The sequence below is a fragment of the Micromesistius poutassou genome (genome assembly GCF_964030765.1).
Source record: "Micromesistius poutassou genome assembly, chromosome: 21".
Taxonomy (NCBI): Eukaryota; Metazoa; Chordata; class Actinopteri; order Gadiformes; family Gadidae; genus Micromesistius; species Micromesistius poutassou.
In genome coordinates, this window is record NC_140291.1 from 9,695,644 (window position 1) to 9,815,818 (window position 120,175).

Consider the following 120,175-nt stretch of genomic DNA (forward strand, 5'->3'; position numbering starts at 1 on the left):
AACTTTGACCTCGTAAAGCAATTTGTTCTGCAAAGAATGGATTACAATCCACCACCGCTGTCAAAATGAACCGAACCAATGGCCTTCGTGTATTAAGTGTAAACAGACCGGACCGACCAATAAAAATGCTGCTGGGGGTTGTTCTTCCTCTACGTCACTGAAGATGGGCGCACCTCCATTGTTGCCAGATCGGGACAGATTTCCCGGCCAATTTAGCAACACTGGCTGCAGCATGCCGCAGCCAGTGTGGCCAGATTGGCCGCGAAATCTGGCCCAATCTGGCAACACTGCGCACCTCTCTGCGCCGTGTCAGAGAGAGGTAAGGCGGTCCCCGGAGGAGGTGAAGGAGCGCTGAGAACTCAACCTTATCGGACATATACACACACTATCTCGTAGACACGTCTGCAACATATATCTATATAGAGATCTAATCTGATAGATAGTGTGATCCTTCGTCGGTCTTGGGTCGGAGTTAGCCTGAGTTAAGGGAGGCTGCCGTAAATTAAGGGAGGCTGCCGCCGTCAGTCCTCATCGGTCTTTGGGCCTCTCATCTAAATATATCAACACCGTCCACACGAAGAGAGCCATGGTGTCCTGGATGATCTCACGAAGCGTTGTGTAAGTTGAATTTGAATCGACCTACTGCTTAGTAGATGAAAGCACCTTTTAAACACACGATAACTAACGCCGGGCTGTGTTAGCATGCTAAGCTAGCTCCACCCAGACAACAAGCTTTGTGTTTTTCTTTGGACCTTTGCTTTGGACACTGTTACTGTTGGATACAAACATGTAGACCCCATGTCAACGAAGGTAGGCATGGTGGTTCGTTTAGTGGTTGGTGATGCTTGTGTGTTGTGGTTATTCCGGGAGCTGTGATGCGTGCTGACGAGGCGAACCTATTGAACTCGACTAGGTACCGACTCATGTCCAACTGGCTTCCTGGTTCATAGAACAAAGTGTTAATAGTTGCAGCGATGGTCGAATAGCTTTCTTGTTTTCAACAAGCTGGTCTACTTAACAGAGCCTCCCGAACAGGACAGGTGGACTGTTGGCCTGTATTTTAGACCACTGGGTTCCCCTCTTATTAATATTTTTTTTACTTTCCATCTGATTAGTCCCTAAGTAATTAAAGTATTAAGTATTGTGTCTTTGTTATGCTATTGCACAAGCATCATGGTGGTTTGGTGCAGAATGTACTCTACGAAAGGATCTTCTTTTGCATGTTTCTTTTTACACGTATTCAATTCTGCAAACTCTGTATTTTCCATTTCCATTTCGGGCATTTAGCAGACGCTTTTATCCAAAGCGACTTACAATAAGTACATTTGTCATAAGAAGTGAAACAATATATCGCCGTCGGTACAGTAAAGATGTTCATAGAACCAAGTGCAAGTACTAACAATCGCCAGGCTAACCCCATTCCCCGTATACAGCAGTGATAGCTAGCTACTGAAGATGCAACACAACTAAGTACATGCTACACAACATGCATGCACAACACAATCCAGACTAGATGGGACATAATGTGGGTAATGTCAGTACTGATGTCCAGACTAGATGGAACATAATGTGGGTAATGTCAGTACTGCTATCGACACTAGATGGGACGCTGTTTTATTCCAAGTCAGGCCGTTAAACACAGCTCCCAAAAAATCTGTTATCCAGATTTAGGTTTAGTTTGAGTAGGTTGTGGGAGATGTTCTGTTCGATTTCCTACTGACGTCTGTGTGTTGGTAGAGAAGTGGCTTTTGCAGACAAGTTTTAATCATTGGTTCTCCGATGTGAGCAAAGCTGCTACTGGCTTAAAGTGTGAATGTATATTGCTCAATGACAAGGGTTAGGGTTAAGAAACCCTAAAGGTATTTTAACATTTCCACTTTCAAGTATCTCAAGACAACTATAACTATGTTCTACATTTTATTTAGAGGTAACGTGAGTTCATTGGGTGGCCTGTCATCATAAGTTCTATACCCCATAATTTCCTGGGAAACCGTAGTAAGGTAGACCTAATTCATTATATATGTCAATATCCACCTAGCTTACTACGATGTGCTGCTATTAGGGCTGCAGCGATAACCGACTAGTGCCGCTTTTAAGAGGTGCATAAGAGGTGCACCGCGGTGCCCATCCCCAGGCAATGTCTCATATTCAACATGTCGTGAGATGCTATTCTAGGTTTAGTTCTGTGTTCAGTATAATGGGTCCCAGATAGAGATGCTCCATTCAGCATTTTTGGGCCCGATCACAGATTACCGATCACCAAAATCATGATCTGCCGATTGCCGATCACTGCCAATCACAGAATGGAAGGGGAATGGGAATCTTCCATATCTTTTATATATAATCTGGACTGGAGGCAAGCACCAATTTCTGTTCCAATAGACTCTTTATTTTTTCTCTTTGGATCCCCCGTGACTGAAACATGTCGCTCAATGCGTTCATCAAAGCCTCCACAGAATGTGACTTTCAAATACGATACTGAAATGTGCCTGCACGCATACTGCTGTAGTTACGGTACTGAAATGTGCCTGTGCGCATACTGCTGTAATTACGGTACTGAAATGTGCCTGCTACATACTGAGCTATGCAAGTGCTCCGTAAACGAAGCTGAACGTTAAAATGCCTCCTTTACCATCAATAAAGTGACCCTGTGAAATCCTGGCAGTGTAGCACAATGTTTTAGACAGGAGAACTCATGCTGCCGCTGGCAAGTTCCGAAAAAAAAAAAGTTGCCCGAGTAATTTGATCTGCTGTAAGTGATCTGCTTTTTTGATTGGCGCTTTTGGGGTTCTCAATCAAGCTATTTTTAGCCAATATCGGCCGAGCATGATTGGCGTCCGATCAATTGGAGCATCTCTAGTCCCAGAGGATGGTGCTGCGATGTGTGCCAAGGGGCCAAATCTGGTCTGTTCACACTCAAAGCCTGTCCAATGCAGTGTTAATTTTGTCACCTATTTTTTTATGTAGTCTTAGTCTTGTGCCAAATGTCCTTGTTACTTTTAGTCATATTTAGTCATTCACATATCTTTTTTTGTTAGTCAAGTTTTAGTCGACTAAAAGTCTTGTCATTTTCGTCTAGTTTTAGTCAAAAGAGAACTCAAGGTATCTTAGTCAAGTTTTAGTCAAAACATTTGTCTTTTTTAAAATAATGATTATTTCTGATAACCATTTCAGTCAATACACTTGTTGAATGAATTTTGATGAATGCAACTTTGTTAAACGTGTCTGTTTTTCTGATTTAAGAGACACATTCACAAATGATGAACTTGTTCTGAACTACAAGCCGTCACACACGTCACACACGTGAAACACAGCACGCGCACGCTCACGTGCAGTGACTACTATATGTGACAGGTCATGGAATCCAGGGACACAAGTAGTCCCTGGGGCATTTTGAGTTATTCACAGACTCTGAAAGTGCAGTTTCTAAGCTTTCCAACAATGTGTAACACATGGAAATCTGATAATATTTGAAGAAGTTGTGGCCATTTGAATGTAGACAAATCAAAAAAGAGAGCAGAAAAAGCCTTTCCAAGATTCTGTTTTCACCTCTCTCACCTGGCTGGGGAGCACAATGGTGCTCATTTGCATCTCATTTAGATAAGCCATACCCCCTGTCACGGACTGTCAGTGGTCTGGCAGGGCAGAAAGTGGTTTGAACAATGGTTATCAAAAGCAGTCATTAATGTTGATGTGGTGTTTTTCATTTTAGTGGACTGATCAGAATTAGAAAGTACTTTGTTAAAATGGAAATGCTTTTTATTACAAAAAGTCCCTGAATATCATTCAATAATGCACAGGATAAGATGTTACTCCCTTGTGCTATAATCCAAGGTATAAACCACATCTACACATCTACAACCACCATCTGTGTAACACACTGTGAAGCATAAAGGACAGAATAATAACAGTATACAGACATTTTAGCTCAACCCTTAATTCTTTCCCTCCTATAACAGGAATCAAATCAGTCAAAGTCAAAGTGGCTTTATTTTCAATTACTTCACATGTCAAGACATTTCCTAATACTAAAGTAAAGATTTAAAATACACATTATTAAAAGTACACAATAGTAAATTGAATTGTAAGATATATGAAAGATAAATAGGCAGTATTTGTAGTGTAGTGAGTGACACAGCATAGTTTTTGTATGGGATTGGTTACGGTAGTGCAAAGATGCAGTTGGTAATAGCAGCATAAGACAAAGGTCTTTGTGACATTGACAGTGCCGAAAGTAAGTACAGTGAATAGCAGTCAGTTCCAGTCTTAAAGTATGTAGTGATATAAATAGTAAATAGTGCACGTAGACAATGGTGCTAGAAGACAGTTTGTATTGTGTAGAAGTGCAGTGTGGATGGATCAGTCTGTTGCTCCGGTGTATGATCAGTGCATTGTGGAGAGGGTGTGAAGGAGAGTCCAATTATGGTATCACATTTGCATCCTCTTCTGTGGACTCTTCTATGCTGTGACCTTTGGGGTTTATGAACTTGGCTGGTGGACGTGGCTGTGAGTGCTTCTTCCTTAACCTATGCTGATAAAAGGAAAATAAAGGAGTTTCACATCATGGGTCATGCTGACAGGCATATTGTCACCTAGCTCAGAATGTTTTCATCCAAACTGCTTCTCAAGTAGGCTAGTTGCTAAATCATAAGCATCACAGTCAAGCAATGCTAACAGGCAGGTTGGCACCTGACTATGTATTCAGCAAAACAATCATCTAGTGGGCTAAGTCATTAGCACCAGTCAATTCAAGCATTATTCAAATTAATAGCAGATGCTCACTCATTATAGTAATGGTTTTTTTTGGCAAGTGATATGATGCTAATGATTACAATTAAAACGACAGTACTGAGCTAGCTAATAACAATAGGTAGGTATAGAAAGGTATAAACATGGAAAAACATGAGATGACGTGTTACGTGTACTTTGAATGAACACATAACGCAAATGTATAACTTGGATGTTTATGGAAACTCACCCCATAAGAAACAGAAAAGTATTCTTGCAGACATCGTCGCTTTTTCTTTGTCTGGACCTTGTGTGTGGATGTAGTCAGCTCCGACATGAGGACTGTGCGTCTGTTTGCCTCGAGATGTCCAATTATTCGCATGTCCTGCCACTCTCTTTCCGCAGCTAAAGAATCCAGCAGCAGTGATAGCAGTGCTAGGAAAAGCTGTGTGATGTAATTACGGAGCCCAGAGATCTGGTATAGAGGGAGAACGGAAGGGGCTCCAGTACAGAGCCTTGAGGGACATACTTGTCAAGTGTGCAGGGTTTGGACAAGGAGCCATTCCATGTTACCTGATAGGTGCGATTCGTCAGGAAGGATGTGAACCAGGATAGGGCAGATTCAGCAATGCCAAGTTTGGCGAGAGTGGCGAGGAGGATCTGGTGTTTCACCGTGTCAAATGCTGCGGACAGGTCGAGGAGAGTGAGAACCGAAGAGAGACAAGGCTCTGGCAGCCGGAGGGACTCGGTCACTGTGAGGAAAGCAGTCTCAGTTGTGCCTTCTTGAAGCCTGACTGGTGAGGGTAAAGCAGGTTGTTATGTGAGAGATAAGACAGTTGGGTCCAATCCCATTACTGCCCTTACCCCAAAATCTCAACCCTACCCCTACGAAATGAGATGACAACCCTTCATGACCCCTACGTCATTAGTAGTCGTTGACGGGGTTTTGATCTTTATTTATTTATTTTTGGATCTTTTAATACAATCTGTCTCTGGAATTGTACTGTATAGTTTTAAATGTCTTAGGAATGCAACCTTACCCACATGGGAAAAACGTGGTATGATTAGATAAGAATATTATTCATGCTCACAATCTGTTACAAACTGCAATATTGCACTTTATTTTGGATCAAACATTATACAAGATCAACATAATATATAAAACTGTTTATATGAAACTTGAGGTGAGGTAGTATGCCATCAATGTAAAAAAGAAATATACAAACAAGAACCTGTGATATAATGGAACTAATATTGCACATTACAAAAAGGCATTAACAATCACATTTGATCAATTACTATTTCAAAGGGGCCCAAAAAACGGTTGGTTTTAATCCATCAGTGGGTGGTTCATCTTTCTTTCTTCCTAGGGGTTGGGGGGGATTAGGGCTACCAATGTAAAAGAGGTGCCTAAGGTGGAGGGGACGGTGCCTGAGGTGCAGGGATTGGTGCCTGAGGTGGAGGGATTGGTGCCTGAGGTGGAGGGCTGAGCTCTGTGCTGGCAGCGGCCTCAATGATCTCCTAAAAGAAAACATAACAAATGAAAAGGAATTATATGGCAGAACTGGCCAACTGATAGATAGATATGTATCTATCTATCTATCATAACATGTGAAAGATATCTATCTATCTCGACCAAAATAAATGAAATAAGACACTGGTTTGTAAAAAAACAACATCACATTGATCCACCATTCTTGAGGCTAATAAGCATTTTTAAAACTAACTATTGCATTTCTTGGTAAGGGATTAAAGCTTATCTTCAACCTGGAGTCCCTAGAACATGGAAGATATGAATATCATTGTTGTTGGGACATGGAGATATGCCCAGTAGGCCTACTGTCATGAACCATCATCCATGTTGTAAAGATCGCTAGTTAGCATCTTCGCTACCTAGCGATTAGTGCATATTAGCGATTTTGTTATGCTTGCTATCCATGTTATAACGAAGATGTCTACATTAAAGAGAAAAATGATAATGTCATCAAAGGGGGGAAATGGGACATGGAGATATGTCCAGATATGTCCCCATGACCGGCGTTTGGTGGTTGTGCTTGTTATAAAGGAAATGACTATACAACATTGAAACGGCATAATGATAATGCGATGGTCATCATCATTTATTTAATGATTATTAACAAAGTAAACACTTACATTTGTGGTTTTCGATCCTGTCGCATCTTTTCGCCTGCCATCTTGCCTGGGATTTTTCTTTATTTTCCATTTTCTCGCAAGGTATTATGGGAGCAAGCCACAACCCGTGTCTGCTAGTGTGCTCATTGAAAATCTCAACTTTTAAGGGGATGTTAGCCCTACCCCTTACCCCTAAATATAAGGACTAATGGGACAACCCTACGCTGCGTGTGAACGCGCAACAGCGAGGGGTAGGGTTGAGATTTTGGGTTAAGGGCAGTAATGGGATTCAGCATTGGTTAGAGAGGAATGAAAGAAGAGATACCGGTCTGTAGTTCTGGATGTCGGTGGTGTCAAGAGTTGGTTTTTTGAGGAGAGGCTTTATTCTGGCAGTCTTGAAAGACGCTGGAACAATGCCTGAAGTGAGGGAGCAGTTGATAAGGGCTGTGAGAAATGGCAGGATGTCGCTCGAGACGGCCTGGAGGAGTGAGGAAGGGATAGGGTCAAGGGGGCAGGTGGTGGCATGGTTAGACTTAACTATTCTGTTGACCTCTTCGGAGGTGAGAGGGATAAAGTGGGTAAAAAGAGAGGTGGGGATGGGCGGAGGGAGGATGGTGGCAGGGGTAAAAGAGGAGCTAATGTCCTTCACCTTCTGGGTAAAGTAGGTAACAAAGTAATCAGCAGTGAGGGAGGAAGGAGGCGGAGGGGAGGGAGGGGTGAGGAGGCAAACTCCCACACATCTATGAACCAATTGTTTTGAGAGTGTGCCGACGTTGGCAAATCCTTTTTTAATCCTGCCCAAACTGACCTGCAATCAGAAAGCACACAAAGAAAAGTGACAACCATTTGCGTTTGAAATAAGATTGATTCTTTTGACTCGTTTTAAGGTTGTATATCATACTGCCCTAAATAACAAATAATTGCATTGTCAGCTGGCTGGTTTCTCCAAATGCTCTAACATAGCTTTAAATATATCCTTAGACAAGGATATAGCTACACAACAACCCAGATAGTTTGATGAAGAGTGACATGGCTATTTATATAACAATGAGTCTGCATGCTGATGCTAGTCACAAGATGTTATTTCTGAGCAGGGTGTGTGAAGACTAGGGATGGGGATTGTTAATATTTATTGATATCGATACCATTTTCGATACTTCTTAACAATCCGAGGAAATAAATAATTGCATTTAAAATTAAATATGTAATTCTTAATAAATATTGGCATCAGTAGTTTTAAATATATATTCTAAAATGATTAGAGCACTATACAACTGTATTAGTACTCATGTTTCTCGACAAAAACTCAATTTCCCGTTTCTTTATGTGACATTTGAATGCATCGTGAAAATCTAAAAGTCGTTTTACTGAACCAACCTGACACATCATCATCACGCAGCACGTCTGAAACTTTATTTACTTTTTAAGATAACTAGCTTGTATGCTGCCGATTACAACACGGATTTCACAATTGGATTACTATTTTTAACTGACTAATAACGAAGTATGTGTGTGCGATTACCGCTCGTACTTTGAGTGGATGATGAAGAGACAGTCGAAGGTACTGCATTTGGCCATTATTTGATGCACAATGCTAATGTGCTTGGCCATTGAGGTCTTTACAATAAATGATTTTCGCCCGTTTAGCCATTCTTGCGAGAAAAGTTGTCAGACTTCAAGTTTTACTTTTAATACCTGTTTGCTTACAATTCCATTCAAAAACAGTGGTGTACACGCTGCAGTGATTGGATTGATTTGAATTAAATGCCGTGACAAGACTCGAAGGACACAACATTATGTGACAAGGGACAAAAAACGACAGGACTCGATAGTGGTATCGATAAGCCCAAACGTTAATGATTTATGGGTTTTGAAAAAAGTGGAACCGGGTCCTTGATGGAACCAGGTTTCGATCCCCATCCCTAGTGAAGACCAGTCTTTCAAGCCGGTTTACATTCTAGACTGCATTTCTAAATTCTCTACCAGGGATAGGGCAGATATTATCTGGACTACCCACTTCCTATTTTACTTCTACTTTATTATCCTCAAATGGCATAGCCCTGCTCAGTAGATCCGGCTCCCTGCACACGGGGCACCCACGTTGTGTCAGGGAGCCGGAGCCCAGTCTGCTCCAGTGGGGGCGTGTTGTCTCAGCTGCGTGAGGAGAGCCGGGGAGTTTGGGGGCTGAAGATCGAAGAGATCAGGATGAATGGCATGAGGCGGTTTCTTCAAACAATTATTCAATTGTTTCAATAACTTTATCACTCTTTCTATGGGTGTGTGGTTGTGTATGTTACAATTAACAGAGTGTGTGATAAGATGGGGTAGGTGTGGAAGAGAACTCAATCGCCAGCACGGAACCTGGGAAAGGAATGATCTATAGTAAGATTTGTTAATAGTCAAGTATGTCAACACTTTGCCCTAATTCCACATCATATTCAAATTATATAGCTGTAGTAGTTAATCTAGTCTTGAAAAACTGAATTGAATTACCAAAAGTGTGACAGCACTCTGGTTTGCTATTACTGCTGCAGAATCAAGTTTTTTCAACTGATCCTTTTCCCTTTTAATTAAAGTGTTAATAAGGCAGAAAGTAAAACTACAATTCCTCCTAGTATTCTTGCGTGGCTTTGGATCCACTCATCGATTTGGGTCCTACTCAGTTACAGCAGAGCTTCAGTGTAGCTTTAAAGTATTTATAAGGCCTACTTCCAATCATCTCAAATGAAATGGGTGGTTTTAACCTTGTGTAAGGTTCTGGAAAACCCTAGTAGCCTATTTATTAAATGTTAAATTTCAGTCAGTGTTATCGTAACAATTAATTAATTAATTAAACTAATAATGTTTTCATATCCCAATACAAATCTAACCAAGGATCATTTGGCCATCCAATGTTGGCCCAGGTCATAGTTGATGATACCTCTAACTCAACTAAAGTGTCTCAGACTGAGGAACATCGTATATATTAGTTATAATAACATGTATTATAATTGTATCCCTGGGATAGGCCCATCACCGGTACATCAGAAGAGATGCATCCCAACCTTCTACCCGGGGACGTATGTATGGGCATTCTTTGGAAAGCAACTTGTATTGGGATGAGAATACCTCCATAAGGAACACACATCTGGATGTTCTGCCTCAGCCCTACTTGCTGTTGTCCAGATGTTTTGGATTGTTTTGTGGCTGCTGCTTTAGGTTTCTCTTTGACTTCATACCATGAGTCCTCTTACTTCTAACATCAGGCGGAATGTTGTAGTATGGCGTGTGATGGAGAGACTCTTTTTAAGTGAAAGAAAATCAGCAATTGGAAACCTTTTCACTGCTTTCATCACAGCAGTAACACTGGTGCATTACTCATGTGTTCTACTCTTCTGGTCCACGCCTGGCTGCCCCCACAGTAGATGGATATAGAATACAGGAACTTACCAGAGGGACTTAAGAGCCAGTGAACCCAAAACTAGAGATGCTCCGATCAGCATTTTCACTGATCACTGATTACCTTATCACCAAAATCATGATCTGCCGATTGCCGATCACTGGCAGGGGAATGGGAATCTTCCATATCTTTTATATATAATATGGCAGGCAAGCACCAGGTTGACTGCGGCGGCCGCAAGAAAGTTAAGTTATTTGGACATTTATAGTATAACGCTACGTTGTGTGTGGATGGTGAGGCTCCGTCTGAGCAGCGATGTATTTAATATCCGCGAGTGAGAGTTAGGCTTCCCGGACTCCTATAGAATAACGCTACGGTGTGTGGCGCATTTCATCAACAACATCGCTCGTTATTACGCTCAGTATAACAACGGTACTACAGAAGTTTCCTAAAGTTGGCATAGGTCGTAACCATGGAGAAACCCCCCCACCCCCCTTTTTCCTAGAACTCCCAGCCAAAATCCCATGGTTTTAAATCCCATAGTGTTGAATTCATCTGAAACAGTGGCTCCACTGGCTCATAAAGATAAGTGAGAAGAGCCAGGGCCTCAGTTGGAGAGACAGAGAGCCAGCTCCAGCAGTGGTTTCCATAGCAACAGCAGGAGAATACACGCAGCAGAAAGAAACCAGCCTGCTACTCACCCAGGTGGTTCTGGTGGTGGAGATTTCTGCTGTTGTTTACATCGCTTGCAAAGATACAGAAAAATTATGTTTTTTACATGTATGGTTAAATGTTGGTCTTATTCAAATCATTGGCGTCACCTACGTCATTAGTAGTCGTTGACAGGGTTTTGATATTTATTTATTTATTTATTTTTGGATCTTTTGATACAATATCTGTCTCTTGAATTGTACTGTAGTTTGAATGTCTTAGGAATGCAACCTTACCCACATGGGAAAAACTTGGTATGATTAGATAAGTATATTATTCATGCTCACAATCTGTTAGAAACTGCAATATTGCACTTAATTTTGGATCAAACATTATACAAGATCAACATAATATACTATAAAACCAGAATAAACATAGAACTTGAGGTGCGGTAGTATGCCATCAATGTAAAAAATAAATATACAAACAAGAACCTGTGATAATGGAACTCATATTGCACATTACAAAAAGGCATTAACAATCACATTTTATCAATAACCTTTTTAAAGGGGCCCAAAAAACGGTCGGTTTTAAACCATCTTTCTTTCTTCCTAGGGATTGGGGGGATTAGGGCTACCAATGTAGAAGAGGTGCCTGAGGTGGAGGGGATGGTGCCTGAGGTGGAGGGATTGGTGCCTGAGGTGGAGGGCTGAGCTCTGTGCTGGCAGCGGCCTCAATGATCTCCTGAAAGAAAACATAACAAATAAAAAGGAATTATATGGCAGAACTGGCCACATGTTCATGATAGATAGATAGATAGATAGATAGATATACCAAAATAAATGAAATAAGACACTAGTTTGTAAAAAAACGACATCACATTAATCCACCATTCTTGAGGCTAATAAGCATTTTTAAAACGAACTATTGCATTTCTTGATAAGGGATTAAAGCTCATCTTCAACCTGGAGTCCCTAGAACATGAGACATATGGATGTCATTGTTGTTGGGACATGGAAATATGTCCAGTACTGTCATGAACCATCATCTGTGTTATAAAGATTGCTAGTTAGCATGTTCGCTAACTAGCTATTAGCGCCTATTAGCGATTTTGTGGTTATGCTTGCTATCCATGTTATAACGAAAATGTTACACTGCATCAAACAGAATAATGATAATGTCATCAAAGGCGGGAAATGGGACATGGAGATATGTCTAGTACTGTCATGAACCAACGCTGGCCGGTCGCAGGGCTTGTTTCTTTATAACAAGCACAACCACCAAACGCCAGCCGCGGAGCGCTAGTCCCGGTCTTGATTTTCCATTTTCTCACAAGGTATTGTGGGAGCAAGCCACAACCCGCGTCTGCTAGTGTGCCCATCAAAAATCTAAACTTTAAGGGGATGTTAGCCCTACCCCCTCAATAAAGGTGACTTATGGGACAACCCTACGTGCAACAGCGAGGGGTAGGGTCGAAATTTTGGGTTAAGGGCAGTAATGGGATTCAGCGAAAGTATCCAACTGAAGAAATCCCCCCCTTTCTTCCTGCCTCTCTCCCAAGTCCCTCCCCCAGAACACGTGACTAGCTCTAGCTCTAGCTTTAGCTTTTACTTTAACTTTAGCTCTAGCTCTAGCTCTAGATTTAGCTCTAGCTCTATCTTTAGCTCTAGCATTAGCTTTAACTTTAGCTCTAGATTTAGCTCTAGCTCTAGCTCTATCTTTAGCTCTAGCATTAGCTTTAACTTTAGCTCTAGCTCTAGCTCTAGATTTAGCTCTAGCTCTATCTTTAGCTCTAGCATTAGCTTTAACTTTAGCTCTAGATTTAGCTCTAGCTCTAGCTCTATCTTTAGCTCTAGCATTAGCTTTAACTTTAGCTCTAGCTTTAGTCACAGGTCTGCTCGTCTGGTGGAGACTAGGGCCTAATGAGAGCAGGACTGTTTTAGCGAAGTAGGTAGACGGACAGGCAAGCCTGTCCAATCATTTCATTTGGGCCAAATTAAATTATTGGTCAGGCTTGTTACAGGCCTGAAAAAAACAGATGCACTGATAAAAAATATATAAACTTGATTTGATTTATTGATTGCTGCCGTAATTTTAAGAGAATTTCCACAAATATGACAAAAATGCTTCTAAAATAAATTGCTTATGCTGGCTTAAAGTCATTATTTAAATGTTCATCGCAATTGATTATTTTGCAGTGAACTTTGTTTTTCATGTAAGAAAACTAAGGGGAAAAATATGGTTTCTCATTGCTGGGCCATACCGCACTATCCAATCCTAGATCCCTAAAATAAAATGGCATAGTCTTAAGTAGGTTTACATAGCAGGTGTCCGGTTCTACTGGTATTTGTCAAATGTCTTGAACTTTTGGTCCTTATTTATACTTATTGTGGTTCTTAGTTATTTTTCCCAGTTTTTCTCAGTTACATGTGTATTTCACCAGGAGATGTTGTCTCTTGTGTTCATCTTCTCTAAGGTCAAGTGAACTGCTGTGAGTACTTGTCTGATTGCCTTAAGAGGCAACATGAGTCCGCAATCCAAAACCACTACAGCTACTGAGTCATGCAGTGGAGGTCAAAGTTCAGCCCCGCCCGCCACCCCTGGGTGTCAAACAAACAAACAGTTAGTCAGCCAGTCTGTTAGGAATGAGGAGCGGTAGTCTTCCTGCTGGGAAGATGACTTACATGCTCTATCGTTCCATTATCTTTTTTGGAGACTATAAAATGCATTTAAAATAGTTATTTAAATTGTTGTACTTTTCTTCATTTCTAAATATTTTTTTTAATTTGAGCTTGTTAAGAGACAAACATTCTTAGGAATAATGCTTCAATGTCTTAAAATGGCACAAACAACGATATATGATTTGGGTTAAAGTGCAGCTAGAGAACTCAAACTCAAACCAGTCACTGAACTACAGAACAGCCCTATGGGGATATTTTCTGTACTGATCAGCCAGAGGAGCCACTAAACTAAAGCTCTATGGGGCTAGCTTGTACTGATCAGCCAGTGTAGCTCTATGGGGCTAGCTTCTGTACTGATCAGCCAGTGTAGCTCTACGGGGCTAGCTTCTGTACTGATCAGCCAGTGTAGCTCTACGGGGCTAGCTTCTGTACTGATCAGCCAGTGTAGCTCTACGGGGCTAGCTTCTGTACTGATCAGCCAGTGTAGCTCTACGGGGCTAGCCTCTGTACTGATCAGCCAGTGTAGCTCTACGGGGCTAGCTTCTGTACTGATCAGCCAGTGTAGCTCTACGGGGCTAGCTTCTGTACTGATCAGCCAGTGTAGCTCTACGGGGCTAGCCTCTGTACTGATCAGCCAGTGTAGCCTGTTAACTCTGCATCACTGCATGTGCACGATGCACTGAACCGAAATAAAAGGTATACTGTGGATATGACTTTTATTTAACCTAGCCTAAACATTCAACCTTTAACATTCACACAAATCAAAACAAGGCTCTTGACATGACAGACAGGCAGCATGATAATGGTGTGGATAGACCTTTAGGCGCTGGTCCTGTCGAGTCACGACCGGGCCCCACTGGCGGTGAACCAACCCCAAACAGTCCCCCTATATTACCCAGGATTCAACCGCTGTTGGAGACGGAAGAGGGAAGGCTGGGTAAATTCATCTTGGCTGAATTTAACATGGGATTATCTTGCGTACATTCGTTGCATACCGATATTGATGAGAGAACATTTAACAAGCTGAGGTGGTTTTACTGAGATGGACCCTTTTTGTTTTGTTTCCTAGGCTGCTGTTTGGCACTCTCTATCCTGCATACTACTCTTACAAAGCAGTGAAGACCAAAAATGTCAAAGAATATGTGAGTATATGAGCTACCAAGATTTGAACACTGTTCAACACACACACACACACACACACACACACACACACACACACACACACACACACACACACACACTACTTTTTATAGCTGAATTGAGCTGTGTGCCGCTGCTGGTCCTGGTTTGTCTTTTTGTCTACAACACACGTGCACATCCTGTTTGAATCCTAATGTCACACGGAACCAGAAGGGCGGATAACAATGAACTCAGATTCCAGATGCTCTAATCATTTTATTGCTCCTTGATACCGTTTTATGATTGAAAAAAAAATAATAATTATCAATCGCCTTTTTACTGGATGTACAATATTTAATCTGATTCCGATTGGATCCTTATTTTGCAAGCAATTCGTTTAAACGCAGAAGCTTTGAATGACCTCTCATGGACTGAGAGCTCATTGTGGAAAACGGTTTTCCTTGTTTTTTTTGGTGATGCCAATGTTTATCTCTTTGCGAGGTGAACTTCTTACAAACCTCTTATGTAGATGAGCATATGGGCTTATCATCGTGACGGCATTAGCTACCTCATTTTAACACTCAAACGCAAATTGCTGAAATGCAATTCGCAAGCAATGTCTCCCATCCTCCTATATCTACATCTAATAATGTATGTCTCCTATACCTTAAGGATATGACTGTTTGCTTGCTAAAATCCAAAGTAGTTGAGGCAAGTAAACATAATATTTGCAAATGACGTTTCAACCAGAGGGTGTTGCTAGAGCACCAAATCCTCCGCGATACATATTTATGTGTATTATATCATATAATAACAGAACAGAAGATGAGCTTAATGTCTGCCTTGCGGAAAGGAAAGCTGGCATATCACGGATCGACCACAACCATACACAACCACCTACAAGCAAAGCACCCTAGCACTGGGGGTCCGTCTACAGGTCAGCAGTCAGTGGCTAGCTTTTTGGTTAGACCACGAACGTTAGATGCTAGGTGGGCAGAGAAAATGACTCTCAAAAATGATCGCGAAAGACATGCTACCCATCAGTTTCATTGAAGGGGAGGGTTTTCGCGAGTTCATGGCATTTGTTGAACCTGAGTACACTGTCCCATCTAGAAAGACGGTCACTTCTAGACTGGAAAAGTTATACGATGATGGTGCAAGCGATCTACGCACCCAATTAGCAAGTGCCAATAAAGTGTCACTGACGACAGATTAGTGATCAGCGCTGACAACAGTGTCCTATCTCACAATCACCGCTCACCACATACGCAACTGGGAGATGCACAGTGCTGTTCTTCAGACCAAAGCCATGTCAGAATGGCATGCGGCTGAAAATCTGTCAATTGTGCTCACAAACGCGACAGCACATTGGGGTCTAGGTGGGAAAGTGTCCGCATGCGTGCATGACAATGCCAGCAATATGGTTCTAGCCAACACTGGCCTTGAATGGGACTCTCAGCCTTGTTTCGCGCACACTCTACAACTGGCCATAAATGACGGCTTCAAACTACAGCAAATAAACCACATAATTTCATCTGGCAATCGTCTGGTTTCACATTTCCACCATAGCACAGTTGCAACCGAGGCATTGAAACAAAAGTAACAACAACAAAACTTGCCCGAACACAAATTAGTGCAGTTCTGCCGGACAAGGTGGAACTCTATTCATGATATGTTCGAGCATTTGTTAGAGCAGAGTCTGCTGGGGCCGTGTCTGCTGTTTTATCAGACAGGACAGTCACTAAATTATCAGATGCTCGCACCCTCGAGCAGACTGACAATAGCTGGACAGTAATGGAAGAGCTCTTACCCGTGTTGCACTCTCTCAAATGTGCCACCACCGCCTTGTGCAGAGAATCTGGAGTATCCATCTCAATGATTTACCCGGTGACGGCAACTTTACTGTCCAAACACCTCAAAGAAACTCCTGGAGAATCCCCCAAGGCACGAGGTTCAAACAGACCGTGGCTGCCTCACTGGAACGGCGACTCGCACCTGCAGATATCCGCAACACTCGCAAGGTTGCATACATCGCGTCCTTCTTGGACCCGAGACACAAACACCTCAGGTTTGCCACAGATGAAGTCAGACGCGTTGTAAAGGCCACGGTGAGTGACCTCCTCTCCAGCCCTGAAAGCGATGACGAGGGCCGAGAAGATGCAGTTGCATCAAATGAAACCGAACTGTCAGCTAAAAAAAAAAGGAGTGATTGCCTGTCTGCATCTGCAATTGCGGTACTGTTTGGCGAAGATTACAGCGAGGAAACATTGACACACACAGCTGAGCTAAGTAATTACTGCCAGGATATATGCCCACCTCTCCACATTGACCCCATGACCTGGTGGAAAGCCAACGACTGCAAATACCCCCACAAAATTGGCAAACACATACTTGGGTGTGCCTGCAACATCAGTGCCATCAGAGCGTGTGTTCTCCGCAACTGGACTAATCGTCAACAGATTGCCGTCTTCATCCCGAACATGTGGATATGCTCATTTTTTTAACAAAACTATGGCATAGATAGATAGATAGTGCTAGACTATGACCACTTACCTTTGTTATGTGTTAATAAAAGTTCACGTTTGTTTAGGCTGTATTGCCAACATCTGTGTTCCGCTATAAGCCTAAAATCATTATGGCATATATAGCACATTTTCGTATGAACAATTAATTTTGATACAGAACGAAACTATGGATGTTAATATACATTTATAAACACAGATTTTTTTTTTTAAAGAGTTTGACGTCAAGTTCATGTTGTAGCCTAGTCTAAGACTACCGTCATTCCTGCAGCCTAAAATCATTAATGCTTGAGGCAACATGAAATTAACAGTTTTGAAGATGATTTGTTTTTAAAATTTAAAAGGTTCTGAACAGTTTCCGATAGGCCATTGTTTCCATAGGCTAAAGACGTGTCTAGTTCAGTCATGCAGGCTGCGTTCAGTGAAAGATAATTAAATAAAGCAATCTGTTTTCGGTGCATGTAGGCCTATCTGCCTAAGCCTACGTTGAAATAATTTGATGTTGATGGCGCAGTTGTTGAATTAAACAAATTGATTTCATACAAATCATAAAAACCTCTCCCTGTGTCATTGTGTGTGCGTGTCTACGATGTTTGTGTGTGCGTGCGTCCGTGCGGTTCTTGATTGACAGATTTTTGAATAATATTCAAATTCTTATCAGCGAATATTGAATAATATTTTTGCCAGAAATGCACATCCCTACAAAATACCAGCACACTGCTAGTACTGGGATTTCCACATGTAATAAATTATTTCACCATTTATTTTGGGAGTTGCTGTGTCCATGTCCGTCATCACACACCGATGTTGCCTATTGTGGTCTATTGTAGTCTAACGCTTGGCACTGATGCCGTCAGGGTTTACTGCTGTTAAATGTATCGGAAATCACTTAAGCATAGCAGCGTTAACTGCAGATTGGATGGTGATAGATCTTGATTTAGATTTCTGGTCCAGCCATATGTATCGGTCCCCTTAGAATGAGTCCACTATACATGCATACATGCTCCATGCTGTACAATCACAAGAAGAACAGACTCTTTCTGGAGGCCTTCTGAAGCGCTATCTTACTTGTAAGTTATAACCTATAGTTTCACAGACTCAATAACCTCATTGATAAATATATCAAGGAGCCACTTCACTTGACCCTGGGCTGTTCAGAAGATGACATAATCTCTGAACTTCCTACTGGCACCCTATTGGGCAGTACAGGCCGACCTAGATTCTCCTGCAGAGCCCCTCACCAGAAGACCCTGGAAGCATGTGAACAGAAACGTAACCTGGGACATGGATAATGGTGGGAAGATACTTTAGAGCAAGGCCATGTTATCGGTTTGATTATCCTGTTTTATCTTTTATATTGCACTACTTTTGTGAAATAAATTGCTACTCTATGAACCGCTGACATCACCTTCACCTGTTTGGATTGATCTTGGATGTGAGCACTCAATAGTGAATGATATTTAAACTTGTTTGACTTGCTGAAAGCAAACGTCAAAGGCATCATTCAATTCCAGTTTCAAGCATTGATCCAAGTGTCAGGTCTTTTCTTACTCATTTTTGTCATCTTGCCAATCAGACATCAGATAAATGATCTTAAATGCGATGGCAGACGAGCTCCAGTCTGGGTGAAACAGGTCTGTTCACTCTCTCTGGCTTCATATCTAGACCTATCATGTTGCTGGAGGCGGTCAAGCACATCATTGGCTAACAGCCAACACAGACTAAGCCAGCAATAGTCAACTTCTCCCGGGGAGGAGGACTGAAACATCCTGCCCTTGAAGAAGTGGCTTAAAGGTTTCAAATGAACACCATGTAGACAGGCAACATGAATATGTGGATGGTCCAACGAGGCTGTGGTAGGACTGCTGGATCTGAGGTTATTTATACCCAAACGTGAAATTAAGTTATATTTCATGTAGGCGAAGCTTAGACGGCTACGCCTACAATCATAGAACTAGAGTTGTAATAGCATAGCTATCATTTATTTAGTGCTCCACAGTGGCGGTTTTTAGAGCTACTAGTCTGGGTTCAGAAGGTGTGATATCATAGGTAACGTTTCCTGTACAGTGTGTGTCTGTATGTCCCCCTGCAGGTCAGGTGGATGATGTACTGGATCGTCTTTGCTCTTTACACCGTGGTGGAGACCATCACCGACTCTACCCTGGCCTGGTGAGTGGTTGATTTGCTGTGCATCATAAGGCCTAAAGTCCCAAAAAACTCTTGGGCCGTATCTTTACGCACCGCTGATGCGTAGAGATGGGTGGTCAAAGCTCAATGCATGCGTCTGTCCTCCAGGTTCCCTCTCTACTATGAGCTGAAGATAGCCTTCGTCATCTGGCTGCTGTCTCCCTACACCAGAGGAGCCGGACTGATCTATAGGAAGCTCCTCCACCCCCTGTTGTCCTCCAGAGAGAGGGTACTAGGACTCTACGTCTTTAGCTCTGGCACTCGGGCTGCTCTGTGGAGGGTCTCGGCTGACTGGAAAGGGCTTTCCTGATTTTAAATATCTATCGAAATGTGTTTGTTATTATGTTTGTTTGTTGTTATTAGGAGCTCACCCTCTCCCTCTCTCTCCTTCTGCCCTCCCAGGAGATTGATGAGTATATAGTCCAGGCCAAGGAGCGGAGCTATGAGACCATGGTCAACTTTGGCAAGCAGGGCCTGAGTATAGCGGCCACTGCTGCTGTGACCGCCGCTGTGAAGGCAAGTGTCTGTCTGTGTGTGTGGGTGTGGGTGTGTGTGGATGTTTGAGCCTCCACAGTGTTGTGCTAGTGGCACAGACTTCAGACCCACACACTCAGACTTTACCATGCGCAGGTGATGCCAGGACATTAGTCTTGAACGCGTCCAATGTTTCCCTCTGGCTCTAATGGGTGACAGTAACCCAATTCCCTGAATTTTTGTGTGTGTACCTTTTTTGTTTACCTTTATTGTTTGGCTTGAAAGAGGAGCCTCTTCTCAGAATGTAGTGCAGCTCTCTGAACAGGGCCAGCAATGAGCTCATTGTGGAGGTCAACATATGTCAGCCATACCGGCTTGTTTCCAGAGCATGAACTTTGTACATGTGTACATTTAACACTCCGTTTTTGTAACCGCTCTTGCTGTAACTAGCGGTGCAGGTCAAACTACTATTGGGCTCTAGGCTCTAAGTGATGACATAACAACGTTTCATCATGTGCAGGGCTTGGCCTGGGCTGTTGATTGGATGAATATATCAATCTATTCTTTGACATATCTGTTCTAAATAATGTGAGATTATGGCCAGGTGTTGGTTCTAATATTGTAATGAAGCCACAGTATTGTAATATTTATAACTTCTGTATTCTATCGTCTAGGTTAAACCAGACCTGGCCTAACAGACTCGTTCTGCTTGAGCCCTGATACCGAACATTACTATCTACTATGTTGTAACATGCTGCTAGATATGAAACCAATCCCTAGTCTTATTTATAGGCACTACCTTCCACAAACTCTGCTGCACGCATTCAAAAAGAGATGGATGTACAAACATCATTAATATTGAAATCTTTCTGCTGGTGCTAGTTACCTCTCTGCTCTCTCCGTTTCCCCCTCGCTGGTACTGACCCCCTCTGTCTTTAGGACCCCTGTTCTTCACCTGGCCCCTCGGGGAGGTAAAGCATCCACAACTTCAAGTGTTGACTGCATGAAAACCCCTGTTCTGCTTTCCCATCCGCACCCTTCCATGTTTCAGAAATCTGCATGGCATCCCTTACCAAAGTCTCCATACTCTCTCACTCATTCTCTCGCCTGCCTTGCCCATGAGATGACCTAAAGCCTTGTTTTCCAGGGCAGATGGACAGACGGAGGGGTCATTTTAGATGGAACCTGCCTAAAGCAGCCTCAGGAGTAAACTAACCCAGTCTGGAGTGATGTGTGTAGCGCATGCAACAACTGTTAAATATGTAGTGCTCCCTCGTGCCTGCCCATAGCTGATGGGCCACAGATGAATATAGAACCACGGGCCAATGAGAGAAGGAGAACCATTGAATGCATGATTCATCAAGGGCAGCTGAGTTTTTACTTGGGTTATAATATGTAATCTCACTGGTCTCCTGGTCTCCTGAGCCGGGGTGGGGTGGCGTTCTGTGGACCTCAGGCTGCGTTCCCCTTATTGGCACACGTCTTCAGGGGCAGGTCGTCTCTTGTCTGTCTTTCTCTCACGGAAGAAACGAGCGTGGATGGGCGCTCCCCTCCTTTTTCCTGAGAGTCGTATTTCAAACGCCCGGGGTGCACCTAAACAAGACGGCTACCGTAATAAACCAGTTTCCTGTATAAGTCAGACCACTATAGTCATAAACCAGTTACCTGTTCAAGTCAGACCACTACAGTAATAAACTAGTTACCTGTTCAAGTCAGACCACTACAGTAATAAACCAGTTACCTGTTCAAGTCAGACCACTACAGTAATAAACCAGTTTCCCGCGTAAGTCAGACCACTACAGCAGTGCAGCACTTTCCATCAATAGGATTATACAACTGGTCCCTTAGGCAAATTTCCAAATGTCCCTGCTTTATATTTATTGTAGCTTTTGAAGTTTTTTATTTTGTGCGCAAGCACTATCCGCCCATTGAAACAGACTTGTATTCATCGGCATGTGGTTTAATAGAAGTGTTATACAAGTGGGTCTTGGTTGGGTTTGACTTGGGTTACTGTGTGTGTGTGTGTGTGTGTGTGTGTGTGTGTGTGTGTGTGTGTGTGTGTGTGTGTGTGTGTGTGTGTGTGTGTGTGTGTGTGTGTGTGTGTGTGTGTGTGTGTGTGTGTGTAGGGCCAGGGTGCCATCACGGAGAAGCTGCGGAGTCTGAGCATGCACGACCTGACCCAGATCGGCCAGCAGGACGAGTCCCGGGGGAACCAGCTGTACCCGTACAGCTCCTCCAACCCGGCTGTGAAGAGGGCTCAGAACCCGGACGCTGTGGACGGACCAGGTACCCCCCCCCCCTTCGCTGGGTGCAGTGGGTTAATTCTCATGTCCACAACTGAACAGTTGTGTGTGCCCGTTCCCGGATCGGCCTATCAGGTTTGAGGTGACCCGCCTCCGCAGACGCCACGCATAAAGACCAGATCAGCAGGGCCCTTCTTAAGTGCTGGTTTTATTCTTTGTACGGGCCCGCCTTTCCACCAAATGCATTAGTCTGTAGTGTCGTTTAAAACCCTGCATGGTGGTCCTGCAGGTTGGGCCTCATCAGTCCCCCTCAGGCACGTGACCCAGGCTGGACGTGCCCCCTCCTGGGAGAGCAGCACATGACCTTCAGGGGGCTACGCCCAGACACAGGGTCATGTGACTGTGGAATGTGACTTCACTTTGTGAGTCATAACACTTACTTGGAGAGAGGAAAACCAGTGGGTGGAGGGAGAGAAGGCTTGGTTTATAGGAGAGACTAAGAAAAGACCACCACCACCACCACAAGACACTGGCCACAGTGTAAACACATTGCACACACATTCAAGGATGGAATCCAACATTCGACGATTGATCCGCGGTCCTTTCCTATTGGAAAGGGTCAGTGGACTACTGTTGAATGCTACCTTAGGTCTTATTCAACCTTTCTGTTTCTTTCTACAGCCATGTGGGGTTGGGTGGTGTTCTAACGTGAGAGTTAAACAGACTGGAGGTCTTCTCTTGATGGCCCGTCTGCTCTGGCCTCAGGGCAGACCGTAGGAGTCCTAATGCACGTATTGTGTGCCATCTTCAACCATCCATCTGCACTCGGGTTCTGTCTCTCATTATCACGGTGACGTTCCCTCGTGTACACTCTGACTGTGAGCACCTAGAACAACACATCTTACCATCGGACTCTCAGAGCGCCCTCTGCCTCCACGTCCTCGTGGCTGCCCTCCATTTTGCTGGGTGTGATGGATAGTGTGTGGGGGGGGGGGGTGAAGGTGAAGAGAAGGGGGAAGAGAACAGGAAGTGGTGGGGGAGGCGGCGGCTGAGGTGGGTTGTACAGAGTGGATCTGTTGGAAGTGATGGATGGAGAGAGAATGGGCAGGCCCTGAAACGGAGAGGAGGAGGAGGAGGAGGAGGACAGGCGCAGCAGGGCAGGTGACAACCGCTCGCTGGAGAGAGGGAGCGAGAGAGAGAGAGAGAGGGAGGGAAAGGGAGGGCCGCTGGGAATCCAGCTGACCCAGCAGAAACAAGGGGAAAGGAAAGGAAGAGATTAGCAATAATTAGGCATGGAAGAGACACTCTACACACACGCACACACACACAGACAGAGATACAGATACAGATAGACACGACACAGACACAAAGAAAAAAAGAAAGAAAGAGATTAAACACAGAATGGAGTATGAAGTTCACACAAAAGCATCACTGTTAAGGGAATGTTTTATGACTATTGCAATTGCTACTGAAATACAAATACAAAGGAAAATATCTGTAGCCATTGCATGCACACTCTGCATCTCCTTTGAAATAAAAAAAAACAAATTCCGACCTTTTCTGCTGTCTAGGGCGGGCCAGAAGGCTCTGACCCTCCCTGATTCAGGAAATTTGAGAATTCAAACCTCCGACTCGACTTGTAACGTTGAGGAATGGCTGGAATCTGGAATTCCCAGAAAGATCAGTTGTGGTAAAAAAAGAAAGAAAAAAGTGTCCCAGTTGTTGAAGGAAGTATTCTGTAGCCCGACTCTGTGTTCACCTCATGTTTGAGTTATTCTTTGTGTGTGATCCTACTTGGCACGGGGCCAGGTGGCCGGCTGTCCAGACCTTCAGACATGGGGCGCTGGTAACGGCCCTGATAAGAGGCCCCTAGGGGCTGACCAACATGGTCCCCACGTGCAGCCCTTCGTCAGAGTGAACGGCCAATATTCCCAGACGAGGTGGTGTTGTTGTGAAGCACCACACCCTTCCCAGATGGAGAAGAAGCATTACCTCTCACCTCCATCCCCCCCCCTATAGCCGTGGTGCTGTGAGAGGTGGCTACCTCAGCATTGAACACCGTTCAACAGCATTGGGCTGGTGAAAGGCTTTATATCTACATCTGTGTAGATGTATGAAGACTCTCCTGCTAAATGAATCCTTTCACACATGCACACACACACACACACACACACACACTCTGCCTGGCTCGGATTCCAGCCTCTCTCTCTGGCGACGCAGGGGGATTTTTCCCTCTTCCTCTTCCTGGTCTAATAGACTCCAGATGTGGCAGCAACAACAGCCCACCGCGGCAGGGAGGCTCCACAGACCATGGCACGAGGGACGGCAGGCTGCTGGGGAGTCTGGCCCTTTATTTAGCTCTGCTACAATGGTGCTACACGTCCCTGTACTTAAAGCTTACTGTTTTCAGCCCCTTTCTCCAGGACTCCAAAGGACATCTTTGTTGTTGTTTTTCCTGTGTTGTTTTTCCTACTCCAGGAACAAAGGAAGCCGCTTTAGTGGTTCCTGTGTGTCTCTGCCTCCCCCTGCTGGAGGACCGTGGGCGGTACACGGTCCACCACTCAGGTAGTGTCTGTGAGGGGATGCTGACGTGAGGACTGTGTGTGTGCAGAGTACTACTACGACCAGGAGGACGAGCACACCGACGACGAGGCGGAGCCCACCTTCTCCGAGGACGAGGCCGTCACCCAGCGGGGCCTGAGGCGCTCGCAGAGTGTCAAGATCACCCGCTCCCGGGTCCGCAAAGACGTGAGTGGGCGGGAGCACCGGCAATAATGTCCCCCTATGTCCCCCTCCCTCTCTCACTAATGTCCCCCTAATGTCTCTCTCCCTCTCTCACTAATGTCCCCCTCCCTCTCTCACTAATGTCCCCCTAATGTCTCTCTCCCTCTCTCACTAACGTCTCTCTCCCTCTCTCACTAACGTCTCTCTCCCTCTCTCACTAATGTCCCCCTAATGTCTCTCTCCCTCTCTCACTAACGTCTCTCTCCCTCTCTCACTAATGTCCCCCTAATGTCTCTCTCCCTCTCTCACTAATGTCCCCCTAATGTCTCTCTCCCTCTCTCACTAATGTCTCTCTCCCTCTCTCACTAATGTCCCTCTAATGTCTCTCTCCCTCTCTCACTAATGTCTCTCTCCCTCTCACTAATGTCTCTCTCCCTCTCTCACTAATGTCCCCCTCCCTCTCTCACTAATGTCCCTCTAATGTCTCTCTCCCTCTCTCACTAATGTCTCTCTCCCTCTCACTAATGTCTCTCTCCCTCTCTCACTAATGTCCCCCTCCCTCTCACTAATGTCCCCCTCCCTCTCTCACTAATGTCCCCCTAATGTCTCTCTCCCTCTCTCACTAATGTCTCTCTCCCTCTCTCACTAATGTCTCTCTCCCTCTCTCACTAATGTCCCCCTAATGTCCCCCTCCCTCTCTCACTAATGTCTCTCTCCCTCTCTCACTAATGTCTCTCTCCCTCTCTCACTAATGTCCCCCTAATGTCCCCCTCCCTCTCTCACTAATGTCTCTCTCCCTCTCTCACTAATGTCTCCCTCCCTCTCTCACTAATGTCCCCCTCCCTCTCACTGCCCCCCTCCCTCTCGCACAATGATTTGTACAAAACTTATTACATATGAATCCAAGGTTTGAACAAATACCTTAAAGTATATCTATTTGACCATATCTGTCATGTCCTTACGCATTAGCTGCAATACGACCGTCCTCATCCTGAATGGTTTGGGCGGGGGCGTCGGTTAGTGGACCAAGCGACCCCTGCTTTCATTGACTTTGTTTTGAGACGACCTCCTTATCTTGAGTGTTGAGGCACACACTGTTTCAGACGAGCCATTCACCCACTGTTACTGTCGATTCAACTGAAATACTAAAACGATGAAGTAAACGATCCACATGGGGCAAAATGAGGATTGTTTCATTTGTGGTTTTAGTCTTTTTGTTTTATCAACAAGCTTTTGCAAAGCAGCACACGATTCATCAGCAACCTCCAGTCCCTCACTCTGCCGGAGCACACTCCCAGCAGAGGGGTTTGGGGAAGTGGCTGTGTGTGTGAATCCCACAGACCACATGAGGCTCTGAGCCACCTCAGTGGAGGCAGCACGGCACTTGATCCACTGGTGCAGATTCAAACGCGCTGTGAAAACGTTTAAACTAGTCCCGGGTAGGGCTGGGACTAAATATTGATACGGCAATATATCGTCGCCCTTCTTTGTGCGATAAGAGAAACGATATGCTGGCGCCAAATATCGATATAATATATATATATATTTTAAGAATTTTAATTAACATTTTTATGCTTTATTCATTTATTCAAATATTGGTATTTTAATTAATAAAATAAGGCACTCTAAACTGATTTCCACTCCTGGAGGTGGTGCTCATAAAAAGCGTGCGAGCGGTTTAGGCTGTGTAATGCAAACGTGGCGGAATATAAATAATAATAATTAAAACATTGACAATTACAATAGGTTGCCTCGCACTTTGTGCTTGGCACCTAATAATAAATATAGTTGCAAGCAACCATGAAGCATCCTACTGTATGATCGTATGACCAACAGTATGACAGTATGACCGACAGTATGACCGAATGACTGACAGTATGACTGTAGATTGCCAAGTGCAGATTAGAGTATATTTTGAGAAATAGATGTCTTCCATATGTGGAGGTATGCTGAGCTTGGTTGGTATGGTAATATGGCATTGGTATGCCTAAAAAACTAAACAATCACCAACCGTGTTTCTAAAGCATACTGTGTCAAAATCCACTGTCGCAAAATGACGTGTGTACCGCTTTAAGGCCCAACCTGCATTGTAGAGAGGCCGTGGTTCAGAAGGGATAACTTCAAAAAAATGTTTTTTGGTTGTTTTTTCAGATATAGTCTTAAATTTGGCATGGGTATACTATGGAATCCCCTCTTAATACCCATATTATGTTCCACGCGCCTGCCAATTTTTATAACTTTTGGAGCCAAAAAGTCAGGTTAAAAATAATAATACTAACGAATACAATAGGGTTCCTACGGATTTCGTAGGATCCCTAATAATACATTTTATTTCTAACACACTTTACATCAAACAAATGATCTCAAAGTGCTAACAAATGACCTCGAAGTGCTAACAAATGATCTCAAAGTGCTAACAAATGATCTCAAAGTTAGAAGGTGTTTTCTTCGTTGTGAAGGGACATCTCCCTTGTATGCTTTGCCAAAGGCAGAGCCTTCACATAGCCATCTCAAAATTCTCAGCAACTGGGTGTTTCACATAGGGGTTGTAATACTCATTAAAGTAGGAGGAAAATGAATGTGCTCGACAACCCTTTATTGTTGTAAATCAATTCTATGAGATCAAACAAATTAAATAATAAACAGTAAAAAAAGAAGCCCATAATACGACCCCTTTAATAAAAACGGTTATCTCCCTTGGAATGTCTTTTTTTAATCCACAAAAAGGAACATTTGTTGCTGTATTATGGTTGCTTTATTTAAAAATGAATGTCTGAACTGAATTTTACTTTTGTTTTTTTATTAGGCACGCTATGGATCCCTCAAAATCAAAAGCAAGAAAAGACCAACACTGAGTTCTGTTAACTACGCAATGTAGACACACACACACACACACACACACACACACACACACACACACACACACACACACACACACACACACACACACACACACACATTGCTGTCAACAAGAGGTTGAAGTCATTGCAGGAAGGTGTCATTTTAAGTAGAACTGCACATATATTAGTTCCCGTTAATTTTTTATTGTTTTAAATATCTATATGCTGAACTCTTTCATGAAAAGAGACTCTCAGACATTTTATTCAGACAAATATTTGTCTTTTCATTACATAATGAATTACCAGCTGATCTTTTTCATTTTTTGCTTTCTAATTAAGATCTACTGTTGGCTATTTGGATGCTTTGTATGATATTTAATTTTTTCTGTTCTGAGTGGATATTATTCTGGTTGTTGTTGCTTGAGGGTTTACTTCCAAAGAAATCAGGCAAATCCCACCCACGACTACAACTATTGGTGAACAGGATTCACTTTGGGAGCCAAGAATACATTTTGTTTAACCTATTTTCTTGATGATTGAAAACTGCTGCATAAACCCAGTCAAACACAGCCATACCAACAAAGAGGAACAGATCAATAGCATGTGTAACTTATTTATGTCATCTCCTTGAGCGCTTTGCATTCTGGGACATTTCAGTATTTACCAGGGGTGGGACCATGTTGTTGTTTTGCAAGTCACAATTAAGTCTTTGCACTCAAGTCCCACGTCAAGACCCATGTCCCCTACTTTGAGTACTAAACAATTCATTATGCGCTCTTCACCAAATGTTATTTCATTTTATCCTAGTAATATATAAAATTGACATAGTACTGATCAAGTACTTAATCATATAAAAATGTTGGCTGAGCATAAGCGCCACGATAATATCAGCCTCTACTTTCTCTTTGTGCAACTCAGTTGGAAGATGTTGCGTCTGTCAATTCTGTACGCCAACAAAATTATATTTGGTATAATAATTATCTGATCTGAGGTTCTGGGCCTCAGCTTGATTGGATGCTGTGGGATTGTCTCAAACAAAGTGCATCTGGGGAATTCACTGACCTGCTGGCAATGAGGAGCACAAGCATTCATTGATTCAGGAACATTTAAGGGAGACCAATTGATTTGTGGCACACTTTTTAAATAACATACCTTTTCAACTTTGCTTTGGTGAAGGAACCACATAGTTTCAGGTCCAAGTGAAGCCATGAGTCATTGGCGTTTAAGTCCAAGGCCAGTTGAAAGTGTTTTGATTGTCAAGTGGAGTCTTGAGTCATGTGACAGCAGTCCACACCTCTGGTATCTACAGCCTTAACACCGTGTAAGACTATTTGGAGATGTGGTCTTTGTCCTGTTAACATCTCTGGTTGTAAATATGAACATTTATACTTTGTATGTATCATTGGAGACATGTTTTGGGATGATTGCATAGTTTTTATCGGTATGCTTTTGATATTGTGTTTCTTTCTTTTTTAAGGGCTCTGTATTGTGACCACTCTTTTTGCACACAGGATTGTCATGGCTTTTCATCTCATTTAGAATGTAATCCTTTGATAGGAGGAATCCAGCGATATAGCCAGGGGAATGCAAAGGAAACACCCTCAGCGTTTTTGTTTTCATGCGCATTGCCTGTTCTCCTCACATAACAACCTTCATGCCACTAGGAAGTGCTAAGGGATAAGAACCAGGACTCCACTGGGTGGACCAAGTGCCTTCATAACCGATGCTAATCAGGAGGCACTAACCGACTAACGTGGAATTACACTCCTCTAATAAACACTAGCTTTAAACTCCTCCGGTAATGTTAACAGTTTGACTTGTTTTACCAGACTATGCATGGTGGGTCCTGATCTCACTAGCGATGTGCAGAGAAGACCTTTGCCTACCTGGCTTGCTTCATGTGTCAACACTAAAAACCTTTTGGGAGCATAAAGTGTTGCCTCCTGTTTTAAACGCCTATACCAAAGCTCTGCATGGCGCTGGCCGGATTGATGACGTATTGTTGCTAATCAAAGTATATCTGAATAAAGTTGGTTTGAGAAATGAAAGTGTGTTGTCCTAGTTTTAAAATGTATTTTGTATATCTGATGATAGACAGGACCAGATGTATTGACGTTGATTCAAGGTTTGAGTTGGCTCAGGCTACATCTTTTCTACATCTACATCTTTTTCTCAAATCCAGACGTTATTGCACACTACAAGCAAATAACACTAGTGGCGATTTCTCTAAGACTGCAAGGGAAGCTCAGCTTCCCCTAAAATTTCAAAAATGAAATGGTCAAATATATACTGTTGTGTTAACATTTCATTGACTAAAAATGAATTAGAACACGTCCATCTCGAAGACGAGTTTGTTCAGAATCAGCTGCTTATCGCAGGTCGACTGACTCGATTTCCTTCTCATACCTTGAGAAGGAACCATTGCCTGTTGAAGCTCAGTGTCCATCCACTTCAATGGGGCTGCATAGAACAGCTTTTTTTAGTGCGTCGAAAGTCGACTGTCATTGGATAATAGACCTCTGAAGAATAAGTCCCGCCTCCGAGGCTCCCGTGTCTCTCGGCCAAATGTCTATGGGAAATAACATGGGGTTTTTGAATGGTCGTCCATAACAAACTCTGTAGGTGGCGAAGAAGCAAAAGCTGCGTCACGTTTTCAACTACACCTTTTTTCATCTGGTTTCCACTTGGGTTTTGGATTGTCGGGCCGGGTCGTTTACTACAGTTGTATGTAACGTTACAACGTTTGGCTTAACAACCCGGTACCCGGAACTTGACATAGGCCCGGGTCCCAGGAGGGACGGTGACGGTGCGATGGGTGGAGGTGATGGCTATGCAGTAGGCCAGCCTCGTTCTTCTAAATGTTTGTTCCGTCAGGCCTTTAAGAGAAAAGGTCCAGGCCTTATTATTGGACACCCTGGATATTTGATGTTCCTCAGCAGGGCCGGCCACCAGGGCCCCCCCCCCCCAAAAAAAAAAAAAAAAAAAATGTTTTTTTTTTTTATTCAAGTTCAGTAAACCACACTTAGTGTTTCACTTCAAATATGAGAGTTTAAAATAGATTTGTGATTTCAGTACCCTCTGAGGTTAAAAAGACAGTGGTTTGGGGGTAAATAACAACTATATTAATACAGGGGTGGATGACCCTCTCAATGGGGCCCCAGTGGTCAGTGGAATAACGCCTGGTCGTCACCACCTTATCTTCTCTCATTTCCTCTTTGGCTTCCCTCCCAGTATAACACCTTTCCCAATGCCCACCTTCTCTCATTTCCTCTGGTTCTTATCAGCCTCTCCTAACAGCTTCATCATATTCTCCATGGAAGAATATAAAGGCTCAAGCCTCAGCAAACATGTCCCTTCAGACTGTGATCACAGACACCAACACTACCGGACATCCATGATGTCACCCCAGGCCTGAGGAATCAGGCCTGGGGTGTAAATAATTAATGATAACCTCATTAACATCATATTTGCGTTTAAGTTGATCTATCGATTAAACTCATGCAACCCTGAGCACGCCGAAATACTGATCTAATAAATAACAGCACATATTAACTTCTATTATTTCAATATCTTGAGGTGCATGGGACATTTTTGCAAAAATCTAAAAAATATAGACTATATTATATAATATGGTATTAAATACCATGCATCTACTTATTGACATTTTCTTGTATATCTTTTTTTCTCATATTTTTTTCATATTTTTATATTATATATATATATATATATATATAGATTATATTTAGATTATAATAACACGTTATAACACATTATAACATAACACATGTAACCTGAAGCCTTGTCGGGCTGCAGGGAGAATCAGGCCTCTGCTGCCCTCTTGTGTCTGGGGTCTTAATTACAACACGTGATGGTCTTAATTAGTTAGAGGGGCAACACGTAATGGTCTTAATTAGTTAGAGGGGCAACCCGTGATGGTCTTAATTAGTTAGAAGGGCAACCCGTGATGGTCTTAATTAGTTAGAAGGGCAACACGTGATGGTCTTAATTAGCTAGAGGGGCAACACGTGATGGTCTTAATTAGCTAGAGGGGCAACACGTGATGGTCTTAATTAGTTAGAGGGGCAACACGTGATGGTCTTAATAAGTTAGAGGGGCAACACGTGATGGTCTTAATTAGTTAGAGGGGCAACACGTGATGGTCTTAATTAGTTAGAGGGCAACACGTGAAGATCGAGTTAAGGAAAATGAATACTGATTAAAGCAGGTCACAAAGGCTAATCATCTTAGTGTTCAAATACTAGTGTCTGTTTAATGCGTTTTCTAAAAACTTGGTATCTATAGTGAGTTTAGTGTAGTCTAGTATAGTTACAGTGTATAGTATAGTACAGTGAGTCATTGGTCAGTGGAGCTTAGAACGGATCCATCAGGGGGATGATGGTTGTAACCGGGGCGGGAAACTCAGACTGCGCCACAACAGGGCAGGCACCGGGAGGGGCCGAGGCGGCGGCGCCGGCCCCCTGAACACTCGGGACTGTGCGATGGGTGTTGGGGTCGCTGGGACGTCTGACCCCTAAGGTGGGGGCTGTGTGGCGACCAGGGGTGTGGACGCCGGTTCCGGGTTGTGCCACAAGGGATTCTGGGGAGTGGTCAGGAGTGCCGTGTCTCTGTTATATGTGTGTGTTCAATAAAGGCAACTCTCGAAGTCGAGCGGTTTAAGGGGTGTGAGAGTTGTACAACAGCTTAACCTGGGCTCCCGTCTCGTCCTTCCTAGTGATGGGTCGTTCACGACCGAATCTGTCCAAATGAACGACTCTTTAAGAAGAACGAACCGACCTGATTCCCTGTTTCAGTTTGTCTCGTTCATCTTGTTCGTTCTCCAAGACTCGACTCCCAGACCCACCGACTAGTCGCTGAGTCGCTGATACGCTGACTTGCGAGTCGCTGTTTGTTCGCTGAATGTGTCAGTGGTGGGTGGTGAAAGGAACTTAGTTAATGTTGTATTGTTGTGTTGATGATCGTTTGCACCATTGCATTGTTTGAATGAGAACGAGGGTGGAGCTGAGTCTGAACGACTCAGCTGAGAACCGATTCACCTCTACCGGAAACGCGACTGAACGAACGAACAAACACACAAACGATTCGAACGATTCTTCTTGGTGAACTGACCGACGCGAACTGATTCAAGCAAATGAATCATGAAAATCATGAAATCCATCACTAGTCCTTCCCGTGCTGCTCGCCACAATAGTTACTTATGTCCTATCGGGCACTTTGTTTACAGTTTAGTCACTTTATTTACTGTCATTGCTCATTCATTTTGCATTGTGGAATTATTCATCTACTGTATCAACAATCTCCATATGTACAGGACCTTCTATCAAGCCGGCTCACTTGCGTGCGTCAAGGCGCGGAAATAATGGGAGCTAGTGATGGGTCGTTCGCATGATGGGAGTTGGCTCCCAAACGCGAGCCGTTGTCTTTTTTGTTCTCCCGCGCTACGGGTGCTACATGCATTCATTATACGTGTGCTATGCGTGTCACGGCGCATGCATGGCAGCCAGCAACCAATCACGAGAACAAGCAGCGAGGGGCGGGGGATTTCGATGCGCGATACACGTTGCCTGTGACTGACAGGAGGAAAAGAGGAGAGAGACGAGTGCGAGCGTGTGAGTACAAGATGAATGAGACAAGGAAAAGAAGCAGCATTTGGATGCATTTTGATCAGTGTGAGAACACAAAGGTCAACACGCGCACACATGTCAAAATGAGCGTCGGAATTACGGCATGGCACCATTATAAAAGGTATACAGTAAGCGGTAATATGAGCCGTTTGGGAGCCGAAAGAGCCAGCTCTTGTTGAGCCGTTCCAAGAGATTCGGCTCACTAGAAAGAGCCGAAATTCCCATCACTAATGGGGCGTTCTTTTTGGCGCTGCGCTGCGCTTTGGCGGCGGTGTGTGGGCTTGACGTTACCAAGGTGCTGATGACGTCACTCCGCCGTGATTGGCCCCCACGAAGGATGCGCGCTCTCGAAGCCTTGTGTGTGTGTTGGGCTTAAAACTCTGTCGCGCGGTCTTCCGCTCTCTCGCGCGCTGTTCCACTCTCTCTCGCGCCATCCAGTCAGCTGTGAGCGGTGATGCCCTTGGGTCTGCTGTGGGGGCTCGTGGACACCGACCTAGCGAGCAGCACCGGGTTCTAGAAGGAGACCATAACGACGTCATCATCTTTCAATTTCCTCCTCTTCGCGCGCAGGACGACTGGAGAAGTAAGAGATCAGACCCCGAGTGACCCCTGAACGGCGCGGTCAGACGGGTCAGGAACATGAGGGGGGTGTTGGGTGTGGATCAGTCCACTGGTCCACAGAGCAGGGGGGACTGAGGGAAGTTAGGAGCATGTTGGGGTGTTTTGATCTTTCGGACGGACCACCTGCTGCGCCCTCCGACCAGCTCTGGGCCGATGGGGTCCGATGTGGAACTGGTCGGGTTGTGGCTGGGAGCCGATAGTCAACAGAACATAGGATCGGTTTACTAACAGTGCAGCCACCTTCATTTGGGGACATCTTCAACCAGCGTTTTGTTATGCAGCTTTATAGCCTCATTAATGACAAATATGTTTCTGCTGTTTCTATAACAGGCAAGAAACGTCTTTTCCATAGGCTTTAAGTGGTAGTAATACTAACACAGACCGATGGCATTATGGAGCATTTGAAGGCATTAACCAACCAGATGTATTTGTTATGTGGCCCGTACTGGGAGCAGACTGACTGACCCTGAGTCGATCCTGTCCCTCAGGACTCCTGAAGACCTCCTCAGGTCCTGGTGGTCCACCATGGCCCAGACCAACACCAGCAGCCCCCATGGAGCACTGGAGGACTCGCCCAACATGCTGGTCTTCAGGAAGGTATGCACTCTTTCTTACTTTCTTTCTTTCTTTCTTTTTACCTCTCTTTCTTTCTTTCTTTCTTTCTTTCTTTCTTTTTACCTCTCTTTCTTTTTACCTCTCTCTTTCTTTTTACCTCTCTCTCTCACATGCACGCACACACACTACATTATATACAGTTCCAACCGCTGCCTTGGGTTAGATATAAGGTGTACCACATAGGGAAAGTATATGTAAGCTCTGTCCTGCGAGAGCTGACCCTATGGGGACCATGGAGAGGTGACTGCTGAGCACTCATGATGTCAGCATGGGGGAATGAGACTGGATGGCTTGTGGGTCGCAGGGGGGACTGGATGCTATTCCATTAGACATCCCCTCCTGAATGCTGTTCCACATGGAGCTCAGGGACCCTGAACAGGATGCAGTGGTGGAGGTATGGTGGGAGGATGTCAGAATGGTGTCGGAGCGCTAAACAGATGAACCCGGTGCCCGGGCGCTCTCCCCAACCACTGAACCAACGGGGGGCTCCTCGTCTGGTTTGGCCGAGAGGGAGGATTTACATTTACATTTATAACATGATTTACGATTTTATTCAAAACGACTTACAACCATTCATTCACATCCGACGGCGGAGTCAACCACGCTGATCTCATTCTTCTGCCCCAGCTGACCCTGAATGTCAGCATGAATAATATTGCTTATACTTTCTGGTTTTCTTTATGGAGTGGAGTCAAATAATAATATTCAAATATTCGCTCTCTCTATTGAGATTAATTTAGATTTTTTTTTTTTTTTTATTCTGATGTGCTAGTGAGGGGTGATCTGACAACAACTGTCTATTTAAAGCTAATGTGTTTGATTTACTAGCAGATTTAACATCCATCTTGTGCTGTCCCCTGCTAACTCTTCTACTATCATATTCTCCTTGGTCGCTGTCTCTTGAAAACTACATTTTTAATCTCCAGGGGGGACTAAAGTGTTCTAATAAAGAGGAAATCAGTAACAACTAAATCTCCTAGTCTAAATGACCTCCACACAACAACATAAGTGATCAGGTTAAAAGTCAATTACAAATAAATACGAATTCAACAGTTTAATGACCAGTAAAGGCTTGTGGGGTTGGCTTCTGGTGCATCATCTCAAAGCCAGATTACAGAACAAAACTGTAGGAGACAACAAGTAATACATAAATACAACACAACAAATAAACAATCTTTAGCTATATAAAAAGTGCAGTGCAGATTGTAAGTCAATTATTCTGGAAGAAGGTTCAATTTGGAGCAACTGCCAGATAAGTGGATTGAGAGCCAAACAAGGCCTTTAAAGTGACAGGAACAGGAACTCTGATGGGGGTTGAGATTGATTCAATTTTCATACAGAAAGCTTTCCAGGGTGCGGTACTCTGGCTGTGTTGATGCATGGGGGTCTATTGGAGTAACTAAATGTATGTTTGGTTTTATGTTTGACAGCAGGTGCACTCATCACTGAATGGATAGGGCAAGGACGGACTGGGTTAGTTTGTTTGAAAGGAAAATAGCCGTTACTAGATTATACTTCCTCAGTTACTACGTAAATAAATATCTGAACTACCTTAATGTTTCTCCAGAGTAAAACCAGTCCTTCCACAAGGCATTTTTCCAAGTATCTCTTCTCCTTAAGCCGTTTGGTTCTGCCCCGCTTGTGCAGATAACAACCCTAAATGATGGGGCTCTACTCTCTACATGTTCCAGAGAGGTGAGGGGAGAACTGACACTGTGCAGAGTTCTTCCAACATGCCCTTGATGAGGGCGAGGCACAGAGGGCATTAGCGGAGTCCAGGTGGCTCATGCATCTAGTAATGCTGTCCCCTGGAGCCCCCGTCTGAGAGCGGGGGTCCTGGGGACACACCCAGCACGGGGTGGAGCCGGATTATATCTCAGCAGAGGAGAGATGGAAGGCATTCACTTGTTTGGTTTCTACTGATTCCTGACGTTGGCGGCAGTGTGAATATAGAAGGTGTTTGGGTTCTCCCTTCACACATCTGCTGTGTGTCTGATGTCCTTGGTGGTTTATTTAGACCCTGATGAAATGAAGACATTGTCATTTTCTTTGTCTCTAAAAAGCTGTTTAAAGGCCCTTACACACAGCAACCAGATTATCGGTCGTCAGACAGTCTGGTAAGATCGGTGACCTGAGTCTGTTTCATGTTTTCTGTGTGATCGGGCGTCGTCAACGCCGTCGCTGATCTTTTCAAGCCGTCAGCCGTCTTTTCCGCCGATTGCACATGTTGAATCGGTCATGACCAAATCGTTCAGTCGGCCAATCTGATTGGTGGAGTGCTAGCCCTTGACTAGGACTAGGGAATCAATGAACGAGTGGAAGCGACAATAGTGTGCTCTGTGTTTTGGTCTAGAGAGATGTTCTGTCATTTCCGGCTTTCGTTTTTTGGGCCACAATACAGATTAGCGCCATCTGCTGTTATGGAGACATTACGTCTCACGCAAGAGCAGAACGTACGCTCAAGTCGATAGTCAGTCCGGTGTGTGAAGCACACTTTTTTGACCGTGTCGGGGAGAAAGGAGCCCACTGATTGGTCCGACGGCAGTCGGATTGGTGTGTAAGGGCCTTAAGAGTCAGTGAGATTTCTCACTCGTATTATTCCATTTTCTGACAGGCTCTGAAGCTGTATTGCAATTAGTTTCCTCGAGTTTAAGTCGTTTTTAATCGGCCATGAGTCTGACATCATCATCATCATCGGCCAATGCATATATTCTCAACATGACAATATTGGCCAATATTATGGGCCAGCCAATGAGCTGTTTGAGCTAGTCCCCGCCCATTTTCAAACGCTGTCTGTCCGACTCCTTCTAGACCCTCTCTTCATTTAGGTTTGGAGCTTTGTTGCTATCCAGGCTTCCATGTTTCTTGCCCAAAGCCCTCCCATTCGCTTCTTTCAGGTGTTGGGCCAAAAGGTTATATTGATGTTACCTGGTAATACACAACTTCCAATAACATGTGGAGCATGTGTTTTTGGGTCCAGATATGTACCAGCAATCAGATCGATCTATAGCATTAACATGTAACCTGCTACATCACTTTACATTCGTAAAATGTTTTAGGGTTGGATTTATTCAAGCAAGCAAATTCCAATTTACTCTCCTCTGCATATGTATTATATGTAATGTAGAAGTAAAGAGATAAGGAGCTATTCTGTGTGTCATTTTAGGGTTATTTGATTACCATTTTAAGCTGTGCAATGCACCTTTACTTTACACTAGGCGTGTTCTCGGCTAAGTCGTTCTGAGTTGGCAGATTCCATTGCATTCCGCTGAGCGTGGGAAGTGGAGAACCAGTACGAATTTACCGACCCGTGTTGGTGTTATCGCGGCGCTCCTTCATGGCCAGCGCCACAATTTGCAGTGCGGCATGCGATACGCTGTGATCAGCGCACGGCAGGCAGGCCAGTCTTCCTTGTAGGCGTAGCCTTGTCCAGTGCTGAATCTTGCACGATCGGACAAAAAAAGTATTGTCCCTCTGGTGGCCTGTGTGTTGAGGTGGTGAATGCTGTCGTCATTGGGTCCGTTATGATGTTATCATTAAGCTCTACAGGCTGTCCTGATGTGCTCTTTCACCGCAGCTGAATGTCAGCGCGGTTACAGAGGTCATTCAGGTCTAGCCAATCCGAGCGCACGCCAAAGCCCGGTGTGTTGATGTCCAGTTTTCCATTGGGTTTTTTCTTGAATCCAAGGAAGCTGGCATCCTCAGATGTAGAGGGAGGGACCTTGCGTCTTCTTAGATGTAGCAGAAGTGAGGCTCTGGTGAGCTCACGCACGGCTGAGTCGTCGCTATTAAGCATTCTTAACAGATTGCTTACTCTGGCAGCAACATACACCCACTCTATGTTAGGGACCCCCAGTCCTCCTCCTCCGACCCTGTGATACAGGACGTCTCTTGTTGAATGTGAATTGAGCCCAATCCAGTGTCTGGCCATGCTTACAGTCTTGTCGTTTAGCTCCGTTAAGATGCGTTTGGCTATTTGGATGTTGGCGAAGAGATGCTGGATTTTGGAGAGAGAAATCTCTCGTATGGCTTGTAGTTTAATTGTAATTGGGAGGGGGCATGAATCGATCAGCTCCAGTCTTCTACAGTACTCCGCGGTCAGTTCTTGTATTTGCTCATCCCATTCACCCGCGATGTTGAAGAGGTGTCCAAGGTAGCAGTAGGTTTCGTGGCGCGTGTACACTTTAATCTCATTGCCCATGATGGAAAATGAGGGTGGTCTGTCTCCTTTGGCTTGGTACCACCTGTTGCCTCCGCTGCGTCTCTCGTAAAACGCAGTGCACTTGCTGTTTTTCAACTCCAGCCCAGACCAGCGCAGAAAATCGTCTGTGTGGGCGAGCATGGCTTTAATTACCCCTTCATCCCTAGATGACACCTGGACATCGTCTGCATAGGCCTGTACTGGGATTGGTGATAGGATTGGGGATAGGATATATGGTGTGCGGGGTAGAGCATAGGCACAGTTTACCGCGCTCCAAGGACAGCCTGTCTTGATGCCAGTTCTTAGTTGGATTGGGCTAGTTAACTGATCTCCGCAGATCACCTGGAAAAAGGAGCCACTGTATATGTCTTTGATGATATTGATGTAGGGTTTGGGTAGGCTTATTTCGTCCAGAGCCTCAATCATAATATTATGTGGCAGTGGCAGTACACACACACACACACACACACACACACACACACACACACACACACACACACACACACACACACACACACACACACACACACACACACACACACACACACACACACACACACACACACAGCATGACCAAACCTCTCCTGAATGTCATGTACACTTCTAGAGCTAAGCTTAGACTTCCTGTGAGACTGTTTACCCCCGTGTTGTGTTTTCCGATATAATCCCTAATGATGTCAACTCCTCCCGCCCCCTGCTAGGAGCTGAAACCTTCACACACATGATCACCACTACTACAGTCAGGAGCTCTCCATTCCTCCCATTCTGTCACTAGCTCTGTCACCCCCGTCTTGGGTGGCGGGGGGGGGGAGTAGGCTCTATTAGGTGTTGTGTGTGGGTGTGTATGTAAAATAAAGCAGCCTCATGAAGTAGCCTTTGGAACAACATGGAGCGCCAGGCCATGTATCATCCTCTACACACTTAACAAGAAACCGGCTTCAACACCAGTACCCTAGCAGCCTCCTAGGTGGAGGAGCAGCCTCCTAGGTGTGGTGTAGCAGCCTCCTAGGTGGGGTGTGGTAGCAGCCTCCTAGGTGGAGTAGCAGCCTCCTAGGTGTGGTGTAGCAGCCTCCTAGGTGGAGTAGCAGCCTAGCAGGTGGGGTGCAACAGCCTCCTAGGTGGGGTGCAACAGCCTCCTAGGTGGGGTGTAGCAGCCTCCTAGGTGGTGTAGCAGCCCCCTAGGTGGGGTGCAACAGCCTCCTAGGTGGGGTGTAGCAGCCTCCTAGGTGGTGTAGCAGCCTCCTAAGGGTGTAGCAGCCTCCTAGGTGGTGTAGCAGCCTCCTAGGTGGTGTAGCAGCCTCCTAAGGGTGTAGCAGCCTCCTAGGCGGAGTGTGGTAGCAGACGTCACACTAAGCTAAGCATCCTCCCTCTGTCTGTCTGAGCAAACAGGACCTCATGGTTGTACATGATCCTCATACTGAATATCTTTGGTACATGATCCTCATACTGAATATCTTTGGTACATGATACTCTTACTGAATATCTTTGGTACATGATACTCTTACTGAATATCTTTGGTACATGATACTCTTACTGAGATCTCTTTGGTACATGATCCTCATACTGAATATCTTTGGTACATGATACTCTTACTGAGATCTCTTTGGTTCCTGTTTTCAGATGGAAGACGTGGTTGCTCGTATGCAGGAGGAGAAGAATGGGATTCCCATCAGGACTGTGAAGAGTTTTTTATCCAAGATCCCCAGCGTCATCTCAGGTAGGGCCTCTTCTGGCGTCTTCTCAGGTAGGGCCTCTCCTGGGGTCTTCATGCTACGCTCATGGTATGGTATTTCATGGGCTCTACAAACTCTGAGGTTCAACCTTCATAAGGTCCCCCTGCATGCGGTGCGCACACATCAAAGCGGAAGTTGCCAGTGGCAGCATGAGTTCTCCCGTCTACAACATTGCTACATTGCCAGGATTTTACGGGTTCACTGTAAAGATGGCAAGAGAAGGAGGCAGTTTTACGTTCAGTGTTCAGTCTGCTGAGAACTGAGAACTTGCAACTCATGTACACCTGGATAAGTATCCCATGTGCCGCACCCTTTACCCTACATACAACAGTATGTGCGCAGGCACATTTCAGTACCTTGTATACACCAGTATGCGCGCAGGCACATTTCAGTACCGTAAATGACACTCCCATTCTGAGTAAGGTGGCCGAGAAGGGTCACAACACATGCAAACGCCACAACACCTGCATATACAGAAAACACCTGCAAATTCAGAAAACACTTGCAAATTGATTACACAACACCGCCAAGAGGCTGTGTTGCAGAGGCTTTGGTGAATGCATTTAGCAGCATGTTTCAGTCATGGGGGAAAAAATAAAAAATAAAGAGTCCATTGGAACAGAAACTGGTGCTTGCCGCCTATCCAGATACAGTGTTGTGCGTGAACTAGTTCATTGAACAAGTTCATTTTTCTATGAACTTTGAACTAAACTTAAACATATTTTTAACTAAAGAACTTGAACTTGAACTAGTTCAGATTTTGTGACATTCTGAATGGATGCTTAGGTCCAGATGACATGTTTATCAAATAGAGTTACTGCCTAAATTGTGATGAATGAAACAGGTGTACAAATAATAACCACAACAATTTGAGATTGTAGTGATGGGCAGCTGAGCGCTGAGCTAAGCGCAAAGCCGGGCTTATTTCGCTTAGCCTGGCTTCTTTCAGCTAGAGTTGCGTTCCATTAACTTGGCTTAAGGGAATCTCCGCTAAGTAACCATGGCAACTTATCCGATCAAACTAACCTGGTCGGGAGCAGGTTAACTGTCAGCCTAACTTGAGCTGTGTTTCAATGAAATCCATCTGTCGGCAACAATTGTACCATCAGAAGGTTCCGCCAAGCCTAGTCCTCACGATTTTGTCATAAATGTACATATATTAAGTACAAACAGCGTATATTTTCACTAAGGGTCTAAGATTAAATGATGCAAATAAAATAATTAAATGGTTCTATCTATTGTTATCGTGGCTATTTTCTCAACACATTTTTCCAGAGTATTTCATAGTATTCTTGGCATTGGCTTAACTTTGTAATTCCCTTTATTCATTTTATTAATTCCCTAATTTAGAATATTCAAAGAAATGGAAAATAAATGGCATGAAAAGTTATTTGATTTCTCCAGTAATGCTTCCTATATTACTAATGTTGTAGATAAAATACAACATCTAAACAAAAACTAAGAGAGATCGAGGAAGCCGAAGGTTTGAGTGCTAAAGATTTTATTATCACTTGAGAACAAGCAACGACAAAATCCTGAGTTGGTTTGACAAAGAACTGAACTCCACACTTATTTAATTAATATAGCATACTGGGCAAGATGTTGACTGCATATTGCTTAACAAATTTCTCCTATACTAATTGCGTGGGGATTGAACCCCGGACCACCGGGTGCAAGTCCGACACGTTAACTCGAGACTCTCTCCCTGATTATAAATCCATGGTCAATATTCAATTAAAATATGTTACGCTTAATACTACTTATGCATCCAAGAGAACTGAGATTTTTTTTTGCCAGGCGGCCTCCCTGTTTCTTTTTAATGGTTTAGATTTTTATTAGGATCCAAATTAGCCTGGTAAAACCAGCTATTCTTCCTGGGGGTTACGGTGTTCCCTTTTTGAGTTATTATATTCTTGTACTCCTCATAGACCTCCACAAGCAGCTTCTGTTCGCCGCTGGAAAAGATCCCGCTCGGTCCTTCGACATTTGATCCATGATTCGACATTCACGGTTCTGGGCTGGTTACATATCTCGTGAACGCGCCTAATCCAGGATAACGTTAGCCTGGCTTGAACTAACCTGAGCAAGGCGCGGCTGAACTGCGTTGATGGAACGGCTTAAGCCTCAAGTGGAAGTTGGCGCTAGTTCTAACTGGGCTTAATCAACTAAGCGCCCCTTTCGTTAGCGACTTTGATGGAATACCCCTCTGGTAATGGAGAGGATTCATTTTAAAAGATAAGCACAGAATGCTCACTCCCACAGTTTTTCTTATGTTTCTAAAAAAACGTAATGAACTGAACATGAACTAGTTCAAAACTGAATTGGTGAACTATAAACGTGAATTTATTCATTTTCTTTTGTATGAACTGAATTTTGAACTAGTTAATGTGGAGTGTGAACTTGGACAACACTGCCAGATTATAGATAAAATATATGGAAGATTCCCATTCCCCTGCCATACTGCCATCGGCAGTGATCGGCAATCTGCAGATCATCATTTTGGTGATCGGTAATCGGTGGTCGGGTCTAAAAATGCTGATTGGAGTATCTCTAATTCACATAGCACAATCATAACCAGACACATGATTACATTAATGAGTAGCAGCCTTTGGAGACTGGGAAGGGAACACACTCAGATTGTTGTACTCTCCAATGATGTGTAACAGGCAGGGCCGTTTATGGGTACAAGCGACTGTTTACCCCCCCCCCCCCCCCCCCCTTATTGTTCGATTTTTGTTTAATAAATGAAATTGGTCAATTATGTAAAATTGTTCAGTGGTTTGGATCCATGGATCAATCTCTAAATGTGTTAGGGTTAGGGTTAGCAAGAGTTATTCTACAGGTTTCTACTTTCATCTAAATTGCACTGGAGGGATTAGAGGATGGATGGATGGGGAGGAGACCAGAGAAAGAGGATCAGGATGGAGACCAGAGAAAGGATGGAGAGGATAAAGGCTGGGCCGATAGATGCACAGGTGCACAAATGGATTAGCACAAGCGGGAATGAATGGCTTGGGTCGAGGTGGTGGATGGGTTGACACTGGAAATGCAGCAAAACACCAGACCCTGCTGTGTGTGTGTGTGTGTGTGTGTGTGTGTGTGTGTGTGTGTGTGTGTGTGTGTGTGTGTGTGTGTGTGTGTGTGTGTGTGTGTGTGTGTGTGTGTGTGTGTGTGTGTGTGTGTGTGTGTGTGTGTGACGTCGTTATAGGGGCAGACAAACAGTGTTTGCGCAGCTGCGCAGTTCTTCGCTCTCTGTTCCCCTACAGGCTGGTTGCTCCCGCGTCGGACTGATTGTGGCCATGGCATCGGAGATAAAAGCACGCCTGTCCCGAGGTCTGGCGGATTGCTCCTGACAGGCATCCCGCTTCACACCGCCAGGCTGTTTCACACTGTGCCACGCCGTGACCTAGCGTCTTATGTGTACAGTTTGTTGTACTGCAAGTTGCTGTTGAGCACCAATTTCCCATGTGGGAACATTCTCGCTTGTACTATAATTTATGCGTTGGTGATGGTTGTTTTCCCGTATTATTTAAGGTTAGAGCAGAGTAGTTAGAGGACCCGGCAGACTCACATACCTTTTATTTCTGGTCGGGAGTAAGATAGTTTGTTCACCCGGAGTAAGGTTTAGTTAGGGTTTTCTTTTTGTTTTGTTATATTTCCTTTCGTTGATTTAGTAACCATTCCGCCATGTGTCTAAAGCAATGTTTAAATAAATTCATTGTTTTCCAACGCAGCCTTAGGTCTTCAGCCTACGTGTTAATTTGGTACCAGCTTTGACCATTTGATGCTACCGTAACAGTGTGGGTGTGTGATACTAATAGAGATTCATACTTAAATCCCGTAGCTTTTGACACTCAACGCTGACATAACATAAGCTACAATCTTAACTCCATGCACAGTGCTTTTGTGTTGGGCTATTCTAAAACTGGAACAAAGGACTAAACCCATAATCCATTCCCTTGATATCCTGATTGATGCCTCATAAGGAGTAACGACGGGATAGCGTTTGGTTCACACGGTTGTAATGGTCGGTTCTCAGAGGGCTTGGTTTGGGCAGCGTTCCTCTGGCCCGCGGGCTGGTGTGTGTGGGAGCCACAGGTGTTAAACAGGATGAAAAGAAGACGGTCAACAAACACACACACACGCAGCCACGCATGCACTTACATGGCTTTTTCAACCCAATCTGCCATCCGTCCGTCTGGCTTCAAACTTCCTGTACTCTTCATGTTGTTCATTGATCTCATCTTCAACATCCCTTTTCATTATTTCTGGAGCATCTTGATTCCTCTGGGCCCCTAAGGAACCCAGGGGGTCCCGGTCCCAGCCTCCTAGCTTCCTGTTTCTGTGCTCTGAATCTACAGTCTGATGTCTTCTTCCTCTAGTCCCTTTGGTTTGCTCCATGGAGCTGAAGCCTGGTCCTGGCGTCAGGTGGCTTATAGAATCTGTACATCGACATGGAGCTATCGCCCCAAAGGATTACATCGCAGCCTGTCTCACAGCTGCAGCGTTCTCACTCAATCCTGCAGCAATCTCTGAATCTGTTGCCTGCAACAGTCTCGTAGGCCCAAAATGACCGGAAAATAGTTTGAAAATTCCCACATATTTCCTTTAAATCAACATGATTATTCAGAGCCTCTCAGAGACTAACCCTTAAACAGGCCAGGGCTCACACTGCAGCTCTCTGCACAACCGCCACCGGGTTTACTGAACAAGGATTTATCATTGCAGATAAACTACTTTTTAATAAGTCACATGACACACATGATTAGTCACATGACATTCAAATAATAACAGTATACAGTATTTACCACAATTATTGCCAATGAATTGTTTTTGTCATTCATCAAGTGAAGCATGAATGTAATTATAACTTGAACATGACTAGACTTTGACAACATCTTGTGCAGTATATGGACCTAGTGCTAGTGTTTTAATTAACACAGCAGTTTAACAGATTTTCCTTTGTTTTTAAGTCGATGTGGCATCAGCAGTTTCCTTTTGGATGCAAACTTTCGCAGAATAAGTGTTATAAAACAGGTATAAAACAGGTATATATATAGTATAAAACAGGGAAACTACCTCAAAAACGAATTTCTCCTGTTTTATGAAAGAATACACACCAATGTAACTGAATGGTCTGAATACATAGGTTTGGTAGAAGGATGAAGCATGCTCGTCTTCATAGGAGAGGAGAGAAGGGGAGGCTCAGTGGGAGAAATAAGCCTGAGACCCCCTGAAAGCCTCAGCTGCAAGATTTTGTAGAGGGTCTGGAAAAATCTTTAAAAGGCAGGTAGAAGAAGGATGTCATGAATTAGTGACCAGGATTTGTGGTGTCGTAGTATCTTCAAATACAGACAGCAAGATGAGGATGAGGATGAGGAGGGGTTAATGAAGATCTCTCTCTTCATTGCTTTCTGCAGCGCCTCCTAGTGGCGTTACAAAATAAGCCAACATCACAGACCTAAACGCTGCTATACCCTGCGCTGCGGACTGTGGCTGTGGAGCTCTTCTTTTTAGATAATTACTTGGTTTAGTTGTTAGTTGCAAACATGTAAAAAAGAAAAGAACAGAAAAAGTTCATTATTAATACATTTTGTATTGTAAAAAGCCAAATAATGGGGTATGAGGGGTATGCCCGTAGTCAGCTATGAGGTCACAGAGATCGGTGACCCCTACCCTACCCTACCATTCCACTACAGTAGAAACATGGCAATGTAACCTGGCCACCCCCATAGAGAAGGACCAGCTCCCTATGTAGATTTAAAGGGCTCATTCTCACCAAAACTCGTCTTATTTTCATGGGTTTATACACTTATTAAAACCTACTGATGATTATTATTAAACTTTTCTGCCAATATTGTTCCACTAGATGCCACTAAATTCTACACACTGTACACTGTACACAAATAACATTTTAAGTAGTATATATTATATAATAAAATATAAAAATGAACACAGGCTATCTATGTCGAGCGGATACATCCCACATTGATATGGTCATTTTACATTTTTAGATACTTTTGTCATCACTTTAAAAACATTTAAATAATATACATATTTCGGGTCAGCCTGATACTGAGATGAATAGCTGTTCCCATCCCTGCACTCAGAAGTGTTCTCTTTATGATATTCTGGCAACAGAACAGTGATGGTTGTGGGAAAATGGATGTTATGAAACAATGTGATGTAACCACTAATACCAGGGCTCTGTTGGTTTTTCAGGGTCAGACATTGTCCAGTGGATGCTTACACATCTAAACATGGAGGATCCAGGTGAGAGACTATAGGCTGTTCCTGTTGTACTGAAGCTGATGTGATGGCTGGTGTTCAGTGACCTGGGGACCAATCACAGCGGTGTCATTAGTGGACTGGAATGTCAGCCACTCACTCAGACTCACTCACGATCAGCGCTGGTGACCTGGAGACACGCAGTCAGCATGTTTCTGGATGGAGATGGCGGGCTTTAGCTTTTCCCTATTCATTTTATTTGTATTTAATTTCCACCAGTGGCGATGGCTGGTTTAACCTGTTGCACACTGATTTCTCAATGCACCACAGGAGTGCAGCCTCAGCCAGCCCCAGAGTCCAGTCAGACTCGGCCAGATCAGGCTGTTTAAACCAGCCATCACCCACACACTCCCACAGACCCCCAACACAAAAGTGAGGCTGGGGAGAATCCCCAGCCAGCGAGGTGGGCACCAAACAGCATGCCTTGCTGTTTCCATGCAGAGAGGTTGGACTCAGAAGGGGTATTTCTACAGTGGCCAACACCATGTGGAATAGAACCCCTTACAGTCACTTTTTCTTAGAATGTTAGTGTCCGAACAGGATGCTTTTGCTGGTCTTCCCACTGGCAAACGTTAACGTTAACGTCTCTCTCTCTCGTTCGCACTCGCTCGCTCAAGTCGAGGCTCTTCATCTGGGAACGTTGATGGCTGCTCACGGCTACTTCTTCCCCATCTCCGACCACGTCCTGTCCCTGAAGGACGACGGCACCTTCTACCGGTTCCAGGTTTGTGTTCCCTGCCCCCACCTGTCATGATGAAGCAGGTAGCTGCAGACAGACAGACAGCTGTTCTGTATGGACACCGAGGACAGCAGACATCTAGAGAAATCTCTAGTAAAGTCTCTAGTATCAGTAAAATAGGGAACCAAAGAGTGTTTGTCCACTACGCCTTGCTGCCATTCAACTTGTTAGTTTGTTTCTCTCCTATCTGTTGGTCCTGTCTCTTCCTGCCTCCCACCCACCAGACTCCGTACTTCTGGCCCTCAAACTGCTGGGAGCCAGAGAACACAGATTATGGTGAGTGACTGCATTGGTTTGTATTGTACTGCAGAATTGAAGTTATAGGTCAGTCGCTATGTGAACATATTGTATAAAATACTCCTTTGAATGGTCGATGAAATCGCCTGCCTCCAAACAGTCAACATACTGGACTGAATGCCGTCATTAATATTAGTATACAGTATCTCACAAAAGTGAGCACACCCCTCACATTTTTGTAAATATTTTATTAAGTCTATTCATGGGACAACACTGAATAAATTACACTTTGATACAATGTAAAGTAGTCAGTGTACAGCTTGTGTAACAGTGTAAATGTACTGTCCCCTCAAAATAACTCAACACACAGCCATTAATGTCTAAACCGCTGGCACCAAAAGTGAGTACACCCCTAAGTGAAAATGTCCAAATTGGGCCCAAAGTAGGCAATGTGTCTTGCCTACAGTCAAGCATGGTGGTGGGAGTAACCTGGGGGCAACCTGTGAAGCTCTGGTGAACTCCATGCCCAAGAGTGTTAAGGCAGTGCTGGAAAATAATGGTGGCCCCACAAAAAATGTACACTTTGGGCCCAATTTGGACATTTTCAATTGTACTCACTTTTGGTGCCAGTGTTTTAGACATTATGCAATTAGTGCAATCCTACATGAGAAACCTACAAATTACCTTGTAGGTTTCTCATGAGAAACCTACAAATTACCTTGTTTTACGATGTTTGATATTAACTCAGAGTTAACTGCTAGCTGCAAGTTATCCAATAATTATTCATCTATTGCTAACGTTAACGGTTAGGTAGCAGTAACACTGCAGTTAGCTATATACCGGCTGTAGCTACAGTCTATGCTTTGACTACTACAAATTTCTTTTTTCCACTTTTATTAGTTGACTGGAATACCTTTTGTACAGTATCGATGGTTTCTGGTGTTCTACATTTAAGCAATAGATCACGACAGGCTGTGGTATACGGTCATTATACCACAGTTAAGGGGCGTTGCGTGTCGGGACGGCGACCCCCTTAACTGTGGTATAATGAGAACATTCCACTGACTGCAGTGATCTATTGCTTTTATAAAACGGTTACAGAAGTATGGCGAAATGAAAGTCATACACCCTCAATTTTGAAAAAGCGAATACAAAAAAGTAGGCCCTCCTAGCTGCCTGCAAAGTGTACGGCGGTTGCAATGCAATACACTGTAGCGTCCTTCAGAGAGAAGGCTAGAGACAGTAGCTCGGTTTGCCGGCAATTTAGCCTTCTATCGAGTTCACTCACCGTGTGCCTATTGCTTTACAACATTCAACATATTTTTAGGCTTCAGTGAACTATGCTATTGCTTTTATATATAAATAAACAGTTCAAGTTAGGCGCGGAGTGATACTGAACAGTTGGGAACCAATCAAATCGCTTGATTTAAGCCACCCGTAAACATTCCATATACAACTCAAGTTAATTCCATATTGCGTTAGCCTTTGCTAGTACTAGTCATAAAAGCTAGCTTCCCAAGTTCACCGTTCTCTCACGGTCACAATGTTTGATCTGAATGCACCATTGGAATGCACCGACTCCGCTGTCATTTTACAACGCCATGTTTCTACAGTGGCTCACAGTCGACAAATCAAACGACTAGATACCAAATTGCGTTTTGACATGTTTGCAACCTGCGGATTTACCACTAGATGTCCCTATATGATTATCAATACTGTACATAAAAACAACACAATTTACCCCAAATCTATGCAAAAAAAAGCACAATTTACCCCAAATCTATGCAAAAACGTTAAATAAAAACCAAACATAAGTGGCAATAAATGTTTGTTTTATTTATGAACCATTTGTCATCAGGAAAAGGAACCAAGTGCAACAGAACAAAACAAAGAAGTGCAGGGACAGGGAGCTGTTATGGAGGTGAGGGTCACATAAGGAAAACTTGAACATATAACTATAACAACTATAAAAACTATAACATAAAACATTACTAACAAAGTTTAAAAATTTTCATAAGGAACAGTTTGTTTAGTTCTGTGGAACAGAACTAAACAAAGAAGCACAGGAACAGGGGGTTGTGAATGTAGAGGTGCAGCAGGTGAGGTTTCTGAAAAAAATTATATTGCACAATTTAAAACATACACTACAGACAATTATAGTGAGGTGGGCAGGGCATATCCATAAGGGAAAGTTTTGAGTGAAGGTCTGGGGTTCTAGCCATGTCCAGAGTGGTATTCCAAGTAGTTGGCCAAGTGGTACAGTAAAGCTGGGTAAGTTAAGCTGGAGGAAGTGGTAGACCTCCTAATAAAGTAGTCTGCTGGCCTTGCTGGCTCTTCTATAGGCTCGATGCATGTTCGGGGTTAAACCACTGAAGAAAGTGTGATTTGAACAAAGACTAGATTGCAACAACATAAAACCATACCAATTTCCCATGAACTATGGCACTACGATTACAACTACAAGTATTAAAAGACTAAATAGTAAGATGTAGATGTAAAAAAGCAACACAATGGCAATAATGAATTTAAAAAAAAAACATTTCAGAGAACTATTTACAGAAATACTACCAAATTATCATCCATGTCACTGATTACATTACAGGAGGAGGTGCCTCACCAGGAGGGACAACAGGATAACCCTTCCCAAACAGAGGAAGAGCTCAATACCCCTGAAGATCTTTTAGTTTCCCCATACCAACCAGCTGCACAGCTAATTGAGCCACAAACTCAGTGCCCAACCGCACTCTCCGCTTCCAGGAGAACTGGTTCAAAAACTACCCCTGGCTACATTACAGTCCTGCAATTAAGGGAGTTTTGTGTTTCTACTGTGTAAATGCCTTTAAACATAATATTTCAACAATGGCCAGTAATGCAGAAAAAACCTTCATTTCCTTGGGGTTCAGGAACTGGAAGAAGGGTAGGGAGTCGTTTCACAGGCACACCAGCAGTAAGGCACACATCGTTGCTGTAAACACACACACACATACACACAAGTCAGTCAGAATGCAACTTTGCAGCATCTCAGCAAGTGCACAAGAGGCAGCCAGGTCAGCACTGGTACAGATTGTTAGTTCAGTGAGGTACCTTGCTAGACAGGGCTTAGCTCTCAGAGAACCATGCCTACACAAGTCCTGAGTGTCAGAATGAGCTACTGCAGTTAATGAGCAACACCATTATCAGACAAATAGCTGAAACCATCCATTCATTACCTGTACTGCAGTACTCCCTGATAATGGATGGAACATCCATTATCCATTATTATTAACAAGAACCTTTTTAGAATTGCCTCTGATGTGCTGCTCCGTCTAAACCTACCGTTCTCTGGTCTTCGTGGGCAGACCTACGATGGAGCAGCCAACATGTCGGGGCACTTGTCAGGGACACAAGCTCTGATCCGGAGAGAGCAACCATTGGCCAACTTTGTCCACTGTGGCACACACTGGGTAAACCTTGTCACACAGGCTACGTGCACATCCACACCGGTGATAAGGGATGCCCTGCAGTAGATACATGAGCTGGGATGCTTATTTGCCCAGTCTGGAAAATGCAAGACCATTTTCAAAGACATTGCCACGTTCAAGACAGGCTCCTTCACCTCCATCAAGCCTCTATGTGCCACCAGATGGACTGTGCATACACCAGCCATCAGAGCAGTCCTCAGCCAATACAACGCCATCTTTGCAACACTGCAACACTAGAGCGAATGGTCTTCAGAAGCTGGAAAACGGAAACACCGTTCTTGGACTTCTCCTGGGTCAAGAACTCATCATGAGGTTGGAGGGGCTGAACCTAAGTTTGCAGGCAAGAGGGAAGACCACCAGTGGAATGCTGAAAGCTGTTGACTATGTTAGGCAGGGCTTTCTCTCTTTGAGGACCGATGCTGCGTTCATGGCCATCTATGGTAAAGCTGTGGATCTTACCGCAGACTTGGACCTCCAACAAATACAGCCACCTCATGTCCGAATGCCATCCAAAAGATATGGTGGTCCTGCCAAGAGTCATACTCCTGCGACACCAGAGGAGCATTTCCGGGTCCAGTTTTTCAGTGCCATTTACATGGCGACCACCCAGCTTCATGAGCGTTTTGATCAGGAGAGCCTGGGAGATCTGGTCAAGTTGGAGGAGCTGCTGCTTACAGGAAACAGCAATATGGTGGCGAGCTTGTACCCAGAACTGGACCTACAAGCACTACAAATTCAACTGGGCATGTTTAAAGCGAATCACACTTACACTTCATGCAAAGAAGCTGTCCAAAGTCTCCTCCTCTGGTGAGACTGCTACTTGTGGTCCCAGTTTCATCCTGTGAGGCTGAAAGGAGCTTCAGTGCTCTGCGACGGCTGAAGACTTGGCTGAGGACAACAATGACCAAGTTCAGGCACATTTTTCATTTTGGTTCACAATATTTTTGGTAATGTTTAACAGTAGGGTAATCAAACATTTCAGTGTGGTTCAGAATCATTAATAAATAATAAATTTCAACCAAATGTTTTCCCAATTAATAAAATACTTAACTGACCCGTCTTTGGTCATAAATCAACAAGTCATTCAATTTGTTCTGCTTTAAATAGGCCCTTCAGTCATCCAGCTGGTGTCAATCCCTAGCCCTACTGCCCTCCAGAGAGGGTAAAAGCAGAGTATTCTATGATCTTTAGCAACACCCTGAGTTCTAGCAGACTTAAAGAGATGCAACATGCAACATGCAAGTAATCATTGCTCTGCAGCCCACTCACCTGAAAGCCGAGGCACAGTATTGCATTAAGGGGAACGTCTTCATCAACATCTTTCCTTCATAATTATGTCATATTTATGTATCTTCCATCAGTGTGTTGTTGACTTTTCATTTTGCTCGGACCCCGTTAATCACCGCTTGTGGTTATATTTTGCTATTGGTTTTATTCTGCTACACTTTGTAAAATATTTATTTAAACATTTATGAACATTTATGAATTGCCTATCAGTGTGTTTAATTGAATAATGAATAATGCATTTCTTTAATAATGTTCTAGAGTTGCAGATATTCTAAATCGTTTTAGTAACAAAATACAAACAAGGCGGCCTCTCTCACTATTTACAATGCTGAGTTTGAAGATAATGTAATCAAAGAGCCCAGTATTGTAGTCTGATACTCACTTCTACAACTCTACTCCTACTGGTACCTCACCTGTAGCTCAGAGGTCAGAGGTCTCCTCTCAGAGGTCAGAGGTCAGAGGTCTCCTCTCAGAGGTCAGAGGTCTCCTTTCAGAGGTCAGAGGTCTCCGCTCATGTAGCTCAGAGGTCTCCTCTCAGAGGTCAGAGGTCTCCTCTCAGAGGTCAGAGGTCTCCTCTCCTGTAGCTCAGAGGTCAGAGGTCAGAGGTCTCCTCTCAGAGGTCAGAGGTCCCCTCTCATGTAGCTCAGAGGTCAGAGGTCCCCTCTCGTAGCTCATAGTTCAGAGCTGTCCTCTCTGTTCCATGTCCTCTCCCATGCGGCTGGGCCCAGCCGTCTACCTGTGCAAGAGGACCATGCAGAACAAGGCCAGGCTGGAGCTGGCCGACTACGAAGCGGTAGGCTATCATGTAGCGTGCAACAAGCCCTCACCATCTGACAGTAGCTCGTCAGCATCATTAGGTCTTGTGGGCAGCTTTTGTCTTCTATAGTTCGGATAGAAAGATACATTATATTAGAAAGGATATAAAGATAAATCTTCATATCTTTCCGTATAGTTAATACGGAAAGTAGGGAATATATTAGAAAGGATACAAAGATATATATTTGAATACAAATACATTCTCATACAAGATGTCACCTATCAAGATAGTTCATATAGAAAGTATAGAATATAACCATATGAAGCATTTCTAATAAATTCTCATTCACAATGTCTCGGTAACACTTTACAATAAGGGTAGAATAATTAAGTAACTAATGGTCTAGTAATAATTTACTGATGGGGTTCATGTTAACTATGGTGTTCATTTCCAAATTATATGATAGGGGGGTTAACACTTACCCTGACCTTCTAAAAGCCCTAACCCTATTAAATCTTGTATAAATAAATACCATAGCTAACATGAATGCAATACCAGAACATATAAACATCCTTAGTAAATGATTACTAGACCATGAGTTAACAGTTCTTTACTGTACCCTTATTTAAAAGTGTTACCAATTACTTCTATCCAGATAATTCATATTGAATTTGTTAGTATTGTTAATATTGTTTGCAAGGAGTAAATCTGCAGGATTTCCTAATGTGTGTGTGTGTGTGTGTGATTGTGCGTGTGTCTTTCAGGAGAGTTTAGCTCGACTCCAGAGAGCCTTTGCCCGTAAATGGGAGTTCATCTTCATGCAAGCAGAAGCACAAGCTAAGTAGGTCGGACCAACCATCTGCCTTCACACAAACGCGGAGCAGACGTCAGCACGTCACGGAACACATCCCCCTCTGCTTCTGCTCCTGCTCAGGGTGGACAAGAAGAGAGACAAGGTGGAGAGGAAGGTTCTGGACAGCCAAGAGAGGGCCTTCTGGGACGTCCACCGGCCCGTGGTGAGAGGATCATCTCATTCATATACAGTGTGATGGAAGGAATGTGAAATCAGTGCTACCAACATGTCTGTGTACTGAAAGTAATGTCAATTCACCGTGTTATAATAAATAATAATAAACTGTGTTTATTTTTATAGTTACTTTTTAAAGTAAATTGTCTCAAATGAACATGGATTGACACAAGAATGCAGGTCGAGACGTTGAAATCCAATTAGCTCTGATTTACTCGGGGGAGAACAATGTTACAAGTTACATTTAAGGTGCCGTAGAGCGCCCACTAAGGCCTAGGAATAACAATGCAACTATCCATTGCATATATAACAGTACCCTCTGCTAGCTGTACCGATGCTAGCATGTGCAGAGGCTGCCCAATGCAGTCACTTAAAGCTGCTGTATGTGAGAGTTAAAAAGAGAGAGAGCAAAAGAGGGCAAGACTCCATCCCTCTCTGCTCTCCTCGTCGCTACGTTTGTCCACCTTTGACACGGCTTACATGTCACTCTCCTGTGATTGACAGGCGAGCTAGATTCCCCAAAGGGAACATCTCTTCTCCGTGGAAGAGATGTTCCCTTTGGGGAATCCACCCCCCCCCTGATGGGTCACAATGAGCCAGGAGCGATCTCAACTCAAACAGATATCCTCAAAGCTAATTTCAGTCACTAGTCGCTGACGGATGGCTCGGCCATTTCTAACACATAACCCTCAAATGATAGCTCTTTAATCTGACCTGCAGCGTTTTAATGGGTGCTATTCACATGAACCACGTCTCCTCACCCTCTCCTCTTGTGCCCCTCCAGCCGGGCTGCGTCAACACCACAGAGACAGACATAAAGAAATCCTCTCGCATGAAAGAACCGCATAAAACCAGGAAGGTGAGTATCAATACTGAACATTTGAAATCCCAAATAATCAGATAATAACCTGCAAAAATATGAGACAATAAACTGAGTTGGTTGTTCCACAAAGTAAATATTACGGGACATTTTGATTTCAGTTGTAAATAATGTTTCCTTCATTGTTTTCTTTGACCGCCTTAGCAATCCCCCCCCATTAAAACTCTGTAGTCAGTCAATGGGGATCTAGAGCGGGGCCAGACAAGAGAGTAGGAAGTCCAGGTGTTCACACTGCCACACTGACACCATCTTTCTCCCTCCTCCTGTCTCCTCCCCCTCTCTTCTGTCGGTGGTCCTCCCCCTCCTCCTCTCCTCTCTTCTGTCGTGGTCCTCCTCCTCCCCCTCCCCTCTCTCGGTGGTCCTCCTCCTCCCCCTCTCCTCCCCTCCCCTCTCTTGGTGGTCCTCCTCCTCCCCCTCTCCTCCCCTCCCCTCTCTTGGTGGTCCTCCCCCTCCTCCTCTCCTCTCTTCTGTCGTGGTCCTCCTCCTCCCCCTCTCCTCTATCGGTGGTCCCCCCCTCTCTCGGTGGTCTTCCTCCTCCCCCTCTCCTCTCCTCTGTCGGTGGTCCTCCTCCCCCTCTCCTCTCCTCTGTCGGTGGTCCTCCCCCTCTCCTCTCCTCTGTGGGTGGTCCTCCCCCTCTCCTCTCCTCTCCTCTGTGGGTGGTCCTCCCCCTCTCCTCTCATCTGTCGGTGGTCCTCCCCCTCTCCTCTCCTCTGTGGGTGGTCCTCCTCCTCTCCTCTCCTCTGTGGGTGGTCCTCCTCCTCTCCTCTCCTCTGTGGGTGGTCCTCCCCCTCTCCTCTCCTCTGTGGGTGGTCCTCCCCCTCTCCTCTCCTCTGTGGGTGGTCCTCCCCCTCTCCTCTCCTCTGTGGGTGGTCCTCCCCCTCTCCTCTCCTCTGTGGGTGGTGCTTCACCATTGTTCTGTGGGTGTGTGTGGTCCCAGTCAGTGTATGGCTTGCAGAACGAAGTTGGCTGTCACAGTCCTGTGAACACTGCTACCCCAGAGACCAGAGAGCCAACGAAGGAGGAACTACAGCAACAGGCAAGGCCCGCACTGATTCGGCCTCATGGATTTAAGGAACACTGATTCCTCCTGACACCACCTCTCTTTACTCCTCCTTTGTTTCCTCTCTTGTACTTCTCATCAGATTCAATGTTGGCAGGCCCAGCTGGAGAGGCATCGGTTAAAGATGTCCAAGGCTGCAGAAAGGTAAGCCCTTTGTTGACCTCAGTGGTCTTCACTGGATCAGGACTCATCCATTACTCTCTAGCTCTATGACGTTGTTTTATTTCAACATCAGAATGGGTTCTTGGTCTGACAAAGGACAGCCTCTGTTTACAAAATGAAACTGCACCTCAAACACTGAATGGGCTCAATCCAAAGGCTCTGAACACGTCCTCTGCTCCCCTCAGCCTGATCAGCTACAGCCAGCAGTACACTGAGTATGACCCCTGCTTCACCGCCCCGGAGCCCTCCAACCCCTGGACCTCTGACGACACCACCTGCTGGGAGCTGGAGACCAGGTCACCCCCATCACGAACACACACTGCACCTCCAGGGGCTGTGAGGATCAGCCGGTAGCTCAGGAGGAGATCTCTGCATGCCCAGACCACATGGAGCTCATGGTCTCTGCATGCCCAGACCACATGGAGCTCATGGTCTCTGCATGCCCAGACAACATGGAGCTTGCTTCTGCTAATATTGTCCTCATCATCATCATCATCCTCATCGTCATCCGCTTATCCGGGGTCGGGTCGCGGGGGCAGCAGCTCAAGCAGGGGGCCCCAGACTTCCCTTTCCCGGGCCACATTGACCAGCTCTGACGGGGGGATCCCGAGGCGTTCTCAGGCCAGTTTTGAGATATAATCTGTCCACCTAGTCCTGGGTCTTCCCCGGGGTCTCCTCCCCACTGGTCGTGCCTGGAACACCTCCCAAGTGAGGCGTCCAGTGGGCATCCTTACCAGATGCCCGAACCACCTCAACTGACTCCTTTCTAAGCAGAGGAGCAGCGGCTCTAATCCGAGTTCCTCCCGGATGACTGAACTTCTCACCCTATCCCTAAGGGAGAAGCCAGCCACCCTCCTGAGAAAACTCATCTTGGCCGCTTGTATCCGTGATCTCGTCCATTCGGTCATTACCCATCCCTCATGACCATAGGTGAGGATAGGAACGAAGATCGACCGGTAGATCGAGAGCTTTGCCTTGTGGCTCAGCTCTCTTTTCGTCACAACGGTGCGGTAAAGCAAACGCAATACCGCCCCCGCCTCCGATTCTCTGGCTAATATTGTCATACAATTTAATAAAACCCTTTTTTGCGATGTCATCCGCATGGGACTAACAGCCAGCCCAACGTTTGTTTGGCCAGACGTTGTTTGTACGTGGCTCAGAAGTAAGTAAGTCGCTTTGAATAAAAGCATCTGCTAAATGCCCTAAATGTAAATGTCAGAACTGTCAAGCGCCACAATCAGACGTCTGAGGCATTGCCCAACAAGGAGTTTTTTGGCCCCATGTCAAAAGACAAGGTGCACATCACAATGACATGTACAGCACAGGGTCCAGAGAATATGATCATATCATAGCTTTACATTAATGTGTGTGTGTGTGTGTGTGTGTGTGTGTAGTAAAGAGCCAGGGCAACAGAGAGTGCGGCGATGGGGATTTGGCTTCAACGAGGTCCTGAAGGATCCGGCAGGTCGAGATCAGTTCCTCAAGTTCTTGGAGTCCGAATTCAGCTCAGAGAACCTCAGGTTGGTCATAACCCTGTGCTAGGATGTGTTAGCCTCCTGAGACCCTCCCTGTGCTAGGAGCTAGGATGAGCCCCTCCTGATCTCCCGAGGCTCAAGAAGTCATCCATTCATCTGGTGGTCACACAGTGAGCGGTGGACTGTTGCTCAGGTTCTGGCTGGCGGTGAAGGAGCTGAAGAAGCGGCCCATCAGAGAAGTAGCAACTCTGGTCCACAACATCTGGCAGGAGTTCCTGGCTCCGGGGGCGCCGAGTGCCATCAACATCGATTCCAAAAGCTACGCCAAGACCACCCACAATATCAAAGACCCTGGCCGCTACACCTTTGAGGACGCACAGGTGTGATCCTGACAAATTTCCGCTGCCAACCCTCACTTTCTCTTCCTTGTAACAATGTAGCAATGAGAAATGGTGAACAGCAGAGTGTGAAGGAGCTCCTCCCGTCTGTCCCCCCCTGCAGGAGCACATCTACAAGCTGATGAAGAGCGACTCGTACAGCCGCTTCCTCCGCTCCAGCTGCTACCAGGAGCTGCTGCAGGCCAGGAAGAAGGTGAGGCCTAAACTGGAGAGCTGTGTCTGAACAGGAGAGCTGTGTCTGTACAGGAGACATGTGTCTGTACAGGGGAGCTGTGTCCGAACAGGAGAGCTGTGTCTGTACAGGAGACATGTGTCTGTACAGGGGAGCTGTGTCTGAACAGGAGAGCTGTGTCTGTACAGGAGAGCTGTGTCTGTACAGGAGAGCTGTGTCTGAACAGGAGAGCTGTGTCTGATCACTCATCTGTTTGAGTGAAGAGCTCCAAACCGTATCAAGGAGACCACTCCTTCCACTCGTGCCTCTGACCACAGCTCCGTAACGGAGCTATCCTCAGTCCTACAACAGGAACATCATGTCTCTGTCCTGTTCCACTTTCTGCTAAAGCTCAAACTAGCTGGGTCATCTCAGTTGAGGGTTGCCAATTTGTTAATTCATTTTTTGATCAATGTCTTGGTCTGTCTTTAGTGTCCTAGAACAAGGGTGCCCAATGCGTCGATCACGATCGACCAGTCTATCAAAAAGGTACTGTGGGTAGATCGTGAGACATTCCAAAATTTAAATTAAAAATGTAATTAAAAAAAAAGGATCATCACTACGGCATTTACCACTTCAATGATGAAAATTGTCTGTCAGACTTTGACAAACGGTTTCAAGACTCGGCTTTACTCGAGCCAATCGCTAGATGTCGAGGTTCATTTACTTGCATCAAGCAGCACTGTTAAACCTGAACACATCTGCAGTGGAGGATGAGATTTGACAGTACAAGCTGATATTGAGCTAAAGTCCAGGGCTCATGGACAATTTGGGAAATACTGACGAAATGTGCTACCTCCTTGGCTCTACTTAGTTATGCCAGTCAGCCTTTTCCCACATGAAGATTACTAAGTCCAAATTCCGTTCCACCATCACTGATGGTCATTTGGAAGCCTGCTTGAGACTAGCTTCCAGCAGCTACTGTCTGGACTATGCAACCCTGGCTGACTCCATTGACAGTGCAAGTCATCAGAGTATTGACTCAGTATATATGAATAAATATATGTTTAGCATTTTTTAACGTAGGTCGATCATTTTGACCTGGCCATTTTGAAAGTAGCTCGCAAGCCGCAAAAGTGTAGGCACCCCTGTCCTAGAATATGGTGTGTATGAGGTGCTATAGAGTGAACATGACCACTGGTATCTCCAACACACCTAACAGCCTCACACTCTCCGTTGCGCCTCAGTCTAATGCCCGTGTCACACTGTCCCGAAATTGACACCAGATGGCCATACAAATGTGGAATTTTGAATTTTGCACGAAGATGGCCCCGAACTTGGTCAACAGCCAATGAACAGCCGAAGCAAGTACGATGCCTACAGAAGGTCAAACGATGGCACCCGAACCACACACACGAGACGTCATATTGAGGGTACGATGCGTTTGAACTAGGTCACGAAGGTGTCACGTGACCTCCCGTTGGTATAACACCTTCATATAATCATCTATCTATCTGATATTTAGATCTCATCTATCATATCTAAATAATCTATATAATCAATATATAATAATAAATAATAATATATATAATATATCTGTCGCAGCCGTTCAAATTAGGCTATTGATTTTCTGTTAACAAAGGTGTCTGACTTGTTTATTTATGAATCATATCCATTTTTTGAGACCCGCCCGCACCTGCAAAGTTCAGCTCCAGATACGACCAGTCATCCGTGATCAAAATGAAATCCGCACCAAAACATCGCAAGGATCTCCCTTGGGTGGCTTTTACTCGATTTATGCAGAGTCTTCGGGCAGCGCAGTGTCTTCGCTGGAGTCCCCGCTCCACGTCTGACAAATGATCAGCTGTTGGAACCAGACTGAGGTCTCTTCGCAGCTGGGAGTCAAGTGTCGTATCGTTGACTAAAACGGACGTCACAATCCGCCCGTTTTAGCAACTTTTATGCGGGTACCCAACCCGTTGCAGGACTGATATTATATAATACTGTTTATGCTGAGACTTCTTTGCTTTTTGTTACCTGTAGGGTCTGTGTGTGGGCTTTGCTCGCAGGTATCTGGTGTGTGTTTGTCAGGTGAAAACTAAACGTCAAGAGAAAGAGGCGGTAGTTGAAAAAAGTATTTACACCGCCTATTAAGTTCACTCATTGCTCATATAATGATTTATTCGTTTCCCAGTATTATTTCCTTAATTTAGAAGACAGTTTTGTTCATTTTTTAATTGTAAAATAAATGCAATAATTTTCGCATGTTTCAAAAGTCGCAAGTTTTTTTAATTATTGGAAGCGAGTCGAGCTGACCTCGCCTGCTGTACCCACGGTCAAAATAGCCGAGACAATATCTATATAATCATTTTCATATAGGCCTAATAACCTGGAACTGAATTGTGATTAATTGTGATTGAAGCTTTGGGAGTTACACACGGCTCTGCTCTGTAGAGTTGCTCAGGACTGACTGAGGAAGATGCTCTGGGGCTGGCCTTTTATATGTCCACGTTACCATGACACATCGGAAACGCTTGAGCTGCTCAAATTCGGCTGTCTTCGCGGACACCGTGGTCCCATCTCGATGTCATCAAACTCTAATACGACGGCTACACAACGGCATTGCGAGGGCTTCACGTAGTCGTGGTGCCTTCCTAAGACAATCGGGCAGCTTCTTGTTTCCTTCGCATTGTCTTCATGAGGCGATGGCACCGATGATCAGAGAGAACGTCATGAGAACATGACACGACTTGACAAGATGCCCTCACAATGGCCTTACGAAGGGCCACCGCTCACAAAGTTGCTGCCGGAGCCTGAGAAACTCCACCGGTGGTCATACGATGGCTTCAGATGCCTTCACGAATGGTCTGATGTTTTTACGATCAGAGCCGAATTTGAACATTTCCTATATCGTGTGTTCATCTGGTGTCAATTTCGGGACAGTGTGACACGGGCATAAGCTGCCACTGTGAGCAGTACTGTGAAACATGGTTCCTTTTGGTTTTGGTTTTGCATTTTCAGATTTTCTGATTTCATTCTCATTTCTGGTTGTTGCTTTATTGCTTGGCTTGTTGTGTTCAGCAGCTGTAGCTCTACACCCCCCTCGTGTTGCACCTTCTTCCAACATGTCGTCCGCTGGTTTGCTTTGCATGTTTGTTTGCTGTTGTGTCTTTTTTATTGTTGTTTTTGTCTTGATATTGGAACGAAGCCGTCTGCCATTTTGAAGGATTGTTTTGTGATGCGGTAAGTGATTCCTTAGAGAGAAAGAAACATTTGCCATTAAGGAAAATCATGTTTTCTCCTAAATGAGCAACAAAGCATTTTCAATAGTTCAGTAAATGGTTGTTCATAAAAACCTAGAATGTTATATAACCGTATTCTTCAAATGTCTTCCTATTTATTGTTGTCTTATTGCTATTTCATTCCCTTCTTTGTCCACAGAAAAGCAAAAACTTGTTCTGAAGTATGCAGGTAAGAGCTCCCAGCATTACTCCATTCAGACATTGCTGAAGGTCAAATTACATGATGAACATTATGTACTATATCATATTTGGTACGAACAATATCATATTTGACATGATGTACTATATCATATTCGACATGACACTATATTATATTTGACATAATGTACTATATCATAAATAATGGCTAATTGGTTCTTCTGTCATTTTTTGTTAGGACCACAAAGATCAGCTCTCGACAATATTAACTATAGCCAGTGGACATGGAGACGTCTCATATGAACTGTAGCCAGTGGACATGGAGGTGTCTCATATGAACTGTAGCCAGTGGACATGGAGACATGGACGGACATGTGTGTGTGTTTCATTGACATGTTTCAGACAAACATCCCCACCTGGAAACCAATCTGTTATGTTGGGTGTGTAGTAATAACTAACACGAACGCGTTACTTTCCAGCAAACATCTTTATCTCCGTTGTTGTATCAACCTCCATTACATTTTTCTCTCCTCTTCTAGCATCTATCTCATACAGTCTGCATCATTACACCACCTAGAGGTTGTACAATTCAACTGAACATAACTGTATGAGTAACTCAATGCAGTAGTGAACACAACATCTCCCTTTTTCAATAAAGGCAAATTCCTTCATAACACAACTTAAAATTACTTTTGTAATGGGATTCAAGTAACACCATGCCTATAACATTTTAAAATAATAAAATGACAACCAATCAACCATTACAACAGCATTTAACAGTGTAAATTGCATACCAAACATTTTCATGCATGCATTCTTTTCTTTTCTTTAACAGCCAACAAAAGGCATATTTATGCAGCTTCTTTAGTACAGGACATAGTCCTTAGCCCAGGTAGGCGGTTGCCTAAACCTCTCAGGTCTACTGTCCACATTTGACTCTTGTTGAGGTTGCTGAAGTAGTCCACAAGCGTTACGGCATATCTGCAGTCTCTTGGTGCAGATTCAAAAGGACCAACTATGTCGATTGACACTTTTTCCCGGCGGCGTCAGGCAAAGGCACAGGTTGGAGTGGGGCATTGTAGGTAGTAACTGACTTGTCATTTTGTCTGCATGTAGCACAGTCTTTGATTAGTGATTCAATTTGTGCGTCCATTTTAGGCCACCAGTAAAGTTCTCTGAGGCGTTGTTTTGTTCTGACAATGCCCTGATGAGTCTCATGTGCAATGTCTATGAGCCTTTTCTGCAGTGACCCTGGAACCACAAGACGGTGAGTGCCTCTGACCACACAGTCATCCAAAATTGCCAGTTCATCACGTATCAGGTAATATGGCTGTAAGTCATGGTCAAGCACTTTTTTTTGTTTTGGCCAAGGCTTTTGTAGCTGTGCGCGAAGTTTGGTCAGCACAGGGCAGGAATTACTCTCCGCTTTGAAGTCTGCCTGAGTGACTGCTTGAATGTCGTCCAGTATTGTTGCGACTGACTCCACGGTCTCAGTATAATCCATGTCTGTCGCAGGAAGTGGTAGTCTGGATAAGCAGTCGGCAATGTTGTTCAGTGTTCCAGCTCTGCACTGGACCTCATAATCAAACTCCATTAGGCGAGCAGACCACCGGGCTACCTGAAGTCCAGCTCGATTATTCCCCTTGGTAGTCAGGAGTGTAGAGCTTGATGATTGGTGCGTAACAGGAACTTCCTTCCCCAGAGCCACACACGCCACTTTTCAGCAGCCCAGACGCATGCGAGAGCCTCTTTTTCAACTATCGAGTACTTTCTTTCAGCATCTGATAAACTGCGGGTGGCGAAAGTCCGTAATCAGAAGTGTCAGTTGAGACCACTGTTGGTTTGTTTGGGTCAAACAGTTTCAGTGCTGGGCTGGCCACAATGTTTTTGACTTGATCAAAGCTCTCTTCAGCCGCATCATTCCACTTGAATGTCGTATTCTTCCGCAACAGAGCTCTCATTGACTCGACCAGGCTGCCGTAGTTAGGTATGAATTTGCTATACCATGCACTTAAGCCCAGGAATGAACGCAGGGTGGCTGCACCAGTAGGAGCAGGCACATTCAGGATTGCAGTCACATGGCCATCGCTTGGCTGTAAGCCTTCAGGTGAGAGTCTGTGGCCCAGGAATGTCAGTGTAGTCTGACTGAAGAGGCATTTTTCCTTGTTAAGCTGCAGACCTGCTTCCTGGATACGCTTCATTACAGCTTTCAGGTTAGCGTCATGTTCTTCCTGTGAGGGCCCATAGATTATGACATCTAGGTAACACTTCACCCCCTTTAACCCACTGAGTATTTTTGTCATCATTTTCTGGAATGCTGCAGGGGCTAAACTTAGTCCATAAGGAACTCTGCTGTATCTGTGCAATCCTTCATGTGTAATGAAAGCAGTGAGACCTCTGCTCTCCTCATGCAGTTCCAGTTGATGGTAGGCGCTTTTCAGATCCAAGGTAGAGGTAGACATCTTTGACCCACGCGGCTCAGCTAGTACGTCCTCGATCAGTGGTAATGGGTGGCTGTCGGGGACCACTGCCTTGTTAGGTTCTCTCATATCCACACACATGCAGATTTTTCCGTTCTTCCTCCTAGTGACTACAATAGGGGAAACCCATTCGGATGAATCAACTCCCTCTATGATTCCCTGCTTTTCCAGTTCGTTCAGCTCTGCAGTGACAGTATCACGTACAGTAAGCGGCAGGCTTCAGAGTCTTTGTTGCACTGGTTTATCTGTGCGTATCTGCACTTTATGCACAAAGCCTTTGGCATGTCCAATGTCCAAAGTGGTTGTAGTTTCAGGGGGCTTAGGTGACTGTGAAAGCATGGCACAGTCCACTGTTGGTTCCACCAACTTTCCTCCTTTAATCTCTATGTTGAGGTCTTCACATAGATCCAGCCCAATGAGAGGTGTACCAGACTTCACTTCACTTCAGAAGTTTTCTCACAGTTTTTCAGGTAGTATTGAAACACCACATCCTGTTCAACTAACAACAACACTTGTATGTGTACTTGTAGGTGATGTAGCCAGAGTGAAGGTTCCAATTCGTTTTCCTTGCACATCAGTCTTCTTGCCAACATTGAGGACAGTCACTTCAGGCAAACTCACTTCATTGACTGACTTAGCAGAGGATTTGTACACTCTGGAATAGTGGCCTATCTTCCCACATGTTTTGCATTTACCTTCTTTAGCTGGGCATGACTGGTCATTAGCAAGGTGATCAGCAGAGCCACATCTGTAGCATTGTTGACTGGCATCATTCCGTTTTCCCCTTTTTTGCTTATACTTCACTTTGGGGTTTCCTGCCTTCTTATTTCCCTGTCTGTAGACTGCAGAGACTAGTTTCGTTCCACTCTCAGTGAACGTTTTTGCGTCAGCAACGGCGATTTCAATTCGTCTGGCTAGGGTAAGTGCCTTGTCAAGAGTTAGCTCAGGTTCCAACAACAGTCTTTCACGTATACGAGGCAAACACGTTTTCTCCGCTATCTGATCACGCAGCATTTCATTTTCCATTGCACTGAAATTGCACGTTTTCACTAGTTCACGCAGCGCTGCCACATAGTGATCCATTGACTCACCCATAGCTTGAGCACGCTGCTGAAAACGGTACCTCTCCGTGACCAAGTTGACTTTCGGGGTGAAAAAGGTTTGCAAAGCCAGCAAGCTACCACCGTAGGTATCCTCAGTAAGCGGCAAGGTATTGTACAAACTTTGTCCTTCTATTCCCAGACAGTGAATCAGCAGTGCTCTTTTCCTACCCGCGGAAAATTCTTGACCTCCGATTGCTAGCAAGTAGTTGTCAAATAGCTTTCTCCAAGCCTCGAACGTAATCTTCGGTTCACCTGGGCACTCCAGGAATGCAGAGGGCGGTTGTAAGCCGAGTAAAGCCATTTTTGTTGCCACTTGTTATGTTGGGTGTGTAGTAATAACCAACACGAACGCGTTACTTTCCAGCAAACATCTTTATCTCCGTTCTTGTAACAACCTCCATTACATTCTTCTTCTCTCCTCTTCTAGCATCTATCTCATACAGTCTGCATCACTATGCCACCTAGAGACTGTACAATTCAACTGAACATAACTGTATGAGTAACTCAATGCAGTAGTGAACAAAACACAATCATATGAGACAATTATTGGTAACATTTCCACAAATGACAAATGGATCTTGTAGTTTTCCTACTCCTTGCATACATGCCATCTTCACAGAGAAAACCAATGCAAGGGAAGCAATGCTGAAGCCATGGTTTCATGAGTTAACTCAGACTGGGATGGAGATCCCAGTCTGGATGAGATCAGACTCAATTATTATTTTATTTAGGTTTAATTAAGATATTACACTTAAAATAAGTAATGGAGGTGTCGTGGGCCTAACTTAACAAAACATCTGTGAAAGAGGGTGCCCACTTGATAACCCCAATGAAATTCTGCTTACTGTATACTGCTGTATTTACTGCTGTTAGTCGGGCCATTTGTCTCATGTTTTTCACCTTTGGTTGGTAGCTTAGTGGTCAGCGTGCTTATAAGGTTGGTTTGGGCATGAGCTTCTGAATACGTGTTTTCCTTGGATTTTGGCACAAGGGATTATAACATCTGATCCTGTGTATTAATGAAATAGAAATGGGAGGTTTATGGATCAAATATATCAGGAAAAATTAAGAAGAAATGTCATTGTGTTTTTCTTTCACTATTGTTTGTGGTTTAAAACACTGCTGGTGTGTGAGATGATTGTCTTCAAGGTCTCAGGGCTACAGTAGAGGAACGAGATACAAGGTCCTGTCCATCTTATTTGTACATACCTAAATCACAGTTAGTCTCAAAGGGCTTCAGTGGAACCATGGAGAAACTTGCTAATCCAAACAGAAGAACCTCCAGAAGGAACAAAGAGTGGGAGAACCAGGAGGGGTGTCTGCTATGTCAGGTTACATTGTCAGGTAACATTAAGCCTTTGGAGAATAATTGATAATTGTTGAGTACAAAAACAGACCTAAACTCAATGATGTCAAAAGTTGAAAACCAAAAGGGGTTAAAGGTTAATAGGATTCATTGTCAAGGCAGATCTCTGATATTTCTACCTTTTATAGCATTTCACTTTTTTCAGACTTTGAGAATCTTAATAGGCCTACTAGAACACTGAAAAGTCCTATTTAGGGTTAGTACTATTTATATGGCTTCAGTTAGAAGCAGCTCATAAATGTTTGTTTGAAACTTGACTGTATATCATGACATGCACATAGTGATAATATGTAATATATATATATATATTATTTGAGAGCAATTTAATAAAGCACAGCCTAGAATTAAATTCTTTGAATTTGTATCCCTCATTTTACAGGAAGTCCCTGATTAAACCAGTGTATATGTTTGTCCTGCTTTATTTACCCCCAGAGCTAAAGACCATTCCTTGCGATCTTTTCCCGTTAAATTGTCCCGCTGGTCAGTGTAAATGAAGCCATTAAGCCTGAGGTTGTTGTAGGAAATGATTTAATTCATTCTAACAGATTGTTTAACTGACCATATACAGTATCTTTGTCATGTGACCACATGAGGAGAGGGGAGCATTTTAGAATAACTGCAACCTTTGAAGCATTAATAACGCATAAAAAATACAGAATTCTGAATATTTACAATGTGTAAATGCTTTATAAAATCTTAATACTGCAATTGATAAGTTTAGGTACATAGAAAGCCTTATTTCAGTTTTTGGTGTAGGCTTCTCTTAGGTCAGGAATATATGCCTTTTGCAGTTATTCGAGGGGAGTGGTGTGTAACTGAATTTAACTTTTTATGGTATTACTCTATAAGCGATAGCATTTATATAGTAATATATAGAGAGCTTTTTGTGATTGTTACTTCCTCAATGGACCGACCGAGATACAAACTATCCAGCACCCACAACCGTCTTCACACTCAGAATGCAGAGGGACGGTTCAAGTACGACCGATTGTCCCAAAGTGTTCCAGCTGGCGTCAACATGGAGATGATCAGTATTGGTATCATCTGTGGAGCATTCTGGAAGACCGCAGAACATCCAGCAAGACAAGAGGAACCGCCTCAGTGACTGTTAATGGCACATAAGAATAGATTCTATAGAACGGAAAATAATAATGCATTAAAAATGTAACTTAGATCATCCATAGCCCGGCTCATCTGTTTATGGATTCAACAATCTGATAAAGTGGAATTAAACCACAAGACACATCAGTTCCAGTTTATTAATACAAAACAACCCTCATCTTTGTCTTTAAAAGAAAAAACATTAGCTGATGCTTTGAATACAAGCAAAGGTATTTGGTTGTGAAACCAGACATAAAGAATGAATTATAAAGACATTTTACTTTACTCGAAGCACAAGATGCTCTTCCAAAAAGATGACTTTTGCAAATATACTTTGTACACGGACAAATTCACTACCTTACACAATTGACAACCATGAAATACAAATTTTAAAATACATGATTTTATTGAAGTGAAATTAGATGAGCTACTGCAAGAGCAAATACACCTTGAGCGTGATTGGACGAGCAACCCTCAGGTCTTCATTCCCAGTTTGGCTTTCTGTTAGAAAGGAATAACAGCTGCTTAGTGTCGTTTACCCAGTTTGAAACAAGATTCAACATTTCTGTTGTAAATGAGTGAAACTAGTTTGTGTAGATCAATAAGAGTCCATGGTGGACCCCACACACACTTACAATCCCTGAGGCTTGTTTGGGCTTGACGCTGAAGGTGGCCTTCTCCTTGGCCTGCTTGAAGCGTTCCTCTGCAGCCTTCAGCCTGGATGGAGAGAGGCAGGTTCAAGACATTGAGACTTTAATCAACCTAGAATTCACGGTTGACTTTTTAGGCAGGGAACGTGGCTGTTGATAAGCTAGATAAGGGCTGGATAAATGAAATAACACTATCTAACAAATTGCTTGTTCCCTTTGTATTATTAGAAGTATTGTTATGCATTATGCAAAATTGGCAATTTGGCATCCGAGCAATAGTGAGCATTTAACAGACCAGTGACATGTACTGAGATTACCTACAGGTGAGGTCTAACTGTACTTAGCCTACCTATACCTAGTTCTACCTGTACTTCGGTCTACCTGTAGTTAGTCTACCTGTACTTATCCTACCTGTACTTAGGCCTACCTGTACTTAGCCTACCTGTACTTAGGTCTACCTGTACTTAGGCCTACCTGTATTTAAGCCTACCTGTACTTAAGCCTACCTGTACTTAGGTCTACCTGTACTTAGCCTACCTGTACTTAGGCCTACCTGTACTTAGGCCTACCTGTACTTAGGTCTACCTGTACTTAGGCCTACCTGTACTTAGCCTACCTGTATTGGAGCATCTGCTTGTTCTCCCTCTTCCACTGGTCCTTGAAGTCAGAGGAGAACTCGTGCCAGAGGGTGAAGAAGGTTCCGGGGGAGATCTCCTTCTCCCCCGACCGGGCCTTCACTGAGAAGGACACGCTCAGCTCCAGGAACCTAGAACCAGGAACCAGTCAGTCTACACAGGAACCAGTTCACCAGTAAGTCTACACAGGAACCAGTCTGTCTACACAGGAACCAGTCAGTCTACACAGGAACCAGTTCACCCATAGGCATAATAAAAAGTAGACCCCGCATCGGCCGCTACTGCCTACTGGCGCAGGAGAGCCGTGGGGCCGCCATCTTGGACCGGTCGACCGCTCCACTCAGTGTAATCTGTTTGGTGCAATGAACTGTCAGCGCTTTTAATTAATCACACCTCACTGAATACCAAACTGAAGCAGGGTTTTTTGCTGCAAAGGTCATACATGTAGCCATGATACAGGACACATTGTTCGGCGTTTTAATATTCATAGTGGGCTTAACAGTAATAGAATATTCTGATATATGATATAAAGTGACCAGACGTCCGAGATCAAAACTGGGAACATAATCCCCGAAAAGGGGGAAAAAACAGAGACTTTTCCAGTTTGACTAGCAATCTGATTGAAAAAACTAATGTTGTGTCTTCAAAAACAAAACAGGGACAGGTATTTTTTTCTGTAAATCACACACTATAAATATGATAGAGAAGCAGAAACAGATAGGGGCAGTAAAGTCAGCTATTTTAATAAGTTGAAGAAACAATATATGATTAGGCTATATATAAATATATACATAGCATACATAAATAATATATGAATACATTAGATATCTATATATAAACACATGAACGTTTTTGTATGAGCTAAAACCCCTGAAAGAGGACTGTTTTGCAGAGCTTCTTTCTCGTGCTCCCTTTCTGCAGTTCAAGAGAGGCGAGTTTGGCACAGACACAACCAATGACAATGAGTCAGAATGATGGTTGTCGATGCCAAACTGTGTCTCCTCCTGAAAAGTAATCCCCTGAGCACTGTTTGCGTTGGTCCGCCGAGTTGAGCAGGAATATGCTGCACAGTGCTCTGGCATCTTGTGTCTTCTGCTGCTACGCAACTCGGAGTATGACCGGTCCAAGATGGCGGCCGCATTTCTTGCGCACAGCAGCAAATGCGGCGTCTACTCTTTATTATGTCTATGAGTTCACCAGTCAGTCTATACAGGAACCAGTTCACACACAGTTATACTACACAGGATCCAGTTCACCAGTCAGCTCTCACACAACACGTCCCTGTATCGTAACAACATACAAGTTTGTTTCATTGGTCTGCTCACCAGAAGGTGATTGTGATCCAGATGTTTGTGAGACCAATGGCTCACTGGTATGATTCTGGTACGGTATGAGTAAATGAACAAAACATGCTGTATGAATCCATGACCTAACCACTACTAAAGGAACATAGTGGCATAACTCCGTTTGAGGTCACTCACGTTTTGTGGGTGTTGCTGAGTAGCGTGTCTTGTGTCTCCAGTTCACTTTTGGCTGTTAAAAAAGAACACACACACACACAATTAAATGTATCGGTAAAAAAATAATCAAAGCCCTCATCTGGCACGTGACTTTGTTCATCCATACTATAACTTAACATACCCTAAATGACTTTTTTTTACCAGTCAATGATATGTGATGTACATGTTATGTGTAGTTTGAACTCTGAACACAACCACTTCAGCACGTCACCCACTGGTGGCTCTACAGGATGGTTCCACTTTCGGTCAACCAATGAAATAAATAATATCAGTGGAACTCAAATCCCCTTTTACATGAGGGTGAACACAGAGGAATAGGAGTGAGATGAACACAGAGCCAGAGGAGTGAGATGAACACAGAGCAAGAGAAGTGAGAGGACAAGGGCCACATGTAGTGAACACAGAGGAAGAGGGGTGAGATGAACACAGAGGAGGAGGAGTGAGATGAACACAGAGCAAGAAGAGTGAGATGAACACAGGAAGAGGAGTGAGAGGAACACAGAGGAAGATGAGTGAGAGGAACACAGGAAGAGGAGTGAGAAGACCACAGGAAGAGGAGTGAGAGGAACACAGAGGAAGATGAGTGAGAGGAACACAGGAAGAGGAGTGAGATTAACACAGGAAGAGGAGTGAGAAGACCACAGGAAGAGGAGTGAGAGGAACACAGAGGAAGAGGAGTGAGAGGAACACAGGAAGAGGAGTGAGATTAACACAGGAAGAGGAGTGAGAAGACCACAGGAAGAGGAGTGAGAGGAACACAGAGGAAGAGGAGTGAGAGGAACACAGAGGAAGAGGAGTGAGAGGAACACAGAGGAAGAGTAGTGAGAGGATGAGGGTGTTCTGCAGCTCTACCTTGGCTCAGGAACGCCTCCATGTTGTCCTTGAAGGGCTGCAGATGCTCTTCTTCTGAAAGTCGCACCACCTTCTCCACCTCGGCCGTGCACGCTGGGGAGAGGTCAGGAGTGAACCATAGTGAAGACGCAGCAGACATTTCAAAAGGATGCATGTGTTTCAGCAGTAGCCTCAAGAATAGCACAACGTCTAAAGGAAGGAGAAACTGGCTTATTTCATAAGCTTAAATGACAACCTGACACAATAGTATCATATAATTTTTTTTTTTTTTTTTTTTTATATCTGTTGAAGGTCCTAGGTGCTTTGGTTTTGGTGCCTTTTTGATCTCTGATTGAGATGTGTGTGCACCCCAAACCGTCCGTTGTCCCACTGCATCAAAGGACAAGGCAGGGGTGCTGCATGAGCCCTTGCATTTTATATTTACCGCTTGAACCACTATCCCTTAGCATTAGGAATCCCCTTAAGATCAGCGTTATCCAGGCTTTTCTGAGAGCCGTATCTCTCGGTACTGGGTGACCTGCTCCTGTATCAGGCTGATCCTCCATCCTTACCTCTTGGGTCTGATTCAACTCTTGCCCATTTCACATACTCTAGGTCCTCTGTTTCTAGACACACTTCCTTTGGAAATTGTAAACAACCACTTTTACAACAACTTCTACAACTCAACATCTTGGTAAAGTTATTCCTAAAAAAATCTAGAAATCCCATTCAAGTACATACGGGTGAAATTTGAAATTAGAAAGATCATTGAGAGCAGCACAATACATCCCTCTGATAGGGCTCAATGACGCCAGAACAATGCTCTCCCTCCCTAGATCCCTTTATCTTCAGAAGTTGCCCATCTGCCTCATTGTTTAAACAGATAGACTGGATAATCATGCCTTCTGTCTGGGGATATCAGGCACCTGGCGTCTCACTAGCAGGAGCTTGGAGTTCAAGGTGGGCTAGCTCTTCTGTTTCCAACACTATTGGGCTGCTAAGGCAACAGCCTTGATGCCCTGGCAAGGGGAGAGTCACCTTGGGGAGACTGCCTTAGTGTGTGGCTTGATATGGAAGAATATGAAACTTGAAAAGCTATCTTTTTGCTATGCTATTATCTAAGGTGGATTCAGCAAACAAATTAGCATGCAACTAAATGTTAAGTAATCATAACTTCGCTCCAACACTCTCTGATGAGGGTTTACAAACTGGGAAGATGGTACAATCAAATTTCTTTACATTGAGGCTCAGCTTCCTTCAGTCAACTGCAAGTTATATTTTATCTTCCCTGTTCCTATTTCCTCAGGTACCGAGGTTAGGAATATGTCCATCACAATGGCTTAATCACAAAAGCTCTCCTGCTACGCCTCCGTTTGGTGATCTGGTGAACCCAGCCCCAGGTTCCAAACCCTTCAGTTGCATTTTGTTTCTTAGTTTTCTTTTCGTTATTTTCTTGTGCCATGGGGTATGTAGGTGTGCTTTCAGTGTGCTATATGCAATATTTGTATTATCCTTTTTCTTACTCTATTGTATATTTACTTTTGTGTTACCTGGGAGAGAGTGTGATTTTTTTATTTCGAGTATGTTTCTGTATTTATCAAAATGAAAACTTCTCAAATAAAACACTATGGCATGGGCAGCAACCTCCTGAACTGGATCCAGCACTTCTTTGTGGGCCGCAAACAGAGGGTGACCGTAAATGGGCCTCTGATTGGGCCACTGCACTGAGTGGAATCCCTCAGGGGAGCGTCCTAGGACCGATACTGTTTGTCATTTTCATAAATGACCTCCCCGATATGATCCGAAGCACAGCGAAGATATTTGCTGACGACACCAAGATCTTCAACAGAATAATAACCCGAGACGACCACCGTCAGATCCAGGCAGACCTTGACCTCAAGAATGGCAGCTCGGCTTCAATGAGGGAAAATGCAGAGTGGTTCATCTTGGCAGAAACAACCTCATCCTCCTCATCCTCATCCTCATAGTTTATACAATGAATGGTGTTATACTGATCACTGACACATCAGAGAAAGGGCATTACAATTGACAGTGAGCTGAATTTTCATAGCCACATAGCAAATGCAGTAAACAAAGCCTCCAGAATGTTGAGTCTTGTGAAGGCGACTTTCACATGCTTGGATGAAGTCACGGTGCCTAGGCTGTTCTCTGCCATGGTCAGACCCCACTTAGAGTATGGGAATGTAATCTGGTCTCCACGATATCAATCTGACAGCAAAGAGGTTGAGGAGATCCAACGACGAGCTATGAAGCTAGTACCACGCCTCCAATCCCTCCCTTATGAAGAACGTCTCTCCAGCCTCAAACTACCATCACTGATGCACAGGAGACAACACGGTGACATGATACAAGTGTACAAGATTATGAATGGTTTGGACAGAATTGAGCCTGGGCTCAATTCCACAGCACACAGGGACCAGGGGCCACAGTCAGAAGATTTACAAGCAGCAGTTTAGGCTTGATGTGCGAGGCTCATTCTTCAGCCAAAGAATTGTAGCTGATTGGATCTCACTCCCTTAGAATGTGATCATGAGTGATAGTTTGAACTGTTTTAAATCAAGACTGGACCGCTTCTATCGTTAGCAGCAGTACAAGATACCGTGATTTTATCGTTAAGTTGTTATATACAGTTAAGACCGGAAACAACAGTCATCGTGACTCCATATTCCGTATATATGGTATCATCTCATGTCAAATCAGGGCTTCTCTTCCTTGATAGGTTCAACGAATCCATCTAGCCTATCGAGCACAGAAATGCAAGACTTCTCAATGGTGGAGAACTTTAGGGAGGGAGGGAGCTTAAAGGGTTAGGGGACCTTTTTATTGGTTGTTCATCTTCCAAAACCTTTCTGTTCTCCCTCTTTACATCTCTCAGATCTTCCCTAGAGCAGCTAAACAGAAGCTCTGGTGGAGTGAAGCCTCAGGTCACCCCTCCCTCTGTAATGCATTCTCAGAGTGGCACTTCTTCTGGTCTTCTTCTAGCACCTGCTCAGCTAGCTGCTCATTGTTGGTTTGTTACCTCGGAGGTCCTTCCTCAGTTGCAGCATGTCCTTGTGGAACTCCTCAAACTTCATCTGCGACGCCTGGAACAGGTCCTGGGGTTCAGGGAGGGGGTAGACACACGTCTCCTTCCCAGCATCCTGATAACAACAACAACAACAGAGAACATTAAATCCCGTTCACAGCGAGCCCCTGTAGCTCCTGTTTTTTAAATTTAATCATGGTGTAAATGGGAGCGTAGAGATGTGATCTACCTCGTCAAAGTGTTGGAGATAGTAAGCAACGATATATGATAGAAGACTTCTGGTGTTGTCCTGTGAACAGAGAGCAAACATTAAAACATTTAAACATTTATATATAAACCATTATTAAGTCTCCTTACACATAAAGTATTACATGTAGATAAATCCTCTATATATTGATCATTTAAGTATTACATGTAGATACTGCCTCTATATTGATCCTATAAGTATTACATGCAGATGCAGACTCTATATTGATCCTATAAGTATTACATGTAGATACAGACTCTATATTGATCCTATAAGTATTACATGCAGATACATCCTCTATATTGATCCTATAAGTATTACATGTAGATATAGTCCTCAGTCAGTCTGTCTAGTGCCATCCCACACAGTCCTCAGTCAGTCAGTCAGTCAGTCTGGTGCCACTCCTCACAGTCCTCAGTCTGTCTGTCTGTCTGTCTGTCTGTCTGTCTGGTGCCACTCCTCACAGTCCTCAGTCTGTCTGTCTGTCTGTCTGTCTGTCTGTCTGGTGCCACTCCTCACAGTCCACAGTCTGTCTGTCTGTCTGTCTGTCTGTCTGGTGCCACTCCTCACAGTCCACAGTCAGTTGGTCAGTCACTCTGGTGTCAGTCTGTCTGGTGTGACTCACGGCGCTCTTGACGTCCTTGATCTTGGGCAGGATGTCCAGGTTGAAGCCGTCCGCCTGCCCTCTGCTGCGGTTCCCCCCGTTCATGAAGTTACCGAAGGCCAGGATCAGGCCCAGCACCTGCATCACGCCCTCCCCGTTCCGCAGAGTCTGGGAGGAGAGCCGAGGGGGGGAAATATAGTAATGTCGGATAAACCAAGTGAAAACACAGATCTGACCACGTCACTCAGCAACCATTACAGACCACTGGTCATTGCAGAGGGTGGCAGTAAAACAGCTTCTGGTCCACTCCACTGAAGAACTGAGGCAACATAGAGAAAAATATTCAATCAACCCTTTGACATGGTGTGCAAGGCAGGAGCAGTCTGCCTCTTCCTTGTTAGTTAAAAAATAATAATAATGTTAATGTTTTTTGGGGTAAATATTTTATTTACATAATTGTATGAACATATCTTATCTATTGAGTTGTATAGCTAAACGATTAAAGGGAAGGCGGCTAATGAAGTGGCATATCATCGGATAATTCACAATACTAGACTTCCACCTAGTGCACATATTTTGAAATACTGTTTACAACAAATGCAACTGCTACAGTTTTTGTTCATTAAATGACCAGCCTCTGCGCAATGTTTGGTCTCAGCCTAAAATCCTCTCAGTTTTACTAGGATCCTGGTGTTCAGTAAAAAAGTCTCTCAGGACATCGTACAAATCTTTAAGTGTGTCTTTTTTTCCTGACACTTGGCTCTTCCCCGGTCCTGGACACAGCATTTGGCCATGGTTGGGGTTTGGATTACGGCCTCCTGGATTTAAGGTGGGCAACAGAGTCAAGGATGTCTCAACAGCTGAGTTAAATAAAGTGACTAATCAACACACTGTGCAGGAGAAGCTGCTATATTGGTGTTTAAGAACTGGCTGGCAGTCAAACAGTTAATATAGAAAGAGCAACGACCAGGCAGGTGAGGCTCTAGAATTTGGCAGGGAATGGGCTTTTGATCAGATAAGTAATATACTTGATCACCCATTTCAGCATCACAGACAGGGAACCAATAAAGGAAATCCAGAGCAATGTGTGGCCATACTGGAGTGGGGACCCAACAAAGATGAATATGAAAGTAACAAAGAATAAGTTTCTATCAAATTTAGGCATAGTTGAGGCCAGCAGATCAGACTTATGGTTTAAAGTCTGCGCTTGATGTGGGGGTTTACATACCATGGCCCAAGATCCAGGGTGGACAGTTCCACTTCAGATAAATGGAGTTCAAACTGGAGTAGGAGTTGACAGTCAGAAGACTGAGGTGGAAGCAGGCTTTAAATACAGATGCCAGCAGAGGGTTGAAGGATTTGCGGACATTTGGGGCTTAGCCTGGACCTCTGGCGGGGAAATCCGTTTTGATACACAAGCTCTATTTTATTGCTTTTTTTTTTTACACACTCTGGCATCCTATTTACATTCAACGAACAAGATCAGTTGCAGGGCTTTAATGCACGGTCAGAATGACAGATGAAATCCGGGCTATTGGTTTATTATTCCTATCTATTTCATATTTTTATTTTCATAAAGCAGATGGAGCCTCAAGCTTAGATGTCCAGGCCTAAGGTAGAATGGGAATGAAACGCTTGTAGCCTAGTCTTTATCACAAACGGTGTATCAACCACAGGGTTTGAATAAATGTTCATAATGAACGACTTGGACAGCCAACAGGCTGACCAGGGCAGTCTTTAGAGAATGAGAGGTGTCACTCTAACTCTAGATAGAATGGGGGAGGTTGTGTCTCTGTTAATAACAGGAAGGGGTCTTGTGGAGCTTCCACCATGATGGTACAGGGTCAGGAGAATGCAGTTCAGCACATGGCCAGCAGGTAGGAGGGAGGGTGAGTCAAGGGAGAGCAGCTTTGGCATGTAGCCTGCATTCATTTGATAAGTAATAATAGACTACATACACTCATAATAGACCTTGAGTGTATGTATAAGCAAGGTGCAATACCAACCATTCACATGGTGGGGCAGTATACCAACAGAGGTAGGGCAGTACACCAACAGACATGGTGGGGCAGTATACCAACAGAGATGGGGGGGGAATATACCAACAGAATTGGGGCAGTATACCAACAGAGCTGGGGCAGTATACCAACAGAGCTGGGGCAGTATACCAAAGACCTGCTGAGGTTCTGCGAGATGGCAGCAGACAGGAAACGGTGAAGAATGGACACAATAGCTGATATAGCTCATTTTTAAGAACCACTATGTGAGCTAGTTCATAATCACCCCATCTGTCTGATGGGATGTGGTCACTGCACCCTGACAACTCTGCACGCCACAAAAGTAAAACAGGGCCTAACCTGAGCAAGAACATTCTTAAAGAACAATAAAGGTCAATCTGAGATTGATCCAAGACAGAAATACATTTTTCCGCTGGCCTGCCTCCCACTGGACTTAGCTATAAAATATCGTCTAGACGTAAAGTACACAGTGGAGTATGTACAACGCTGTTGGCTTGAGTTGAACTGGTGCACTTTTCAGATGGCTGCTGGCAATCTTCCAACAGTGGGGGTTAGGAAAAAGGACCCTGACGTGCCAGATTGGTTTGTTACACAGAACCAGGGGAAGTGGATCTACCAAGCATCATTTAATGTGGTTCCTCAAAGGATGCCCTTTGAGACTATAATGGTGATTAAGGGCAATACAAATAAAATGTAATTTAATTTAAGTGATGCTGATTGGTCAGACACATTGTGGTTCGGCCACAAGCACAGAACTTGAAGCCTGGCCAGATGGATTCTGGATGAACATGTTCTCACCAATCGAGATGCTTCGGAGGTTAGGGATAAAAGTGGACCAAAAGAAAAAAGGTGTATAGATACAAATACCCTGGATTGTTTGACTCGTGGATGAGCTTGTTTTGTTCCTGAGGAACTTTCGAGGTGAGATACTTATCCTTGGAGTAAATAGCTGCCATAGAAAAGTTATAATGCAGGTTTATGTTGTGTGTGGGTGTAGGTGTGTATTATTCTAAATGGTCTGGTAGAATTTAATTGGTGGATTTAGAGATGCTGGAGTTGTAACTGAAGGGTTTTCTTACCTTGCACACTCGCTGCATAATGTCCAGCTTACGGACTATCGAGGAAATACATTCCTTGAAGCTGGACTGGAAGAGGATGCAGAAAACTCGCTCGTGGAAGTTGGGGATCTGGGCCAGCTGAAACAGGAACCTGAGACATAAGGAGACAGGCAAACAGCGTCAAATCCAGTCAACATGTTACAATTCGTTTTTTTAAGGAGGAAATAAAAGAAAAGGCTTGCTGGTGGTACCATGGTGGGCTGCTATCTGGTTTGTACATGTTACTGGTAGCATTAGTATGATGATCAGTGCCAGACACAGGAACACATACTGTTCAGGTTTGTCCAGGGGCTTGGCGTGGTCCTTCTCTTTAGAAGACTTGAGATGTTTATTGATTTTCTCCATCTCCTCCTGTTGTGCTCTCTACAATTCAAAAATACATTTAGTAAAAAAGGGCTATGTGGAAGGAAATGAGCAATGACACTGTAAATATGTTCCTTACGTTTTCGTAGAGGGCCTGCAAGGTCTCCAGGTCCACTACGGCGTTGTCCAGGTTCAGGATGGCTGGAGACCACAGGGCACACATGGGCGTTACATCTCTGATATGTGGCGCCTCTACTTAGAGTTTCATGGTCATACTGATACATCATAAGTACTAAAATTAACTGAGAAACAGAAAGAATGTATTCAAAAACACAGGACTTGTATGGTGGAGGTCAGAGAAAGGTCAACGTTAGGGACACGCGGTCGGAGGGAAAACGCCAACAGCTAAGTCTAGCTCACCCACAATGAGATGTTGTCTCAGTCAGCTGAAACTAGAACAGCTTTTGGACGTTGCAGTATTGAATGTACTTTGATGCAGCAAGGTGAATAAAATCCAGGGTCTATATGGTGCAAAAGACTGGCTCTGGCCAGAACAACAGCCTCAAAGAGCAGAGAGACAACCTAAAGCTTTAAAGCCCCCTGGCCAGTGGACAGACCTAATCCTGGTGACACCTGCACAGGCTCCAATCTTCTAATGGACAGATTCCCATACCAGCCCCCACAGCCCTGTTATGTTATTTTTAATCCAGGAAAGGCCGCCGAGACAGGATCGCTTTTAACTCACTTTATTTGGTAAAGGTTTTGGTCTATTGTCTATGAAACAAAAGGAGAGGAATTGTGTATAACACGTGTGGAGCGTCTCTAATCTTTATATCTACAATACGCCGCCCAAGAGATTCTGTCTTCTAAAAGTCCAAGTCGTGCTTATATAGATAGGTAAAGGTAGGCTTCTTCTACAACATGCTCACTTCATCTGTGTGTCCGTTGTTGCCCCCTCTTGACTATGTGCAAGTGTTGCAGCTTTACTGCATGTGCTCTGTGCTGCTCCCTGTGGCTATATGAGGATATTACCTCTTAACTATTGTATGTGCTCGGTGCTGCTCCCTGTGGCTATGTGAGGATTTTACGGCTGAAATATGTCACAGCCCACTGACACAAAGACATGTATGCGCCCCTGCTACAGCGATGGTTTCTGTTATACATTACTAAACGGCCCCCTTCACAGGTTCAGCCCTCTGCACATCGCCAGAAAAGTCAAAGGGCAACAATGTTTAAAGATAAATGGAGATTTGTAGAGGGCTTTTCTCTGAGATGTCTTGGGTTTACTTCAGACCGGATCTGGCAGGACAAAAAGTCAACGTTTAAATCTGATTGGCTCAAGTTTCAACATGTTCATATGTTGAACTCAGTTGAAGCCCAGTCAAGATAAACCTTTTATGAATTCAATAAATCGATCAATCAAGCTTTTGTCCTGCTCAACAGGGGCTTTCTGTCCTCCATAAGCTCACCTTAGGATAATACAGATATTCTATCCTCTGGAACATATGGGTCACAAAGAGCTAAACTATTGACTTCATAAAAAGGTTTCACAACAACCCAGATAATGCTGGAGCCTAGGCTCATGATTATGATTAATTAAAGTTAGTTTAAGTTACCATGCTGGATGTCCTTCATGTCCAGGTGGAGAGACGACATCAGAATCCCCACAGCCTGCGATCGCTTGTTGTTTAGTAGTTTCACAACCTGGGAAATACACACACACACACACACACACACACACACACACACACACACACAATGTGAGGATAAAGATGAACACAGAATCATTACAAAATAAGGAAATATTGACAAAGATAAAACCCATATAACTAAATATCTGACTTCCTCATTGGAAATGCATTCCCCATAGCCCTGAGAAGCCCCCTCTTATGGACGAGCTGCTGCTTCCTGTACTGGTACTGTACTGGTGCTGTACTGGAGTGGGCCAGCAGGGCCTGGGGCCCCAGGGTAACTTGGGGATATATCATACAACACTATTCAGGGAATGGTTCGTTATGTGTGCTGGGCAGCGCTGCTCTCTCCTGTTTGGGGCACATTGTAAGTTAGATTGTAAGATTTATTTATTGAGTTACATTTTAAGATTTATTTTTAAAAAGTGTTCAGCGTACACGTGTGCAATAGCTGACCGTTCTTTGGTCAATGGTTGTGGCCAGTATATTGCTGTGACAGGAACGGGGGGCCTGGTGTGTGAGCACTGTTCCCTGCGTTCCCCTGAGCCCGGCCTCACTGACCTGCTTGGCCTTGGACTTGGTGATGGTGTCTGACAGAGGCTTCTTCTTCTCCTTCACGGCCGTCTTTGAGAATAAATCCACAAACTCCTGGAAGTCCACTGATGGTTCCTCGATGCTCTCCCAGACCAGCGCAGACGCCACCTCCCTGACGACACCACGACACCCACATTTTAGACACAATCTGCACTTATACATGTATGTAGCGTTCTGTCAGGAGGTAAGAAGGTGGTTCTACAAGGTCTTTACATGAGGTCTCTGTATGTGCACGTGAGACCATTAGCCATACCCAACATGATCCACAACCGCAGAAGAAAAGGCTCATCCTTGTTATTAAAGATGCTGTAGGAGAGTTGTAGAGAGGGAGCAGAAGAGAGCACCATTCTGAAGCTAAACCACCTCCTCCCTTCTCCCTCCCTCCCTACATTTTTCTGCTATTGAGAAGTGTTGCATTTCACATGCCAGTGATTGACAGGCAACATGGCTTCCCCGAACTAATCAGGAAAGAGATGCCCTGATTGGTCAGATATGAGCAGTGTTCTAAACTGGCCCATACTGACAGCTGGCAGAGGGCCTCCACCCACTGACAGCAGATGGAGAGCCTCCACCCACTAACGAATAGACCTCTGAAGAATAAATCCCGCCTCCTGGTTCCCTCGGTCAAATGTCTATGGTTAATAACATGGGGTTTTTGAATGATCATACATAACAAACTCTATAGGTGGCGAAGAAATTTGGTGCCGTTAAAGAAGCATTAATAATTGTTTACTACTTTACCGGCACTGACAATCCAAAAACCCAGTCGAAACTAGATGGAAAAAGTGTGTAGTTCAAAACATGATGCAGTTTTTACTTCTTCGCCACCTACAGAGTTTGTTATGTACGATGATTAAAAAAACCCATGTTATTTCCCAGACATTTGACCAAGGGAACCGGAGCCTCAGAGGCGGGACTTATTCTTCAGAGGTCGATGGCGGAGAGCTAGGCCCTTTCTAACAGTCTCAACTGTCTCCACATAGCAGCTCTGGAACCTACAGCACTTTTAATACATGAACCCATCACTGATTTGAATATGTAGGAGGTACTCATTATCACTGATTATAATATGTAGGAGGTACTCATTATCACTGATTTGAATAAGTAGGAGGTACTCATTATCACCGATTTGAATAAGTAGGAGGTACTCATTATCACTGATTTGAATAAGTAGGAGGTACTCATTATCACTGATTATAATAAGTAGGAGGTACTCATTATCACTGATTATAATAAGTAGGAGGTACTCATTATCACTGATTATAATAAGTAGGAGGTACTCAGTATTATTGATTTGAATAAGTAGGAGGTACTTCTTGGTCAGCAGCTGTATGCGCGTCCAGTAGAGGGGCTTCATGGGCCTGGGGGGCTCCAGGGCCGCCTTCCTGGGGGCCTTGTCCTGCATCATGCCCAGAGCGAACAGCTGCATGGGCAGAGGAGGGGGCAGGCTGCCCAGCGCCCCCGGGGCTCCAAACAGCAGGGGCGGGGCCGGGGGGCCGCCCCCCGGAGGCGGGGGTGGGGGCGGGGGTGGGGGCGGACAGCCAGCACCTGACCCAGGTAAAGGAGGTGGAGGAGGAGGTGCAAGTCCACCTGGTAGTGGTGGAGGAGGAGGAGGTGCAAATCCACCTGGTAGTGGAGGAGGAGGAGGAGGTGCAAATCCACCTGGTAGTGGAGGAGGAGGAGGAGGTGCAAATCCACCTGGTAGTGGAGGAGGAGGAGGAGGTGCAAATCCACCTGGTAGTGGAGGAGGTGGAGGAGGAGGAGGAGGTGCAAGTGCACCTGGAAGCGGAGGGGGAGGAGGAGGAGGAGGCGGTGCCCCAGGCATGCCAGGCCAAGGTGGTGGGGGTGGAGGAGGTGGGGGTGGTGGCATGGGACCTGCTGGTATTGATGGTGGTGGGGGGGGAGCGGGTAGAGTGATTGACACATGCCCTGGAAGAGGTGGAGGTGGTGGGGGTGGTGGGGGCGGTGGAGGTGACATCATGTTCCCTGGTAGAGCTGGTAATCCGCTCTGTAGCTGGCATGTACACTGAAACTCCGCCTGGACGGCTTTGGGCGACGTGGGGACGGGGAGGCTGGGTTCCCGGGGCAGCGGCTCCTCTCCTGTGAAGCCGTTCATCAAGGCGGCTGGGTCCGCAGGGCAAGGCACTCCGAACCGGTAGCTGTCCTCCATGGGCGACGTCTGCACCGACTTGGCCTCCAGGACCCCGCCGAAGGCCTCCGTCTGGAGATGGACGTCACACACCGCCCGGGGGGGGGGGGGGGGCCTCCTCGCCTCCCCCACCCTCCTGGTCGGGGTGGTCTGCCGTGAGCTCCACGTGGTCAGGCGGGGGCGGGGGCGGAGAGGCGGGGCGCTCCAGCTCTGCGATCTTGGTGCGGAGGTCCTCGATGGTCTGCTCCAGCTGCTGGATGACGTTGACGTGCTCCTCCTTCAGGTGGACCGTCTTGAGGAGAGACTCCTCCTGGACACAGAGGACAACACATTAGAGCTTTGACTGTAGGTTTTAACCTGCAGAGGGACATCTAGATGAATAAAGGATCGCAGTGTAAAGCGCAACCATCAAACTCAAAGAGCTTGAGGTGCAGACTAGAACATTGACAGGCTGCCGAGGCCAACTCTGGGTCCTTCATGCATGGTACATGTACGTCATGTTGAGGTCATCCCTGGAGCGAACTCCGAGCAGAAGGGGTAGAAGACGCAGGCCGGCGATGACGAACAAAGTACAGTGATGCATTGTGGAACGTTTTATAACACTGCCCTTGTGTTATAAAAAACGCAAGGGCATGAAACATTAACACACAAGTAGAAAACGAGGGGAAAGAGTGTCCAGAAAAATGCCAAATTACAACCACTGCACATTATAATAAAATAAGGACATGGTGAAAACATTTTGGACACAAAGACTTACGATCCCCTGTAGAATAATATCAAGGAAGGGGTCCCTTACTTTAAACAGCGCTCATCACAATATATGACGCTACTGCCATCTTGAGGTGGGAAAACTAAGTCCAAATAATAATACAAATCATTCAATGTTATTGTTCAGTATTGTGCAGTTGTTTAGTCATTGCAAAAAGCTATCAAGTTATTGTTGATAGGGATTTTGTCTAATTTATATTATGTTGAGATTGAGACAATCAAATCTAAATATCAGGAACAAAATACCATAAAATGACCATGTAACTCTAATCAATTTACCCTCACATGGACTTTTCACAACTGAATTTATAATTCATAAGCATATAGTCATTGATATAGATGTTGTGGCTATTAGGATTATAGTGATCTAATATTCGTCCATATTGCTCAGTGCTCATTTGGTGTTGGGTGACACCAGCAGCTACTCATTGATAGTGTGCTCCCCCATCATCTTCCAAGCCTACGTTCTCCTTAAGAAAATATATTTACCGGAAGGTATTTCATCCCCTCCTCCTTGATTTCTGGATCCACAGTGTCTGAGAGATGTTCTGGGGGACAGAAGGTTAACATGTTCATGTTTGTGTGTTTGTGTGCATGCGTGTGTGTGTATGTGTGTGTGTGTGTGTGTGTGTGTGTGTGTGTGTGTGTGTGTGTGTGTGTGTGTGTGTGTGTGTGTGTGTGTATGCATGCTGGTGTGTGTGTGTGTGTGTGTGTGTGTGTGTGTGTGTGTGTTTGTGTTCTTGTGCATGCTGTGTGTGTTTATGTGTGTGTGTGTGTGTGTGTGTGTGTGTGTGTGTGTGTTTGTGTGCAGCCGCATGTGCGCGCGTGCGTGCGTGCGCATGCGTGCGTGCATGTGTGTGCAGGCGTGCGTGTGTGTGTTTGTGTTCATGCGCATGTGTGTGAGTGTGTGTTCATGTTTGTGTTCGTGTGCATGTGTGTGAGTGTGAGTGCGTGTGAGTGTGCGTGTGCGTGTGTGTGTGTGTGTGTGCTTTTGACATTGTCGCTTCACTTCTCCACCTTAGATCAGGCAATAAATATAACTAAATCCAAATATACATCACCTAAATGAATAACACACTCTAATCACACTCACCTTCGCATTCCTCTAAAGACGGTTAAATATAGAAAGGAAACAATTTAAGACAATTTTTTTAAAAACAAGACTATCATGAAATGGAAAGAGTCAGACAGGTAGACAGCAGAGGATGTGTGTAGTCGCATTGTCTCTCCTTTACCGCTGTCTGTGTGTTGTAGTTCGGTCCTGTCAGGTTCTCCGGCCCCAGCTCTTACTGAGGGCCAAAGACCCCTGACCTGAGCCGGCAGGCGTCCCTCAAAATGCTCCATGGAGTGGGGGGGCTGGCTGACTGCTGCCCATGTGTACAGCTGCTCCTGCTGCTCAGACAGACAGTGGTGAGGAGGAGGAGGAAGTGTGACTGACCACAGGGAAACCTTATTATGCTTTCACCAAACGCTCTGGGTCCAACGGCTCAGTCTCCCTCCTGTCTCCCTCTGGTCTCCCTCTGGTCTCCCTCTGGTCTCCCTCCTGTCTCCCTCCTGTCTCCCTCCTGTCTCCCTCTGGTCTCCCTCCTGTCTCCCTCTTGTCTCCCTCCGGTCTCCCTCTGGTCTCCCTCCTGTCTCCCTCTTGTCTCCCTCTTCACTCCCTCTGGTCTCCCTCTGGTCTCCCTCCTGTCTCCCTCTGGTCTCCCTCATGTCTCCCTCTCGTCTCCCTCCTGTCTCCCTCCTGTCTCCCTCTCGTCTCCCTCCTGTCTCCCTCTCGTCTCCCTCTCGTCTCCCTCTTCACTCCCTCTGGTCTCCCTCCTGTCTCCCTCCTGTCTCCCTCTCGCCTCCCTCCTGTCTCCCTCTTGTCTCCCTCATTTTGTTCGAACAGTCCTATTTTCAAATAGTTCTAATCGAAAGAGCTAAATACAATGAGATCAACGACAGAGGTGCGGTGAGGATGTCCCCAGTACCAGTACGCAGTAGCGACTGTGTTCACTCACATCAAACCTGGCTGTTGCGGCGGTGGTGCTGGAGGTCATGTGGGCGGGGCTGCCCCCCAGCTGCTGCCTGAAGCACTCAGTGAAGGGGAGCAGGAGGCCCATGGCCAGGATCCTGGAGCACATCCTCTCAGCCTCCTCGGGCTCTGCCTGCTCCTGCTGCGTGAACAGCTTCTCCAGGAGGGTCCGGCCTGAAGGGGCAGGACGGGCGGTGGAGAGGGTGGAGGAGAGGGCGGAGGAGAGGGTTGAAGTAAGGGTGGAGGAGAGGGTGGAGGAGAGGGTGGAGGAGGAGAGGGTGGAGGAAAGGGTGGAGGAGAGGGTGGAGAAGAGGATAGAGGAGGAGAGGGTGGAGGAGAGGGTTGAGGAAAGGGTGGAGGAGAGGGTGGAGAAGAGGATGGAGGAGGAGAGGGTGGAGGAAAGGGTGGAGGAGGAGGAGAGGTTGTAGGAGAGTGCAGTTTGGCATCAGAGGAGGTAGGGAACAACTGCACCAAACACTCCATCCGTCACCCCCACAGAACAAGGATAACCAGTGTGCCGTGTCCTGTTAGTGCCGAGTTTAACAAATAAAAACTCAGTGGCTGCAATCGGAGACAGCCTGCATTTCTACGGCCAACAGTCTAAATATTTGATGGACCAAAGTGGAACAGCTCCAGTAATTAATTAATAAACTTGACTCCTGATTTTTTTGCACGTCTAACCCAGTTTGGGTTTACTCCAGACGTACTCAGGCCTGGTCTGGGCCGCTACTCACCGCTGAAGACGTCCTGCAGGCCGCAGGCGGGGGCGTGGGCGAGGGACGGCTGCCGGGCACTGCTGCACAGCGGCTGGCTGCCCCCCCTCAGTCGGTCCTCCGAGCCGGCTCCATATCCCTCCAGAAACTCCCAGGAGCCCTCGCTCCCCTCGCCGGGCCCCCGGCTCCGCAGACTGCTCTCCAGCTCCAGCTCCTCTGTCCAGTCGGCCGATAGGCTCAGGGGCCGGCCCAGGCTGCGGGGCCCCTGGCGTCGCTGGACTCTGCGCCGCTCCGTTTGGCCTCTGACACGCGTACAGGAAGGCAGGAAAACCAATCAGTGAAAAGCTTTGAAATCTTAACGCCGACACTAACACCATGGCAACCAACAACAACGGAGAGGAACCGAGAGGCCAAAAACGGCCAACCACGTTGAGGGGAGCCCCTCCCCTGCCCAGGGTCAGGGGGTGAGCGGATACAGGGGCAGCTGAACCAGGTCGTGGTGCAGAGACAATCAAATGGGGCCCGCAGTCCAAAAGAACTCAAAGTGCCCACTTCACAGAAAAGGTAATAAAGGGCCCCTCTGGGATACTACTATGACAGAAAGACTCTGACAGACAGCACTGAGGTGGACCTCTAGACTCTGTTACAGACCACACTGTGAGGTGGACCTCTAGACTCTGTTACAGACAGCACTGTGGTGGACCTCTAGACTCTGTTACAGACCACACTGTGAGGTGGACCTCTAGACTCTGTTACAGACCACACTGTGAGGTGGACCTCTAGACTCTGTTACAGACAGCACTGTGAGGTGGACCTCTAGACTCTGTTACAGACCACACTGTGAGGTGGACCTCCAGACTCTGTTACAGACCACACTGTGAGGTGGACCTCTAGACTCTGTTACAGACAGCACTGAGGTGGACCTCTAGACTCTGTTACAGACAGCACTGTGAGGTGGATGTGCCTCTAGTGTAAGGCTCCCACTAGGCCGCCCCTAGGGCAGAGGAACAGTGAAGTGGCCTATAGGCAGCCCCTCTGGCCCACAGACATCAAACGGTCTGTGTACATCACTGGGGCATCTGTGGACAGCTCCACTTAGCAGCTAATAAAAGACCTGGTGCTCATGTAGCTGCCCATCCTCTTCAAGGCAGTCACAGGCCCAGTCCCATTTCTCTCCCCTTAACAAGAACACTTGCTTTGAGTGCCCTTAGCTTCAAGCCAGCTCCTGAGCTGGCTAGCGTTCAAAGGTTGATTTTAAGGGAAAAACAGCACTCTCCCTTGCTCCCCTAAGTATTGGGACATCCTACTCCTTTGTGGGAACGTGCAAAATCTAGGGTTAGGGCTTAAATCTAGGGGAAGGGGGATAATTGGGACAGGGTCACAGTCTCCTGGCTTCACAGAAACATCCGTTACCAATATCATTGGTCTAAACCACTTGCTTGTACTGAAGAGCGTTCAGCTCGAGTGTGCTCTCACCACAAATGGAGACAATGGCAAAATAGCATTTTGGTCTTAATTAATTAATACAGAGTATGTGGACTAAAAAACTGTGAATCGCCATACAAGCACTATAACACATGTGTCATCACAAAGACCATGGTTCAACCGTTGTTCACATCCTGACCAACATACTCACAGGAAATGCTTTAAGGCAGAATCTGATCACCAAAGGGATTTTAAGAAATTATATTGATAAAGAGATGTTTTTGGTTACTATGCTTTGATTAAAGACTGGTATTATCTTTTAAACTCACTGTTGTCCTACTGTGACTGAAAATAAAGAACTGTTAAATAAAGATTTAATTAAGTGTGTTTTGAACTAGGATATGGCTTTAGCACAGTTGTATGTGTGGCTTGTTTGATATGATAATATACAAAAACAGCTTGTCATATATTCCACTTAATGACCTGTGATACACTCTAGCCATTCCTCAGAAAACATCCCTTAATAACCAATAACATCAAACAAACATGTTATCTGTGAGTACATTTCATTCCAATGACCTGAATAGATCAGAGATATTGTAATTACAACCTAGCTTCCTGTACTCCTCCAACCAAACTTTTTTGCTTTGTCCACTAGTTCATCACTAGTATGATCTTTGTTTAGTTCTACTGTAAACACACTCTGCCCAGTACACCTGAATCAATCAGCTAACCTTAATGCATTAAGCTGCTGCAGGAAGGAATGGAGCAGAAAAGAGTCTAATAACCAAAGACACGCCCCTTCCTCTCGCACCTTTTAATTGAGGAAGACAACTTCAGTTTGGTTGAAGTGCGACACAAAGAGAAGAGAGCCAGCGGCCCTGGGTCGTCATACCTGTGCACCTGGCTGTGGACCCTGCGGGGGGACTGGGGACTCTGTGACGGAGACAGACCCGGAGAGTGGCCCGGGGAGCTGAGCTGGCGGGTGGTGGTCTTGATGTAGGAGGGGAAGATGGGGGGGTAGGGTTTGACGCTGGAACCCAGTGTGGAGTAGCTAGGAGCTGAACACGTAGACATCTTGAGGAGCCGTGCTGAGACCGTGGGGCTCTCCTGTGGGGGCCACTGACTGGGGCTCCTCCTGGGCTGAGGGACAGGAACGAAGGCGCTGGTGCTGGTGCTGCTGAAGCAGTGTTGTTGTGACTCAGCACTCAGGCACTCTGACAGAGACTCCACACTGGTCCCCCTGCCAAGGGGAGCGCCCCCCTCTCGCGAGGCCCTCTCCGAGATCAAGCCCTCGATTGGCTCATCACTCTGAGAGTCTTCTTCACCACTGCCGTCCGCAGAACAACTAGGTCCATCCAGACCAATCCGGACCTCCTCAACCATCCACTCCATGCTTCTGTCCCCTCCCTGCTCCTGAGTTGGAGGTTCAACGACACTCTCCAATGACGCCGGGAGATCAGGAAGGCCTCTTGTTGTTGTCTCGGCAACCAAGCTTTCCAAAGCAGCAGCATTGTCTGCTGTGGGGATGGACGCATCAGGAGAGGTGTTCTCCTCCAAAACACACCAGTCCTTTTGTCCCAACAAGACCTCGCGGTCCTCCGGTGCGCTCTGTGTCATCTCCTCTTCGTGTGCGCCATCCCACTGCTGTATCCCCACCTCCCCTCTCCCTGGCTCTGCTACAGTCAGAGGAAGACGAGGAGTTGGTAGGAGGCCGTTTTGCCGGGCAGAACTGGTTGGCCTCCCGGTGTCTAGGAACGACAGTGCGTCCGAGCCCAGCTCCAACTCTGGGCTCAGCTGCAACACCGGGGAGGTCAGGCTGCTGGCCTCGCCGCCATCGTCCGGCCTGTTCTTCTGTCCTCCAGCGGGTCTCTGGTTCAGGCCGCGCTCCTGCCCTCCCCGCTGACTCCCGTTGTTGTGCTTCTGTTGGTGCTGGAGTCTGATGGCCTGCTGGATGTCGGCCAGGAGGTCCTCCTGGTCAGTGGCTGAGTGGAAGCTGTAGATGTCCGTGTCGGACCCCGAGCTGGCCCCCTTTGGCCCGCCCTCCTCCACAGGGGAGGCTGGCTCTGTGGGGGCCGGCGGCTGTGCTTTGCGTGTGCCGTCCACTAGTGCCCCCCCGCCGGCCTCTCTCTGGGGGTGGGGGTCCCTCCTCCGCCCCTCCTCCCCGCGGTGCGTAGCGGCTTCTGCGTTGGACAGGCCGAGTTCGTCCGCAGACAGGTCCGGTGTTTTGGTGCCCTGAGACGGAGCGCTGTCCAGCTCGTCTTGTTGCCATGCCAACACATCCTCCTTGGAGCCCGCGCCTCCTTTCCCCTTAAGGTTGCTCTTTCTCTTGCGGATCGAGAAAACGGACGACTTGGACTCTGATTTGTTTTTCTTCTTGGCTGGCCATGTGCCCGGCTCCCCCGCTCCGCCCCCCCCTTTCTTGCCTCTTTTTGTTTTGTCTCCTTCTCTCCATCCCTCGTCTAGAGCGGTGTTGCTTCCTTCCCCCGATGACGCGGCGGCTGCAGCCTTCCTGTGTTTAGCCTCCTGGTTGCCCATGTCTCTGGGAGGCTGGTCCTCTCAGGCCATGCAGAGCAAAGCCGCTCCCATCGCGGGGGAAATGTCCGGGCAGCCTCGGTGGAGTCACCTTGACGTGCGCCCGGGGCTGATGGAATAAAGGTCGCTGCTGTTATTACGCTCCTCTCTTCCACCGTCCGCGTGATTGCGTTTTTTTTTTTTCCTTTCTGGTGATAAGGGGCGGAGAAGTGGCGACGTGGATGCTGATGCAGCTGAGATGAAGCGCTTGCACACAGAGGCTCCTCCTCCCCTCTCTCTCCTCCACTCGCCTGTCTTCCCCCCCCCCCCCCTCCCGTCTCCCCTCGCCAGCCCTTCTGCCGAACAGAGTGACGCAAGATGCGCACCCGTGGGACAATGTGCTCATTACTAGAGCAGCCGCGGCTGTGCGTCTGTGCGGAGCTCAACCCTGGTTACTGAGCAGGTTGGTGGGGGGGGCTGGGGGACCTGGGGGTGGGGGGGGGGGGGAGAGAGAGAGAGAGAGAGAGAGAGAGTGAGAGAGAGCCTCTCCATTGACTGGCAATCTTAACTGAGACGGAGGGCGGGGGTGCCTGTGAGGAGAGGGATGGGGGATGGCATGTTGATAGGGGTGGGGGATGGGAGCCCTACCACCAGACTGAAGCCAGCTCTGGTGGGGCCTGTCTGTCATACCGGGTACTGCAAGGTAGTTTCACACTGCTGCTCAGCCTGTCATAGCGAGCTCTTTCCTGAAGGGGGCGCTCCGGGTACTGCATGGTAGTCTCTCCCTCCTGCTCAGCCTGTCATAGCGGGATCTTTCCTGAAGAGAGCTCTGGTTAAGATTCCTCCTTCATCTATTGGCACTTAAAATAAATATAATAGGGTTAGGGTTAGTTATTGGTTTATATTTTTTAATTGTTTGAGCTGCCAGTACCTAACTCTGTTATAATTGTACTATTTAATTGGTAAATTATTGGTATTTTAGGTATGTACATTCAGCCTTATTCTGTGGTGGTACGTTCCTATTTAATACATAATTATTGTAATTATTGATATCCCTTTTCCGTTATTCTACTTCTGACCAAATTTGTGCAATTAATGTGGCCAAAACTACTGAACCAATCGATTCCATTCAACATCTGTCACAAAGGTCTAGGTCCCTACATTTGGGCAATGACTTTTAATACCGCCCATTCTCTGACACTTACTACTTACAGACTTTGTAACTTGGTCAATTTTTTTAGCATTCCCCTTCTTTCAAAGGTTAATAAATCAAGACAATTGTATCTTCTATAATCTGAAAACAGAATTTCGATTGCCTTTATACTTTTTTCATAATCACAGTTTAAGTTCCATGTCCACTTAGTTTTCAATTAGTCTCATTGAATTACGCTGAGGGAGGAGCGCGAGGACATGCAGGCAGTGTTACCAGATTGGGCAGTTTTTGCCCCTCAATTTGGGGGGCTGGAAAAATTTGCATTAGGCGAGTACATTCAATTTCGGCTGGTTTTAAAAAGAACTGGCAGGATTATTTGGTATAATTCTTTCTACAAAAATCAATCAATACCATACCTTTCATATTGTTTGCTAGTACCACTACTACTTCAGCTACTACTACTACTTCAGCGACTACAGCAGCTACTACTACTACCATTACTACTACTACTACTACAGCTAGTACCACTACTACTATCTTCCAGCTTTGACAGTATTACAGTTTAGCTTCCATCTTTTCTAACAATGTATTTCAGCACTTTGCTTCTTCAGGTAATGCAATTCAGCGCCAGTCAGTTTTCGATTTCAGCTTCCAGGATTTTCAGCAGTGCACTGCAATACATTTGACCTTTCAGATTTTTCAGCAGTGCACTGCAATACATTTGACCTTTCAGATTCTTCAGTTCAATTATATATTATAAGTATATTCTGCAGAACGTGCAGCACAGCAGTCTGCAGGTAATGGAGCTAGCCATGGTGCTGATCCGTCAGCTTTTATTTAGTCATTGTGCGGCTGATCATACCTAAAGCGACCTCTCAGTGATCTCAGAAACAGGCCTCTTAGGCACACCTACACAGGTAGGCTGCAGACATCTAGGATTGGGCCCGATACCTCTCATCTGGAGGGGATCTCCCTAGCTTCTATCCAGGGTGCCCCCCATCTGGAGTCCTGCAGGGTGTGGAGGTGTTCTGGTGATGAACATCTGGAGTCCTGCAGGGTGTGGAGGTGTTCTGGTGATGAACATCTGGAGTCCTGCAGGGTGTGGAGGTGTTCTGGTGCCTGCCCTCTGGAGTCGTGCGGGTGTGGAGGTGTTCTGGTGCCTGAGTCCTGTGGGTGTGGAGGTGTTCTGGTGCCTGAGTCCTGTGGGTGGGGAGGTGTTCTGGTGCCTGAGTCCTGTGGGTGGGGAGGTGTTCTGGTGCCTGAGTCCTGCGGGTGGGGAGGTGTTCTGGTGCCTGAGTCCTGTGGGTGGGGAGGTGTTCTGGTGCCTGAGTCCTGTGGGTGGGGAGGTGTTCTGGTGCCTGAGTCCTGCGGGTGGGGAGGTGTGCGGCTGCTGCCCGGTCACATCTTTCAACAAGAACGTTCCAAATGTGAGCAATCAAGTGCAACTTCAGACAAAAGTCTGGTTTTGAGTGATAATCAAAGTCAATTCTATTAATGACTACAGAGGCACATGGCCAGTTGTTTGTAGAATATACAAGCAAGCACTGCAACTGTGTCCCTTCAGGGTCCAAAACCTAGGCTCCGGTAGAATAGTCCAAAGAGTTGCGCCGTATGTCTATTCCTAACCACTTTTCCTAGAAGTCTCCCCTCTTCCTTTACGTATAGGATGTCCCAGTGTACCCTATGCTCAAGGAGACAAGACAGGAATCATTGAGGTACCTCTCTTTGGCATTAAGAGCATTCTACCAGCTCTTATCATGGCTGCCCCTTAGGGCACACTCACACTAGGCAAAGTGTACTGTACCATACTCAAGTACGATTGCACCCCCCCCCCCCGCCTCCCCCCGTGCCGCCCCCGTGCTGCTGGCCTGTGCTCACACTAGGCAATCTCAACTGGGCCTGAGTAGGGTTGTCTCTTGTACATATAGGTTGCATATCCGTGCGTGTGCGCGTGTCGGCTTATTAGCATTTATACAGTGGCCTGAGCACACCTCTCCGAAGTGTACTAAGGCGACCGAATTCAACTGTACTTGAGTACGGATGAAGTGCTCACACTAGCCAAACGATCTAGACTTTAGGGGGCAAACGTACTCGTTAAATAGACAATGCCACCTCCCCTGCCCCTCACCCAGAGATATGCTGTAACAAGTGGATCCAACTAGATCTATACTAATAATGAAACAAAAAGACAAAGAGTTGCAATCCAAGATCGGTTTATTTATGACAATTCCGACAATTATTGCAAGAATGAATGCAAGAATCATAATAGAGGATTGACTGTGCATGGTAATTACCTGCAATATGGGTTACTTACTATTAGGGAACACCCAGAGCCTTTCAGAGAGCCTTTTTCTAATCTAAATAGCTCTGGGCCCACCACAACACCCAACCACAACCTTGTTGGTGATGGAAAAGAAACGCAAAATAAGTTCTACACATTAGGCCTATTAGGAAGAGCAAGAAAGGGGTCGACAACAACGTGTAAACAGAATAAACTTTCGTAGTCAGACAAGGAACTGATTGACGTGCATAATAATACACACAATAATATAATGCTCTTAAACATGTAAAACTCAACGTACCGTATGGGCCGTTTCACTAGAACCGTGGCGGACCATGTCACCCGGAACGTTTGGTCGTTCGTCTGTCGGTCGTCGGAAATATTTTCATGGTACACCGGATAGAACATGCAGGAGAGGTAAGCGAGTATTATCGCTAAAAACATCGTTTTTCATGGATATTAATAATCTATCTTTAATTCTGCCATGCTCTGCACACAACATATGTGGGTTTCAATATGATGACTTTAAAATACATTTTGGTTTCTCTCCTCTTCACTATAACTTAGTCATGTTCGTCAACCAGAAACCTGGTTAAGGTTGACTTACCTGACATCCCCTCTGTAGTAAATAATTAATGTAGTAATGGTCTCGTGGTATATTGTCTTATTCGGGCACTAGACTCTAGATGGACGACATGCAATCAGTGACCAGAGAAGCGGAGGTCCCTGCGGCTGTGGGTCGTTGTGTCCTCACCCTCACCTCCTCCTCGTCGGACCCCAGAGAGCTGATCTCCACCCTCCAGACCCTCAACTCATCCTCGGACACCAGAGAGCTGATCTCCACCCTCCAGACCCTCAACGACCTCACGGCCGACATGCCGTGCGGTGCCGCCAGCGCGGAGTTCAAGAGCTCCTACTACACCCGCACTCTCCAAGTCCTTATCAGCAGGATAAACGCCGACTGGGTGCAGCAGCTGACGACTGCCCAGCGCAGGGACCTGTGGGATGGCTTGTTCCTCCATGGTCCCCCCGAACAGGCTCTGCTGGTGCTGACGGACGGTTTGGGGACGCTGAGGTGGGTCTTGGTGGTCGGCGGTGGTTTTAATATTAGGTTCTGTGTGTGTTCTATAATAATAATAATAATAATAATAATAATGAAGAAAAAGCCAATTAAAACAGATGAATCAAAATGTACCCATCAGCCCTAGTGCCGGGAGGGACCGCCTGGTGGACATCTTGGAGGAGTTCCTTAGGAGCGGGGGTCTGGATCGGTTACTGTGGTCCTACTGTCAGGGCCAGGGTCCCCGCGACTCCCCCCAGCTCAGAGAGGCCCTGCTGGGGCGTCTGGCGGGGCTGCCCGACCTCACAGCCAACCGGCTCCACCCCCACAACCGGGAGCTCTTCCTCCCGGAGAGATACTGCTCCCTGCTGGCCACCGCCCTACTCCACGCCCTGGAGAACACCTGCCAAGCGCTGAGAAGTGTGTGTGTGTGTGTGTGTGTGTGTGTGTGTGTGTGTGTGTGTGTGTGTGTGTGTGTGTGTGTGTGTGTGTGTGTGTGTGTGTGTGTGTGTGTGCGTGCGTGTGTGTGTAAAACTTGTATCTTGTTCCACCAGACGGCTGTGACTGCTCCCTGGTGTTCGTGGCCCAGGTGCTGGGTAAAGTGTGTATCCATGGAAACGGTGGTGAGTAGTCCACTACAGAGACTGGGGGTCTGGTCCGAGGCCTTTGTGTTTGAGTCGGGGTTTCTGAGGCAGAGGTGATGTTGAGTGGAGCTTCCTGTGTGTGGGTCCTCTCTGCTCCCAGCGCTGGTGTTAGGGGTGCTGGCGCCGCGCCTTTCCCTCTGCACGCACTCAGACGTGGTGTGGCAGCGTGTGAGCTGGAAGCTGATGGAGAACGTTCCGGAACGCTGGCTCGAGCCCGTGGTCACTGGGATGGTGCTGGCCCTTGGCAGGTAGGGAGTCAAAAATGCAACCTGCTATACGATGAACAATGCATCACACAATACAAGACTATACACAAAACGTTCCACAATACAATGCAATGCAACAGATAATACACAATAACACACAGAAGTACAATACACCAACTATCTCATAGACGGGCCCATACTGTTCTGATGTACAGAATAAGGCTTTGCTACAGGTATGTTGCCACGGTCGCTAGATGTACTGGTTAGGCCAGATGAAGACATTGGGACTTTTTGTGAACTCTGCAAATCCTTCTACACTGCTCCTCTTTCCTCTGTCTATTTGATTCCACAAATATTTCCTTCAGAATATTCCTTAGTGAGTGAGGTCAAGGAACCTGACCTTACACTACACCACCAGATGTTAAAGCTGTATGCTTTTTCGACTTTTCCCTTTGCTTTAGACCAGTGGTCGCCAACCCATCGAGCGCGATCAACTGGTCGATCTTTGAGGCTCTCCCTGTAGCTCCCGAAAAATAATAGAAAACTACATACACAAATAAAATATGCCAATGTTCAGTTTTGCAAGCGCTTCTCGCTCTATCTCTTGATCAGTGATGGGAATAACGGCGTTATATAAAAATCTCACAAAAGTGAGTACACCCCTCACATTTTTGTATATATTTTATTAAATGTATTCATGGGACAACACTGAAGAAATTCCACTTTGATACAATGTAAAGTAGTCAGTGTACAGCTTGTATAACAGTGTAAATGTACGGTCCCCTCAAAATAGCTCAACACACAGCCATTAATGTCTAAACCGCTGGCACCAAAAGTGAGTACAACCCTAAGTGAAAATGTCCAAATTGGGCCCAAAGTGTCAATATTTTGTGTGGCCACCATTATTTTCCAGCACTGCCTTAACACTCTTGGGCATGGAGTTCACCAGAGCTTCACAGGTTGCTACTGGAATCCTTTTCCACTTGTCCTTGCCCTGGACACATGCCCTGGACAAAAGTGCCTCTCCATGTCAGTGTCAAGTAGTTCAAACATCTTTCCATGTTGCATGCTTCCGTGCATGAACATGCACATGCACATGCACATGACTACGAACATGCATATGTATTTTGAGTTCCGTTAAAGAGGGGTGGAGATGGGGTCCAAATTATTCGACACATTTGAGCATTTAAAAATGTACTTGAAAGTATCGCAATAGTTACTTTCCACAGTAATATATAATAATATATATAATAATAATATAATCATAACTGAGCATAACAATGGCACTTCATATGATCTGCTCACTGCAAGTAAAATGTATTATTATTATTATTATTAATAATAATAATGAGTGTTTATTTGTTGTTGGTTACTATGAACAAAATAATTTCCTCATACAAATGGAAAATAGCCCACATGCCTTTTATTTTTTTGTGTTGGAAAGAAATTATTTAATGAAACTTAGAATTGAATGTACATTGTACAATTCAAGACAGCTAGGTTTGATATGCTTGTTACAGTGTTTTCTTGGTTGCATCAATTTGAAAGTTGGACCAAAGCCAATGTAATTCAAACACAATTAGCCAAATAAAAGGCCTCAAGTTGGAAGTAAAATCTGGGCTATGCTTTTTCTCTCAACGCTTCAATAGGTAGAGCTTGCCTTTTACCAAGGCTGAGGTCAGGGATCTTGGGCTTAAAAAGGTTGATGACCACTGCTTTAGACTGTTATACGACGTATGTATACATGTTTTACGTCTGCTAAGCTATAAAAGTCCAAGCCAGGGGGAGTATTCGCGCCCACCGAGAAGGCTCAATAAGTGCCTGAAACAGCTAGTGTGCACCCAAACTACTAATCGCAACAGTGTGGGCGTGCTGACCAATCACAGCAGACTGGGCTACTCTGGAGGGGGGCCTTAAAGTGATATGACAAAAAACATGACACCACCAGATCAGATGAAAAATGCTGAAATTGGTTTTACAGAAATTAACAGTGTGGGAATAATACAGGATATTTTTAACATACAGACATGTAACCCTATTCTAGTAGTACCCCCAAATGCAATTATTAACCCTAAAAAAGCATGACATGGGATCTTTAACTCCTCGCATGATCATACCACTGTTAACCTTACCACTTGACTTCCTCTGAGAGTGACCCTGAACCGTGGGCCGTGTGGTCCTCCCAGACCTGCAGCTCTGTCCAGGGTGCTGGGGAACCTGGTGCTGAAGAACAAGAAGGCTGAGTTCCTCCTGACTCACAAGATGCTGCTGCTGCAGTATCACCACCAGGTGAGACGCCATTACACAACCCTGTCTCTCTCTCTGTGTCTGTCTGTCTCTCTGTCTGTCTGTCTGTCTGTCTCTGTCTCTGTGTCCGTCTGTCTTTAGCTGCTTTCACATATGACCTCCGTCTTTTCTCCGCATTTGTGGAGCAGGAGGTTCGACCGTGAGGGTCATTCACACTTATCCACACTTGACGCCCGAAATGCGGACATCGGTGTCGCTCAGACATCAGTAGAATCTCTGGATGGTTTAGGGGGGCAGGCTTGCAAGGGGCGGGGTATGACGTAGGGTCTAAATTCTCAAGAGGCGGGATATGACGTAGTATAATTGCGGCCGCTGTCACGTTGGTTTGTTGTTGTTTGACCGCAGACAGCATGGAAGCAGAACGGGCAGATCTTCTTAACTGTTGTTGCAGCGATATATCAGATATCCACAACATCCGAGGCATCAATGAAAGATTGGAGCATAAGTTAGAAACCAATAGAAGGAATGATGAAGAAGAAAGGCGTTGCGAACGACTGCGTTACCGGAGAAAGAGATAATTAATAATGTCTTTCCCTTGACATTTAGTTTTCACCTGACATATACGACAGATGTTTAAGGCAACCTGGTCGTACAGGAATCCGTGAAATGAGTCGGTCTACGTCCCGTATAGTAGGCCTAGCCTATATTTTAATTTAACGTCTTTAATGGTAAGAGACCACACGGGGATGGACAATGGATAATGAGCGTTGTTTGTCCCTCGTCGTTTTTCAGGAGGTCCAACATCAGGATATGTCATTCACATATACGGTACCTCCGTAGAATAGACGGAGAATAGACGGATGCACGTCCATATGTGAAAGCAGCTTTGTCTCTCTCTCTCTCTCTGTCTGTCTGTCTCTCTGTCTGTGTATGTCTCTCAAACCTGGTGTCGAGCGAGGAGGTCATGCATAAAACAGAAGGATTTCTTTGACTGGACTGATGGGTGGTGCTGGACTGATGGGTGGTGTTGGACTGATGGGTGGTGCTGGACTGATGGGTGGTGCTGGACTGATGGGTGGTGCTGGACTGATGGGTGGTGCCGGACTGATGGGTGGTGTTCCCTACAGACGGCCGTATTGAGGACCATCCTGGGATACCTGGCAGCCGACAGAGAGAGAAGACCTCTGCTCATACAAGTGAGAAGCTTTGAAACACTCACGCACACGCACACACACACACTTTGTCCAATCGTGGCCTCAGACTGCACAAAGACATGCCCTCCTCCCAGAGGTGAGGCCCACATGGCAGGTGTGTGTTTCTGAGTCCACTGTGGATCTCAAGCGTCCCCAGACCTGTCAATCATTGGAAGCGTTGAGGTGTTTGTCTCTCAATGTACAGGATGTATTTACATTCAGGCAGGCAGTAATGTGTATATGATATATGGTATATCTTTGTAAAATGTGTGTGTAGGCATTAAGGAGTGTGTGTGTGTGTGTGTGTGTGTGTGCGCGCGCGTGTGTGTGTAGGTATTAAGGAGTGTGTGTCAGACGTGGTCCAGCCCCAGCTCAGTGAGAAACACTCCGGTAGAACAGCAGCTCTACGTCAGCAGAGTCCTGCTGCTGTCTGCCTCCCTGCTGAGAGGAGAGGAGATAACACTGCTACGCACTGGTACACACACACACTCACTCACACACACACACGCACGCACGCACGCACGCACGCACGCACGCACTCACTCACTCACTCACTCACTCACTCACTCACTCACTCACTCACTCACTCACTCACTCACTCACTCACTCACTCACTCACTCACTCACTCACTCACTCACTCACTCACTCACTCACTCACTCACTCACTCACTCACTCACTCACTCACTCACTCGCTCGCTCGCTTCTGATCTCTCTCTCTCTCTCTTAGAGCTGCTGCAGTGCATGCTGGGAGGGATGCAGTCTCACCTGGACAGCGGTGTGGTGCGGCTGCGGCGGCTGGGCATGGTGGTGGGCGAGTGTCTCAGCTCCTGCATGGACCTCAGTGGCACCAAGCTAGCCTTTGAGGTAACCGCTAGCTGCTGGCTAGCTGCTCATCGAGCTGGGGTTGTGATGATGACCGTCAAGATCAGTGTGACGATGACCATGATGATTTAGGTGTTAGCGTAGGATGGAGGACGATGAAGGTGACCTGAAGGTGAAGGGTTGTGAAGGTGATGTCCTGTGTTGGTGTAAGATGATGATGATGATGATGGTGATGGTGTTGTGTTAGTTTGAGCGAGATGAGGAAACGGAGGAGTTACGGTCGCTGATGACCCCCCAGGAGGACGACGAGTCGGACCCCGACCCTGAGGACGGGTCAGTAAACATTCCTTTACTCATTTAATATGGCAGAAATTAGATTTGACCCGATTCTCGTTTTGATATTATGAATGAACTTTTCCCCCAAAATGTAGAATAAACACCAGTCCAGATGTGACTCAGGCCCCCAGGGAGTCCCCAACGTTACCTAAGCTGGAGAAGACACCAGCAGAGCCCGACTCTGACCTGGACAGGTAACTTCACCTGCTCACCTCATGCTCACCTGTACATGCAACTATTTGCCTCGCCAAGCCATCTCCATCTCGCGAGCTCACTTCCAGTTTTGCCGTGAGATGGTGACACAGCGGCGCGGTGCGGGCTGCGAGGCTGGGAGAAACATTCAGTCGGCCAATCAGCGAGCCCCAGCGAGATATATTGTGATATATATGACCATACTGGGCAGACTGATTTGGTAATTTGTACAATGGCTGCTGTCAAATATTCGAGCGTCGATGCTACTTTCAAAGAAATCGATACTGATTTCAAAGAAACCTGTACAATGTCTTGTACAGGTAGCTCTACATGCTTAACCTGACTGTAACCAGGAAGTGTTCTCCTGATGGACGTTGTGATTTCTTGTCCGTGTCCAGTGACGACGACCTCACTCCCTACGACATGTCCTGCGACCAGGAGTTGAGCAAAGCCACACCCCCTCGCTACCTGAGCGACTGCATGGAAGGTATCAGGGTTTATTAATACAGTGGACTGCACCAATTTACCAGTTGGGACAACGCTGTTGGTGCAACACTGGACTGTACCAAACTACCAGTTGGTACAGTCCATTGTTGATATGAAAAAAGAGGGACCACTAGACCTGCGGTGCTAAGCCAGGTAGCAGTGGCTCCTGCTGTCTGTGCACGGTGGTGAAGCAATGCTGTCTTGTTCCCCCCCCCCCCCCCCCCCAGCCCTGCAGACCTCCTCCGATGCGGGCCACGTGGAGCTCAGTCTGAGGGCCGCCGAGGGTCTGGTGAGGAGGAACGTCTCCACCACCAGAGAGGTCAGACCCCAGTAGAACCCACTAGAACCCACTAGAAGTCCCTGGGTCTACGACGGAGCGAAATTTCTGTCACATTCACTTTCTCATTCGCTCACTCATTCAGATGACACACACACACACACACACACACACACACACACACACACACACACACACACATATCTCTAATTATCTCTAAATCTGTCATTTAGTCCAACACCCCAGAGTGTGTGTGTGTGTGTGTGTGTGTGTGTGTGTGTGTGTGTGTGTGTGTGTGTGTCTTTCCAGGTCAGCGTCCAGATGACCCGGGTACTGCTCCACCTGGAGGACCGGTTCAGCACGCCCGGGTTCCTCTCCCTCAGACACGCCACCATGGTGGCCCTCGCAGTGACCGACCCTGCTCCTGTAAGGGATCACCGACAACTGTTTAACACTAACCAGCTGTCCCCATAGCACTATCTAAACACTACGGAACACACACCCCAGTGCTCCCCTGGAGCTGCTGCTGAGCCCTTTCAGCGACCCCGTCAGCTCACGGTTACCATGGTGCTCCACAGGGGGGCGCCACACAACGCATGTACATTTGCACATCACGAAAACCATCACTGCGTTTTTGCTAAAATGGTGTCCTTAGGAGTGAAAGTGGTGGAGTGGACAGCAGCGCTCGCCGTCCAGGAATGAAGCTCTGCTCTGTTAAACCGTTTCGACGGAGTCTTCGGATGCACCGCGTCTGAAGTCCGGAGAACCTTCCATTTAATATTACGCCAGCATTTCCCCGCCTGCTCCAAAGGTTGCTGTACCGCTCAAAGGGCTCCGGTGGAGCGGAGGGGAAACTCAACTAGCACCCAGCGACCGGATCCTGTCGTGCTAACCCACTAGCCACTCCACTGGGGATGCGCGTGTTCTCAAGCTACTCTGTTGTACTTCAGTCGATTGGTTTAACTAACCGCTGGTGTTGGTTTCCTCCTGAACAGGTGGCAAAGTATCTGACCTCAGAGTTCTACTCTCTGAACTACAGTCTCCGCCAGCGCCTGGACATGCTGGAGGTAGGACCAAACGCCCCTCACTCTGCTGCTAGAGCCCTCAGAGGCTGCTGCTCAAACAGTTCATCCGGACCCTATACTGGAGTTGGGTGGTCATCATGAGGCCACATGTGGAAATAGACAGCTGCCCAGCGATCTGATAGGTCCCGCACGGCTAGTATAGTCCAGTGAATACTAAACAAAAGGCTCTGGGTTCAAACCCCCGTTTCTGAAGTCTACCCGCAGGCATCCTAGAGCTAGTTGCCTTAGCCCTGACACGCTCCTTAAAGATGAAATCACTGGAAGTCGCTTCAGATGTTCGGAATAAGCTTCTGCTAGATGGCTAAATAGTAAATGAAGATTTTAAATAATCTAATCTTTATGTATATTATCAGGTGCTGGCCATGTCCGCCCAGGAGCTCTCTCAGCCAATCAGGTCAGGGGAGGCTCCGAACGAGAGGGTGGCTCTGGTGGCGGAAGTGAGGTCATATCCTGGAGACGACGCGGTCAACTGGAGACAGGTGGTGGAGAGACGGATCCAGGGCAAGACCCGGCGCATCAGCAAGGTTATTCACTCCTCTATCGCCTACTAGACCTGACCAGAACAGATTAGACCTACACAGATGTGTTCCTAGGATGTCCACTTGTGAAGGGGGATCTGTATTACAAACATGTGATTCAGAACTCTTCATCTACATGTCGCGTTGTCCAAAGCGAGGGCTGACAAGAATCAATGCATAGTGTCATTTATTTCAAAGTGGCTACAGTTACACATGTATGTATATGTATATATGTGTGTCTATATACGTATTATATAAAGATATTTATTTAGTGGTGTATTGCTTTGTGTCCATGGGGTCTGTTCTGGAGGAATCAGGTGTGTGTCTGGCTGTCATAAGTTGTGTGGGTTGGTGAGTTGTGCTCCCCCTGACTCTCTCTCTCTCTCTCTCTCTTAACAGGGGGTCACACACCCTCCGGCTAAGGGGACGGCTAACCGCTACGCCCCTGTCGCCGGACACTTCTTCTTCCCCCTGCTGCAGAACCACGACAGGTAGGAGCTCTCCAGGGTGACACAATACCGCCTGGACACACACCTGTACGCTACAGTCCACTGAACGTCACCGTCTTCATCTCCCATAGGCCACAGGTGACCTTCGACCTTTTGGGCAGCGACCACCTGGTTCTTGGACGACTCATCCACACCCTGGGACTCCTGGTGCACCTGGCGGTCAACGCTCCGGTGAGCAGCTCAATTACAAATGATTAAAAAGTTATTAGCATGGCTGCCCACTGGGGGGCGCTGAATTGACACACAGAACACAGGACTGAAACTAACATTTTCTTTCATAAACAGTTTAGATATTTAATTTATAAAAAGTTCTTGTTTTTTGTGCTCTTTGATCATGTCTTATCGGTTGTTCATATATGTATATATATTTGTTTTTTTGTATTTTCCTATTTGCAGCAAGAAAACAATGATTGTATTCTGTTTGGCTCTTCTCTATTCGGTTGTTTTATTCTACTCTGCTCTGTCTCTTGTAGGTGGCCCCTCAGATGGGCCGAGCACTGCTCGACTTTGTTTGGGCTCTGCGTTACCACGCTGACCAGTAAGTAGGTGTAGATGTGATGGAGTGTGTTCAGGCTTCTCCACCCCTTTCTTACTGACCTTTGACCTGATCTCTCTGTGATAGGATGGTAAGGCGAGGCGTCCTCTTCGCTGTCTGCTCCGTCTTTCTGAGCATGCCCAGTGAGAGCCTCCTGATGGAACTCAGCGAGACGCTGTTTGAGACCCGCGTGTGGCTAGCAGGTAAACATTAGCTTATACCGCCATGTTTGTATCAGAGCCCGGCTGGTAGGTAAATGCTATGTGAGCTTTTTATTGTATTTTATTCTGCTATTTTCTGTTCTATTGTCCAACCCATCCTGCTCTACTGCCCGGCCTGTTTCCTCCACCTCTTTTTAACATGCTCTGTCTCATTTTGGGTCAAACTCATGCATAGTCAACACTGCTGCCAAGATAATAGGGCTCACGCTAGCCAGTAAAAGCAATGCTGTTCATTTTGCTAGCAGGTATAGGCTAAGTTAGCTTTTGAACGGCTATGTGTGTTTGTGATGCCATGCTGCACTCAAGGCGTGTAGGCTAGTAGGTAGCTGCAAAGTCACCTCAGACGGCACCTGCTAGACATCAGAAAATGACCTCCGCACTATGCACACACACACACACACACACACACACACACACACACACACACACACACACACACACACACACACACACACACACACACACACAGACACACACACACACACACACACACACAGACACAGCTGCAGCAAAGACTTCAGGGAAATGAAGAGTGTTCCAGGATGTCCTGTGCAGACCAGCAGTGACGTGATTAGCTCATCTTCCGTTAGATTCATCCTATTTATTTTTTTTACTTTGAACGCTCCAGGGATCACATCCTCAGTTTTAAATTAAAGGAAAGAGAGGATTCAGTCAGTAAATTACCAGAATAACTATGTTTTCCATACTTCTTTCCAGAGTTAGTGAATTCAGATACACGTTATTGAAGAGCAGGTAGGGTTTAGGCATGCTTACTTATAGTTTAAGAACAATAGTTATTATTAGTTGAATTATAGTATACTAAATACTTTTTAAAGGATCCTAATCAACTAATGTTTTGAGTTTGACCCAGAAACTATTATATGTAAATGCATGTCCTGTTGAGTCTCTGCTCGCCTTACAGGGGGAACTATTTCTAAATAGTCCTGTCTCTCTGTAGATGTGGCTGAAGCCGATACCGATGCAGACTGCAGGAGTCTGGCCGTTCAGAGCCTGGTTCTCCTAGAGAAGAGTCTGAAGAGACAGCTGGAGGCTCCATGAAGCTCACGTCTTGGCCTGGAGGAACTCTGAGCCCCACCAGCCCTCCAGGAGGGGTTGGTCAGCTAAGATGATGTGAAATGTAAGATGTGAGACGGTTGAAAGGTGGAGAGAACTATGGAACTATTTTAGGAAGAGCTTAATGCTCTATGGATATATCTTTATTTTTTTGTACAATAAAAAACATTCCATAATACTGAGTTTTTTGCTTCGATACACAACCCTTGGCTGATAAGAATGGACATCTTGATGTCTGGTGGATGTGTGTTGTTTCTGTGACCACGGGTGTTTTTTGTGACGGTGTCTGGTTGCCATGACAGTGTGTTGTATGTTGTGACCTCCCTGACTCGATGGCTATAAGATTACTTGGTCATGAGTCCACCAAATGACCAAATTGCCATAGCAAAGGCACACTGAAGAATGTACTATTGCTCGACCACCAAACGTACGGGACAAGACCCAGCCTTGGGTTAACACGGTGGATAACACAAACCCTCACATCCTAAGAGGGCCACCACTTGGTCGGGTGGAAATTATTAAGACTGAATCACAGGATACTCTTATTGTGCTAGAGCAAAGGATGTCCTCTTGAACCACTTCCTGTGAAGAAACATCTCCCTCACTGCACTGCATCGTGTTTATGAAGGATGTCCTGGGCAACACAACAAGCCAGACACAAGAAGTACAGTACAACACAAACTATTCCTGCCTTAACACTTAGGATATGTACGGAGAAGGATTAAGGCCACATGTAACTTATTTTTGAGTTTTGAGTTTAATGCCAGTAGGCCTATTCCGATTTTTAATTCAGAAATCTGAATGGGTTTGTTTTTCTGATCCATTGGCGTTAATGGTTACGGTAATGCTGATTAAACTGCTGATGCTCTGTGCTCTCCACCTGTTGATTGGTCCATGGAGATAACCAAAGACAGATGGATGTGCTTGAGTATAGTTTAAACGGCACGTTAACCCGGTGTCTGAGTTCATATCAAAGTTCAATCTAGTTAATTCTTTCAGCACACACGTGTAGGCCTATACCAGCAGTGTCACTTCAACTTCAAAGCACTTTATTTGTCCCCAAGGGGCAATTTAAAAGGGCGCATTATAGTAGCTTCAGGGACACAATCAACAAACATAAGCAGCACGCATAAACATAAGCAGCACGCATACTGCACAATCAACCAACATACACAATTCACAGACAGGCTGCACAATCACACAGCACACACCGCACCTCATCATTCAACACAAAGTAGTAGTTTTAAAAGTTTTTAAAGTGCTTCCTTAGTGCTTCAAATAAAACATAAAAATAAAAGTGCATATAGAAGACGAGGAACAACACCTCGTTGGTCAACTGTAGAAGCCAACGGTAGGATAGCTGATGCCAGCGTGGACCCAGAGGCCACGTTAAGGCGATTAAACCTTGAGAATGTGCAGGACGCCGCTGAACAGACCTCTGATAGTAGAATAGAATATAGAATATATCTTTAATTGTCATTGCACAGGTACAACGAAATTGAGGTAGAACTCTCACATCAGTGCTTTTAAACTACCAAAAGACATAAGAAGACAAACAGGCAATAGGCACAGTATAAAATTCAATAAGATAAAACTATAAAAACTAAAACTGTTAAACTGTAAAAACAAAAAAAAGTAAAAACAGTTTAAAAGATTATTGTTGCACATTACATGTTGGAATCTAGTTTTGGCGTTTATTTATTGCACAGATGGCCCTGGGATAAAAACTGTTCTTTAGTCTGTTTGTTCTGCCGTATATGGTCCTGAACCGCCTCCCTGATGGTAGCAATTCAAAGAGGTGATGGCCAGGGTGGGATGAGTTTCTCTACTTATTATTACTTACTTTATCTGATTTTTTTTTAATTATTATTATGTTATTGCTGCTACTTATTTTTACATATATTTTTTATTTTTACATCTTTATTTACTTATCTTGTATTGTGGCTGCTATGTGACTGTTGAGGAACCAAGCCTAATAATTTTACTCTTGTGTACCTGTACAATAAGGTTTAATAAAAGTAACTCTGATTCAGATTCTGAAACGTCGATAAACGATCAGACTTTTATAAATGACTGTAGCCCCGCCCCTTTAGCGTCAGAAGTGGTTGTCAGGGTTACGGCAGAGCGACGCTTCCTCGCGCACCAACAGTGTTAAACACGCATCATAAAGTGATGCCTTGCTCCGGGTTGTAGTGGATTAAAGCTATCTGACCTCGACAGAAAGGCGAAGGCTGTCCGCAGGTAGCGGTGTAGTGATCTCTCTGTCGTATGAAGTGGTTTATGTTGTATAATTATTATGTGCACTTCAATAAGGGTTAGGATGCTCGGATGCTAACCTTAGCTAGCTGCCATACTAGCCACATCAGTGGATTAGTGTCACGTTGTTATTGTTATTAAAAACCTAACGTGTTATTATTTTAGTGTACACTATTAACGAGACACACGTGGGAGGTCGAGCCAAAGTGTACATTGTATCTTTTTTAAAACGCGAAAGCTATTTAATCAGTGCCTATACCGTGAATGCTAACTTATGTGTCTGCTAGTTAAATGATAATCCTTGTCATTTAACTCTCTGTACCTCAGCTTCATAACGTGATGTGTAAGGATTGTATCAGTAAGACTATATTATATGCATGATTATAATGCATTCCATTCATGAGCTTCAAAAGTGCTAATCTGTGTGTGTGTGTGTGTGTGTGTGTGTGTGTGTGTGTGTGTGTGTGTGTGTGTGTGTGTGTGTGTGTGTGCTGGGTGGACTTTAAACTACAGTTCGAATGTAAAGTTGACTTAACGTTAGTACTGTATAGTATTTAGTACTATATATATAGTACCATAAAGTAATACTAATGGAATGCAATAATGTGAGGGAACCAGCTGCTAGTTAGTTATAGTGTAGTACTAATGTGGTGCTAACTTGTTTGTCATGCATTGACTCCATCCTGCCTTTGAAGCAGTCTTACCAACCGCTAAACTGAGGTGAGATTAAACACTCCTCCGTCCTCCAGAGTGGCCCACCCATGGCGGTGTACTTCGACCACCGCATCGAGGCCCCTCCCAGCAGCGGGGTGCCCTCCCAGTTGGCATGGCACCCCAGGCACCCAATCCTGGCCGTCGCCTCCAGCAGCTCCACGTCCGGAGGCAACGTGGACCTCTACCTCCAGCAGGTGAACGAGCAGTCAGAGAGGACCTGTGTAACATATTGCTACTATTTGTAACAATGATTTGTAACATACTGGGATGATGTATAACATATTACGAGTATGTGTAACATACTCTGATTATGTGTGTTACAGACTATGATGATGCGTAACATACTCCAGTAGTTTGTGTAATGGTTGCCTGGTTTTGGTTGGTGGGATTGTATAGTGGCAATGATTTTGAATATTATTGTCATTTTATTTCTCTGGGTGTGTCATTTAGCTTCACTGGCTTCACTGGCCCCACAGCTGCTAACAAAAACTTATCCAAAACAAGTTCAATAGACTTATTGACACTCAGTACGTTTACATGCACAGCTTAATTCGATTAAAGCCATAGTTCGACTATGCTCCGCAATTGGACAACTGCAATTGTCCGGTTGTACATGGTGGTGAGTAAATCGATTCATTGGCCGAAGCGTGTCATGCCCCGGTACGATAGGTGGCGCTGTACCCATTTCAACTAGTGGTAATAGAGCCACCGGCTGACCTCTTTACGTCACCAGCAACAACAAACTCAGGCGGCATTCGAGAAAGATGTTTTCAGTAGACAGCTGTCAGTTCACTTCGGGTCCATATCATTTCGTCTCCATCGTATGCGGACTCCTCTGGCTGCTCTGCCGGCGGAGGAGTCTGCATACGACTGAGAGGTTGGAACAATGGAGCGTCTGAGAAATGATATGGACCCGAAGTGAACCTACAGCTGTCTGCTGAAACATCGCTTTCTCCTCCATGTTCGTTTCAATCTGGACTTCAGAGAGTCAAAGCCAAAGTTAATTTCCCCCAATTCATTTTTTCCCCATGGGCGAGATTAACACCACTACGAATCTTTACTTGTTGTGGAAGTACCAGAGAGTCGGAAAACCAGACGCAGTCTGTAAGATTCATAATATCAGAGAATACCCCCATCATTTCGGCCGCAGTGCAATGAATGAATGAATAAAGATTGTAGTTATTTTACAACCTCGTTGATGAGAAACATTTAGCAAAACATGTACTTTTAATTCATGGCTGGCGTAGTGAAGTTGCATGATTGCTTCGCGCGTTAGCAGGGAGACCGTCAATGCATGAGTAATTGGACATTCCGACGCTGCTATTATGACGGGATTTTTATAAAAACTATAGATATGGGGAAAAAATATAAAGAGGGCATTTTGGGGGCCCCAAAAGGCCTCTATGGGGCCTTCTATGGGGCCTGGGGCTCCAGGCAAGTGCCTGGTTTGCCTAACAGTACGGTCCGCCCCTGATAGTTGGACTAAACCAATAAGTTGACTTTCTTGAGTGTCATGTAAACGCATGACACTCAAGAAAGTGTCTCTCTCGCTCTCAGTCTCCCTCTAAACTAGCTGAACACATACATTTGCAGCAAGTATGTTTTCAGTATCTGGGTAGGTTGTATATGTAGTCTACATCTAGGAAGTTTTCCGGTGGTTGTTCTGCAGGGGGAGTTTGTGGAGAGCTGCCACCTAGAGCGTCCAGACCAGGCCACGGTTCTGCGCTGGCACCCCATGAAGCCTCTGTTGGTGCTGGGCTGGGAGAGCGGCGAGGTCCTGCTCCTCTCGCACCCCTCTGGAGAGCAGAACCCCCTGCCCACCACGCACGCTGCCCCCATCACCCTGCTGGAGTGGAGCTGCTCTGGGAGCCGCCTCGTCACCGGGGACCAGGTGAGAGCGACTGTGGAACCCACACACGGTCAGCACAGAACCTTTCTTTGAGATGGGAAGCAAGAAAAGGACAAAGAATGTAATGTCATTTATGAGGGAAAATGGTGGGTTGACACTTGCGCTCACTTGGAGATCTGAGGACAGCGAACACAGTGCGTTCGATGGCTGTGTCCACAAACATTTAGCGAAATAAACCAAAAGCACCGTCCAAACTAGAAGCACCTTCCATTGATTGTTACGCTAGTGTTCACCACTCACTAGAAGCACCTTCCATTGATTGTTACGCTAGTGTTCACCACTCACTAGAAGCACCTTCCATTGATTGTTACGCTAGTGTTCACCACTCACTAGAAGCACCTTCCATTGATTGATCACTCCGCTGAAGCCCGGCAGTAAGATGACCACTACATCTTCAATGACCAAACCCAATTCCTTCCTATATTTAATGCTGCACCAATACCCAGTTTTACAAAAAATGTGTTTGCGAAAAGCATCACAATATGGAAGAAGAATTCCCTCCAACAGAGATTTCCCAGTGTTTTTATGCTCTTATTTCATTCCTGTCCAGAAGCCAGACTGTAGATCCTGTGTGAAACCAGTTTAATGTGGTGTGTTTAGATGGGCGTGTTGGCAGTCTGGAAGATGGACGCCAGAGGACGTGTACAAGGAACCCCCCTGGTGAAGCACGACTACAGCAAAGCTCTGAGCTGCTGCATCTTCAGAGCCCCGCCCCCCGGAGAGTATGTACAACACGCACATGCACGCACGCGCAACACACACGCACGCACACACACATGCAAGTACGCATGCACGCACCCAGTGACCCAGTGTTTTGTATTGAGGTGGAGTGTGTGTGATGTTGAGTGAGGTTGTATGAGTGTGTGTGTGTGTGTGTCTGTGTGTGTGTGTGTCTATTAAGGTAATGCGTGTGTTGAGGTAGAGTATACATTGAGGTGTGTGTTGAGGTAGAGTGTATATTAAGGTGTGTGTTGAGGTAGAATGTATATTGAGGTGTGTGTTGAGGTAGAGTGTACATTAAGGTGTGTGTTGAGGTAGAGTGTATATTGAGGTGTGTGTTGAGGTAGAGTGTATATTGAGGTGTGTGTTGAGGTAGAGTGTACATTTAGGTGTGTGTGTGTGTGTGTGTGGTTCCAGGGACATGGCGATGCTTGCCAGAGCAGCGGTGGGTGGAGATGAGAGAGCGCTGGACCAGTTCACCTGGGGGAGGGAGGGGAAGGAGGGGAGGGGCCAGAAGAGCAGCCTGCAGGAGGGCCTGGTGTTCTACGTCAGCACTGTGGACGGTGGGCTTAGCACCACCACCACCACCACCACCACCACCTACTATGACCCAAGACAGACACTACAATACACATCATGAAACCACCCAATATAACCCAACACACAATACAACACACAGCATGACACCACCATACCCCACCCACTATAACCCAACACAACACAACACAATACAACACATAGCATGACACCACCATACCCCACCCACTATAACCCAACACAACACAATGCAATACATAGCATGACACCACCATACACCACCCACTATAACCCAACACACAATACAACACACAGCATGACACCACCATACACACCTACTATAACCCAACACAAAATACAACACACAGCATGACACTACCATACACCACCCACTATAACCCAACACTTAACACACAGCATGACACCACCATGCACCACCCACTATAACCCAACACACAATACAACAATACATTACACTATAACACACACAATACCAACACACAGCACAAGGCAAACTATACTTTACTGTACTATACCATACTATGCAATCCATTGAAGGTAGTGTGTGTGTGTGCGTGTGTGCGTGTGCGTGTGTGTGTGTGTAGGCAAGGTGCACAGTGTGGACGAGCGCGGCCGGATGGCGATGCTGTTGGCGCTCGACAGCCCCATCCAGAAGCTCTTCTACCTGGAGAAGAGAGAGGCGCTGGCCGTGGTCACGGAGAGCCTCACGCTGTCACAGTACACCCTGGGGCCAGAGGGGGGCGCCCAGGAGCTCATGAAGGTCAGACCGCTAGGACTGCTTCATTGAGTCGCTAAGCAGATGCTGTTATGCAGATGCAGACATCTCTTACTTAGCTGCCAAAAGCAGACATCTCTACCTGTTCTTAAGTTCTTACTTAGCTGCCAAAAGCAGACATCTCTAACTTTTCTTAAGTTCTTACTTAGCTGCCAAAAGCAGACATCTCTAACTTTTCTTAAGTTCTTACTTTACAGCCAAAAGCAGACATCTCTACCTGTTCTTAAGTTCTTACTTTACAGCCAAAAGCAGACGTATGCTGTTATTCTGAAAGGTTTTCTCTGATAGATACAGAATAAAAATACTGATAGCCAGCTTCAAATATCACAGTACACAATGTAGTTTTCCTGGGAGAGGCAGCTTTGTGAGGACATGATGAGGTTGAAATGATGTTATTTTGAAGTGGGGAATGTGAATAGTGATGCGCTGTTATTTTGAAGAGATGAGGACATGCTGTGAACATGTTGTGAATAGGTGCTGTAATATGCTGTTTCAGGGCTTATCACAAAACTTCATGGGATTTCTTGTTGACAACACAAGGTCTCGCATGAGAAACGCGATGGCATTTCATAGACAACAATGTCTACCCATAATGACAACATTTTTTATTCATTCCAAAATAATCCTTTCTACACAAACAATAACTAATATTCCAATGTTCCTATGCTTCCAAAACGGATGCGGTCATTGTGATGTGACTTAGCATCGATGTAAAAGCCCCATTGTGAAATGATACACTCTTACTGTGAAGAGTTGCTGTGATGCGCTGTTATTCTGAAGAGGTACTGTGTGTCCAGGTGAAGCTCAGCGGTCAGAGCGGGAGGAAGGCTGATGTGGTCTGGACAGACAGCGGTTTACTGTTCACTGCCACCGGAGAACAGGTCATCAGGTGGGTACAAACACAGGTGCTGCTCACAACACTGATGAGGAATCTGCTTTATGTCCAAGACACATGGGCCCTGTTCAATTTGTCTGCACTAGTTTCAGTCTACTGGTTTGTCCTATGATAGCCTCACGTGTCCGACTTTACATAAACAACCTACACCGGGCGACAGCCAGCTTGTCAGGAGCAGTCAGGGTGAAGCGTCTCGCTCAGGGACAACTCGACACTCCGCTAGGAGGAGCCGGGGATCAAACTAGCAACCTTCTGGTTACCAGTCAACCCGCTCTACCTCCTGAGCTACTGTCGAAAGCAGTACTCACTCATGCTCATGAGTCTTCTTCGGTAGAATATCTCTACAACAAACCAGGAAACAAGGGGCAGAGTGTTTGACACGCGGCCCGGGCTCTGTGCCCTGTTGTAACACGTTTGTCCAGGAGGAGGCCTCTGAGAAAGGGTGACCGTGTTGTGTTGTTGCAGGGTGTGGGATCTGGAGAGGGATGACAACTACGTCCTCTCTCTGGACGAGGCTCTGGGCTTCCAGAGAGGAGAGCTTATCAACTGTGTCTCCTACTGCAGCGCTAAAGGTAGAACACACACACACACACACACACACACACACACACACACACACACATGTTCAGCACATGCACATATGTTCAGCACATACAGATGCAGAGCATGCAAGTTAAATATATAGAGTGTGTGTGTGTGTGTGTGTGTAGAGGTGCTAGCAGCAGGGACCAATCTGGGCAGGGTTGCTATGTGGAGGATGATGCTGCAGCCTAGCAACGGCAGGACTGATTCAAGGGTCTCCTGGAAACTCCAGACCCCGACCGAGACAGAGGGCAACGTCACCCAGCTCCAGGTACCGTCAGCCTGCCCGTCTGTCCGTCTCTGTCTCTGTCGTTCTCCATGTTCCTGACTTTTTCCCTTCCTTTCTCCCCACCTGTCAACCTGCTCATCTACCTGTCTGCCTTCCTGTCTGTCTCCTGACCCCTGATCCCCCCTGACCCCCCTGACCCTCTGCCCCCTCCAGTGGGGCTCAGGCCTGAACCTCCTGGCGGTGGCCAGTGTTTCGTCGGTGCTCATCCTGCTGGAGCACGTGATGCTGGCCCACTTCAGCCAGCAGGTGGCGGCGGTGCAGCTCGCCCCCTCCCAGCTCAGCGTCAGCTTCTCCGCCGAGGACCCCCCGCTCGCCCTGCGCACCCACATACACATCAAGGGGGTCTGCGTCACTGCGGTAACCTCTCACACGCTCCACACAGACGCACACACACACACATACAAGCGTACGATACACACACACACACACACACACATCCTCGCTGCATCCAGCCATCCATGTGTCATCCCAGACAGGGTTAAAAATTAACACACACCTGATCCTGAGCTGTGTGATTAGAACATTCTTTTAATCCACACGTGGTATTCCATGTGTTCATTCTTATGGGCCGTTTTGGATCACCAGTTAACATCAATCAAAGGTTCTGGCTACATGTCCCTGGAATTTGTACCGCATCATGTACCTAGGGTTCAAATGCTCCTGGTTGGGAGGCACTGCTCGATGTGTGTCACCATGGAGGTAGACCTGAGGAATGAACCGTGTTTCAACAGGACTCTGTTACCGTGTGGAGTGGGAAGCAGGTCATCGTCTATGAGCTCTCGGCCGGTGCTCTACGTAGTACAGGTACGTACATATTCAACACTGACTAAACATGTACTAAAGCAACACACTACTGGTACTCATAAAACACATGAGTTGAACAAATACTACATGAGCTTGTGGAATAGATATGACAATTTTTTTCTCTCCTCGTCTCATCTCATCTCTGCTCTCTCCTCTCCTCTCCTCTCCTGTCCTCTCCTCTCCTCTCCTCACCTCTCCTCTCCTCTCCTCTCCTCTCCTCTCCTCTCCTCTCCTCTCCAGGTGTGTTCCAGTGTGATTCTCAGGTCTTAGCGGTGCAGGCTGACAACATCTACACTGTAGAGCCTAACAGGGTGCAGGTCCGCACACCACAGGTCAGTAGACACACACACACATGCACACATGCGCATCTCATGGGTGTGTAGTCAGTGTAGTGTCTCTCCGACTCTAGTTACAACCCTGAGGATGTTCTGTGTGTATTTGTGGGGTCCTTGGTGAATTTGGTGGGACCAGTGTTTATTGCTGTTGTTCCGTGTGTATGTGAGGCGTGTATCCATCTGTATGTGGTCATGGTGCTCCCATTGATCGTTATGGGCCAATATTCCCTCTATTCTCAGCCAGGGTTAGATGACGCAAAACATGTGAGACAACTCCTCTATACGCTGCTAAAATGACCTCACCAGTCTGTTGAATGTTATCCCCTTTTCACCAAAATGGGTGTGAATATGCAGGCTTATAAAACGCAGGAAAGCAACCTTAAATCAAGTGTGCACTCACACTTTTTTCTGGTGTGTAGAGATATTATCGGCCCCAGAAATCCTGATTGGACCAGCCGTAAGTGGGGACCTGTGGGTATTAGTGGGGACCTGTTGGTGTTAGTGGGGACCTCTGGGTGTTTGTGGGGACCTGTTGGTATTTGGGAGGACCTGTGGGTGTTTGTGTGGAACCATGGGTGTTTGATGGGACCTGTGGGTCTCTGTGGGGATCTGTGGATATTTGTGAGGACCTGTGGGTGTTTGTGTGGAGCCGTGGGTGTTTGATGGGACCTGTGGGTGTTTGTGGGGACCTGTGGGTATTAGTGGGGTCCTGTGGGGACCTGTGGGTGTTTGTGGGGACCTGTGGGTATTAGTGGGGTCCTGTGGGGACCTGTGGGTGTTTGTGGGGACCTGTGGGTATTAGTGGGGTCCTGTGGGGACCTGTGGGTGTTTGTGGGGACCTGTGGGTATTAGTGGGGTCCTGTGGGGACCTGTGGGTGTTTGTGGGGACCTGTTTGTATCTGTTGGGACCTTTGTGACCTTGTAGTTGTCACGGTCCTGCAGGGCACGGTGAAGCAGCTGCTGGCCTTCTCAGAGGCTGAGGGGAACCCTGTGCTGCTCAGTGTGTGCCAGACCTACCTGGCCGTCGGCACGGATACCGTACACGTCAAAGTCTTCGACCTGACCAGACGGTATGGGATTTGGACTCTCTAATGTCATATGACATTCAAACAATATTATGGGGTGGATCAGTATGGGTAAGCCTGTTCAACTCCAAGCTGAAAGGTTCCAAGTTCGATCCCCAATTTCTGAATTGTAACATGTAGCCATCCTTGAGCAAGATGCCTTAACCCTGCCCTGCCCCTTAATGACATTCACTGTACGGCTGCTAAATGGATAAACGATATCAACGAAGGAAGGGTCTTCCCAGTCTCTTGGTTTAATGTGAAGAATAAAGACTATAGTACTCTCCTGAACTGGTTACCCTTGCATTTAGTATTTTAAATTCTGAAGAATGAAGAATTAAAATGTGTGTTTGTCTCCAGAGAAGCCAAAGCCCACTGCAATGCCAAGAACCTGACTGAGCTCATCCCCAACCTGGGAGCTCTGCACTCGGTCAAATGCAACGCCAGCGGCAGCCAAGTCAGCCTCCTCGTCACTCAGGTATGAAACAGTAAAGGTGATGGAACAGACTTTGCGCAGGTGGTGTATTAGACATGATCAGGGTGGTGTAATGGACGTAGTGTAATGCAGGTGTTGTAACAGTGCAGGTGGTGTAATGTACCTAGTGCAGGTGGTGTAATAGACGTGGTGTAATGCAGTGAAGGTGTTGTGTTAGTGCAGGTGGTGTACTAGCCGTGGTGTAATGCAGTGCAGGTGTTGTAACAGTGCAGGTGGTGTAATGTACCTAGTGCAGGTGGTGTAATAGACGTGGTGTAATGCAGTGAAGGTGTTGTAACAGTGCAGGTGGTGTACTAGCCGTGGTGTAATGCAGGTGTTGTAACAGAGGTTCCCGTGTAGGTGAACGGGCGTCCGGACCGTAAGGTGTATGTGTACGACGTGGAGATGGACACACTGCTGCACTTTGACTTCTTCATGGGACGGCCCCTCAGCAGCCTATCCCAGGACATTGAACGGTAACCTTGGAGCAAAGCACTCACACAGGGGTTTGATTCCCTACCTGACTTGTGTAGAGGGAACCAAACATGTTGTTTGATAAAGGAATATTCCTAATCTATCACTGATGTCACTGATCCAGAAATAGATGGTAAAGATAGATCCAGGGCCAGATATATTATTTTGAATGTACCATACTCCTAAAGAATACCATAGGCTGTTTCTGTGATGGGGAAAACATATCCATTCCTAACCTACACATACGCACGCGTATCTGCACATGTATGCAATTCACATCTCGCGACAGACGCACTTTGCAGCATTTGTTTGCCTTGTTTTTTTTTAGGGCTTGGGTCAATTGATCAACACACCATATCAATAGATATCACAATACTCCTTAAAAAAAAGCCCTTTTCAATAACAGACCACATTTACTTAAGTATCACTGGTCCGAGTAGTTCCCAAAAATGTTAAATCCCAAAAACATTTGCCACCTAGGCCTCGTGATTTGCCTTGTTTTGTTAACTTCAATGCAGCCTCAATTTCCACCGTAGTTATGGGCCGATTTGCTGCCTTTGGTTCTTTTAGTGTTGGTAGATCTTGATTATTCAAAAAAGATCAAATTTCTGACGTTCAAAGTGTGGAGTTAATTGATATAAATCCTGGGCGTATTTTTGTCACAGTTTCAGATACCAACCTTTACTTGGCACTTGTATTGAGTCTATAGATGCTGTGGATTCACCTGGTTTCAGTTTTACAGCTTATGCTCGGCTTGGTTTACTGAATGCATGATGCACGGCGCTCATTTCCTCAGTCAATCATTGAACTCTACCGTAGCTCCCCTTAACTCAGTGTTTACTGAGTCTGAATATTTTTTCGTCAGTAACCTTTTAAGGGAGGGACATTTTCCTTCTAACACAAATGTATTCAATTACAGCATTTCCTAAATGTGTGTGTGTGTGTGTGTGTTGTGTTCCAGGCAGCAGCCTCTGTTCCCCGAGCTGAGCGCCCGCTGTCCCGTGTCCCACTTCTGGGATGAGAGTGAGGCGCGGCTGCTGGTCTGCGAGACGGTCCCCGTCGGGGCGGAGCCTGCCACCTCATCTCACCCAGACATGGTACCCCACCCCGCGCTGGTCTTCTGTTTCTGTTGCGCTCCAACCGTGAACACAACGGTTGGGTCACCTCGAAACCGCCGTCCACTGTCTTCTTCCTCTTTTCCCCAGGCAGATGTTTCCGTGGTTACCTTCTTCTGCACCCAGGAGCACGGCCTTCTCCTTCACGACGTCTTCCCCAAGCCGCCCAGCCTGCAGGGTCTGCTGGCCCTCCACGTCCCCCACTACTACTTCACGCGCAAGGTAGCCCCGTCATGCCCTCTGAGCCCCCGCCACCACTGCCTAGCGTCTGTTTGAACCTGCGTCTTGGATCCTCACTACTACTGACTACTATTTTATTATTATTCAGTCATTATTAACTGCAGTTATGTAGCGCTTTTCAAAGCAGTCAAAGTGCTTTACATACTGACAGCCCGTATGCGCCAGAAGGCTCGCCACACGAGCCTGTCACAGGGGAGAGGTGAGGAAGGAAAATGGGGAACAAGAGACCGGGGCTGATCAAGGGGCCATGTTGGTACAGGAGGCAGGTTGAGGATTTGGCAGAACGCCTTTTCCTGCAACGAGCGCCCTTTCTCCTCCCTAGGGCTCTGGGGGATATTACATAGGGCATAAGTACTCCCAACACCTCTACCAGCACCGTCAGGTCCCCGGCCTTGACCCCCTAGAGACACCAGCAGTGGAAGGCAGATAATCGTGGGGCTGGCTACCTCACACACCATGTAGTGCTGCAAAGCACTACATGCTATAACGCTACACAATGGAATATAGGGTCTGCTAAATGATTCTAAGTAAATGTCATTTTAAATGTCCTGTTTCCCACACAAGGAGGCGCCGCAAAGCCCTCTGGGTAGGCTGGTCTGTGCTACTAGGACTATGGGAGGAGAGCAGGACCTCTGGAGGCTGGTTAGGGTAGAAGCATGTGATATCCTCTGTCTTTGAGCATGGCACTCCACTGCCCTCACTGAGATGGTACCCGATGCAAGCTGTTGTACTGCTGGGGCAAGCTAGGCACAAACTTCATAAATGCCGGCAATTCATATTTCAGTGAGTAATGATAACTGTTGCGATCTCTATGAATGTGTGTGTGTGTGTGTCTGTGTGTGTGTGTGTGTGTGTGTGTGTGTGTGTGTGTGTGAGCGGGCGTGTGTACATGTTCTTTCTGTCAACACACAACACACCCAGCTGTTGTTTTGGAGGGGTGGTGTCTATCTGCCAGAAGTAAGTTCCTGTGGATGTTGAGTTCCGTTCCCCCTCCGTGTGGTTCAGTGGTCTCCTGTGTCTCGTGCGCCCCCCCGCCCCCCCGGACCTGGTGATGTGGTAGACCTGTCCTGTGCTTTAACTGGCCCCATCTTACCTTAGTATCTTACATTCGTGACATCACAAGTGACACTTAAATCCCTGTATTGATTCATTTTTTTGCTACCTTTTTTCCGCCATATTTATTTTAATATGTAGAAACACCTGAAATGTTCTCGTTTCACTCTATTGTGTCCAAATTGGTGACTTATAAGGTCATTTTTCATAAAAGCAAGTTGACAGTGACGACAAGCACAGCTACAGTACTGTTGGTGTGAAATATTGTTCCTAGGGGTAGCTATTTAAAAGCACCAACCTAAGTGGATCCGGGGCATGCCTTAAAGGTGCC

The 120,175-nt window shown here is 45.7% G+C and overlaps 6 protein-coding genes across 7 annotated transcripts in view; 5 read left to right on the forward strand and 1 right to left on the reverse strand.

The window, feature by feature from the left end:
* Window positions 1-325: 325 nt before the first annotated feature.
* Window positions 326-29,718, forward strand: reep3b (receptor accessory protein 3b). Its single transcript, XM_084485485.1, has 8 exons — window positions 326-618; window positions 14,642-14,714; window positions 19,306-19,382; window positions 19,509-19,629; window positions 19,803-19,916; window positions 22,001-22,160; window positions 24,729-24,865; window positions 27,648-29,718. The coding sequence occupies exons 1-8, from the start codon at window positions 587-589 to the stop codon at window positions 27,717-27,719; spliced, it is 786 nt and encodes a 261-aa protein (XP_084341611.1). The 5' UTR covers window positions 326-586; the 3' UTR covers window positions 27,720-29,718.
* Window positions 29,719-34,469: 4,751 nt separating this feature from the next.
* Window positions 34,470-58,677, forward strand: rgs7b (regulator of G protein signaling 7b; the record flags this gene model as incomplete). The annotated part of the gene is made up of 16 exons (XM_084485589.1): window positions 34,470-34,541; window positions 40,381-40,477; window positions 46,716-46,766; window positions 47,399-47,505; window positions 47,745-47,796; window positions 53,234-53,298; window positions 54,027-54,103; window positions 54,197-54,278; window positions 55,074-55,148; window positions 56,107-56,205; window positions 56,312-56,373; window positions 56,577-56,687; window positions 57,786-57,911; window positions 58,060-58,246; window positions 58,368-58,457; window positions 58,549-58,677. The coding sequence occupies 16 exons, from the start codon at window positions 34,470-34,472 to the stop codon at window positions 58,675-58,677; spliced, it is 1,482 nt and encodes a 493-aa protein (XP_084341715.1).
* On the forward strand, window positions 51,117-52,029 carry LOC311366714 (uncharacterized protein; the record flags this gene model as incomplete). The annotated part of the gene is made up of 2 exons (XM_084485511.1): window positions 51,117-51,200; window positions 51,400-52,029. The coding sequence occupies 2 exons, from the start codon at window positions 51,117-51,119 to the stop codon at window positions 52,027-52,029; spliced, it is 714 nt and encodes a 237-aa protein (XP_084341637.1).
* A 9,702-nt stretch (window positions 58,678-68,379) lies between the features above and the next one.
* fmn2b (formin 2b) lies at window positions 68,380-90,769 on the reverse strand (the record flags this gene model as incomplete). The annotated part of the gene is given in 19 exon segments (XM_084485590.1): window positions 68,380-68,406; window positions 68,541-68,622; window positions 69,172-69,321; window positions 70,672-70,723; window positions 71,563-71,655; window positions 74,582-74,702; window positions 74,817-74,876; window positions 75,460-75,606; window positions 78,536-78,665; window positions 78,846-78,937; window positions 79,017-79,078; window positions 80,494-80,581; window positions 81,130-81,274; window positions 82,476-83,423; window positions 83,425-83,621; window positions 85,391-85,471; window positions 86,080-86,267; window positions 86,828-87,108; window positions 89,127-90,769. Coding segments are annotated over 19 exon segments (4,587 nt in total).
* Window positions 90,770-94,544: 3,775 nt separating this feature from the next.
* Window positions 94,545-105,747, forward strand: telo2 (TEL2, telomere maintenance 2, homolog). Its single transcript, XM_084485779.1, has 21 exons — window positions 94,545-94,596; window positions 94,859-95,254; window positions 95,382-95,659; window positions 95,794-95,862; window positions 95,984-96,131; window positions 98,276-98,378; window positions 99,464-99,532; window positions 99,863-100,004; window positions 100,259-100,395; window positions 100,601-100,686; window positions 100,785-100,883; window positions 101,280-101,368; window positions 101,595-101,686; window positions 101,954-102,070; window positions 102,640-102,711; window positions 103,083-103,253; window positions 103,647-103,738; window positions 103,828-103,927; window positions 104,230-104,294; window positions 104,379-104,494; window positions 105,471-105,747. Exons 2-21 carry the CDS (start codon window positions 94,866-94,868, stop codon window positions 105,569-105,571), a joined length of 2,535 nt encoding a protein of 844 aa, XP_084341905.1. The 5' UTR covers window positions 94,545-94,596; window positions 94,859-94,865; the 3' UTR covers window positions 105,572-105,747.
* Window positions 105,748-107,736: 1,989 nt separating this feature from the next.
* The window catches only part of ift140 (intraflagellar transport 140 homolog (Chlamydomonas)), a 38,422-nt gene continuing 25,983 nt past the window's right edge, over window positions 107,737-120,175 (forward strand). For both annotated transcript variants that reach the window (XM_084485777.1, XM_084485778.1), the window contains exons 1-17: window positions 107,737-107,827; window positions 108,592-108,750; window positions 110,226-110,447; window positions 111,066-111,187; window positions 111,603-111,748; window positions 112,328-112,503; window positions 113,316-113,407; window positions 113,879-113,985; window positions 114,124-114,266; window positions 114,438-114,641; window positions 115,016-115,088; window positions 115,329-115,420; window positions 116,366-116,493; window positions 116,848-116,965; window positions 117,323-117,438; window positions 118,398-118,533; window positions 118,642-118,773. In XM_084485777.1, the coding sequence (XP_084341903.1) occupies window positions 108,604-108,750; window positions 110,226-110,447; window positions 111,066-111,187; window positions 111,603-111,748; window positions 112,328-112,503; window positions 113,316-113,407; window positions 113,879-113,985; window positions 114,124-114,266; window positions 114,438-114,641; window positions 115,016-115,088; window positions 115,329-115,420; window positions 116,366-116,493; window positions 116,848-116,965; window positions 117,323-117,438; window positions 118,398-118,533; window positions 118,642-118,773 (2,154 nt within the window). In that variant the 5' untranslated portion in view covers window positions 107,737-107,827; window positions 108,592-108,603. The remainder of the gene's footprint in view (window positions 107,828-108,591; window positions 108,751-110,225; window positions 110,448-111,065; window positions 111,188-111,602; window positions 111,749-112,327; window positions 112,504-113,315; window positions 113,408-113,878; window positions 113,986-114,123; window positions 114,267-114,437; window positions 114,642-115,015; window positions 115,089-115,328; window positions 115,421-116,365; window positions 116,494-116,847; window positions 116,966-117,322; window positions 117,439-118,397; window positions 118,534-118,641; window positions 118,774-120,175) is intronic.

Coding starts and splice junctions, on each gene's coding strand:
- reep3b (XM_084485485.1), top strand. CDS start 587: ATGGTGTCCTGGATGATCTCACGAAGCGTTGT. Junction 14,715..19,305: donor CCAAAAATGTCAAAGAATAT/GTGAGTATATGA, acceptor GTCCCCCTGCAG/GTCAGGTGGATGATGTACTG. Junction 19,383..19,508: donor ACCGACTCTACCCTGGCCTG/GTGAGTGGTTGA, acceptor TCTGTCCTCCAG/GTTCCCTCTCTACTATGAGC.
- telo2 (XM_084485779.1), top strand. CDS start 94,866: ATGGACGACATGCAATCAGTGACCAGAGAAGCGGAGGTCCCTGCGGCT. Junction 102,071..102,639: donor CAGTGACCGACCCTGCTCCT/GTAAGGGATCAC, acceptor CCTCCTGAACAG/GTGGCAAAGTATCTGACCTC. Junction 103,254..103,646: donor AGACCCGGCGCATCAGCAAG/GTTATTCACTCC, acceptor CTCTCTTAACAG/GGGGTCACACACCCTCCGGC.